This window comes from Oryctolagus cuniculus, chromosome 16 (assembly GCF_051225735.1).
Source record: "Oryctolagus cuniculus isolate XC-2025 breed Fujian yellow rabbit chromosome 16, ASM5122573v1, whole genome shotgun sequence".
Lineage (NCBI taxonomy): Eukaryota > Metazoa > Chordata > Mammalia > Lagomorpha > Leporidae > Oryctolagus > Oryctolagus cuniculus.
Window position 1 is genome coordinate 58,334,979 of NC_142882.1, and position 130,476 is coordinate 58,465,454.

At 53.9% G+C, this 130,476-nt stretch overlaps 3 protein-coding genes across 15 annotated transcripts in view; 1 reads left to right on the top strand and 2 right to left on the bottom strand.

The window, feature by feature from the left end:
- Positions 1–13,235: 13,235 nt before the first annotated feature.
- On the top strand, positions 13,236–53,489 carry GARS1 (glycyl-tRNA synthetase 1). The gene is made up of 17 exons (XM_070059401.2): positions 13,236–14,050; positions 23,246–23,347; positions 24,342–24,444; positions 26,207–26,348; positions 27,565–27,653; positions 28,477–28,553; positions 34,278–34,423; positions 35,247–35,396; positions 38,443–38,605; positions 39,621–39,785; positions 41,593–41,700; positions 42,383–42,528; positions 46,079–46,164; positions 48,327–48,436; positions 51,157–51,250; positions 51,900–52,090; positions 53,206–53,489. The coding sequence occupies exons 1-17, from the start codon at positions 13,811–13,813 to the stop codon at positions 53,329–53,331; spliced, it is 2,238 nt and encodes a 745-aa protein (XP_069915502.1). The 5' UTR covers positions 13,236–13,810; the 3' UTR covers positions 53,332–53,489.
- A 9,986-nt stretch (positions 53,490–63,475) lies between these two features.
- Positions 63,476–101,739, bottom strand: CRHR2 (corticotropin releasing hormone receptor 2). 10 transcript variants are annotated; one of them, XR_016223013.1, is made up of 13 exons: positions 101,479–101,726; positions 92,552–92,645; positions 86,033–86,158; positions 75,696–75,781; positions 75,012–75,121; positions 74,621–74,738; positions 73,367–73,520; positions 72,889–72,949; positions 71,414–71,486; positions 66,444–66,529; positions 66,129–66,260; positions 65,793–65,834; positions 63,476–64,568 (listed from the first exon to the last, which is right to left on the bottom strand). XR_016223013.1 is itself a non-coding variant. In XM_008261603.5 (13 exons), exons 1-13 carry the CDS (start codon positions 101,545–101,547, stop codon positions 64,428–64,430), a joined length of 1,296 nt encoding a protein of 431 aa, XP_008259825.2. In that variant the 5' UTR covers positions 101,548–101,739; the 3' UTR covers positions 63,476–64,427. The 10 variants fall into 10 exon arrangements, 9 of the variants coding, with proteins under 9 accessions (XP_008259825.2, XP_008259826.2, XP_089172207.1 ...); XM_008261603.5 differs by having other exon boundaries at positions 66,129–66,264; positions 101,479–101,739; XM_008261604.5 differs by having other exon boundaries at positions 66,129–66,264; positions 75,012–75,118; positions 101,479–101,693.
- Positions 101,740–130,022: 28,283 nt separating this feature from the next.
- Positions 130,023–130,476, bottom strand: part of LOC100338404 (indolethylamine N-methyltransferase) — a 2,697-nt gene continuing 2,243 nt past the window's right edge. For all 4 annotated transcript variants that reach the window (XM_089316083.1, XM_089316082.1, XM_070059405.2 and 1 more), the window contains exon 3: positions 130,023–130,476. This exon is cut by the window's right edge and continues 210 nt beyond it. In XM_089316083.1, the coding sequence (XP_089172209.1) occupies positions 130,257–130,476 (220 nt within the window). In that variant the 3' untranslated portion in view covers positions 130,023–130,256.

Genomic DNA, 130,476 nt, shown 5'->3' on the forward strand with positions numbered 1-130,476 from the left:
TGTGGGACATGTGGATGTCGGGAACCAGTGCAAACCGACACATCCCTCCTGCACCTTGCTTGGCTGTGAATGAGGACATCCTCTGTCTCCCACCCAGCCTCATGTCTCCTGCCAGTACGCAGGAAACTGTAGCAGGCCGACCTGCAAGCTTGCAAAATCCCTGACTTTGGGAAAGGCTAAACTCTCTCTCTCTCTCTCTCTCTCTCTCTCTCTCTCCCTCTCTCTCTCCCTCTCTCTCTCCCTCTCTCTCTCTCTCTCCTTCTTCCCTCTGTTAGTTTATATGCACATTCTTGGAGGTTATCTTTACAAAGTAATTCTTGTTAACAGAATGTTTAATGGGACTGGAATTGAATCCCAGGTGCAATTAACACAGCCAGAGCAGGATGCGACAGTGGTTGGCACTGTGTCCTCTCTCTTTGGGGTGAGGGTAGGGATGCTTTTACCTGTAGGCAGCATAGAGGTTTCCTGTCCTGCACACAGAGCCGCTGTGTGCAGGAGTGTGTACCTGGAGGCTGAGTGGCACTTGACAGGTGCACAGCACACCCGGGGTTGTCACCTCCCGGCTCCCGTGAGTTCTGCTGGCCTCTCAGCCAGCTCCCCAGCAAACATGGAGTTCTCCCGACAGGCAGGTCTACAGCACACTGTGGAAGCCCCAAGCGGCTGCCCCGTGAGTCCTACAGGTGCTCTGGCCGTTGGCGCCCCAGGGAGATGAAGGCCTGGGGAGCTGCAGCAGCACTTCAGCGTGGGCAGGCGATGTGGGCAGCAGCCCTGGGAGTGGGCATATAGGAGACAGTAAGACAGAGCAGCAGAAATGCTGGAGGAACACCAGGAAGTGGCAGGCTCTTGGCATCATGCTCATCGTGAGATCCAGAGAGGGTTATGTGAAAGAGAGGGGAGGCAGGAACCGGAGGCTGGCAGATGCTAGCAGGCTGGGCGTGAGGCTGCAGCTGACCGCATCGAAGCCTGGCAGGCCTTGGCCCCATGTGCTGCTCCACACCCGTCTTCTGCACCCTGGGGTTCCCGTGCTCTGGCCATGCCCATCATGCCCCAACGGTGCCACAGCTCTTAAGCTTCTCTCTTTTCTCTGACCCACCCTAGTTCATGCTCTTACCAACTCCGGCTGGTTCTCCAAACTTCCACTCCAGGGTCAGCATCGCACTCCCAAAGAGGGGGGAGCTGCTCCCCCACACCTGCAGCCCTCCCTTGTTGGATCCCTGACTGCTGGGCACGTCTGTGCTCCTTAGAGCCTGCCACTCGGGGTTCTGCATCTCCGTTCTCCAGGCACTCACTGCACAGCCTGAGCTGAAAGGAGGTCGGTGCGCATGGATGAATCAGGGCCTGGGGGATGCACTGCTCACCCCATCCTGCTCTGATAGGAAGGCATGATCTGGTTGCCATGGCGCTAAGAGACCCTTCCTGACACCTGCTGTGTGCAGGATGAGCAAATTATGTTCAGCTGACCTCACTTGGGCGTCGGGCCCGCAGCTCTACAAAAGCTTGCAGGATGGATGCTGGGCCGACCCTGAGACAGCAAAGCTGCCTCTCCAGCTACAGAGACCTTGCCACCCCTTCTCTCGGGCAGGTAAATGGCAGTGTGGCATCAGAGAAGTTCCTCTTTCTGTCCCTGGAAGATGTAAAGGTTCCTCCTTTGTCTGAGTGCCCTCAACTCTCCTGACAGTCTTCTCTTCACTCCAGCCCCGTCTTTTCCATCTTAAGGTGTCTGCTGCTGCCTTAAGACAGGCGCCCACAAGCGAAAGCCTAGAGGTCGAATTTGGCCCACAGCCTGTTCTGGTAAATAAAGCGTTACTGGGACGCAGTCATACTCGTTCACTGACATATGCCTTGGGAGGCTGATGGTAGAGACAGAGGTTGCGTGACTGCAAAGCTGGAAGTTCCGACTGCCTAGTCCTTCATGTAGAAGAGGTTTCTGATCCCCACGCTGGAGAATGAGCCTCATGTAGTGAGAGATGATCTGCAAATAACACAGCGGAAATGGGAGGAGTGTGGACAGGGAAGAGAGAAAAATGGAATACACTGTTTCTGATGTACGGGAATGGGGGGGAGATGAAGGGGACCATCTACAAAGCAGACGCGGAGGGCTTAAGTAGGAAAACAGGAATAGAGCATAAAAAGGTCTGCATACAGACCAGTGCCACAGCTCACCAGGCTAATCCTCTGCCTGCGGCGCCGGCACTCCAGGTTCTAGTCCCGGTTGGGGCGCCAGATTCTGTCCCGGTTGCTCCTCTTCCAGTCCAGCTCTCTGCTGTGGCCCAGGAGTGCAGTGGAGGATAGCCCAGGTCCTTGGGCCATGCACCCGCATGGGAGACCAGGAGGAAGCACCTGGCTCCTGGCTTCAGGCATGCCGCAGCGCGCCGGCCATAGCGGCCACTTGTGGGGGTGAACCAATGGAAAAGGAAGACCTTTCTCTCTGTCTCTCTCTCTCTCTCACTGTCTAACTCTGCCTGTCAAAAAGAAAAAAGAAAAGAAAAAGAAAAAAAGGTCTGCATACAAAATAACAGCTAGAATAAAATGATAAACCTTCCAAAATACAACCATTTACAATTTTATTTGACAAAGATAAAGGTAGCTCTCATTTGCCAGGCCACTCCCCAAATGTCCACAATAGCCAGGAGCTGGGGACTCAGGTCAGGTCTCCCACATGAGGGGCAGGGACTCAGACACTTGAGCTACCACCTGCTGCCTCCCAGAGTGTACATCGGCAGGAAGCTGGAGTCAGGATATGGAGCTGGGTATTAAACGCAGACCCTCTGGTAAGAAACACAGGTGTTCCAGCCAGAATCTTACCAAGACACCAAACATCTGCCTCCACTTTTTTTTTCTTTAAAGTAAAAGGACACATTGCACAGGAAATGTAACAGATACAATACACAGAATAAGTGTAAAATACTAAGAGTGGAGGCCCCAGAGATCAGCTATACCAGAGAATGGGAAAGGGCTCAAGAAAAAAATAAAAAGGGGGGGATGCTTTATCTGAAGCCATGCAGTCAGCTCCAGTTCTCAGCCCTCCTCTGAAGCTGCTCCTGTCTAGTCAGCCAAGGCCCTTCACAGATGCTGTACAGTGCTCTGTGCCCCATCCTCGTCCCCCTCGGTGTCTCAGCTGCCGTGGACCACGGCGACCGGCCCTGAAGCACTTCCTCCACGTGACCTCGGAGAGAGCCCTTCGCCTGCTCTCTCCTGCCCGTGTGCAGCTCCGCGCTTCCCGCTGTAGTCTCCTCCCGTTCCTGATCTGATCAGATGCCAGGTCTCTTCCCCTGGACCACCGTCCCTGCCTTCAGTCCTGGCCCAGCCCTGGCTGCCACAGGCACCTGGGAATGAACCAGCAGATGGGAGCTCCGTCTGTCTCTTTCTTTCAATCTGCCTCTCTAGCTCTCAAAAAATGCTAATCGAAAGGCTGATTTTCCTTCCAAAACCTGTTACTTCTGGAGCACCGCTCCAAAGATTTGTATAATGTGCGCACAGACTAATTACTATGCACTTTGTCTGTAAGAACACTCCCTGTTGGTGGCAGTTGGGCCAGGAGCTCCCTGCTGTGCTGTGCGGCAGTGCAGGCAGCACGGACTGATGCGATGGAAAGCCCGTCCTCCCCGTGACTCTGTCTACGGCTCCGGAAGTGGGAGTGGTGACTTCTGACTCCCAGGGTCCATGCTGCGTGCTCTTGCTCGGAGTGACCCCTGTGCACCAGCAGCGTCTGGAGGTTTATGGTGCCCATGTGGGCTGCATTTGTCGCAGACGGTGGCTTAACTGGACACATCACAATGCCGGCCCCTCTTCTTGGCTTTTCAGCCGTAGCTTCTGGGAAGACAGGCACACTGTGGAAGTATTGGCTGGACTTGAAAAGAGGCTAGGGCCCCAAGGGTGCCAGTGTTTGCCCCTCTGCCGCTCTGTGCTGTCTTGCCGTCCTGGGGGGCTGGGGTCAGGAGGGTCCTCCCCTGGCCTCATCTCGCTCCATGTGGAGGAGGGAGTTGCAGGACAGCTGGGGCCCAGCAGAGCTGAGTGGCGAGAGCAGACTCTCTAGAATGGGGAGAGCATGACAGGAACCACAGAGCCTAGACCGCACAGCTCTTGCTGTATAACATGTGCCCCTTCGGCAGGCATTTTCTAGAGGATAATGTCAAGCAGTAAACAGAGCGGGGGAAGGTGGCATTATGGCATAGTGGGCCAAGCCACCTCCTGTGATGCCGGCATCCCATGACGGAGTGCTGGTTCAAGTTTCAAGTCCCAGCTGCTCTGTTTCTGATCCAGCTCCCTGCTAATGCGCCTGGGAAGACAGAAGAAAATGGCCCAAGTACTGCCACCCATGTGGGATATCTGGATGGAGTTCAGGCTCCTGGCTTCAGCCTGACCCTGCCCTGGTTGTTGCAGCCAATTAGGGAGTGAACCAGTAGATGGAAGATCGCTTTCTCTCTCTGTCTCTCCCTCTCTCTCTGTAACTCTATCTTTAAAATAAATAAATAAATATTTTTAAAAAACTGATTATTTAAATGTTAATCTCACCAAAAATGCACCTTCACAGCAACATCAAGATGTGTTTGACCACGTATCTGGGGCCCACGGCCCAGCCACACTGACACCACACCCTATGGCTCCTGCAGAGGGAGGCCCCACGATGCTGGCCCGTACCCTGTCACTTCAGCCTCCACCCCGTTGCCCAGTGAGCCTGAAGACTGGCAACTCAGGAGCCACCTGGAGCTAGCCCTGTGGGGGAACTCAGCCCCAGCATCCTGGGGCCTCGCTCTCCCCTAGACTTCCCACCAGGAGGCTTCTGCGTAGACAAGAGGAAACAGCACTGTGTTGCCCTGCCTGCTCCTCACGTCCCTGTTACCTGCAGACAAACGTGCCTCTGACGGACAGACCACTCGCTGCTTCCTGGCCAGCCAGACTCTCCTGGGTCTGAGCAGACTTTTTTCTTTTTCCTTAAAAGTAATGCCCGCAAAAAAAAAAAAAAAAAAAAAAAAAAAAAAAAAAAAAAAGTAATGCCCGCTGCAGAATCTCCCCCTTCTGAGAGAGACACTGGTCCTACTGGACTCGGGGCCCACCCTACTCCAACACCAGCTCACCTTAATGGAATTAATTATATCTGCAAATAAGACCACTCTCTGAGATTGGGGGCGGGGAGCGTGGAGAAACACGGTTCAAATCCTGAGTGCACCCAGCTGGAGTCCTGTGAACCTGGCTGTGGTGCCTGGCTTCTGGGAGGCATCATGGCTTTTGTCTGTCTTTGCCTGTCCTGTCTTCCCAGCTTCAGTAAGCCTCCTCCCTCTGACACATCCAGAGCACCACTGTTATTTGGTGTCTGGCCCCGCTTCTCTCTGCAGAAGAGAATTACGGAATCTGAGCTGAGAAGGGGCTTGGAGGACTCCCTGGGGTCCCTCTGCAGGGGCAGGGTCCCTTCTGCTTGCAATCTTTGACCTAATGCTGAGTTTTCTGGCACTGAAGGCAGAGCCAGGCTCTAGCTGCATGGCAACCCCGGTTTTGTCCAGTGGCTGTATGTGGGTCTCTACTCCCCTCTGCTGGACACAATGAAATCTGCGGGCCTTCTATTTCTTGGGGATTTTCTCTTTAAGTCACACTGTCACAAATTCATAGTTGGAGCTAGAAGGGACCAGAAGGTCAGCAGGTCCAGCTCCCCTCATTGATCAGCTGGGGAGACCGAGGCCAGATGGGGAAGGGCCGTGTTTAAGGTCACACAGATTTGGAGGAGGACTCCTTCCCTGCCACACCTGGATCTGGGGAGCACTCTAGGATCCTAGATGTGCGAGTGGAAGAAAACCAGGCTGGGCTCCTGGGAAGGCAGCCACACCCTGGCATGCAGAAGGTGCACAAGAAAGGCGGGTACCCGGGTTCTTGAGGAAACCAGAAAGCCAGGGAGACTGACCTAGAGAGTGTACCCATCACCACCAGCTCAGTCCACTCACACGGGCTGGGCCCCAGCAGCTGTGTGAACCAGCCCAGCTTTGCCCAAGTCCATGCTCCTTAGTAGTCACCTGTAAATAGACCTTTTATAAACTCAAGTCACCTTTTTACCCTCTCTCTCCTCTTACATATCAGATGCAGCTTTTGTGGCTCTTATGTGTTTATGTGAAAGGGAGGGAAAGAGGGAGAGAGATAAAGAGAGAGAGAGGAGAGAGAGAAAGGATTTTCCATCCACTGGGCTCACTCCCAAAATGGCCACAACTGCCAGGCCTGGGCCAGGCTGAAGCCATAAGGCCGGAACTCCATCAAGGTCTCACACATAGGTGGGTGGGCCTGAGTATTTGGACCACTGCTTGCTGCCTTCACAGGTGTGTTAGCAGGGAGCTGGATTGGAGGCGGAGCAGCCTCTGGCACTCTGATAAGGGTGGCTGGTGTTGCAAGCTGTGGCTTAACCTGTTGAGCCATAACACCAGGCCCTGGCAAATATGCATTAAAGAAGGAAAATGAGCAAGTTAAGGGGTGGGTTGGACTGCAGGAATCCATGGAAAAGAGCAAGAGCAAAGCAACGGGAACAGCCGCAGAGGTCCAGCCTCACCTTCCCCTCCACTACAGGGGGATCCCAAGGCTTCTGATGCCTGGGGACAGAGCACGGCTTGGGAAGCAAGTGGAAGCGGTGAAGACTCCGTTGGGCCCCAAGGCACCTGCTTCAGCAGTCAAAGAGCCGCTTCTGTTCCAGGCTGTGCTGAGGGCCTAGAGGAGAAATCTTCCTTCCCAGCAGTCTCTGCGGCCCTGAGCCATTCTAAGCTGAAGGCGCCTGGGGAGGTTTTTGGGGAAGGCCGTGCCACTGGCAGATCCCTGCCCTCCACCCTCAGGGTAGCTCGGGGTTCCAGAAACCCAGGGCTCTCAGAGGAAATGGTCACGAAGAGATTGTGCAATGTGCTGGGGAATATGAAGGGAAAGACAGATGCCAACAAGGAGACTGGGACGTGGCGACTGCGACCATTGCAATGGCTGCATGTTATCAGAGGAGAGGGGATTCTAAGACACAGCTACTTGAAGGAAGAGACAGCATGTGGGGCGGGTCCTCTCTCAGATGAGGCAAAGGGACAGTGCCAAGGTAGCCTCACCGTGGGAGAGTTGACTGTCAGAGGCCTGACCCGACTGGTCTGGGGAAGCTGAAGCCAAGACCACATCCAGCGGCCTCGCCGCTCTCTGAAACTACTGAGTCTCTTTGTGATGCTGGGACAGCCCTCCCTTGTCGGTTCCTGGGCCATTCTTCAGCCATATGATGGCTCTGGGGCTGGGGATACATTTGTTTCTAAATCGGGTGGATGTGGAACCAGTTTGCCATGGATTCTAGATTCTTTAACTAAATGGCATTTGCTATGGTTTTGAAATGGCTTGTCCTACAAATGTTCGGGTGCTAGAAGCCTGGTGGTGGTGTTGAGAAGGTGGGGCCTAATGGAAGGTGGTTAGGTCCCCAGGAGCACCACTCTTGGAAGGGATTGATGTAGTTCTCACGGGACCCCGGTTAGTTCCCCAAGTGTGGACTGTTTTAAAAACAGCCAAGCCTGGCCTCTAATTCCTTCCTGGGTCTTGTCTTGCCCATGTGACACCTCCCTTCCTCTGGTTCGTGTTCCCACCATATTTTTATGTAGCCATAGAGCCCTCGCCAGAGGCTGGGCTGCTGGGGCTGTCTGTTCTTGGACTTCTCCCTCCGTATGAGTGAGTTAAATAAGCTGGATTTATAAATATCCAGAGACAGCGACAGCAACAGACCAATACAGCCTGCGAGAGCCCTTTCAGTTTCTCTGCCCCGAGGGATTAACACACCTGCCTGGGCTGGAGGTGCTGACGGAAGCTCCCCTTCACCCAAATACAGAGACACCCCCTGCCTGAGCCTGAGCAGCAGAAGAAACTGAGGCGAGGAGGAGGCTAGGACCTGGAATTACTGCGTCATCTCGAAGTGGCGAGTGAGTTTAGCGTTTGAGCCTCCATTTCCCACTGGGGGCTTTATAACAGCATGTTGTTTCTGTTAGACTCTGGCCTAAGCCAGTGCAGGCATTGACTGGGGGTCTGCATGTTGTCCTGTGGATCCCATTGTGGAACCGGCGATGAGCTCCGCTCGGTATGCGGATGCTCACAGTTTGGGATGGGAATGAGACCAGGGAGGGGACTTTCAGCAAAGGGGTATAGGACTTTAACTGAAGCCTGGCATTTCCCATGGGGACACAGGCTCACACAGCCCTATCCACCAGGTGTGGCTCGTCTCCTATGCCTGAGTGCTCGCCCTCCCTGGGCTCTTCCAGAACATTCCTCCTCCATCTAGTAAAGCCTCCCTCTCCCAAGGCTCTTGGCCCTTGTCTACAGCAACGCCTACCACCTTCATCTTCCATCCTCCAGCATCCTGGTCTCTGCCTGCCTCAGTGAAGTCGGCGCCTGGCCTTAGCCCCCCTCACCACTCCAAGTCTCCTGTCAACCACACAGTCCTGGGAAGGGCCCTGCTCACCCCTCGCAGCTTCAGCCTCTGCATCTGCAGTGACCCCAACTGCACTCTAAGTGCCATTCTCAGGGACACGGCTTGGGTTTTGTCACTATTTGGAACTCCCCATTTCTGAGATATTTGCCTCCCAAATCCGACTGTCTGACCTCAAACTCCCATTCTTCTACTTCTCTAATTCTCTTCTTTCCACTTCACTTCTCCTTTAAAGTCTTGGACATATGGCCTTGGACTCAGAATTCCAAAGCAGGGTTTGTTGTTTGTAAGAACAGCATTGCAGGGAGGAAAAAGGAGGCTGAGACCATGGCCCCACATTGCTCTGCACATGGGCAGGGTTTGTTTTCTTTATGAATATTTATTTATTTATTTTTTATTTTTTGACAGGCAGAGTGGACAGTGAGAGAGAGAGACAGACAGAGAGAAAGGTCTTCCTTTGCCGTTGGTTCACCCTCCAATGGCAGCCGCAGCTGGCGCGCTGCGGCCGGCACACCGTGCTGATCTGCAGGAGCCAGGTGTTTCTCCTGGTCTCCCATGGGGTGTAGGGCCCAAGTACTTGGGCCATTCTCCACTGCATTCCCTGGCCACAACAGAGAGCTGGCCTGGAAGAGGGGCAACCGGGACAGAATCCGGCGCCCCGACCGGGACTAGAACCCGGTGTGCCGGCACCGCAAGGCGGAGGATTAGCCTAGTGAGCCTCGGCGCCGGCCTTCTTTATGAATAAAGGGTCCTCCCTGAGAAGCACCTTGTGGTCAGCAGATAAAGGGCCCTTGTCCACTCAGAACTGGGGAAAGCTCACGATCTAATACAAGAAGGGAGGAGCAGACTTCGGGGACAAAGGGTTCATAAACTGCAATGCCATACAGTGAAAGGAGCCACGGGATCTGTCCAGAAGGCACTCAGGCCTACCCTAGGGCTGGAGTTCGTCCTACTCCTGTTTATTGAGACTTCAGCTTCCTCTTACTCCTGGCACACTGTTCGGTCACGGAGGGCTGATGTCCTCTCAGTAGGTTCTGATGTCCTACTCTCTATTGCTATGAATTCTCTCTCTCTCTTCCCTTCCCTCCCTTCCAACCCAGAAGGCTGTATTGCTTGGCCCAGGCTGCCACAACACAGTACCGAAGTCTGAGTGGCTGAAACAACAGATGCTTATTCTGTTTCACAGTTCCAGAGCTGGAGGTGCAAGATCAGAATCAGGTCCTTACACAGGCACTCTTCTGGCTTCTTGCACATGGCCGCCTTCTCATGGCATCCTCACGTGGCAGAGAGAGGGAGATAGTGACAGCATCAACCTCATCATGAAGACCCCCACAACCTCGTCTACATCTAATACCCCTCACCCCGCAAGGTCTCATTTCCAAATATCACATTGGCCACTAGAACCTCAAAGTGTGCATCTGGGGGCCGGGTTCAGTTGCTGTGTGTAGCACCAGCATCCCATATGGGTACCAGTTCAAGTCCCGGCTGCTCCACTTCTGATCCAGCTCCCTGCTGACATGCCTGGGAAAGCAGCAGAGGATGGCCCAAGTGCTTGGACCCCTGCACCCACATGGGAAACCTGGATGAAACTCCTGGTTCCTGGCTTTCACCTGGCTCAGCCCTGGCCATTTGGGGAGTGAAACAGTGTATAGAAGACCTCTCTCTCTCTCTCTCTCTCTGCCTCTCTCTCTCTCTAACTCTGACTTTCAAATAAACAAATATATCTTTAAAGAACAAAGATCAGGGCCGGTGCTGTGGCGCAGGAGTTTAAAGCCCTGGCCTGAAGCGCCAGCATCCCATATGGGCGCCAGTTCTAGTCCCAGCTGCTCCTCTTCTGATCCGGCTCTCTGGAATAGCAGTAGAAGATGGCCCAAGTCCTTGGGCCCCTGCACCCACGTGGGAGATCCGGAAGAAGCTCCTGGCTTCAGATCGGTGCAGCTCCGGCTGTTGCGGCCATCTGGGGAGTGAACCAGTGGATGGAAGACCTCTCTCTCTCTGTCTCTACCTCTCTCGTTAACTCTGTCTTTCAAATAAATAAAATAAATCTTAAAAAAAAATCAAGATGTGAATTTGGGGGACACCATTAAGTCCAAAACTAGTTGGGACTCAACATACAAGTTGCGAGAACAAGATTCAGCTCTCGCAGTCTCCAGCCTCACTTGGGCCTCCCCTACTGGCCTGACTCCTTCCCACATCTCCCCAGAAGGGTTCATTCTACTGTTTCTCACAGGGGACCTCCCAGATCTGCTGCATCCTACTCAAGGCTCCAGCCCTGCCACCTCTCCCCTCCCAGGCAACCAGTGACTCAGAGAGCTGCTCAGGAATGTTCTAGACAGTGTTAGTCACAGGGCAGTAAATTACAGTGGGTTCATACAATGGAATCCTACAAAGCAATATAAAGGAGGAACTGCTGATACACAAAACATGGGATAATTTCTCAGAAATCATGCTTAAGAAAAGAAGTCAGACACACGCAAATAGAATCTCAGATTCCATTTACACAACAGCGTAGAACAAAAGACAGTAGTCTAAGGGGAAAGAAATCAGAATAGTGATCGCCTGCTTGTGGGGGACAGGACGAATTAAGGCGGCACACAAGGGAACTCTGGCGGGTGTGGGTTACAAGAGGACATTCTCTTGTGAAAATCAGCTGAACTGCATGCTTGATTGGCTCAACAAATGCAAAATTTATTTCTCTCAAAGAAAAAGGACTTAAAGAAAATAAATATGAGCATACGAGTGTCGGGGTCTGAGGCTGACCCCTGACCCGCAAGGTCCAGTACAGACACTCCCCAACAAAGTGAACGGGAAGGGTAAGGTCGAGGGGTGATGAACACACCACAAGCACCCGTGAGTTCTGTCGAAGCAGGAACCCCTTTATTGAGGAAGCATACAGGCTTATAAAGCTTACGAAGGACGTGCGCAGTCGGGGAGCCAATCAGTGAAAAGGTCACGCAGGCAGGGGTGAACCACGCCCAGGGGCACCTTAAGCAAAGTATAGGGATCAAGCGGACCTATCCCTGCAGGTGGTCCGATCTCCCACAGTTTAACCACAGCGGCCGGCCACAGACACGCCTCCCCAGTCATCTGCCAGGCGCCATGTTGTTGGGGACTATTTTAGGCAATGCCCTCTTCATGGGCTTTGAAAGAAAGCATTCCAGGGAGGAGCCCCAGGCCACTCCCAGCCTCGCTAACTCAGGTGAATCTGCTTCATTGGCAGGCAGAGCCCATTCTGGGGCAGTGCACAAGCTGTTTATTTCCCCACTGTCCTGAAGGACGCGGCTCTAAACCAGGAATAATTATGGGGTCGATCTCGCTGGAGTGATAGCTAAGTCACACGAGATCATTTAGAACACTAACTGGTACACAGCGAGCTCTCAACAACGTGATCTGCTATTACTGTCTGCAGGTAACAGTTTTCAAGGGAAGATTGTTTCAGGAAGGTCTGCTCAGGGCCAGAAAGGGCCTAATGACGTTCCCTGGTCAGAGTTGTCTTTTAAAATTATCCCCGACGCAGGAGTGAGGAGGAGCAGGAGGGGGGCTGAGGAGGACTGGAGTCCCACAGGAATGTCCTCACGTGAAAATGGGTGAGACATCGTTGCTTTAAAGAGCTGAAAACAAAAATTAGATTCCAAGGATACAGAACTTGAGTGCCTTAACAAAAAGGAAATAAAAGTTAACACTGAAATGTGTTCACATCTAAAACTATTAAAACTTAAAATTTCTGGGGCCGGCTCTGTGGCATAGTGGGCTAAGCTTCTGCCTGTGGCGCTGGCATCCCATATGGGCACCAGTTTATATCCCTGCTGCTCCGCTTCCAATCCAGCTCTCTGATACGACCTAGGAAAGTAGTAGAAAACGGCCTAAGTAGCTCCTGGCTCCTGGCTTCGCTTTGGCCCAGCTCTGGCCATTGTGGCCATTTGGGGAGCGCACCAGCGGATGGAAGACCTTTCTCTCTGTCTGTAACTCTGCCCTTCAAATAATAAATTTAAAAAATCTTAAAAAAAAAAAAAAACACCACAGATGGGAATTGAAATTCCCCATAAATCGATAGCAGGCTGATTTGAAAAATTCAAAATTTCATAAAAATTATAACGAGTAAACACCAAACCTTGACATAAAAGGTTTACAAATGTGAATTGCTGAATATTGCAGAAGGTTCTATAGCCACCTGCCCTGCTTACGAAACATTAATTCCTTAGAGCCAATAATGAGGACAGGGAGGAAGCCACACACTTCCCCTGCACTGCCGGAGAGCGGTGTGTTGTCCACGGCAGACTGACCGCATGTGGATCACAGGGAGGCGCGCGTGGTCAGCTCCGGCAGATCCGCCCTGCAGCAGCCACTCCACACCCCCCGAGCAGCCTCGGGCTGTCCCGCAGATCACTTGGCATCTTCCCTCACCTTCACTGTGGCAGTGCTTGTGGTTGTGCGCCAGGCTGTCTTGATAACCAACACAGTATTTTCCTCTTCCCATTCTGTGTGTGTGTGTGTGTGTTGGGGGCGGGGGGGGGACCCCAGCTTTTGCAGCCAAACCGTTGTGGGGATATAGGGACCCCCGAATTACGCGGGGGTGGATCGGGAGCCCTGAGTGGACTCCCAGAGATGGTCCAGGGTCTTGTCTTCCCGCGTGTTACAAATCCACCGGGGGGACGCAGATCGAGGTGAGCAGAGAAGCAGGATTCACGGACAGGCACAGAGGCGGTGCACACTCCGACCCGGCTGGACTCAGGGCAGGGCCGGAGGGAAGATTCCGAGGAGGCAGGGCGTGGGTGGGGCTGCCGCGCACGTGCTGACAGCCTGGAAGGCGGCGTGGGGTCCGGCCGCTAGGATCCTGGGCACCCCGCAGGGGCGGAGCGCAACTCGCCTTCTCCCAGGCCTCCTTCGCTTTGCACAGCCTGGGTCCCGACAACGGCGGGCTCGGATGCGTGTCGCCCGGCAAATCACTAACCTCGGGGGCCCTTTCCCTCTTCCGAGCTTGAACACCACCGGGTCCCTACCTGCTGTGGAGGCTTACGACCCCTTTAAAGCGCAGGCGGCGAGGGAACAGGCACGAGTGCGCGTTCAGGCGGTCCAGGCAAGCGGACAGGCCCCCGCTGCCGGTGCCTGGGCACGGCGGGTGGAGCCGTGGCCCTCCAGAAGGTGCCCTGCTCACCCTCCAGAGCCGGCCTGACTTGCCTCTGCGCTAACCCCGCCGGCTCGCGGCCCTTCCCAGCACTCCGGCCCTTCCGGGACTTTGTGTCGAATCTGCCGGCGGCGAGCGGGCGCCGCGGCGCGCGGCGGGGACAGTGCGGCTGCGCGCGCCGCAGCGTTGACGCGGCGATTTCATCATGCTCCGGGCCGGGCAGCGCGCGCCGCTTCCGCCGCAGCCCCTTGCGTGCCGCCCAGCGCCGCCGGCTCATGCCCTCTCCGCGCCCGGCGCTTCTTAGAGCCGCCCGCTCCGTCCTGCTGCTGCTGCCGCCGCCGCTGCCGCCCCGGCTCCCGGCCCGGCTCTCGCGTCCGCCCCGCCGGCTGCTCAGCTCGCCCGTCCGCGCCCCGATCTCCGTCCCCGCCGCCGCCGCCGTTGCCTCCCGGAGCAGCATGGACGGCGCCGGGGCTGAAGAGGTGCTGGCGCCTCTCAGGCTAGCCGTGCGCCAGCAGGTACCGGCGTGCTGCGCCCTTTCCCAGCCCTGCCCGTCCTGCCCCCCCCTCCTCCCCGGGCGCCTGTCCACCTCGCCGGCTGCCCCTCTGCCTTCACCCTTCTTCCTCACCGACCCCGGTGGGACCTAAGTCCCCAGTTGCCGGCCGACCCTGGTCCTCCCCTCTCCGTGGGTGGTGACCTCCTCGGACGTCCGGCGAAGCTCCTTTCCCCTCCTGGCTCCGACGGGGCTGGGGTCGGAGCGTGGGTCCCCCTCCTGTCCTCGTTGAGGAATCCCAAGGTGGGCTTCCCCGGCTGCGCGCCCGGTGCAGCCCGGGTGGCGGATCGCTCGGCTGGGGCCAGGCGCTCGGTACTCTGCAGGATGCGCGCGTCTGCTCCCTGCCGGTTCCCCGCCTGCCTTCGGGGCCGGGTTGGAGTGCGGCGATCGGCTGTGGATGTGGGGAGGTGTCCAACTTTCTCTTCTGAGAAGGATGTGAGTTCCTCGTGCTTCGCCCCTGGCATCATCTCCGGCTGCGGTCGTAGCCCCGGGAGGCTGTGACTGGGGCTGAGACCCTCGTGGTGGGGAGCAGGCCTCCTCTCCCTGGGGCTCCGCGTACACTCGAGCATCGAGAGGGGGGCAAGGGGAAGATGATTTCAGATGGCTCGCACGTCCACTTGGGTAGAGCCAGAAGCTTGGAGTAGGACCCCAGGGATTGATGACCTGGTAGTAATCGCCAGACGGGTTTCTCCTGCGCGGGCGCCTGATGCAATAATTTTTCTTTGCTGCGGAGCGTGGAACTGGGATATAATCCGCTGGGGCATAGCTGCTGTAAATTCAGTGACTCCTGCCACTCTGCGGTCTCTTCTCTCTGCTCTGAGCCCGAATGACTTAGAGTTCTGATTTTGAAGTCTCGCCATGAGCTGAAGTTTTAAATTCATTGTTTCCAGCTTCACCGACCAAATAAAATTAGGTGTGGTTCCTTTGTCCTTTCTGTAACTGTCATTTTTTTTCCTTCCATTTAGAAGGGAGAAGACATCTGATTTGGAAAAAAAAAAAAAAAAAAAAAAAAAACAGCCCAAACCCCTCCCTCTGCCACGTTAGCCTGGAAGTGCAGTGCAAATTATCCAACCTTAGGAAGACTGCATCTAGTTAACTGAGTAAACTTCGATTGTGGAACAGCTTTTGGTTGTTGCCACCTCCTTGTGTATCGGTTTTGTTGGCTTGATTGCTTTTTTTTTTTTTTTTTGGTACTTTAAAATATTTTCTTTTTCTAATGTCCCAAGACCACACATATGTCAGTTACGTGCCAGGAATTTTGAATCATACTGAGTCCAGGGGCAGTGGAAGGGAATTTGAATTTCATCTGGGGAAGCCTCCTGTTTGTGCATAAGGGAAATGAGACCTCCTGTCACCTCGACCTGTCTTACAGATTTCCCTCGTAAAACTCGTGCACTTGCAGCCGACCCTGGAGTGGGGTTTTAGGGTGCTTAATGACTCATTTAGAGAGTGGTGTGTGCTTCATGTATATGTGCTTATTTGGGAAATGAATGAGCGAGCCTGTGACTTCAAGAAAACAGCTGTGTTTGTGGCCAGTGGTAAAATTCAAGTGTTCAGGAAATTTTAGCATTGTGGGAAACTTGTGTCTGTTCTCTGCCCTTGGCGGCTGACTCCTTGGTACTGAAAGATTGTTGTGATGAGTGATGTTTTTAACAAATGTGGGCTTTGGGGGTGCAGTGTAATAAATGGGGGATATTTGGAAGACCTGCATTACTCAGTTAACCTGTATTTTCCAGATACTGTAAAATCAGGTATTGGTAAAAGATTAGCTCAAAGTCTTAAGATACATTAATGGATTTAATAGAATACAAAAAGTTCATTACTATAGCTTCTGAGTTAAAAGTAATCTTTAAAAAGCTACCGCCTGTGGGAGTTTTGATAGAGTGTTAGAAAGTCTGTAATACTCACTTCCCACATAAGGTGCCTGAGTTTGGTGCCTGGCTCCGCCCCCATCTCCAGCTTCCTGCTGCTGTGGACCCTTGGAGGCGTGATCATAGCTCAAGCAGTTGGGTCCTTGCCACCCACTTAGGTGGCCTGGATTCAGTTCCTGGCTCCTGGCTTTAGCCTGGCCCAGGCCTAGCATTTGGAAAGTGAGCCAGGGGCTGGGAGCAAACACTCTCACTCGCTGTCTGTCTCCCAAATAAATACATTTATAAAAAATATCCATTATTTTCTGAAAAGCTTTTAAAATTCTTTTTCTAACTATGTACGAATCTCTAAATGTGCTTTATCAAAACATGATATTGTAAAAGAAGCAAGTATGAAAGTCTAGCTGTCTTGTATTAAACTAGAAATTAAGAAATGCAACGTTATCACTGTTCTCACTATTTTAAATTTTATTTTGGAAAATACTTATTTTCACAAAAGTGTTATTTTATGCATGTTAGCATATATTAAGCGTTTTAAGAATGAATTAGTATTTTTAAACTTCCTGTTTTAAAATTTTTTTAAAGATTTATTTATTTATTTGAAAGAACACCAGAGCGAGTGAGATCTTCTATCTGCTGGTTTATTCTCCAAATGGCCACAACAGCTGAGGCTGAGCCAAGCTGACGCCAGGAGCCAGGAGCTCTGTCCTGGCCTCCCACGTGGGTGGCAGGGGCGCCCAAGCACCTGAGCTATTTTCTGTTGCTTTCCCTAGTGCATTAACAGGAAGCTGGATTGGATGCCACCGAGACTGGAACTGGCACTCGTATATGGGATGCTGGCATTGCAAGCAGTGGGTTAAGTTACTGTACCACAATGTTGACCCCTCTTTTAATTTCTAATAAAGATGCTCTTCAACTTATGTTGAGGATTATGTCCCAATAATCCCATTGTAAATTGAAAATATCCTAAGTCAAAAATGCCTTGGGTGCAGCCGACTGCTGATCACAGCTCAGCGCCACAGTGCAGGGTAGGGTGCTGGTTGTGTCCTTTGTGATCATGCGGCTGTTGCCCGCCCAGCAGCAGGAGAGAGTCATGCTGTATGGCTAACCTGGGAAAAGATGAGAGTTCCAAGTGCAGGCTCAACTGAGTGCATACCTTTTTTGCACCATCATAAAGTCACCCGATAGCCTACATAAACAGAAGCTTTTGGGGGTTTTCAGTGATTTTTGACAGTACAGAGAAGTCCAGAGACTCCAGGATTTGAATGACTGCTTCTAGGTGGGTGGAAGTGTCTGATTTTTATATGAAGAAACATTTCAAATGCTGTCTAGAACACAAGAGTTCCCCAGAAACTCCCCCTTCCCCCAGCTTGTGTGTGTGTGTGTGTTTACTTTACAGCCTTGGTTTTTATACTGTACCTTAATGTCTCTACTTTCTCCTGTTCCCACTCTGCCTTTGGTCCCCACCATGGCCCTTGCCTTGTTCCCCAAGAGGTACTTTTCTGTGATCAGCATATCATATTTGGCCTGTCTCCTGAATTTATCCGTGGACTACTCTGTGCTGTCGCGAGTTGCTCCCCCTACCGTGGGATTGTCTCAGTGTTAAGTGAGGTCTAGTGGCTGAAGGAATGTATGTCTCGAGGTCTCAGTGCAAAGCAGGACCTGTTGAAGTGACTTACGTCTGATCTGGGAGATTATGGGAGAACTGGTGTGGAGATGTGGTGAGCTGTTTTCAGTGTCATTGTCTAGATTTGAAAGGTCACTCTGAAATGATTGAAGTAGGTGTGACTTGATGCCCTAACAAAACACCTATGGAGAAAAATAGCCAGGAGGGATTTTAAAAAGCGTTTATTTTCATCAGCTTGAAAGGCAGAGAGAGAAAGACTGACTTTCCATTCACTGGTTCATTCCCCCAAATCCCCTCAACAGCCCAGGCTGGGCCGTGGTTAGGTCAGGAGCTTGGAGCTGTATCTGGGTCTCTTGTGTGAGTGGTGAGAGCCCAGGCACTTGGTCGTCATCTGCTGCCTCTCAGGATGCATCAGCAGGAAGTGGGATGGGAGGCAGAGCAGTGGGGACACCAGCCAGCGCTCTGACATGGGGTACACCAACCAGCGCTCTGACACGGGGTGCACCAACCAGCGCTCTGACACGGGGTACACCGACCTGCACTCTGACACGAGGTGCACCGACCAGCGCTCTGACACGGGGTGCACCAACCAGCGCTCTGACACGGGGTGCACCAACCAGCGCTCTGACACGGGTGCACCAACCAGCGCTCTGACACGGGTGCACCAATCAGCGCTCTGACACGGGTGCACCAATCAGCGCTCTGACACGGGTGCACCAATCAGCGCTCTGACACGGGTGCACCAACCAGCGCTCTGACACGGGGTGTGGGTGTTCCAGGCAGCAGCTGAACCTGTGGCACCATAGTGCCTGTCCTGGGAAGAATTCTTTTAATTTTTTTTTTTTTAAACTCGTAGTGGAACTTAATAATTGTCCAGATAGGAGAGGATCTGAAGAATTCCTAGGTGAGCTTTTTTGTATACCCTTGCCTTTTTTTCTGTGTTGAAGAGAATGAAATACCGAAATTCAGCCTGACAGTTCAGAGTGTAGGCTGTGAAGTGACCTTTGCAGAATCTGGATCCACTCTGTTGTCTGTAAGCTGGTGACTGGAGCTTTCTGTGCCAGGTCTCTTCATCTGTTACAGGGGCAGGGGCCTGTATGCGTTAGAGGGAGCATGTTCCTGTACAGTGCTAAGGAGGCTGCCCATGGTCTACAGTAAGCCTTATTCTGAAACGGCCCTTGCTTATTGCACTGGTGGTTTTAGCAAACCATCGCTGGCATGAAACATATTTTCTTGTGATTGTGAGCTTGGAAGCATTTTGAATCTTTGGAAGATAATTGATATGTTTTGAACTTAGATAAGATAGAAAATCCCTTTTTAATAATCTGTTGGGAGGTCTTTAAATGATGAGTTATTCTCTTAACTGTATGAGTAGATGTCTGGATAATACCATGTGTGTTTCAGCATTTCAGGTCTCCTTTTCCTGTCACAGGAGCGACAGTAAAACTCAGCAGAAGTAATGAGAATTGGCACCAGAGCCTTGTGTTCTTCTCTGCATTGCTTTTCTGCACTGAGAGAGCCTCTTGAAGTGCTTGCTTGGTCTACAAAGGGCAGAGGGAAAGTTTGTGACGCTTTTGTCAATAGTTACAAGATTGGGGAATCGGAGATGAGCTCCTTAGTTGTAAGAAGAACCTCATAGCTGGCTATATAAAGCCAAAGACCTTACAAAGGAGAGGGACTGAATGTTTTCTGGTTTTTCTTGGCCTGTGTGGTGATCACATTCTTAGTTTGATATACCCATGGCAAGAATTATCCCGGAGCTAAGCTTCTGGCTGGTGATTCCAGCAGAGTATTCTAGAGGTGTTGAGGACATTTCATGTCAGTTTCATTCAGTGTACACACTAGAAAGCACAAAGAGTAGTGGGGTGGTGGAGAGAGAACAAAAATAATTAGAAGTGGAAATCCTTAACCACTTAGATTCCACGTCTAGATCATCTCTGATTCTTTTGTTTTCAAGACAGGATCATTATAAATCATGATTTAAATGTTGTATTGTTCGGAATAAACCTATTTCCTTTGTTTCCTGGGACTTCAGAGATGTTGATAAGCTAGCCTCGGCTTGAACCTGTGTCCCTGATTCTGTGCCCGAAGCTTCAAAGACAAAAACGTGATTCAGGACAGTGAATTTTAAATTCATCCTGCCTGTTTACTTGTGACCTTGCTTGCGAGTTCCCTTTGAGAAGCTCAGGAGACAATGGGTGAAATAGCAGGGAGTACCAGTACTGGGACTCAGCACGGGGGAGGCCTTCAGGACAATGACTTGCCTGCTGCCTTCAGACTTCACAGGGGACTGGGGACTGCTGCTGCCTGTTCAGAGCACAGGCGCTCACGGGCTGCTTCTCCTCATCAAAGTGCAGGTGGTGAACGTGGGGGACAGGTGTTCTGACAGGCAGAGGAGGGACAGAGCCAGTGCGTGTTGATTTACTGAATACTAGGTGCTAGGCTCTGTGCTAAGTTTTGGTTTGATACCAGTCAGCAATTGTGAGGGTTCTTCAGGAAATGTATGGAAAAATGGAATTCAACATTATCTTGGTGCAGAAAATTTTTGAAACTCATGCAAAGTATTTTCATGATAAGCATTTCCCACAAATATTTCCAAGACCCTTTATGTTTGAGTGCCAGAGTTGACATGCCAGAATTCCTGTCCTAAGAGAGCGTATTTTATAATGGTAGGGATAGGTGAAATGCATGTAAATAAATAAACCAGGGTTCAGAGGGGGATTCCAGGTATTGTAGTGAAGGAGACAAGTGAATGAACTGATGTGCAGCATCCTCAGCCTCTCTGCAGTGCTCTTGAACAGCCAGGGGCTGCCGCTGCTGTGGTCTAGCTGTTGAAGCTGCTGCCTGCAGGGCTGGCATCCTATACGAGTGCTGGTTCTTGTCCCGTTGTTCCACTTCCGATCCGTCTTCCTGGTAATGTGCCTGGGAAAGCAGCGGAGGATGGTCCAAGGCCTTGGGCCCCTGCACTCATGTGGGAGACCCAGAAGAAGCTCCTGGCTGCTGGCTTCAGACGGCCCAGCTCCAGCCACTGTGGCCATTTGGGGAGTGAACTAGCAGATGAAGATCTCTCTATCTCTGTGTCTCTTCCTTTCTCTCTCTCTCTCTCTAACTCTGCCTTTCAAAATAAATAGAATCTTAATTTAAAAAAAAAAAAAAAAAAAGAAACATCAACCAGAACCTTAAGCTGCTGGATAAACTCTTGCCATAAGTATATTAGAACTAAGAGTCCAATTGCAAAGGGTGTAGCAGAATAAAAGCTGCTAGTGTAACAACAGACCACGTGCATTTGGACGTAAGAGAATAATCCATGGTTCTCAACTATGTCCGACCCGGTATCCCCTTTTTATAATTCCTTATTACTATCCTTAATGAAATTCATACAAAATATCTACCTAAATTTAACCAAAGGAAAAAAATTGGTGCACCTAATGCCCTATTTGCAACACAAAGAAATAAACTAATGTGTAACACATTTATAATAAAGCAATAATACAATGTATTTGAACATGTAAACTCTTAGGTGTGGCCCAGTGGGGGTTATGCGCAGTATGCACATGCTTACGCCTGTGTGTGGGTGTACTGTGAGTGCAGCTGCTATAAGTGTCATTTATGCTGTGTAGGCTGCATAGATGTCACAGCAGCATTGCTGTTGGCAATGTGTTTTCAAATAGTGAACAATGTTTCCTTGAGGAATGAACTAATCATTGTAAAGTTCTAAAGAAAACCAAGTGTGATCTTCCTTTATACTAATTTTCCTGTGTGCATTCCTGGAAAATCCAAGATATGTTAACACCATGGGAAAATATTTTTGATTATAGGAATATACAACAGAGTTAGTTTAAGTTTCAGATAATTAAAAAAAAAATCATTCACCTATTTACCTGATAGAGTGAGAGCGAGTATTAATCTATTGGTTCGTTCCCCAGATGTCCAAAACAGCCAGGACTGGGCTAGGTTGGAGCCAGGAACTCAGTCCAAGTCTCCTATGTGGGTAACCAATGACTTCAGCCATCACTGCTGCCTCCCAGGGTCTTTTTAGCCAGCAGGAAGCTAGAATTGAGCCAGTGCCAAATGTTGAACCTGGGTACAATGATGTGTGATGTGGGCATCTTAACCTGTATCTTAAGCACTAAACTAAATGCCTACTGCAGTTCAGATCTAAGAGCCACCTTTCACCTCCTGCCTGGAGCATTCTACAGTAGGGTGAGTCGTGGAAGAGGGAGACTGTCAGTGGATGAGGGGAGTAAATGGAGCTTAGAAAATGCCAGCAGCAAGAGGAAGGGGAGATGACAGGCTCATCAGGGAGCTGGGGTTTAGGAGGAGCAAAGAAGAATCATTTTGAAAGTATGGAGTAAGAACATTATCCCACCTCAGCCCCTGAGGAATATGGGAGAAACCCAGCCTGTATTTAAGACAGGTTCAAGGCGACAGTTGTCAGGTTGGAATATTTGAGGCATGCTTGTTGTAGGGTGTGGGATGTCATGTGGAAGGCAAGCGCTTCTGAGTAGGAGAGTAGAGTCATTGGGGGAGGAAGTCACCTCGTGAGAGGTGCTGTGTGTAGTGCAAAGGCCTGCAGAGTGCTGGTGAGGTGTTGTAGGCGAGGGTCATTTGGGGCCAGCTCTAACCTTAGTGTAGACACCTTGGAATGCGAGACCAGTGGTAATCTGCTTTAGCAATCTGGTCTATGAGGGCTGAAAGGGAGAGATTAGACTGGAGAGTTTGAAGTCAAGTTGACTAGACGATGAGGTAGAGGGTAGCTTGATGTTTCTGGCTTGGGAAATGGTAGATTTTGTGGCTGTTAACATATGGGGACCATATACAAGGGAAGGAGTTTGGGATAGAACAGGTCATTCTGTTGTGGACAAGTTGAGTGCTTTTTGTCCACTGTGTGTTATGTGCTGTTGAAATTACTTTATTTAAAGTGTTTGACAATTCAGTGATTTGTTATTAGCTTGATTTTATAGTTGAGGAAATTCAGAGAGGTATAGAACTTGTCCAGGGTTTCATAGTTAACTGATCAGAGATGGAAATCTAGGTCTTTAACCCTTCTTAAAGTCTTTTATTACAGCTTCTCGTGGTGTGATTTTTTTTTTTGTTTGGTGTAGCGTTTAGATTTTCTTATGCATCCTGAACTGAGAATTCATGTCTTTGAGCAGTTGTAGAAAAGTCACAACCATTATCTTCAAATATTGCCTCTTAAATTTTTCTTTATTCTTCTGCATTCTGGTTGGATGAGAGAGTTAGACTCAGTCTTCTATTTATCTGTGATTCTGGATGTTTTCTTTAGGTCTGTCTTCTAGGTTATTAATTCTTTCTTTAACTATGTCTGAACTGCTATTTATCCTATCTGGTGTGTTTTTAATTTCAGTGATTGTTTTCCATAGGATATATGTAGTTCTTTTTCAAACTGCCTCCTTCTTCATCTCCTTCCCCCAGAGAAAGAAGTGGCATGTGAGTGTAGTTACTTGTGAACTTTCTGTATCTGTGGGACTGTAAAAGCTGAGGGCAGACACCTTCCATTGCTCACAGTGACCCTCATGTACCAAGCATTGGAATCGCATTGTTCTTACAGTTACCTCTTTTTTGAAAAGCATGCTTCAAAACACATTCGTGCATTCTTGATATATGAAACCAATCCTGAACATGACTTTCCTTTGTTGACCAGGGAGATCTTGTGCGAAAACTGAAAGAAGATAAAGCACCCCAAGCAGATGTAGACAAAGCAGTATCTGAACTCAAAGCCCGGAAACGGGTTCTGGAAGCAAAGGTGAGTCTTGGGTGCCAAAATAGGAACATAACTAAGTGTGGGATTGTTCATCTTCGTTTAACATCTGATCTTAGGAGAGACCTGGGCAGCCTCCTGAACAGTGTCATTGGGTTTATCTGTTTACCCAGAATGCCTTCTTCTCCTCATCCACCTGGCAGACTCCAGTTTTCCTGGAGCCTCTCTGACTCCTGCCCCCAGCCCCACTCTGAGACTTAGTGCACGATGTGAATTCCTCTGGGCCACGCTGCACACTTTCTGTGAAGTCTTACACACTTAGGAATAATTGTCTTGCTAATTTTTTTTATTTTATTTTTTTAAAATTTATTTTATTTATTTATTTATTTTTTGACAGGCAGAGTGGACAGTGAGAGAGAGAAAGGTCTTCCTTTTGCCGTTGGTTCACCCTCCAATGGCCGCCTTGGTTGGTGCGCTGCAGCCAGTGCATCACGCTGATCCTAAGGCAGGAGCCAGGCCCTTCTCCTGGTCTCCCATGCGGGTGCAGGGCCCAAGGACTTGGACCATCCTCCACTGCACTCCCGGGCCACAGCAGAGAGCTGGCCTGGAAGAGGGGCAACCAGGACAGAATCTGGCGCCCCGACTGGGACTAGAACCTGGTGTGCCGGTGCCGCTAGGTGAAGGATTAGCCTATTGAGCTGTGGCGCCAGCCGCTAATTTTTTTTAAAGGAAGTCTATTCACCTGATACTGCTCCCCAACTTTTAAAACAATTAACCTCCCATTAACAGACTCAAATAGTTTGGAGTTTTAAAGTCATCACTTTACTGTAGTGAGTCACTAAGAATTCAGGTTTTATTTATGTTGCATATCAGTCTCTGCAACCAAGTAAGCTTGGAAATGGCTATGGACTTTCCTAAGTGATTAAGTAAAGGGGTGGCGGAACTGAGGCTTCTATATTTTTAAATTTTATGTTGAATGTGAACTAAATTCATATTGCATTGATCCCTCTAATCACACATTTTTATTAATCTCTTATAGGAGTTGGCATTACAGCCCAAAGATGACATTGTAGACAGAGCAAAAATGGAAGATACTCTGAAGAGGAGGTTTTTCTACGATCAGGCTTTTGCTATTTATGGAGGTAGGGGATTAATGGTAAAAAGAACAATTGTGTTGTTAGTAGTTTGAATATTCTTAAGTCAGGAAAATGGCTTGCCAGTTGGTATCTAATTCTAACAGGTCACATAAAACAGGATACATCCTTGTTTGTTTGTTTGTTTGTTTAAAGTTGTCATTTGTTGTTACTTGTCTCTACCCTACTTGTGATTGAAGTCTGCTTTTTTTTTCCTTCATTAGAACGTAGGTAATAGCAGGGGGCAGTTGCATATTGTGTATTAAGCATGTGGCATGTGTGTGTCCTTCTGTATAGTTTTCTTTTTAAAGATTCCTTTATTTATTTGAAAAGCAAAGTTACAGAGAGGGAAGGCATGAGGGAGAGGGTGGAGGGAGAGAGAGAAATTTCCATCCTCTGTTTCACTTCCCAAATGACCATGACAACCAGGGCTGGGCCAGACTGAAGCCAGGAGTCAGGAGCTTCTTCTGGGTCTCTCACATGGGCTGCAGGAGCCCAAGCACTTGGGCCATCTGCTGCTGCTTTCTTAGGTGCGTTATCAGGGAGTTGGATTGGAGGTGGAGCAGCTGGGACTCAACCGGTCCTCATGGGAAGTGGACATTGCAGGCAGTGGCTTAACCTGCTGCACCACAACACTGGCCCCTGTGTGTTCATCCTAGAATCCAGTGGAGACCTAGGAGTAGTGGAGAACAGTGGTAGTCCCGACTGACTGTGTGTGCCCCTCCCTACAAGGGCAGTGGTGAAACAGAGGCCTTAGGTTACTGTCCATGGGCCTCTGTCAAGAAAAATCATTCTTCTGAGGTATGTGGTTCAGTCACATCTTTCTCCCTGCTTTGTGAAGGCATATAGGTGAATATCATTCATTGATTAAATGTGGAATTATGTTTTTCGTAGTCAACAGAGATCATTATAGCAATGTTTGACTTAGTAATTTGCCCACCAAAACTTGATTTGAGTCTGGCTAAGTGATCTCTAAATGCTTAACTTCTTGAAATTTAAATAGTGGCATATTGGCCGGCGCCGTGGCTCACTAGCCTAATCTTCTGCCTGTGGTATCGGCACCCCAGGTTCTAGTCCTGGTTGGGGCGCTGGATTCTGTCCCGGTTGCTCCTCTTCTAGTCCAGCTCTCTGCTGTGGCCCTGGAAGGCAGTGGAGGATGGCCCAAGTGCTTGGGCCCTGCACCTGCATGGGAGACCAGGAGGAAGCACCTGGCTCCTGGCTTCGAATCAGCATGGTGCACCAGCTGTGGTGGCCATTTGGGGGGTGAACCAACGGAAAAGGAAGACCTTTCTCTCTCTCTCTCTCTCTCTCTCTCTCTCTCTCTGCCTCTCCTGCTCTCTCTGTGTAACTCTTTCAGATTAATAAATAAGTCTTTAAAAAATAAAACAGTGGCACAAATACCCAAGAATAAGGCAACTTGATGTTAAATTTTATATCATTGTTAACAGCTGCTGTGACATTATTTTCTTATTTCTGTGGCAGAAAACTATAACTTTTCTGTTTCTTTTATACAGAGGAACTTTTTTTATTTTCAATTTTGGGCTAATCCTACTTGAAAGTACAAACGTGGAGCCAGTAGAGGGAGTATGAGCTTTTTGGTTTCACTGCTGTTGGCTACCTGGAAGTAGAGCGCTTCTGTACTGAGGGAGCTGTTGACTCTAACATGCTCTTAGGGAGGACGTCACGTCCTGTAGGTTTCTCGTGTCTCTTTGCCTTCATTGTTGTTCAGAATGGCAAGATAAGATGTGTGTTCTCTGCTCATGTTTAACAGGTGTGAGTGGTCTGTATGACTTCGGGCCCGTTGGTTGTGCTTTGAAGAACAACATTATTCAGACCTGGAGGCAGCATTTTATCCAAGAGGAGCAAATTCTGGAAATCGATTGCACCATGCTCACCCCAGAGCCAGTGTTAAAGTAAGATCCTGCTTGGAGGGAAACTCCTTAATGCACATATTTAAGTAGTTTTCCAGTTACAAATGACTACCTTTTGTCATGTAGAACATTTGAAAAACACAAGAAATAAAAGAAAGTGCATCTCTGCTGTCCACAGATAGCCATGTAGAAATTGCTGCGTTTGTCTTTCTGATCTTTGTCTTTCTGGTCTTTGTTCTGTGCATCCATATATATACCAGTATTGGCAGCACGCTGCTGTTTCTCCATGTAACGTAGACTAACATTTACTCGTGTCGTTAGATGTGTCTGAGGCATTTTCAGTGGTAGCAGTATTTTGTGGGTTTGTCATAAATTATGAAATAACTTAAGTTTACTTAAGTATTCAAAGTGTTTTTGACTTCTGACTGCATCGAACATCCCAGTGGATGGACTTCGGTGCATATCCCTGATTATTTCCTTACTATCCGTTCTTAGAAGTTCTGAGAGCATGACTGTATGCATTTTCAATCTAATATTTAGGTGTTTACGTTGAAGTTGAGATTATTACTTCCTGTATTGTTGAAAGTAGGGCAAGATTTCTTGAACATAAAACTGTGAAAGAGGAATTTTATTAATTAATTCACCTAATGTTGCCAGGTAAAGAGCTGATTATTAGTGATTGTATCCTTCAGACTGTCTCAGCCAGTATAGACAGAATGAATTCCTTATGATGGCTCTGAAAGATCTGGGCTACCTGTTCTTCAGCCACTTGTTCTGCTGAGAGGAGCTGTGTGGAGATACTCGCCGTGTCCATCCAGGCTCCGTGACAGAAAAGTCTCCTTAAGATTCAGTGTCCACCCTGAGCCATCATAAATCCTGAGCTAGTCAAATTTCTAGTGGTTTTGGCCTTTGTTTAGGTCACTAATGATAACAACATAGGCATGGAAGTTGATCCTGAAAAGTAGTGGGACTTTGTGATACCTTGTGAACAAGTATAACCTAGCTAATGTCTTTTTTTCCGATGGGAAGGAAGAACTTGGGAAAGGGTGGGAATAGATTTGAGGAAGAATGTCCTGTGACATACATAGCTGTCTGGCAATGGTATGTCGTTACTGCAAATACGGATGCTTCTGTGTTTGAGCTACTCAGACATGGACCATAGATAAAGGTATTGAAGGGGGATTGTCTTAAAGGGTGATATCTATCTATGTAATAACTGTTATGAGCGTGCCAGAGTGACTTGCATTTGTTAACTTAGGACTTCTGGCCATGTAGACAAGTTCGCTGACTTCATGGTAAAAGACGTGCAAAATGGAGAGTGCTTTCGTGCTGACCATCTATTAAAAGGTATGGTTCTTCATCTCCTTTAAGTAGAGTTAATCAAAACAAAGGGTTTTAACTTGTTTCTATCCATATTTTTCCATTCTTTTTTTATTGAGGCATATACAGTACAATTTTTTTAAAGGATTTATTTTATTTATTTGAAAGGCAGAGTTAGAGAAGGAGAGACAGAGAGAATGAGAGATCTCCCATCCTCTGGTTCACTTTCCAGATGACCACAATGATCTGGGCTGGGCCAGGCCAAAGCTAGGAACCAGGAACCAGGAGCTGCTTCTGAATTTCCAAAGTTATGCACAGTTAATTCACTATAAACAGAAAATAATTTTTCTAATTAGCAAATGAATCGACACTATCATGACTGTTCTATAAAATCAGTCATGGGGACTAGACATTGGTGCAGTGGTTAAGATGCCACTTGGGACAGCTACGTCCCATATCAGAGTGCCTGGGTTCAGCCTTAATTTCACTCTCAATGACAGAGTCTTGCTGATGTAACCCTGGGAGGAAGCAGGTGATGACTCAAGTAGTTGAGTCCCTGCCACCAATGTGGGAGACCCGAATTGGGGTCCTGGCTCCTGGCTTCAGCCTAGATCAACCCCAGCCATCATGGGCATTTAGGGAATGAACCAGCACATAGGAGAGTTCTCTCAGTCTCTCTGTCTTTCAGGTAAATAAATTAAATGAAAGCTGTTAAAATTAAATAACCATAGGATTCATGTAAATTAAGAATATTATCTTTAATTTTTTAGTTGTCCAACATTGAAATTCAAAATGCATTGTCCTTTTTCTCATTGATTAAAACTGATGCTTACCAACACTGTCCTTACAGCTCATTTGCAGAAACTGATGTCTGATAAGAAGTGTTCTGCTGAGAAGAAATCAGAGATGGAAAGTGTCTTGGCCCAGGTGAGTAACCTAGGTAGGTGTCGCCTTTTAGTGTGTGGGAGCTGTTGAAGTCCACGTTGTGCTGAACCTTGCCACCCTTGTAAAGAAGCGGAGTTTCCCTATTGTCCTCATTGCATGTCTTTTTGCATTTCTGTTTTCTTCTGTATCTTATTTCCTTCTGTACTTTTTGTAGCTAAACCTTCATTTTAACCAAAGTGAGGAAGTCAGTGTAAATAGGCATTAAATTTGCTGTCTCTTTTTTTTTTTTTGACAGGCAGAGTGGACAGTGAGAGAGACAGAGAGAAAGGTCTTCCTTTGCCGTTGGTTCACCCTCCAATGGCTGCTGCAGCCGGCGTGCTGCGCCGGCGCACCACGCTGATCCGATGGCAGGAGCCAGGAGCCAGGTGCTTTTCCTGGTCTCCCATGGGGTGCAGGGCCCAAGCACTTGGGCCATCCTCCACTGCACTCCCGGGCCACAGCAGAGAGCTGGCCTGGAAGAGGGGCAACCGGGACAGAATCCAGCACCCCGACCGGGACTAGAACCCGGTGTGCCGGCGCCGCAAGGTGGAGGATTAGCCTAATGAGCCGCGGCGCCGGCCCTTGCTGTCTCTTCTTAAAAACTGGTTTTCTGGATGTTGCAGCTAAACCCAGGGAAGTATTCAGTGCAGGTGAGGAGGTTTGGGGGCAGATGACGTTATGGGCCTTGCCTCGCTTTGGTCTGGGTCTGGTTACGCTGACCCTGACTGCACACTCTTGTTTGTAGAAGCTGATGAGAAGGCCCTGCTCTTCCGCCTTTGCTTGTCCCAGTTTGCCTACAGACTTGCAGTTTTTTAATTTGTATTTAAATTGACAAATTTCCAAGGAAACCAAAAGAGACCATGGAAATAATTAATTCATACCTTTAGCAAAGGATAGGAATATTTTGTATATTAGAAATGGTTTTTACCCTTTTTGAGTCACAGACTACTTACTATAAGAATATGAAGGGGGCTGGCATTGTGGCGTAGTGGATAAAGCTGCCGCCTACAACACTGGCATCCATATGGACATTGGTTCAAATCCCAGCTGTTCCACTTCTGATCCAGCTCCCTGCTAGGGTGCCTGAGCAAACAGCAGAAAATGACCCAAGTCCTTGGGCTCCTGTACCCACGTGGGAGACCTGGATGAGGCTCCTGGCTCCTGGTTCAGGCCTGGCCCAGCTCGGCTGCTGTGGCCATCTGAGGAGTGAACCAGCAGGTGGAAGATCTCCCTCCCTCCCTCTCTGTAACTCTGCCTTTCAGATAAATAAAAAGAATATGATGAACTTCTCCAGGAAGATGCACCTGTCCAGGTATATACTGCTGGACTCTGACCTTTTCTTCAGCTGTTCCATTTAAGCAAAGTACATTTCAGTAATTCCATGTTTAGTCAAGAGGTCCACTAAGGCTCATCTCTTAAATGTTTGCTTTTTTCTTGGGAAATTACTAGATACTTTCCACTATTGCCCTGTTTGGTTTTTCTTACTAAAAATTTATTTATTTGAAAGACAGCTAGAGAGAGAGAGAGAGAGAGAGAGAGATTGATTGATTGATTGATTTTCTATCTACTGCTTTACTCCGCAAATGACCACCACAGCCAGGCTGAAGCTAGAAGCCAGAAACTCCATTGGGGCTCCTATGTATGTGGCAGGGGCCCAAGCACTTTGGCCGTTTTCTGCTCTCTTCTCAGTCACGTTAGAAGAAAGCTAGATTAGATTATTGGTGCTCCAATATGGGGTGCCAGCGTCTCGGGTGGCAGCGTAACTTGCTATGCTCTAATAGCACCCTCCCCCCCAATTAAAAAAAAAATGATCCATTTGTGAGGCAGAGAGAGAAAGCAAGCACAGTTGGGTGAGCTTCTGTCTGTTGGTTCGCTCCCCAGATGCCTGCAATGGCCAGGGCTAGGCTAGAAGCTAGGAGCTGGGAACTCAGGCCAGGTCTGCCATGTGGGTAGCAAGAACCCAATTGTTGAGACACCACCACTGCCTCCCAGGGTCTGTATTAGTAGGAAGCTGATTTTTCTCTGTGGTGTCTAGCTTTCCAGAATTAGCTTAGAAATTTTCTCCTTCATTTAAATTGGAAGCTTTCTTAATTTGGATGTTGAATCATCTGCCAATTTATTTTGGTCTTTTGTGAAATATGTTTTATCCCCTGCTTGAAAAGCTCATTGCTTTTAGTATTGTTTCTCATGGTTTAGAAAATAATTTCTTGTATTTTGATGCTGTTTCAGCCATCCATTCATCTCACTTCTTTCCATTTCCAAATACATGACCTTTATTAGAAAGAAGAAATGAAAATGACTAATTACCACTAAACCCTCTGTTTTGCTTGCAGACTTTCAGACTTACTAAGGTTTTGTGTATCTCTGTCCTTGATCTTAACAGTGTCATTCATTTCCTAGTAAACTGTCAGAATTGGAAAGTAACATGTTGATTTGATAAGTTATAATTTCTAATTGGAGCACTGGCTTTCTGTTCCATGTTTTAAAAGAGCAATCAGTTTTTTGATTTGCCATATTAGATATTTATGTTCTCTCTCTCTCTCTCTCTCTCTCTCTCTCACACACACACACACACACACACACATAAGCATACCTACAACAGCTGTCAGTATGATCCTCAATAAAAACCAAGAGACCCATAGGAAATGCTATAATACTTAGAGCCCTGATGGATTCAGTGACCCAACACCCATGCATTGTTTCTGCACATAATAACATTTTCTGCACCTGCTGGTGCCTATGGTGCCTTTTTAGCTTTAGGAAGCATGATAGCTTCATTAAAGGGCACTGATTCACCTTCTGAGGTAGAAAGAACATTGTTCCTGTTACATGGATTTAATAGCTCAGAATTAATTCTCTTGTTTCTCTTCTCTGTTTTTGCTGATCCATCTCTAGATGTGCTAGTTTTTAAAATGATTTTTAAACTTCTTAAATCTTAAACATCTAAAATCTTTTAAACTTAAAAACAAATATATTTATTTATATATTATATGAGATTCTTCTACCTTGCTGGTTCATTCTCCAAATGCCTGCAGTGCCAGGGACTGGGCCAGACTTGGAACCAGGCAGCCCTCCCAGGAGCTCTGATCCTTAGTAGATGGGGCAGGGGGTTAATTGGTCATTGGCTTTAGGTCTTTTCAGTAGACTGAGTTAGGAACTTGGTGTTTTTTAAAAGATAAAATCATCATGATTTAATAGTGATACTTCTAGTTAAAGTTGGGTTTATTTGTTACTTCATTCATCTTAAATCTGTTTCACTTATACCAAAAATCTTAGTTCTCAGCAGCACCAGCATAATTACTGATAAATCTTATCCCCACTGAATGCATTAATGGTCTCAGAATAGCAATACCTACTCCATCAATAATGTGAATTTTTTTGTTTGGGTACACTGGTGTTGTGCAGTCACAGTGACATAATTGTTGAAGCTACTTGTAGTCACCCCCTCTGAATAGTTAGTGCACCAATTCAGTACAGAGTTCCTGTATTTTGTTTTAGTTTAATTTTTAAAGTTTCATGTTTTTAAGTATTATATCAGATTTTCTTTCTTTCTTTCTCTCTCTCTGCCTATTTGGGAGGCAGAGAGACAGACCGAGAGGGAGAGAAAACTTCCATCTACTGATTCACTTCCCAAATACTCAGGATGGCCAGGGCTAAGCTGAGGGCAAACCAGGGGGAGCCAGGAATTCAGTACAGGTCTCCTGTATGGGTGGCAGGAATCCAATTGCTTGAACCCTCCCAGCTGCCTTCCAGGGTCTGCTTTAGCAAGAAGCTGGAGTCGGGAGCAGGAGGTGGTTATGAGTCCGGGCACTGTGATACGGGATGAAAACATCTTAACATGTGTCTTAACTGCTTAACCAAATGGCTGCTGCAAGTTACATTTCATAGTTTCAAAGTCAAATCTAAAAAACAAGGCTATTTGAGCAGACCATGATGTGTCTTCCCTCCACCATATTCCTTCCTATCCCATGGGTAAGCAATTTTTAACTTGAAACAAAAGAACTTTCTCTTTGTTTATTGGAATACATAGACAAAGACATGGGTAACAAACACACGTTTGCGTGCCCACTTTCTAGGTACGTGGTAGCGTCCCCTAGCACTTTCCCGCACTGCGGAATTCTCACATAGCAGTGTCTCGGGGGTGCTCCGTGGTAGGATATGTCTCCAGGGTGCCCCGTGGTAGGATATGACGATGGACTTCCTTCCCTTTGACAGCTGCAGAGCTCTGCCTTCTGTGGATATCATTTCTATAACAAGTTCCCGTTGGTGGACATTTGGACTGAGTCCCGTCTTTACCATGACAGATAGTGCTGCACTGAGTAGCCTTGTGTTTGCATCTTGTCATATTTTTGTTACTGTAGCTTTAAAATAGATTTCTATAAATGAGATTGCTAGGTCAAGAGGTAAATGCAGCTGTGATTTTGTTAGCTATTGCTTAATTTGTGTGAGGGTTTTGATTCCTGTCTGTCCTCAGAATCACTTTCTGCCTGAATTCTTTGTTTGTTGTTCCCTCTACCGAAAAGCAGTACATATTCGTGACTTAATGTGGGAAAGAGTGATGCTCTCTGGCTGTGTAGCTTTGTCTTCTAAAAGGGAGCCCAGCTCATATTTGTGGTGTTTGTACCTTGGATGCCCCGGGGACACTTCCCCATAGATCCAGTCTCCTGAGTAATGGTACGAAGTACGGTATTTTAGGAATTCTCCCTAGGCATTTTTTAGAAATAGAACCACAAGCCTTAATTTTTAAAACTGTTCATTTAAATCTGTGGTTAATGTGAGCCGATTACTTTTTATTTATTTTTTGTTTTAAAAATTTATTTATTTGGTGGGGTTGGCATTGTGGTATAGTAGATAATGCCATCGCCTGTCACACCGGCATCCCATATGGGTGCCAGTTCATGTCCCAACTGCTCCACTTCTAATCCAGCTCCCTGCTGATGCACCTGAGAAAAGCAGTGGTAGATGGCCCAAATGCTGGGGCCCCTGTCACCCATGTTTGCGACTCTGATGGAGCTCCTGGCATTGGCCTGGCCTAGCCCTGTCCATTGTAGCCATCTGGGGAGTCAACCAGCTGATGGAAGATGCAGCTTTCTCTTTCTGTAATTCTGACTTTCAATTAAATACATAAATAAATAAATATTCAAAATAAAGTAAAATTTATTCATTTGAAAAGTAGATTTGTCATCAGCTTTTGAAATTCTTGAACTGGAGGGTATACATCATTTTACAGGGTTTCATACTGGTCGGTCATCAGTGTGTAGAAGCTGCAATGCCCTGGAAAACACAGAGATGAGTCAGACATGGCTTCTGCCTTCTGCCTTCCATTTGGTGGTACAGGAAAGTGGTGTGTTCATCTCACTACCTGACAAGAGACAGCACCTGGCTCTGAAATTTGTGCAGTGATAAAAGTCAGCTTTGAAAACTTAGATGATTTTAGATCATTGCCACCCAGTAGCTATCAGAATTGAACAAGAAGTGTGGGTTGTTTTATCTTTCATTCTGAGTTGGTGAATGTGAGTTTGAGGCTGGTTCCAAGCAGGTGTTCCGAACTCCAGGAGTAAATGGCAAGTGTGTCATGGTTTTAATGTGGACATCCTGAAGGTTAGGTTGACGCTGGTATTCTTAAATTTTGTGTGGGTTGTAAGGATGGGTGGGTGCCGTGCTCTATTTTAGGCCTTCTCTTCTCTTCTCTTCTCTTTAACACTATCTTCTTGACATACCCTCCAGCTTGACAACTACGGACAGCAAGAACTTGGGGATCTTTTTGTGAACTATAATGTGAAATCCCCCACAACTGGAAATGATCTGTCTGCTCCAGTACCTTTTAACTTAATGTTCAAGACCTTCATTGGACCTGGCGGAAACATGCCTGGGTACGTATCACTCAGTATTTATTTATGAAAGGAAGCTATTAAAATGGCTTGTATAAGAAGTATCAGTGCTATGAAGGAGGAATATTAAAAAGTGCTAACACAGACGGTGAAGATGGATGAAGAGAAATAATGAAATGTAAAATCCATGACCGTAATGTCTCCTAGTTATAGCATTATTTTAATAAGATACTAGATTGGTTTGATCTTACTGGCACTATGTAAGATACTGTGTTTTGACCATTGGAATAAATAAGAAAAATCCCTTTGCCAACAACAGTGTTGCCATACCAGTTACTTGATCCATTTTCTCCCTTCTCCCTCCCTCCCTCCCTTTCTTCCTTTCTAATTTATGTATTTAATTGAACTCAGTTAGAGAGGGAGAAAGAATGATCTTCCGTCCAGTGGTTCACTCCCCAAATGGCCACAATGGCTGAGATTGGGCCATGCTAAAACCAGGAGCCAGGAACTCTATCCAGGTCTCCCATGTGGATGGCAAGACTCCAAGTACTTTGCCAGGCTCATTAGCAGGGAACTAGATCAAAACTGGAGCAGCTGGGACTTGAACTGGCTCACATATGGGATGTTGGTATCATAGACAGCAGCTTAACCACGTGCCACAATGCCCACCCCACTTAATAAATTTTTTAATACTTGTTATGAGATTGTTTGCCACTGAGTAAAATATCTATTTCTAAAACTCTGTTTTAGAGCATGAAAAGCCTTGTTGGAAATTGGTATACTTCTAGAATTTGTATCTAGAATTTCAGGTTTGTTGGACGGTATAATCTTTCTTTGTAACAGACTTATTTACTTAAATTTATAGGTACTTGAGGCCAGAAACTGCACAAGGGATTTTCCTGAATTTCAAACGACTTTTGGAATTCAACCAAGGGAAGCTGCCTTTTGCTGCTGCCCAGATTGGAAATTCTTTTAGAAATGAGATCTCCCCTCGATCTGGGTTGATCCGAGTCAGGTACTGTGCATGTTACTTCTATAAAGTGGGCACCAAAGGGCAAATGAAAGCTTGTTATTTTAAAACATCTCTGGTTTGTAATCCGAATTATGGATTGGTTTTTGTCTTCTCTGTAAAGAATTTTTACAGTTGTTATCTGTACATGTAATCTCTCAGATGCAGGCAGTTTGGAATGACCAAAGTTAATTTTCGGGGCAAGGAAGGCTGCTAGAAAAGACCTTGGGTTTCTTACTCCTCCAGATTTATCTTTTTCCTTTCTCCTGTGTTTGAGGATGGTGAGATCCTGGTAGTCTGAACCGAGGAAGTTCTGGGAGTGGTGTTGTGTGTAAGTGCGGCTGGGCTGGGGTGATGGTGATGGGGGGAGGCTCATTCTGGGTGTCCAGCGAACACCGCATTGCTGGATTTGGGCCGAGGCTGTTTCAGTAAGTTGGTGTTCTGGACACAGCTTCCAGAATTTGGAGGTCCTAGAAGGCCAGCCAGCAAGCCTGTCCCCTGCTCGAGTACAGACACTCCCTGTCTCCTCTAATGCCCTATTTTGTCTGATGTGACCAAGAATGTGTGGGAAGGTGGTTTTAGTTTAGTTCCACTTTTCTTTAGAAACTTACCATGACTTGAGTTTATTACTTGAGCTTTTTGTGATTTTTGTACGTTTCTTTCTGCTCTCATCTCTTGGAGTAACATGTTCTGTATAAAAGTAGATTGTGTGGCCATACTGAGCTTCATTAGGCTGTAAACGTGTTCTCCCAGCCCCAGCATCCCACCTTGTCCTCTGTTCTTTCTCACTGTAGTCAGACTTGGGCCACAGCCTAAGCCAGACACTGACTCGACTTCAAAGCACCCACAGGACCTGCCTGGTCTTGTTGGTCCCCACGCTGCCTCTGCATCTTGAAGCTGCGGTTAGGAGGAAGGAGTCTGCACAGCCTGGAGGACCTGTGGGGCTTCTGCGTAGGATGATGAAGTAATCAACTTCCACCAGGTGTCCTAACAGGGAGACCCTCCCAGATTCCAGGCTGTTTCACTCCCCAGGGTCTGGGCTTGTCTGTCTTGGTTTCCCCTGTTACGGTTGTGTCCAGCGGGCAGGCATCCCAATCCCAGGGAGGTGTGTAAGACTGGCCTTGTCTACAGCCAGCCTGGCGCAGAGGAGTCCCATCGATAGAGCAGCTGTGGGAAGGTGGAAAGAACCGAGACCTAAGGCAGAGTCTCAGGCCTGTGGAAGGGAAGCAGTCAGGCCAGAAGCCAGGCTGGAGCAGAGGGTGACCCTAGGGGCTTGCTGGGAGGGGCCCACGGCTGTTTAGTCTGACAGTTTGTTCCCTGGTGTCACTTCCGTGTCCTGTGTGGATTTTGGCAGGTTTTGCAGAGCAGCACTGCCAGTTCCCGACCAGAAATCCACTTATTCTTTCATGAGCTGGCCACCCCGTGATTTGTTCCAGGGTGGGACTCGGACAGGTTTGTTCAGGGCTGAGTTCTTGATGACAGAGTTATCAGGTGATTAGTCTTTGTTTGAAAAGCAGAATGACACTCACTGAGAATCAGAGAGAGACAGAGGCATTTTCTCTCTGCTAGTTCACGCCACAGATGCCAAGGCCAGGAGCCAGGAACTCCGTCTGGGTCTCCCACAGAGGTGGAGGGACCCTACTTGGAACATCATCCTCTGCCTCCTTGGGTGGGCATTGGCAGGAAGCTGGATGGAAAGGGGAGGCAGGAGTCCCGCTTAACCTGCACGTTAACCCCCAATGTGAGGTTTTGATGTGTGTATATATTATGGAATGATTACCACAGTCAAGTCAAGCTCATTGACGTAATCCATCACCTCACCTAGTTCCCTCTTTTTTTAGGGGTGAGAACACTCAGAAAATTTCAGTGTTATTAACTGTAGTCACCAAGCTGATTTCTTGACAGAACAGATGGAAGGGCTTTAGCTTTTTTGGGGTTCTGAGCAGGGCCTTTCATTTATTCACTACCTTAAATGACAGAGGCTCAGTTGCTGGCCATGGTGAGCTAAGTCAGAACAGACCTCTGACATTTCTGTGTACAAGAAGTTGCTTGATGTTTGTTAAGAGACCATTAAAACCCAGGCACTGTAGGACCCAATAAGAGAGACCATTAAAAAATAAAATTTAAAAATTGAAGCTCATTTACAGTGCATTCATGTGTTTTCAGGACCCACTGGAAGCAATTTTTATTACTTGAAAAACATCTGAGATAATGATGGAAGTGCACCAGCCAATGTGTTTTTTTTTTTAAGAGAGATTTGATTTTGACTCATAAAATTAACTTAAACCATTTCCCCCACCAGTAGCTACTAAATTGCTGTTCAGAGAACTCTCTTAGGAAAGCCATTACTCTATGCATGTTGATTCTGTCTTTATGCAGTTAGCTTGATGTTAGCTTGTTCACTTCAGGCCTGCTGTCCTTGGCCTTGAATAACACTTCATTTAAGAAGCTCCTGCTCCAAAGAAACCAGCTGTCTGGTGCCATTATCAATCATTTACTTATTCAGTGCCGTAAAAATGAAGTAATCAAGCTGCTCTCAAAGCTAAAGAGCCATTTTAATTCACTTTTAATTTTCCTTTCTCTTAAAAGTAAATATCGGGAACTTCATTTAGTATAGAATTTATAAAGACCTGCTAATGCTTCAGAGAAAACCGTTTTATTTGAATGTCACTATTCAGTATCATTTCTTTGTGTGTGTGTGTGTGTGTGTGTGTGTGTGTGACATTTAAAAATGGTGTTAATCTGCTTTTCAAAAATTATTTTCCATTGAAAGCTGCCATCTTTGTGGATACGGCTAGATGGGAGGAACAGATGTTTGAGAGAGGTTTCATTGTGTGTAAATAGCGAGTAGCAAAGTTTCATTAATATGTTTAAAGACAACAACTCTAATCAGAACTGTTCTCGGCCATTCCCTTAGCAGCCCATTTCCTTCGAGGGAAGAGGCTTCTGGGTCGGGACCTTTGCAGTGCGGAATGCATTCGGAAGCGGGGGCGCTGGTCACTGCTCGGTGAAGCTGAGCATGGGGGTTTATCCCCTGTGTTTTTGCTTTCAGGGAATTCACGATGGCAGAAATCGAGCACTTTGTAGACCCCAATGAGAAGGACCACCCCAAGTTCCAGAATGTAGCAGATCTCCACCTGTGTTTGTATTCTGCGAAAGCCCAGGTCAGCGGGCAGTCTGCTCGGAGAATGCGCCTGGGGGACGCTGTGGAACAGGTACGATTCCAGGCGTGGGGTAGATGGCAGTGCCAGCCAGGGCTCTGTGCGGCTTGGATGACACAGTGCATTATTTTAGCAGCCATTTTGTTTTGCAGACTGTATTTATTTTTATACAGAATTTATTCTACAGTAGTATTATAGTGGGAGAGTATCTCCTGAATATCACAATTTCTGAGCCACCGGGGCTAACACGAAAAAAATTGTCTGACCAAGTACTAGGAAAATAGTTCTTGGTTTGAACTGCGCCTTACTGATTCCACTTTTAGCAGTGTGTTCAGCACTGGAGGAGACAGTTTGATTCTGAGAAAGCATGCCTTCTGCAGTTTAAATTCTGTATTGTCCATGGCAATCGGGAGATGAGTGTACAGGTCACAGAATCTCTCTAAATGTTTGGAGAAATGAGTGTTTGGAAACTTGGAATGTAGCTGCTGCTTAGGAGTAGACCGAGTTGCCCTGGGAAGCAGAGAGCTTCCTGGCCCTGAAAATACCCCGGAAGACGCAGGGTGGACACTTGTCAGCCATTTTGCTAAGGAGATCCCGTGGTGGGTGGGAGAAGGGCTGGGAGGTTTCCTAGATCTTCCAGTGCTGAAACTGTCATTCCAGGGACCTCGCGGGGCTCACACGTCTCACTGCGTAGGAAGACCTTAGAATCTTCCCGACGTGTCTGTCCTTTTGCTAATTCTGGGTAGTGGTCACAACTGTCGTTTTCAGTGCTGTCGGGTTTGGAGGCGGGAGCTGCAGGGCTGAACTTACTGGTCCAGTGAGGATGCTGAACAGATGCGTGAATAACTCCATGATTGTCACCTTGATAGCTTGACAGTAACCCTTTAAAGATAACTGAGGGCACATTTTGAGTGTTCGAAATTCTTCCAGAAGCAGGAAAAAATAGTGTACTTTGTATTTGGATTTTTTTTAGGAGATTATGAGTAACTCAGTGCGAAGTGGTACTTTGTTTTCAAAAGCATTAATGCGTGTTTCCCCTTCCTCTGTGCTTGCCTCCTGACGCCCTCAGGGTGTGATTAACAACTCAGTGTTAGGCTACTTCATTGGCCGCATCTACCTCTACCTCACCAAGGTTGGCGTGTCTCCAGAGAAACTCCGCTTCCGCCAGCACATGGAGAACGAGATGGCCCACTACGCCTGTGACTGCTGGGATGCCGAATCCAAAACATCCTACGTGAGTAGTGTGGAGTGGTCTTGACTGTGTGTTTTTCATGCTGTGGGCTTAGAAACATGGATATCAAACTTAGAAACATGGATATTTGGGGTGTGTTATGTCAGAGTAGAACAAGAGAAGAGACAGGAGATCTTTTCCTGAGCAAATGATGAAAAACAGATGTCCCCTGCCTTCCTGAAAGGAAGGGGTTACTCTTTGTGTCCAGAGTCTTTTGTAGACGTAGACAGCTTCTTGATGTTGAGGGAGAAGGGAGGGAGAGGGGTGGAGTGTTACTGGGTGAGGGGCATGGGGCATGGGGTTGAGTGAGAACATTGTGGTTCTCAGCTTCAAGTGCTGTTTGGTAGACTACTAGATTCTCATCTCCTGTTTAGGAACTGCCTTTTCTCAAATTCTATGTATTTAATAAAAATTCAGTGCAGTGGGTTAAGCCATTTCTTTGGACATCTGCATCCCCCATCAATGCTGGTTGTAATTCCAGTTACTCTGCTTCTGATCCAGCTCCCTGCTAGTGTGCCTGGGAAGCAGTGGATGATGGGCCAAGTACTTGGATCCCTGCCACCCATGTAGGAGACCCAGATGGAGTTCTAGGTTGTTGGATTCGGCCTTATCCATCCGGTCTCAGCCATTGCAGCCATTTGGAGAGTGAACCAATCAGTGTCTCTCTGTCACTCTGCCATTCAAATAAATAAATAAGTCTTAAAAAAATTCAGAGGTGTCCTGGTCACCTCTGCACTGCACCTGCAGTGGACATTAGTATTGGAGCTTGAGAGAAAAGGCATTTGGATATGGGGAGCTTTCCGTTTGGGTGGCATTCGAAAGAGAGGGGCTGAGAGTCCTTTGGCCTCCACTGGTTGAGTGTTGGAGAGGCCTTCACGTCCACGTAGAAAGATTCGCTCAGCTCACTCTGCTTCCCACACACCCTGGCTTTCACTTTTTGGAGCGGATTTTTATGGATTCACTTTTTTAAAAAATAAAAATTCATCATACTAAAAAGCAGTGGCTCCCTTTTGTAAGAAAAAAAGAAAAAGACAGCTCTGAAGACTCTGGTGTAGGAAGTGAAACCTCCCCCCTCGTGCCTCCCTCCAGAAGTGTTTCGTGGCTCTCCCCTGTGCTGGAGATGGACTAGCCTTGGCTCTAAAGGGCCAACTAGTATTTTCAGCTCTGCCAACCACATGTGGTCGGTCGGTCTTCTTGCTGTTACAGATGGCCATCGTCTTGTCGTGCCCTGCGTGATACAAAGAGCCCTCTGGTGTCTAAGTAGTTTATGTGTTATGAAGAAGTAAAACCTGACACAAATGTGGTCATCATGCTGCTACTTAGTTTTGTCTTGTGGCTGAATCTTTACCCACTCTTTACTTCCTGCTCTTTGGTTCAGTAGAGAAAGTGATGGGACACTAATGCCCATGTGTGGCCAGCTGAGGAGTGTGTTCTGGCAGTCATCTGGTGCCCAGTGGTGACAGCAGTAGGCCCTTTATCCAACACAGTTCGTTCTGAGTCCTGCCGACAAATTTGAATCAGATCCACAAGTCTTGTCTAGGCTCCTGGGATATACTAGTTGACCCCACAGCCACAGTATGGCAATGTCTGTCTCTCTGGGAAATAAGACTGCTTGATGTGCAGTGTGAGTTGGGTTTTACAGGCTTGTCAGCCTCCTGGCGTACAAAGTATTTCCATTTCCTGTACTGATAAGGTTTGAATGGAGATTGGATAGTTGAAGTATCCTGGAATACCTGAGTCAGAGTCCATGTGTATTTCTGAGCGAACTGAATGTAAGTAATGAATGCTCTGATCTCTTATGTCTCCTTAGGGCTGGATTGAGATTGTTGGGTGTGCCGACCGTTCCTGTTATGACCTCTCCTGTCATGCCCGAGCCACCAAAGTCCCACTGGTAGCTGAGAAGCCTCTGAAAGAGCCCATATCCTTTCTGGTCACTCCAAACACTCGGGACCAGACTAACGTAGGAATCCAACTCTGTGTCTTGTTCTGTGAGCAAATTAAGATGTTCTGGATGTAGTGGTTGCACTTTGCAGGCCTGTCACTGTTTGCGGCTCCTCTCCTGGACTGTCTTGTGCCTGACAGGTGCCCAGTGTTTGGCCTGCCTTGAGCCACTTTTCTCAGCCATTTCCGAAGTCCATTTATCCACACCTATACCTACCTACACGTTCCTCAAGTAAAGGGTAGCAGGCGAATGCTTTTTCTTTAAAAGATGAGTGTCATTTTATAATAAGTGAAATAATAACTTTGCTCAGTTGATGTATAAATCAGCACATAGAATATTTTCTTTTTTAATACCAGCAGTGAGGTTGTGAGTTGGTTTCTTAGAGCTAGGCTAGGGACAGGAAATAGATCTTGTTGTGTTGGGCATTTTAGAAATGAAATTGTTACCATAACTTTAGGTCGTGGATGGGGTTAGATTGCTAATTAGAGAATATCCCTCTGACCGCACCGTAACTGGAACATGTCTGCTGGTGAGTATGTGTCAGCGTTAGCGGGATCTGGGGTGCTGGTGGGAACAGGGGTGGTTTTCCCTGATGACAGGTTGTTTTCTGAAACACCACAGCAGTGCTCTGTGTTTGGATTCCTTGACTACTTCCTACAAAACTGTTCATGTCGTCCAGTTTGAACCCAATAAGGGAGCAATAGGGAAGGCTTACAAGAAGGACGCCAAGCTGGTGATGGAGTACCTTGCCGTCTGTGACGAGTGCTACGTCACGGAGATGGAGGTGCTCTTGCGTGAGAAAGGGTAAGATTTGGGGTGTTGCCTTGTGTGTGCTCCCTCAGGTACGCCCTGTCTGCCTGGTTCCAACAGTCGGAGTGAGGTCAGTTTGTTCAGGAATTTTGCAGGTGAGCACTGCCTCTTGGCTGCATTTAAAGAACCGTCTGCTGTGCTCTTGACAGATAGCCTGAAAATAGATTCCAAGTGGCTCTAAAGATTTACTTTTCTAGTTAACTCTCTGAGAGGAGGCAGCTCGCTCAAGATGATGAAGCTGTATCTCCTCACAAGTCAGTGCTGCTTTTTGGAGGCTTGCAGTACTCTAGGACTTTAGAACGTCAATATAAAAGCAGTAAGAGGCCTTTAAAGGAGTATAGTAAAGTCTCGCACTAACGAGGGGAACAGTCAGCAGAAAAACCAAACGCGATGACCACTGGTGAGGCTGTGAGAACAGGTACCGTGGGTGTGCCTCATGTGCGCCTGCAGGTGGGGGCTGCCAGATGGATAGACGAGAACCGAGTGGGACAGCTGAAGGGACGGTGTCGCGGGAGAGCGTCACTGCAGAGGAGGGACCGTGACACAGCCGCAGAGACTGAAGTGAAGCCTGGACTGAAGGAGCGCGGGGCAGGACGTCCTGTGGGCTGCTGCAGGCGGCCAGGAAGAACAGCGGGCAGTGCAGGAGCTGAAAACCTTCCCGATTTAACGAGGCTGTGACTCTGCCTTCCCGACGCTGGACCCCAGAGGATGAGACAACGAAAGCCAGTGTAGGCAGGGGAAGGGCTCACCACGTGGAAGTGGACAGAGATGACAGCCGTTGGAATTCTCTCAGAAACCATGCAAGCCCACGGTACAGTGCAGTGCAGTGGCGTCTTTAACATGCTCATAGGCAAATATCCTGAACCCAAGAAAAATATATTTCAAAAATAAGAGGAATGCTTCCAGACAGATAGAAGCTCAAGACCTCATGTCCAGTAGACTCCTCTGTGGAAAGGTGCAGAAGTAAAATGTGTGCTGTCAGCAACCCAGGGGCGGAGCCAAGACCTGGGCACGGACGTCTGGGAAGTGTGGCACTGTTAGGAGGTCAGCTGTGATGAGTTGAAAAAGGCAGGAACAAGCTCCAGAGCATTCACCTGGGAAAATAGCAAGCAAAGGAGTATCATTAATAAACCGATATTGGAGATAAGATAGAATAATAAAAAATACTCCAGAAGAAGATAACAGAGAAAAAGGAACGAAGAACAGACGGGACAGATGGAGAATGACTAGTGAGGCGGTGAATTTAAAGTCAGAACTATTAAGAGTTACAATGAGCTAAACGCTGAAACTGATAGCGTTGATTGTCCAACTGTTTAAAAATTTCAAGACCCAGTTAAATGGTATTGTACAGGGAAATCTTTGTCATTGTAATTCCTAAGTAGGTGCAAGAGTAAAAGGATCAAAGACTTTTTTTCCTGAAAAATGTTAATTTGGTTAATCTCAGACAATGTTTACCATAAGAGAAAATAAATTTGAGAACAAGGACAGTTACCAGGAGCAAAGGGAGTGCTTCATGAGAATAAAGGGGTGAGTTTATCAAAAGCATAGCCTCTGATTATACAAAGTGCAGTTGGTAGGTGGAAGGAAAAAGACAAACTCACAATCAGATGGAGATTTCTGTACCTTTCTCTCAGTAACTGATGGAGCAGGCGGACAAAAATCAATAGGAATTGGAAGATATAGACACTACTAATCAACTTAACCCCATTGCCTTTTATAAAGCAGTCTGATAACTGGAGTACACGTTTTTGAAAGTTCCCTTGAACTACCTATTGTAATGTTCTTGGGAGATTCCCAGTAAGAATGATTTTTGTATTTTCAAAAGCCTCCAAAGAATGTGAGAGACTACATATGGCCTGCAAATCCTGAAACATTTCACATCTGACCCTTTACAGAAAGAGTAAATGCCAACCCCTGTCATAGCTTTAGACCACATGACGGAAGCCGTACACACCAGATGCTGTGCTGCTCAGCTCCAAGGATGGCAGATCTGGGGTGCAGGGATGGCAAGCAGATCCCTGATGGACTGGGAGTGGGGGCTGACGGAAGGGAGTCCCAGGGAGCCTTTGGGGCCATGATGGTTTTGTGTTTCTATATGTTTGTTGGGAAAACTCATATAAGGTGAGCTTTTTCAAGTTGAAGTTAGGATTATTCACTCATAGGAAAATTTTAAAACATTTCTGGTCTTCCAGAATTAACATTTATGCTAAAATGACATCAAAACCCATTAAAAATGGACATAATTTTATCACTAGTTAGATGTCATTATTCACAAGAAAGGGAGGTTTCTGTATTCTCAAATAATGGTTGTCTTCCATGCTAATTGCAGTTCTTAAAGCTTTTTTTATATGCCTACTCTACCCTGGACTATGCTCAGAGAAAATACGTATGACACTGTATGTATTGGTACTTTTCTGTTTTTTAAGATTTATTTATTTACTTGGAAGGCAGAGATAGAGAAATCTTCCATCCAATGGTTCGCTCCTCAAATGACTGCAATGGCCAGGGCCAGGCCAAGCCAAAGTCAGGAGCTCCATCTGGTCTGCCACATCAGTGGCAGGGGTTTAACTACGTGGGCCAACTTCTGCTGATTTCCCAGGCGCATCAGCAGGGAGCTGGATCGGAAGTGGAACAGCCAGGACTCTCCTAATGGCACTCATATGGGATGCCAATGTCTCAGGGAGGGGTTTAGTCCACTGCACCACAATGCCAGCCCCTCTGATTGTACTTTTAATGCATCCACACAGAGAGTAGTGGAATGGAAGCAGTCAGTGGAAAGCATTCAGGTGAGGAGCGGCTCATCACAGGCAGCAGCGAGCACGATGCAATAATGTGTGCTGCCCACCATACAGCTGCGGAGACAGCCACAGGGGGGCTCTCTCCTGGCGCTGAGCTGCTGAGAAGGAGAGAATCCAAGATGGTATTCATGGTGTGAGGCAGTACCTTAAAAGCTCAGACACAGGTATCGTGTGCATGCTGTGTGCAGCTGAGCTCTGGGCCTGTCTCGGGACGTGAACACGTTGTGACTGCAGTAATCCAGATTGGCATCAAGCACTGTTAAAGCTGAGCTGACACGTGAGAGTCAGAGTTTGTGTGGACGGGTGTGGGAATTTTAAAATCACTCTGTGAGATGATGAGTTGGTTCATTGCAATACTTGTTGGGACCTTACACCAAGTGAAAGAAGCCTGATGTTTTTCATTCTAACATGGAATTGTTTTTAAAGTTGTTTTTCATTTAACCTGGAGCTCAAAACCAAAGGGATTTGGTTAAGTCACTTGTGGAATTTTATAAAACTAAGTCACATTTTTGGATTCTTTCCCAGAATCTTATTTGATGCCATTTTTGGAATAATGCTTAATTTGTTGTTCCTGTGGAAATAATGTAAATTTCAGGTATTATTTCTAGGAAATCAAACACATTGTATTATACATAAAAATCAAAAAAAAAAATTAGCAGACTGTGAAACTTCTTTAAAAATTAAGGCACGGGGTACATGTTCCAACTAATATAGAATATGTTTTGTTTTTTGTGTTTTTTTTGTAGGGAATTCACTATTGAAACTGAAGGGAAAACTTTTCAGTTAACAAAAGACATGGTCAGTGTGAAGAGGTTCCAGAAAACACTACATGGTAAATTTGTAAAGATACTTAAAAAAAAAACCATTAGTCCTTGCATTTTTTTAAAGATTTATTTATTTATTTGAAAGGCATAGTTGGGGCCGGCACTGTAGCATAGTGGGTTAACGCCCGGGCCTGAAGTGCCGGCATCCCATATGGGCGCTGGTTCTAGTCCCGGCTGCTCCACTTCCGATCCAGCTCTCTGCTGTGGCCTGGGAGAGCAGTAGAAGATGGCCCAAGTCCTTGGGCCCCTGCACCCACGTGGGAGACCCGGAAGAATTGCCTGGCTCCTGACTTGGGATCAGCGCAGCTCTGGCCGTTGTGGCCAGTTGGGGAGTGAACCATCAGATGGAAGACTCTTCTCTTGCTCGCTCTCTCTACCTCTCCTCTCTCTGTGTAACTATTTCAAATACATCTTTAAAAAAAAAAAAAAAAAGGCATAGTTACAAAGAGGCAGAGCTGGGGAGAAAGAGAGAGAGAGAGAGAGTGGTCTTCTATCCACTGTTCACTTCCCAGATGGCTGCAATGGCTGGAGCTGCACCGACTCGAAGCTGGGAGCCAGGAGCTTCTTCCAGGTCTCCCACACGGGTGCAGGGGCCCAAGCACTTGGGCCATCCTCTACTGCTTTCCCAGGCTATAGCAGAGAGCTGGATCAGAAGTGGAGCAGCTGGGACTCAAACTGGCACCCATATGGGATGCTGGCACTTAGGTGGTGGCTTTACCCACTATGCCACAGTGTCAGCCCCAGTCCTTACATTTTTAAAAAATGGTTTATGATATAACCATTGCATTGAAAATTTGGAGAGAGAAAAAATTCCTTAATGCCACACCACAAATTTGATACATGTGTTTGAGACACTCATTTGGGCCTTTCTTTTTTACCACCTGTTGTACTCACCCTCAAAGATAATTCATAATCCTACCTTTTCCTGGGGCTTGAGGTAAATGTGAAGATTCTCTTGGATTAAAACTTCCTTTTTTCTTATTAAAGAAAAATCATTTTATTTGTTAAGCGAAAGAGGGAACTTAGCCCTCATGCTTTCTGGCAAAGGAAGTTGTTCACGTCATTTGGATCAGTGACCTTTCATGCTTTTTTAAAAGTGAAGGAAGTGGGGTGTTGTGTGTGTGTGTGTGTGTGTGTGTGTGTGGTTTGTTGTTGTTTTTTTTTTTTTTTTTTTTTTTTTTGTAGAACAGATTCTATGAATTGGACAGTGAGTATTTTGGAGCAGGTGTTGTGAAGGGTGCTGATGGTTATTTGTGCTGAATTGAAGCTCCTGGAAATGGGATAGCAAGTGGGTGTTTTAGACGCTCGTGGCAGCCCAGGGAGGGGCCGCCTATGCCCTGATTCTCTGCTTGCTTTGTGGCCAGGCCTCCCTGAGCAGTGCCGGGCTGAGCAGGGGCTCCTTTGTGCCGGGGGCTTTGTACCAGCATCACGGAGCTGCCTCAGAGCTGTAGTTGAATGAGCGGAACAATGACTTGGATGACTTGGCAATATTTCTGAAGTATTATTCTTTATCATAGACAAAGGAAACAATCTCTCTCCCCTAGATACGTCAGTTTTTAGTGCTAGTTTACCTCCTTTCCTTCCCCTAAAGCATAAACCGTCCAAGGTCATGGTCAATTGTCTTAGACCTGGAAAGTGCTCAGTGCTTCCTTTCCACGTCATCAGTAGCAATTATCAGTGTGGTTCCTGCGTGTACCATAGGCGTAGCTTCAGCCTGGGAAGAGATGTAGCAGACATAAGAGATGTAAAGCAGACATAAATCATGATATTTGGTACAGGCAGAGATTGTGTTTGTAATTTTGCCAGCCATGGTGGTAGATTTTTAATTCTAGAAAAGTCTTAATTAAAGCTCTAGATTTTTTTCTGCTTTCTGGATGGGCAAGGCCGGTGACTGAGACAATGTAACTGGTTTATAGCTTACAGCTGGGGAAGAAATGCTCAGGTAGCTGAAGAATTAATTTGGTGAAAGATTTTTACTCCAGCTTTATCTTGAAAGGTGTCCTGTTTCCTGCCTGCAAGTAGCTTTTAGGAATGTTCTGATTTTTGTCCTAGTGTGCAGAGGCCATAATCCACCTAGAAAAGGTATTTTTAGTGCTGAGAACTGTTGAGAGCATCTGTGGTGGGTCACGTGGCATTTGAGAGACTTACTGAATTTCCGTCTCTCCTGCAGTGGAAGAAGTTGTTCCGAGTGTAATCGAACCGTCCTTTGGCCTGGGCAGGATCATGTATACGGTGTTGGAGCATACATTCCACGTGCGGGAGGGAGATGAACAGAGAACGGTGAGTTGTCAGAAAACAGAACGTGAACAAGACTCTGCGGCGATCAGTTGTTCCTTGCCAGGAGCACGAGTGATGTTGACATCCAGCCTTGCTTAACTGTTCACAGGCATAGCTTGAGCATGCTATTTTATTTGGGCTTTAGGATGTGCAGGTTATTCTAGAAGCTATTTTAGCTGTCTGGTGCTCTGTGTTCACAAGCTGTTTCTTTGAGGCACTATCTGTGGAAAGAACGGAAGTTTCTGGATACGCTCTCCTTTTAGAAAATTGGGAAGGGTGAGTCAACTGAGAAGGTATTGAAGGGAGCCCTTTGAAACTGCATGAAATTGTGGTTCTCTTGGGGTGAAGCTGTGAATCCCTAGATTCTGTCCCAGAGATGCTGATTCGCTGTGTCTGAGACCTAGGGACCTGTGCATGAGCCCTGGGTGGTCCAGTGTGGGAGACTGACAGATCCTAGATTGGGCAGTGGTGTCTGCAGCATAGCCTTCCTGGTATCCCAGCTCTGGTGAGGACAGATGTTGGTGAGAGGTCCTCTTGGCTGACGCCTCTGCTCTACTATCTCCTCAGCCTACCTTTCACCTTCCTCTCTGCAGAAACTGGACTGCTTTAATTTGTATATAAATTTCTAGAAAAACCAATCCAAAGAATGAGTTGGAAGGAGAGGTCGCATATATCAGATTAATTGAAAGAAATAATTGCATCCACGTGACCATTCTAAGGCTTGAGTGTGTATATAATGTTGGATATCAACTCTGTGATCCTTTCTGGGTCATTGAAGAATGTACTGATGAGTTCTTGACACTGGTGTTTTATTTTTTAATTTTTATTTATTTGAGAAATAGAGAAAGAGAGAGACAGATCTCACATTCGGGGTCACTCCCCAGATGCTCACAGTGGCTGGGGCTGGGCTGAGGCCAAAGCCAGGAGCCCATACTCACTCCTGGCCTCCCACGTGGGTGGCAGGAACCTGGTTGTGTGAGCCGCCAGCACTGCCTCCCAGAGTCTGCATTAGCAGGAGCTGGAGCGAGGAGCCAGAGGCAGGCACCAAGCCTAGGAACTGCAGCACGGGACACGGCGTCCTCACCAGCACCCACACTGCTGTAACATGCAGCCAAAAAACTTAGCCTTTCCTTCGCTGCCCTAAAGTTGCAGCTCCACTTCCTGACGCTGAGGGTGCAGCTCTTGAGTCTCTCAACGAAAGTAAGAAGCTGGGCGAGGCACCAGACGTGCCACCCGCAGGCTGGGTCTTCCAGAGGAGCGATGATGCACATACAGCTCAGGTGTCAGGTGGACCTCAGCTTCTCCTGCTTGCTTTTCTTAATAAAAAGGGTTTTCAAAGAATCTTTTAGCTGTTCCCTTGGATCTAGTAATGCTGATGGAATTAAAATGTTAATGGAAGCTTCATAAGGGCTGAACACGAATAAATTAGTCACAGTGTTTTATGAATTACATCCAAAGTCCCATCAGGAAGAGAAATTTGATTAGGCTGTGGGAAACCTTTGGTTTATTTGCCTGTAACTTTGGTATAAAAGCATTGCTAGATACTCAAACAGTATTTTTCACTTTGTGTTTCTATGTGGGTGCAAACTGTTGAAATCTTTACTTAATGTATACTAAACTGATCTTCTGTATATATAGAAAGTTGAAAATGAATCTTGATATGAATGGAAGGGGAGAGAGAGCGGGAAAGGGGAGGGTTGCGGGTGGGAGGGAAGTCATGGGGGTGGGGAAGCCAATGTAATCCATAAGCTGTACTTTGGAAATCTATATTCATTAAATAAAAGTTAAAAAAAAAAAGCATTGCTAGAGAAAATTTAGGAAGTCTTTCCTGTGAAGCAGGTTGCTGCTTCTCTCGTCTATGAAATCGAATCGTCATAGCATGGAGGAGGGAGAGAACTCTGCCCTCTGTGGTACAGGCGGCCTTGTTGGTGGCCAGCAGGATACTCATCATCGATTGGCATTCATTGTTTTGTAGAACAGATTTATTCCAAATTCCATGTTCCTGCCTTCCAACCTTCGTCTTGTACCAATATGTAAGAATTGCCTTCAGCTCTCGTTTCCAACTGAAGTTGGTAGACTGTCTTGCCTCCCACAGAATATCTTGGCTGTCTCATTTCTGAGTTACTCAGAAACCTGTTCCAGTAACAGGTTGGTGGTGGCGGGTGGAGGGCTATACTTAGTCTAAGTGTACAGAGCACCTGTTTGTTTTGTCCTCCATCTTTTGGATCAATGCTGTGTGGGCTAATGAAGCCCTCCTGTTCCACTTGATCCCAATGTATAGATTCTTCCCCTATGGGACTGACAAGGATTTGGGCTTGATACTGTTCTACCCCTTGTTAGTGAATTGGGGATAGATCCTTGAGGTGCTTTCTACAGGAAAGAGTGGGGTGTTGATGTGGAACCAGAAAATTCCATGTTACGCATGTGTCACTTGCACCTTCTTTGACTTTTTCTAACACACCTGTGCATATAACTGACCTGAGCAGTCAGCAGCGCAGGGAATGAGAAGGCGAGATTGAGGGGAGGGCTTCGAATTCAGAGATGAAACTCTGTGTCTGATTCCAGTTTAGCTGTGGGTTCTCTTCTGTCATTCTGCCCGTCATACCGCGTTTCCTGGCGTAGTGAAAATACGCATGGACGCCCGCCCACTGAGGGGCATCAACATTTGTATATTAATAACTAACATGCCTTGTATTTTTTTTTTGTTTTTTAACATCATCTAGTTCTTCAGTTTCCCTGCTGTCGTCGCTCCATTCAAATGCTCCGTCCTTCCACTGAGTCAAAACCAGGAGTTCATGCCGTTTGTCAAGGAGTTATGTAAGCAAACCCAATTGCCTAATCTCCATGGGAACATCACCAAGTAGACCAAATTTTAGGAAATATGTCATTTATTTCAGTAAAAATATAGATTGAATAACGAGTGCTTCTAAGGGATGTTAGCCGTTGTATCTGGGAGGGCGTGCTTGCTCAGGGTGTTTCTGCATGAATCAAGACAGGGCCCGACAGCCAGGCCTAAAGGTTACCTGCCCACTTCATCAGGGAGTCTGAGCAGGGGTACGGCCCTCGTGGGTCTGTGCGCGTTGAAGGCGTCCTGATAGTCATCTGCTGCTGGGGAGCAGGTTGAGCTGCTGAGGCCATGCGAGTGACCGCCCCTGGGTGTGGACTTGGTCTCACCTCCTGCAAGTCGACCTGGGTGTGGACTTGGTCTCACCTCCTGCAAGTCGACCTGGGTGTGGACGTGGTCTCACCTCCTGCCCCTGCAGCCACAGCGATGGAGGATGAGGGAAGGTTTGAGCTTCAGCGAGGGGTTGACATTTTTCTTTGTCTTGCAACTAGGACTTGTTGCTCTCTTGTCTTGGTCTCTTTTCTAAGTTTCTGAGCTTACAAGACAGGTAAAAAAGCAATAGATGACATTGGGACTTACTCCATTGTTCTGTTTGTAATTTTCTTCATGTATTTTGGGTAGCGGAAGCCCTGACCAGGAACAGCGTGTCTCACAAAGTGGATGATTCCTCCGGGTCGATCGGAAGACGCTATGCCAGGACTGATGAGATCGGTGTGGCTTTCGGCATCACCATCGACTTCGACACAGTGAACAAGACCCCTCACACTGCCACGCTGCGGGACCGCGACTCCATGCGGCAGATCAGGGCAGAGGTACCTGCCTTGTCTCTGGGCGCTGCTCTCCCTGACTTGAGTTGGATTTTGCTGTTTCTATGCCTCTTTCCATTTGCTTATTTATTTATTTTTAATTTTAATAATAGGTTTGTATCAGACAGAACCCAGACTCCCAAGTCCCTTTGGTTTAATTATGAAAGTATCCATTAGCACTTCTCTGTTATTCATAGCCATTTGTACAGCTCTGAGCTCATTCCCTGGCAGTTTGGTTTTATAGTTGTTTGTTTATAGGGCAAGAGAAACATGATCCCAAGAGCTTGTTGCCATAGTTTTATTGGCAGGCTTTTGGGGGCTGAGACGTTTTTATCTTCCTATTTCTATAGAAACGTATGCATGAGTATGGACAAGTGTTTCTGTGTAATCCATTCAGAAGTGACTCAGCTACCAGCGACTTGACGCGGTGGGAAGGAGTCGTGGAATGGGAGCAGCACAGGGAGAGGAGGGTGGTAAGGGGACACAGAGGCCAGCGGGGGGAGCACCGCTTGGCCCTGCGTTCATCCACTCTGAGCATTTCTATTTAGAGTGCCTGTTCTGTGCTCAGCCCCATGTGGAGGTAGTGACCGGGAGAACAGTGGAGGCTGCTTTTTCCCAGAGGGCGAAATAATCTGGAAGCCGTGGACTCTGGCTTGTCTTTTCTCAAACCCTGCCTGGCTGCCCTGGACCTGCGTTCACAATGTGACCCCCAGCAGTGGCCCTGGCAGCACCGCTTAGGAGCTGGTTAGACAGCCTGTCTGCCCCAGCCCTGCTGGCGCGGGCAGAGCGAGGGCTTGGGGAGCCACTGCCGTTTTGCCAGTCTCCCCTGGCCCGCTTCCTGTGTTACTTTCTACTTAGGTTGACGTGGAGGTTTAGGATAGTGGGAAGGCTTTGCGGCAGAACTGAGTTACCCAGGGGGGCCAGGGAGCACAGTGGGCTGGAACGGTGGCCCAGGCCTGCGCTGGGGGCAGGGAATGAGTGGAGCTAAGTGGAGACTCAGGAAGTACTCTGCAGAGCTCAGCTGGTAAAGGGCCCTGTTCAGTTTCCTGGGTTCGGTGAGTCGTCTCCTGGAAGTCTTAGCAAGTTGACTGATCTTGGGTTTCTCTTTGCTTTCGCCCCAGGTCTCTGAACTGCCCACCGTAGTGCGCGATCTGGCCAGTGGCAGCATCACGTGGGCCGATGTGGAGGCCAGGTATCCCCTCTTTGAAGGGCAAGAGACTGGTAAAAAAGAGACGATCGAGGAATGAGGACAATTTTAGCAACTTTTTACTGCTTGTGCTAATAAATAAAAATAACTCTTATCATGTCCACTTTACCAAAAAACAACATCCTTCGTGGTTGCCCGAGACTGTGTCTCATCCCCAGTGGCTGCCGGATTTTACCCCCACAATTAAAGTCCAAGGAATTCCATTTGCCTGTGTGGTCCTTTTGCATTTCTCCCATTGTTTGACATCCACATGGCTTAAGGGCCAACACAATTAGCACATGTTTAAGTTAACAGCTTTGTAGGAGCATGACTTACGTTGTGTAGGAATCGCCACAGCTGCTTGGACGGCCTCCCCAGCACAAGAAAGCCTCACACAACCCTTTTCCCATCGCTCCCCACGCCAGCCGCAGCCCCAGGCAGCCACTGATCTCCTTTGTGTCTCTCTGGATTTGCATTTTCCCTTTCTCTTTTTGTGGTGAAGAGATGACAGCCCCCCGTGGGTGGAGCCGCTTCTGGGAAAGGCTGAGGTGGGGATGGGGTAGCAGGCTGTGTGCTGGTGGGCGGGGGAGAGAGGGCAAGGGCTGCTAGCCCCAGGGTTCTAAACAGAAGTCTCGGCCGGCGCCGTGGCTCAATAGGCTAATCCTCCACCTTGCGGCCCCGGCACACCGGGTTCTAGGCCAGCTCTCTGCTATGGCCAGGGAGTGCAGTGGAGGATGGCCCAGGTGCTTGGGCCCTGCACCCCATGGGAGACCAGGAGAAGCACCTGGCTCCTGCCATCGGATCAGCGCGGTGCGCCGGCTGCAGCGGCGGCCATTGGAGGGTGAACCAACGGCAAAGGAAGACCTTTCTCTCTGTCTCTCTCTCACTGTCCACTCTGCCTGTCAAAAATAATAATAAAAATAAAAATAAAAAAAATAAACAGAAGTCTCTGCTCCACTGGAGGTTCCCAGAGGGAGCCCATGACAGAAGCACCCATCGAACAGCGCCCTTGTGCTTGGCTCCACGGGCTGCCCTGGAGCCCCACCTGTCTTACCTGGCTTGGCAATTCTCAGCCGTCACTGGGTCTTGATTCTAACCTAGTAATTTGGGGTCAGGTTTATGGTACTCCATGATATAATTCAGATAGGCCGCTGAGAAGACCAGCGCTGATTTGTAAGGAAGAGGTTCCAGGCTGTGTGAATGTGAGCAGCCGTTTGTTTGTAGCGAGGACCTTGTCTGGTGCCCCGCTTCCTGTGAGCAGAGCTGGGCAGGGTGGTGGCTGCACAGCGTGCTCTCTTGTCTTGGCTGGGAAGAGCAGTGAAGCTGTGATTTCTTAGATGCACAGTCGGCTCGCCCCAGGGTCTCTCTCCTTTGTGTCTCATCTCCCAGGATGCCGGCCACCGAGCTGGAGCACAGTAGTAGATGCTCACAAGTCTGTGAGTGAGTCTCAGATTTCCAAAGCAGCGTCTGGGAAGAGAGCTTTACAGTGAGGCTTATTCCTCCCCTCACCGGTGCTCGGAGCAGCATTCATTATGAACTTGGAAGGAGCTGCGTTTCACATGAACCGAGCCCCTGTTTTCTCGCTTGTAATTCCTTACGCTTAGGCTCTGACCTGGGCTCAGATCCCGCGCTCCCACCTGTCTGCTTCCCACCGACGTGTTGACTGCCTTTCACAGCAGGTGCCTCCCTCTCAGCAGCACAACCTGAGACATCATTATGAGCTCATTAACGGGGAAAGATGTATTCAGTCCATAGTGGGATTCACCTGCGTTGGCTCGTAAAGGGACTGGAGTCGGCGAATGCGTCCATCATGAGTTACAGACTGGATGTGAAAGCTGCCAGCCCGCCTCGCTCCAGTCCTTCCCCCAGGGACAAAGTACGCTTTCTCCTAAGAGAACACCTATCCATGATTGATGACCCGAGTGAGGCAGCCGGGCGGACCAGCAGCAGAGCTCTCCCGTCCTGTGGAGCAGGCAGAGGGTGGTTTTTCAAATGCAGAGGCTCTGCCTGTGGGTTTGCATGTTGTGGTCAGGCCCAGGCTCTGTTTGAAGACTGCTGTGGCCATAGGTATGGAACCGTGAGTGAGCTAGGAAGAACGAGATGGATAGTGTCGGCTCAGTGAGGTTACTCCTGCTCCTCCCTCCCCCCAAAATGAATGCTGGGAGAGGTCCAGGTACCAGCTGGTTCCCAAGTGTGCAGGAACACTTGGGCTGGGGTCTGAGGCCTTCAGTCCGGTGGAGTGTGGAGTTGTCTGGTGAGGGCTGTGTGCCTGGCTCTGTGCAGTTCAGCACGGTCGTGGTGCTGAACAGACCCTGATGGCAAAGTACTGTGTGCAGATAGATGTTCCAGAAAAGGAGTTCATCACCAGGTCGTAGGAATACAGGAGCGGTCTCACCTCCTGAAATGGTACTAGAGATGTCACATGTCCCAGGGTCTTTGTGACAAGTTACTTTGTTCAAGTAATCACTTGCTGTAGATTTCCTTCTAGATCCTGCGGTACGGCTCCCTTGACCTGTAGGCTCTCAGGGCGGCAGTCAGTGGAGTCTGTTCCTCAGAGGACCGGATGTCCTAGAGAGAAATGCACATTGCTTTGGCTGCACCTCCGTGAAGCGCCCTGGAGGGAGAGGCGTGAGGAGCACCGTTCTGTCTCAGCCTTGTGCCAGCAGCATCTTTGCTGATTCTCTGTTAAGGCAAGTGTTTCTGGCATTGGGTCAACACCACGATGAAATCTAGTTGAAAATTCAGTAAGTGAATGGATGAATGATTTTGCTGTGTCTGGAAATTCACCTCTTGTTGGCCTGTTCAATAATTCTTGGTTACTGGGTAGCCACTGAGCCGTAATCGAGTTAAGACCATGGGGATGGAGTTCATGACTCCTCCAGAAATTGGGACATGATTTGGGAGCTGCTCTCCCATCTCACCCAGATGGTCTGTCTTCCTCGCAAGTTAAAGGGCACGCCTTTTAAAACCTGCTGCTTCAGCGTGAGGGCAGTGACTCTTAACATGCACAGGTGTGGGCCACACCTCTGGTTTAATTAACTTCCCTGAGGCGTGGCCTGGGCATCAGCATTTCTTGTCACTGCTGCACCACTAGACTCATGAGCTGACTTGCCACATGGAATGCTGGATCTGTGGCTTTGCCCAGAGGGGATTCCTCTGAGGCCATGAGTTTGTAAGAACCTCGAGTGCAGTGAGGGAAGCAGGTGTGGGGGTGGGATGGGGGTGTGGCCGCCACACCTTGCTGGACGGTGATGGGGGCTGGGGTGGCCAGAGGGCAGGGGCTGCACCGAGCTCTACTGGAAATAAAGTAAGGGGGTGCTCTGGGCCTTGGGTGTCTCATGGTCAGCTGGGGTGGCTGTCTGCTCCCCCTTGCCTCTGTCCAGGCCACAGCCTGCACCCCGTGGCGGCTGCAGGAGCTGGAGGCTGGGCAGGGAGACCTGCGGGGATTTTTTGCCAGCCAGCTCCTGCATGGTTAGGTCTGGAAACTCAGTCACTGACAACAAACGCAAAAGCAGTTATGCTAACTAAAACAATTTAGGCTAATTAAAATCTTTGGCTCATCAAAACTCACTGTTCCGCATCTGAGTGAGTTAATTGACAGTGAGATTAAGTGGAATGAAATTGTGGGAAAGGAAAAAAAAACAAAAACCCTCTGTTAACATGGGAAAAACACCGAGTGCAGCCTGGCGTCGTTTTAGGAGGGAGACTGCAGCAGGCATGTGTGCTGATACACGGAGAAGCCTTCAGTCCAGTGGAGGAGAGTGGTAGCCACTGAGCCGTAATTGAGTTAACTCCATGGGAATGGAGTTCATGACTCCTCCAGAAACTGGGACATGATTTGGGAGCTGCTCCCTTTCCTCACCGGCCACTCACAGCCCAGCAATTGCTGCGTATTGTGGATGTAGGTGTTTGAAAGGCAGGAAGATCTTCCATCTGCTGGTTCACTTCCCAAATACCTACAAGAGCTGAGGCTGGACCAGGCGGAAGCCAGGAGCCAGGCACGCCGTCCACGTCTCCCATGCACTTGGCCATCACTGGCTGCCTCCCAGCATGTACGTTAGCAGGAAGCTGGAGTCGAGCAGAGCCAGGACACGTACCCAAGCCCTCCAATACGGGATGTAGCTGTCCCAAGCCATGTCCTGGCCACTGTGTCAAAACACAGGGGCTTTTAACCTTGAATCCCTGAGTCCTTCAAGGATTTCTGCAGAAATGTCATGCACTTTTTTACTACAAAATCTATTTTTTTAAAGATTTATTTATTTATTTATTTGAAAGAGTTACACAGAGAAAGAAGGAGAGGCAGAGAGAGAGAGAGGGAGGGAGGTCTTCCATCCGATGGTTCACTCCCCAGCTGGCCACAATGGCTGGAGCTGCGCCAATCCAAAGCCAGGAGCCAGGAGCTTCTTCCAGGTCTCCTACCTGGGTGCAGGGGCCCAAGGACTTGAGCCATCCTCCACTGCTTTCCCAGCCCATAGCAGAGAGCTGGTTTGGAAGCGGAGCAGCCGGGACTCAAACTGGTGCCCATATGGGATGTTGGCACTGCAGGTGCTGGCCCCAAAATCTGTATCTTTCTAGGGCAAAGAATCTGTCACATTCCCAAGGGGCCCACTGCCCGAGTGCCGTCAGATGGGGCAGCGGGTCCTGCGGTGACGTGTGCGTCCCTAGGCGGCGCTCCCACCATCCCTGGCGCTAAACTCCACGGAGGCAGGTGGAGAGGCTGCCCGGAATCTGCTTTACGCCCAGGATTGAGATGCGTTTGGAGACCATGGGGCTAGCGGTGTTCATCTGATGAAGAGCCAGGGGTCCACCATCCACAGAGCCACTGGGGCAAGTGGGAGGTACCGGGGTGGGGCAGCAGGGGTGAGCAAGAAAGGACTGGACTCCGAGAAGCCAGAGACGGGAGCTGCGGTTGGAAGGCAGCAATGATGGGTCTTAAGCTCTGCCTTCCTGGGCACAGGGCCCTCCGTGGGGACCTGTGAGGCTGGATTGCTTATTCTGCATGGGCTTCAGGGAGCCAGGGGGTGTTCTGGGTGCCCCGCAGAGCTAATTAAGAAGCACAATTAATTACTCGGTTGTGTTTGCAGCAGAGGCTGGGGGACAGTTCTCTTCTGGAGCAGGAGTCCACAGCCCTACCTGCCCCTGCTCACACATACACTGCGGCAGGACGCCAGACTTCACCTTCCATGTCCCTGCCATGTGGGCTCTTTCTCCAAAGCGCGGGAGCCGCTGTTCAGAAAGTTCTATGCACGTGGTTTTCGTCACTCATCCATTCGAGCAGCATCGGTGGCAGACGCAGGCAGAGTCGGGCGATGGTCCAGACCAGGACAAGTGTGAGAGTGAACAGGTGCTATTCATCACTCCGGTGGCAGGTGCAATCCTGCCTCTGGCTGGAGCAGGCCCTGCCTCTGCCTACTGGAAGGCAGTAGCGGAGGCCAGGCTGTGTCCCCTGCTGGGGGACATCAACGTCCTCCTGGGCCTGGGCTCCCTGGCATGAGATTAATGTGGAGCCTGCAGGCTGTGGTGGAGACTGTCCGTACGTGGAGGTGAGGGGCTGGCCTCGGAGCTCTGGGGCCGGGAGGTGGGGGAGAGCGGGATGGGTACCCACCGTGCAGATGAAGAGCTCTCTGGGATTTCTTTGCCTCTGCCCTGTCTTGCTCGCCCCAGGCTGTGGCCTATGAGTGTTCCAGGTCTGGGTGAACAGGCAGGAGAGGCAGCTTAGTCAGCAGAGGTGCTGTGGGCAGAGGGAGCAGCGCGCTGATGGCAGCAGGAAGGCATCCTGGGCGAGGGCTGTGGAGTGGGCAGAGTTTGGGAGGGGAAGCTGTGATGGAGAGGCCACGACAGCTGCGTGGGGGACGCCTCAGGGCCCTAAGCAGAAGCCCCAACAGGAAGTCTGGAGCAAACTCAATTACCACCGGCGGTGATGTCAGCTCCCCTCTGCCCGTTCCTCCCACTGACGAGCGCGTCTCCAGTGGCCCAGCCCCTCCCGAGAATCAGGGGCACCTGCGGGCAGAGCCCGGAAACCGCAGTGGGCATGTTGATGAGTACATTTGCATGATGCAGACACGCCGTCTTCCCCTAGGGCTTCCAGAAGCAGGTCACTGGCCGTCCAGTTCTGCGGCTTGCACACGTGTGGTGGGAACAGGACGTGGGTGCTGGCTGGCTGCTGCTCCCACACCAACAGCTGTCACGTTCACCTGGGGGCTCCCTGGAAGATGGCGGCTCCCTGGGCTGCACCTCCCCCTCAAACCCGGACGCCCACCACCTGCTACATGCCTCCCGTGGCAGGTCCAGGGCTGTGCCTGGAGCAGAGGGCCCCGGCTGGAGGAGCCTCAAGTGTTTCAAAACTGCTGTCTCAACCACACAGCTCTTTACCACAAAACACTCCCAATTCTGGTTGAGCTGTCACAGACCCCAGGGCCTGTGACAGGCATAGGACGGCCTGTCCTCCTGAATGTGCCTCTTCCACTCCCTGCACCTGTCCCTCCCGGGACAGCCCCTCCCCCTCCGGCCTCCCCACCTGCTGCCCACCTGCCCATGGGCTCTGAGATGCTCAGGGCAGCAAGAGCAACACCTGCTGAGCTCCCCGGGGGGACCCAGCCTGGCTGATGAGAAGTAGCAAAGAACAAGGGAGAGCGGCTGAGGTTCTTGTCTTAGTCTGTGTTTCTAGAACAAAATACCTGAGGCTGGTCATGGGTAGAGAAAAGAGGTTTCAGGAGCCAGTGTGTGGCACAGCGGGTTAAGCCGCTGCCTGAGATGCTGGCACTTCATATCACAGCCCCAGTTCAAGTCTTGGCTGTTCCACTTAGAATCCAGCTTCCTGCAAATGCTCCTGGGAAAGTAGTGGAAGATGGCTCATGTACTTGGGCCCCTGCCACCCACGTGGGAGACCCAGATGGAGTTCTGGGCTCCTGGCTTTGACCTGGCCTGGCTCTGGCCATTACAGTCATCTGGGGACTGAACCAGCAGATGAAAGATCTCTCTTTCTCTCTCCCCATCTCTCTGTAATTCTGCCTTTCAAATAAACACATCCTTTTAAAAATTTTTTGGTTTAGTTCAAGGTTCTGCAAGCCCAAGGGTGTAGCACTAGCACTGGTGTTGGCAAAGGCCAGTGGTGGCAGGAGCCATGAGTGGATGAAATGTCACATGTCACATGTCAACAGAGTAAGCAAGGGTCGAGCTGAGACGGCCACACTCACCACGTGACAACTCGGGTGGGTGGTGCCCGGTCCAGGCTGGGAGCCCTCGCCCTGAGATTGCGGGTCAGTCCCTCTGAGTAGGATTTAGCCCCCAGCCTCATGCAGGCCTTTGGACCCCAACGTCATGTCAGTGGTTAATGGGTGGATGGCAGTGGCTGATGGCTTCAGGGTGGAGGCTTGATCATCCGGGAGGGAGGCCTTGGGGTCACAGGGGGCTTGGGCTGGGTAAGCCCCCTGGGTCTCTCTGCTTCCTGGCTGCCTCTGTGATCATCCCTTGAGCCAAGGGGGCTGCCCCATCTTGGACCGGAAGCTGAAATAAACCTTCCTCCTTCCCACGAAGCTCATCCCAGGGGACTTAGTTAAGTGAGGAGACGCTGACTAACCCACCTGCTGATGCCCCGGAACCTGACGACCTCCCCACCGAGCCCCTCCTCTTAAAGGTACCACCACACCGGCAAGCCAGCCTCCAGCTGGGAGCCCCTGGGAGCCCCGTCTGTGCTAAGGATGAGAGCTGGCTGCTGAGCTGCCCTGCCTCTCCGCCCGCCCCGCCATGCAGGAGTGGATGCGGGGAGAGCCACCCAGGCAGGACGCAAGCGCACGTCCTCAGGCCTGCTTTTCCTGTGTGCTGTTTGCAGAGCTGTTCCTTGTCAACTAGATTTTGAGTGTCTATCTGAGACAGAAACTTGTTTTACTTCTGTTTCACACCCGGCCCACAGAGGTGTTGCACACATGGGGAGTGAATGACAGGCAAATGCGTGAGGCTCCTCTCTCTGCGTCCCCTCCGGCGTTCTTGGGAGGCTGGGGTCACACACGTGGGTCACCCTGGCCTCCCGCTGCCGTCCCAGGAGTGTCTCCCTGTCTGTGGGTGTCCCTGTGTGTGTCCTAGCTCCACCGTAGACCCCTTTTTCCTACTGCTGCTGCCAGCCAGCCCCTGGGCACCAGGGTTCTGGAGGGTCCAGGCCCTCACACAGAAAACACCTTGGCCAGGGGCCCCTGGGGGGGACACCCATCCCCCTCGTTCACCTCCTGCCCTGCAGATGCTCCATCCCCTGCCCCTCCTGCTGCCACCTTTGTCGTCTCTGGGCTCACACCGCATGGCAGCCACTCTCTGGCCCCACTTGGACTTGGAGCCAGGCCGCGGTCAGGGCACTGTCTGCTCTCTCCCTGGGAGCAGGACCAGGAGCCTGGCGTGAGGAATAATTGTGGGCTGAGGCCCTGCCCAGCATTAGGAAGCAGGAGCCGAAGGGTTAAACAGGACAGCCTGAGGGCCTGCAGAGCCTGGGTGCTCCAGGCCACTAATGAGACCACTTTCCAGGAAGGAGACTTGTGCGAGCAGTAACAGGCACTAATGAGGGCTGGCGGGGCTGCCCGGAGCAGGTGCCGAACGAGTGGAAGGAGTGGAGATTTGGAGAGCTGGCCTAATGGCTCCCGCCCCATTTCAAGGGCAGAGCTCTGCAGGGCACGACCAAGGGCCCAGGTAATGAGGGGATGCGGGACTGGGCCGGGAGGAGCCTCTTCAGGCTGGGGCGAGAGCAGGTCAGGGTGGCACTGAGCCATGGGGGCAACCTGCAGGCCTCTTCACCTGGGCCGGCCCCAGACCCTGCAGGGAGCACAGGGCAGGCGGGATCCTGAGCTGAGGGTGGCCCCTCGGGAGCAGTGCCGCAGGGCTGGGACCTGGCATGGAGCCTGTGCTCTATTGAGCCCGGCTGCGTCTCTTCCTGCGCACAGAGCCCTCCTCCTGGGGCCAGGCCACTGGCAGCTCCTGGGCTCTACTGAAGCACCAGAGATGCGGACGGAGGTGGCTGTGGCTCCACTGCTGGCTGCACAGGGACACTCTGCAAGATGTGTGCGGCTTCCCTCCCTTCAGGGCACCCGGACAAGAGGAGCTGAGCTGGCATCCGCCCGGCAGTCTGCTGCCAGGGCTGGTGGAGAGACCCTGAACGAGCTACTGCAGGGCTCATCACTTTCAAGGCACTTTTCCCTGCCAAACTGTGGGGCCTTCAGTGTGTGACTGGCCCGCCGCGGGTTGGGGCGCAGCTGTCAGCAGTGCAGAGAACCAGGCGACACAGCCAGCTAATCACTTGTTCAGAGGCTTTGCAGCACACCGCTTTCCAAAACACACAAAAAATTCGCGCTGATCCGATGGCAGGAGCCAGGTGCTTCTCCTGGTCTCCCATGGGTTGCAGGGCCCAAGCACTTGGGCCATCCTCCACTGCACTCCCTGACCACAGCAGAGAGCTGGCCTGGAAGAGGGGCAACCGGGACAGAATCCGGCACCCCGGCCGGGACTAGAACCCGGTGTGCCGGCGCCGCTAGGTGGAGGATTAGCCTAGTGAGCCGCGGCGCCGGCCAGTAATTGTTTCCATAGCTGGATTGCATCTCCACCCATTCATTACGATGTATTTTCAGGGAGGGACCTTCAGCGGGGGGTTAAGGTGCTCACTCCCCACTCAGCTCACTGCTGATGCGGACCCTGATGGCCCAAGCAGCCACGTCCCTGCCACCCACGTGGGAGACCTGGGTGCAGCTCCAGGCTCCCAGTTTTGGTCGAGACCTGCCCAGGCCTTTGTGGGCATTTGGGGCGTCAACAGCTAGATGGGAACTCTCTGTCTGGCTCTCAAGTAAATTTCGATACATTTTCCTTTTTAAGCTCAACAATTACTTGTGAAATCGTTTCTTTCCCAATCAGTTGCTTACTGCATTTTACATCAAACGATAGTTGTGGAGGCCAGCGTTGTGGCATAGCTGGTAAAGCAATGTCCCATAGCAGAACACTTGTTCGTGTCCTGGCTGCTCTGCCTCCCATCCAGCTTCCTGCTAAGGTGCCTGGGAAAGCAGAGGAAGATGGGCCAAGTGTTTAGGTCCCAGAACCACGTGGGCTGTTGCAGCCAGTTAGGGAATGAACCAGCAGAAGGAAGATCCTCTCTCTCTAACTCTTTCAAATAAATGAATCTTTAATAAAAATTAAAAGTCATATCTTTAAAAAAAAAAAACCCTTAGAGCCTTCTGTCCCAGGAAACCAAATATTTTAATTTCAACTCATAAATTTATTTTGTGGCAGAGAAGTGAGTGATAAAATACTTTCAACCAAAGAAACATTTCCCTAGTGTAAATTCTGGGAAATGGAAGTGAAAGAGAGAGGGAGCGTTGTCCAGATTCCAGCTGCTAAAGTCGAGCTGGTTCCATGTGTCTGAAACAGATGAGGCTGAATGTGGTACATCGCTGAGGAGCTTAGATTCCAACCGATGTCTTTTGAAATGTGGCGGTTTCATTTTGAAATGTAAATATTGACCAAAGCCCTCCACGTGTTTTAAAACATGTAAAAAATATAAGATGTCAACTTAAAACTGGGAAGATGGGACACAGAATTTTCCTTAGTTTATTTCAGGGGAAGGTGCCTAGGGCGGAAGCCCTTCGGGAGCCAACGGCCCGAGGGCTTCTCTCTCCCGGAGCCCGGCCTGCGAAGCCACGCCCAGAAACCTCCCCATTGGTTGTTGCTGCAGAGTCCCTGCTCCCGGTTGAATGGGCCTTGCCCGGGGAGGGGGTGGGGTAGAGGAGGCTCCTCCTGGTGACAGCCCTGGGAGGACCTAGTTCCTGCCTCCACCACCTGCAGAGGACGCCCAACCACCACCCAGCTGCTGGCACGGAGTGGCAACTGACTGTGGCCCTGGGCGGGCCCTTCCCCGGCCCAGGCCTCATTTTCCTCACCTGTTAATGGGGCTACGTGAGGATCCAGAGCGAGAGGCAAACGCCCGAGGAAGCGTGCCCAGCTCTTGTCAACGTGACGTCCCTCTGTTCCCAGCGGCTCTGGTCCCCGGGAGCCCCCTTCTGCTGCGACACCAGCTCCTTCCCTCCGGTCCCCACCAGGGCCCTTGCAGCAAGGAGAGCCCAGAAAGAACAGGGAGAGGACGGGGAGCAGCCTCCAGCGGGGAGGAGTGCGGGGCCGGTGGGCGGCCGGGGGTCACACAGCGGCCGTGTGCTTGATGCTGTGGAAGCTGATCCGCGTGGGTGACGTGGGGATGGACATGCCCCGGGCCACAGGCACTCGCAGGGAGTGGTGATCCTGCCAGCGATGCCATCTTTTCCTCAGAGCCGAGCGCACCTGCGGGGCGGGCGAGGCTCAGCGGCCTGCGGGGGCGGAGCCTGGGCCTCGGGACAGGGGGACGGGTCTCCCCAGCTCCCTGCCCCTCGCTGGGCTGCTCAGGGCGGCCCCCACCCACGGCCACCCTCATACTGCGGGACCTCCCCCGACCAAGACCTTTCCCCTGGCCCCCACCTCTGCTCTGCAGCTACGCTGGAGTCCCCTGTTCTCCCCTCTCCTGGAGGAGCCTGGCGCCCATGCTCTGTTTGTGACCGACTCTGCTGCTGGACTTCAGCGTGGCAGGCCCAGAGCGCCCAGCTCCCAGGCCCTCGCCAGCGCACACACCTGGCTCAGGTCCTGCCCGCCCGTGCCCTTCCCTCCCGCCTGACAGGGAAAGCTGACAGTTCCAGTGGCTTCTGGTCCAGATCCCACCCGGTGCCTCTTGCTCTCATTTGCACTGTCACTGGAGTGTTTTACTGTAAAATGTGTGGCTCCATCACCCTCAGCATCTGGCTGGGACAGCATAAATGCCCGGATGCAGGCCACCTGTTTGCCTTTGTGGCCCTGTGTCTCTCTACCCTGCAGCCAGCCACACACTGGTCTTTGTTGGACTTGGCATCTGGGGTGGGGGGTGCTTTAACGGAAGGGCCCACCCCCGGCCCTGTGCAGGTGTGGCCGCAGGAGGGCGCTGTGTCCCTCTGGAGTATTTGGGAGCTCCTGGCCCTGGAGCTGCGTCTGCTCTTGCTTAGGCTCCCTTGGGTGCAGCCTCCCCCTCCCCCCACTGGCCCTGTGTGTGTCTCTCTCCCCAGCCAACTGCAGGGGGGACACTGCACCCCGTCCTGAGCCAAGCTTTACCGCCTGGGGGTGTGGCCTATTCATCAGTGTGGGAGGAGTGGGCCCTGAATCCATGAAGCCCTGTATGGTCCATGCCTCTCCTCTTTCTGGAAGCTTCCTCCTCTCACTGCCTCTGCCTTTCTCTCCCCTGAAGTCCTGCAGCCAGGGAACCCTGCCCACCCTGCTCCCTGCACCCCGGCTCCTGGCTCCCTGGGACTTGTGGCCTCCTCGGCTGGCTCTAGCCCCTGCTCCCCTAAGGCTGGGGCTGTTTCTCAGGCCTCCCTCTCCCTCCTCCAGGGCAGAACTGGAGAGCCAGGGACCTGGCTCTTCTGAAAGGCTGGGCAGCTGGCACTGCCCTTGAGTGGAGGGTGAGGCCCAGAGCCCAGGCCACCCCGAGGGCCACCCTCGTACCTCTCCGTTGAAGAAACAGTAGAAGACGGACACAAAGAAACCCTGCAAAGCAAGGAGGTGCCGTCAGTGCCGGGGCAGAGTTGGGTGGGGCCTTAGGACACAGGTAGAAGGGGGTCCAGCCTGGGGTGGGCCTCGGCAGAGCAGGTGCGGGGACACCTGAGCTCTGGGTGGGGCTGATAGGGCCTGGGCTCAGAGCAGGGCACTCCAGCAGCAGGTGGGGCTGGGGGCCGGGAGTGTGCCTGCTTTATCTCCACCTGTGTGTTCACACTGAACCCCACGTGTGCCAGTCCTGGTTCCCAGGGCTCCCCAGGGGCCACAGCCGGCCGAGCGCCTCACCTGGAAGGACTGCAGGAAGGAGTTGAAGTAGATGAACACAATCTGTGCCAGGTCGTCCTCCCCGGGGTTGATGAAGAAGAGCATGTAGGTGATGCCCAGCAGGGGCAGGAGGACCAGGGTGGCCTTCACCGCCTTCCTGGGGACGGCAGGGTGGGGACACGGGCCTGAGGCCACGCGACAGGCAGGCATGCAGGCTGGGAAGGCTTCTTTGGGGGCTCAAGCGAGCTCCCGGTGGGGACTTAGTGGGCGTGGCCTGCAGGCAGCCGGCCGTCACCAGGGCTGCTCATTCCACCCAGGCACCGCGTGCTCACGCACCTGTACTGCATCGTCTCCGAGGTGGTGGACGCTCGCAGCTTTGTCATTAGGATCCTGACGATGTTGAACAGAAATACAAAGTTTATCTGGAAGGAAGAAGGCAGAGAAGGAGCCAGGAAGGAAGGGCCTTGGCCTGGGAATGAGCAAGGAGGCAGCCCCCTCCCCCAGAGCCCCGCAAACCTACACCCCAGGCACACCTGCTGGGACCCGCTGCCTCGCCTCCCCTCTCGGCCCCATTAGATCCAGCATCTGCCACTTCTCCACCTCCAGACTCAGGGAGGAGCAGCAGTGAAGCCGAGAGCGAAGGCTTCTCTCCCCCGGATGCGGTTCCCAGAAGACCCCCCAGCCCGACCCCACACTCTGAGGCTCTGCCCCAGCCCTGGCCCCTCTGCTCAGCAGGCTCCCGGTGAGCTGCCTGGCTCTGGGTTAGCCCCAGGGCCTGCCACCTGCATGGAGTGATTAATGAGCATGAGACCAAGGAAGGTCTCTCCCCACCGGCTCCTGAGCCTCTGCAGACACCTCGAGGCTAGGAAGATGGACAGGCCGCTGGGCGGATCCGGGCTCTGGGAGGGGCCTCATCTATCTTCGTTCTGTGCTTCCTTCCTCATCAGAGTCTGGCTCTGAGCCTGCCGCATGCAAGGGCTGCCGTGTCACCCCCCTGCTGCATGGGTCTCTGTGGGCCTATGGTGTCTGTAGACCCGTGCTGTGTGCCTGCGTCCAGGGCTGGGGGCCTGGAGCCCGCCTGCGCTCTCTGCACTCTGTGCATGCAGGAAGGAGTGGCAGTGTGTGCAGGCCAGGCTCTGGGACCATCTCCTCCGAAAGTGCTCATGGGCCAGAGAGAGCCGCCTGTGGGCTCCTGCATGCACACACATGTGCACACACACACACACACACACCCCCTCTGAGTCTCTGTCTAGAAAATCCACTGCTCCCTAAGCCCATGCTGGGCCCCACTAACACCCTAAGTTCTGGATCCCAGGCTGGGAGTGGGAGACACGGGCAGACATCATGGGACTGCCATCCCTGTAACCTTTGGGAACTCCCAGGCTTGAGGGTGGCTGTGGGGCAGGAGGGCTCGGGGTCCCCTTCAGCCGTGGCCTGGCAAGCCCAGCAGAGCCTGCAGGGGGGTGCCCATGGCCTGCCACTCCCACTTTCTCTGAAGACGCACCCAACATCTAGCTCCTGGGCTTCTGGCATCTTCCCTTGGATCACGGGTCATAAGTCACCTTAGCGCACTGATCAATCCTAATTTTCTTACACAAGTAATGCAAAGTACTTGACCTTTCCCAATTCTTCCCGACTTCTCTGAGTCTCTACTGTTGGAATCAAAATGCATCCTCATTTCTGCCACATTTCTTTGTATTAGAGATTATTCACCCAGCACCCATCAATACACTAACTAGTTTATTTAATTATCCACTCAGTGCTCCATCCCTCCACCCACCAAGTCATTTTATCCATCTTCCACCCGTCCGTCCGTCTGTCCGTCCGCGCATCACTGCAGCAAGCAGCTCCTGGGCACCCCGTGGCTACAGGGCCTGCTCCTTATGCCGAGAGATGGGCCGGCACAGAGGCCTGTGTCAGGCACTGGGAGCCAGGCCTGAGCCCTCCTCAAACGAGGCAGGTGTTCAGTGAGCCCACCCCGCCCCCCTCGGCTGCGTTCTTTGCTTTGTAGCAAGTTTCCCAGCCTCCCTCTTTACCACATCAGGGGCGGCGCTGCTGCAGACGCTCTCTTTCTCTCCAGGGAACTTCTGACCGCCCTGGGCTCCCCCTTCTTGGACTCCACCCTTCCCTGCCCACTGCACCCCAGATCCTCCCTGTACACTGCTGCTGGACCCTAACCTTGTCAAGCTTGGTTTCTGCTTCTCTTTAATCATTCAGTGAATCAACTTACCACGTGGCAGGCTCTGAGTTGACATGGTCCCTGCTTGGGGCCTAGCTGAGGGTGGGTGGCAACGGGGGTGGGGTGGCAGGTTGCCTGTCTCCTAAGAGGTCGGGAAGGCCTGGGGAAAAGGCCAGAGAACTGGGCACTGAGAAGGAGGCACCGTCGGCTGGTGAGGGCGGCCTGCTGGGAGGAGACGGCCCCGGATGGCAGCCGGTGTGCCTGTGGCTGCGGGGGACATTGCAGGCCCTAGACCAGTGCAGCTGGGAGCCGGTATGGTAAAATCCACTCCCTTCTGCAGCAAGCCCCTCACAGGGCCCTCCGACCCAGCCTGGAATGTCCGCAGGGGTGGGCAGGGCACAGCCCAGGTCCCTGGAAGAGCTGCCCTGAGCAGTGGAGCCTGCCTCAGTGCCCTCTCTCCTGGCATTGGCAGCTCGGTCCCCCATGGCTGTGGACACCTTGTACTCCCTGATGTGGGTCGAGGCCTTGCGCCCTCCCTGGTTCTGTTCCTTAGGCAGCAGCCTTGTGAGGCAGATACCACCATGAGCCCCATTTTATGGATGCACAGTTGAGGTTCCAAAGGGTGCGTAAGTTCCCCATGCCCTGGAGTTGGCAGGGCGTGGGGCTGTGCTTTGAACCCAGGCAGCTGGCTTCGGCAGCTTCTCCTAACCCCAGCGTCATGCTCTGCTCCTGCAGCAGCCACGCGCAGGACCCTGGGTCACCAGCATGCACCCCCAGTCCACGAGGCCTCACAGCCACTCGTGAGGCAGGGACACCTCCCCGTGTTGCAGGTGGGACACTCAGGTGCCAAGAGGGCAAAGGGCATCCTCAGGATCAAACCCCACTTCCCAGGGCCCGCCTCCTGGGAATATACCTCCACGATATACCACACGGCACCTGCCTCTCTGCAGCAAGGCAAAGAAAAAGAAATGGACCCCGCCCACTGGTTCTCAGCCCTCCGTGTGTGAGCCACCCTGAGACCCCGCCATACCTGCTGGAGGGCCAGGGCACTTGCTATGTCACCATGCCATGGCGTCTCAGGTCTCACTGTCCCTAAACCTTCACTGCGTGCACTGTGCAGAAACAGGGAGGGCAGCAAAGAGAGGAAGGGAAGAAGGAAGGGTAGAAGGGGAGGAAGGGGGGAGGGGGAGGGGGGAGGGAACGGGAGGGAAGGAGGAGGAGGGGAGGAAAGGAGAGAGGAGGGGAGGGAAGGGAAGGGGAGGGACGGGAAGGGAGGAGGGAAGAAAAGGAAAGAGGAGGAGAGGGGAGGGGAGGGGAGAAGAGGGGAAGGGAGGGGAGGGGGGAACAGCCAGGGGTCCTGGCCCACCTGCCCTCCTTGGCTTCTGAAGCGGCTTCTACTGTCTTTAACCCGGCTTGGGAGAGGAGGTCCCGCCCTTGGGAGGGTCTCTGTGCTAGGTACCAAGTAGATTTCCTGCAACCTCACTCAGGTCTTCTCACCCCTGCCCAGCCTCAGCTCCCTGCCCCACACATTCACACACCTGTCTGCGCCACAGGGGTCTGTGCGGCCCTGTGGTCTGTCCCCAGGGAGCCTAGACCATGGGAGATGGTGCCCCAGCAGCCGGGAGTGGGGGACAGTCTGCTGCTTAGCCCCGGATCCTCACGGGGCACCTCTGGTTTTCCCCTCCTATTGGCATTTTCCAGGCAAATCTCAAGGGGCTCAATCCTGAGCGTTACTGTGCCCCAGGCTCTGGCTGGGCCGCAGAGCAAGCCCAGACCACAGGCACTGAGGGTGTGAGGACCCAAGTTATGAGGACAGAGCCTGTGGTGGGCTCAGCATGGAACCTGGAACCACGGCTCGGGGGCCAACACTGGACCCAAAGGGAACAACAAGCAAAGGGTTCCGAGCTGAGGCGGGGGTGGCAAGAGTGAGGGCGGCGGGCAAGAGCAAGTCCAGCGGCACACTGGCCCCTGCCCGCATCACTTCCTCATCACCCGTCCACATCCGGCTGTCACGACTGGCTCACTCCCTTGCCTCGGCTGCCATCTGGGCCAGCTTTCTTTGGCGGGTCCCAGGCTCATCAGAGCCCCTGTACCAGCCAACAGCTGGCTGGGAGGGGACATGTCTCATGGGGGTTCTGCACACTGAGCATGATAATCTCTGCCCTCGTTAACTGCTGGCAGGGACTGGCTCCTGCCTTCCGTGAAAGCAGCCATGAGGTCGGTTTCAGGCAGTGGGTGGCAGCCTCCCTTGTCCTCTAGGGGCAGGCGAATCCGGAGAAGAGCAGGGACAGAAAGGAGATAAGCAGCTGTCAGCAAGGGAGGCAAAAGCACGCCCCGTGAGGCACCTGCTGTGGGCAAGTGGCCAGTGGCCATTCTCTCCGAGTTAAAGGAGCGTAGCCCTTTAAGGCAGCTGGTACACACAGGAGCCTGAAATTGCTGAGCCTGAAATAAGTCTTACGTAAATGCCAAGTTCTTATGGGGCTTTTTTGTATGTTTCTTTTTTTTAAATGTACAATATATAATGGGCTCTTTTTACTTTTTTTTTTTTTTCCCAGAATGCAGCCTCTACTTAAACTCTGTCTTAATTAAAGCTCGTTGTGGATCAAAGACGTGGAGGCAATTATACCTTAGACGCGGATACATCTGGGAAAGGGCGGGCAGCTGGACAAGGAACAATTGCTCGTTACGCTTCCTTCTGGGATGGCTGCTCCAGGCTGGGGGCGGTGGGCTGGGCCCCAGAGGGGAGGGTAGCATGGTGGGGGAGGGGGAAGGCATGCAAAAGACTTGGTGCTGGGCCCTTCTGTTGCCTCAGGGACCTGCTCACCTGGCCAGCTCAACCTGGTGCTAGCAAGTGGACGTCAGACCCGGGACAGCTAGAAACCCCCGGGTCAGATCCTTTGTGGCCCAGAAGAAGAGTTCAAGGTGCAGAGAGGCACAGGGGCTGCCCCAGGGCACAAAGCATGAGGGAGAGGCCAGGGTCCCAGAAGAGTGCAGGCTAGGAGCCAGCAGGCAGACTGGGTGTGGAGAGCAGCCCCGGCCATGTTTTGCCCAGAGTCAGCCTGGCTGGGTCCTCTGCTGTCCTCCCGGAGCCCAGCCCCATCTGTCCCCGCCCCCACTGAGGACCTACCAGGAGCACAAGGATGATGGGGCCCTGGTAGATGTAGTCCACCAGGTCTCCGGGCTCCTTGCCAAACCAGCACCTATGGAGAGGGGGGTGGTGCAGTGAGTGGTCAGTGGAGGAGGAGCCAGGCGACCACTGCAGGTGTGGGCTCAGGGTTCTCTGACCCCTCCTGAGACCCAAGCTTCAGGGCTGCCCCTTCCTCAATGGACAGCGCAGCCCCCTGCCCATCCTCGCCTGGCCCCTGGCTGTCTTTTGCTCTATCTGGTGGGTCTGGTCTCCCCAGCCAGGTGGACGGCAGACTCTGGGTCTCCTCTACGTCCCCCTCCGTCCCCTGTGTCATCTCAGACTGCTGGATGCCGAGCTGGGCACGCAGGAGGCACAGGAGTGAAGTGAGAGCCAGGCTCCCCCTTGCTGGCCCAGTGCCCAGCTCGCTCTGTACCACCTGTTCCCCCGTGGCTGCAAACCCATGGCTCTGCGTGCCAGGCGCTCAGCTGCACACAGCAGCAAATGTGGAGGTGGAACGGTCCCTCCCAAGCTGGGTCTTCAAACTGAGCCCCCAGCACTCCACAAAGGGAGCCTGCTGCCTGGCCCGCCTCCCTGGCTGGCACACGCTTGTTTATTCTCCTGGATGCTAGTCCGGGGAGAAGGACGAAGAGCTGGGCCAGGAGGACCCAGGCGAGCTCCGCCAGCAATTACTGGACCTTGGCAAAGGACCATGAACTTCAGGAAACTCAGAGGGCATCCAGGGCACACCGGCCTCCACTAGGAGCCTCCTGGCTGCCTCCCAGCACTGAGGTTTCCACCTCTGCTTGCACACCCCGTTTGAAGGAAGCTCACTACCTACCAAAGAGGCTCTCTTTTTCTTGGGCAGTTTTCACCTTTACAAGCTCTTTCTAAAGTAGGACTTCTGGGACTGTACCCCAAACCCCGCTGCTCACCCCAGCCCCGGAGACCCCTTGGAGACTGGCACTTGGAGAGTGATGATAACCTCTTCTCTCTGCTCCTGGCATCTGACTTCCTGGCTGCTCTCACTGGCCGGCCTGTGGCCACAGCTGCTGCCTCCTGGGCATGGCTATCACAGTCTGGGGCAGGGACACCCTGGCGTGGACACTATGCCCACGCGGAGACTGGGGTGTCAGCTAACACAAGCTCTCGTCGACTGTTCCATGCTCACTGATGCAGCCTGGGATGGTGTCTGTACCGCACGCCCCAGGCCTTCCAGCACTGTCCCACCCAGCTTTGAGGAACAGACTTACCCAAGGCCATAGGTATCACTTGAAAGAACCATGAGTCCTTACTAAACTCAGGAAACAGTCACGTGAGACCTGCCACGCGAGTACCCCGGGTGCCCAAATGCTTAAGGACAACCAGAAAGTGACTCTGTGCTGGCAAGGCCCCAAGGCTTGGCAGACCCCAGGGCTGACCTGTCCCTGCTCCCTCCCCACCACGCCCCCATGGCCATGGCCAGCCCGCCCACTTACTGCTCATTCTCATAGTAGAGTTTGCCGACAGCCCAGGCGATGATGATGGGGCAGGGGATGCCTGGAAGAAGAACAGACATGCGCTGCTGTGGACAGACAGATGGACAGGGACCCTCCTGTAGACCACGAGAGGCTGGGATCCCATTTTGGCTCTTCCCAGTGGGGGTCACGCATACCCCCAGAGGCCCCCATGTCACGAGATCACCATCCCCACTCTCAGCCACGCTCTATGAGCAGGAGTGGCAGCCAGCCAGTCTCCCTTTGAAGGCAGAGACAAGGTTCTTTGGGCTGGTCATCACAGGCTGGGAGGGCGACTGCCTGGAGCATCCTTTTGGTGCTTTGTCCCTACCAGCTTGGAGGAAATGGCTGCACCCTCAGGACGGGCTGGGCTCTGGTCCTTGGACCAAGGTGAAGGGAGATGACCCTGTCGGCCATCCGCCCCCCACCCGCTAGGCCCCACTGCCCCCAAGACCCTCACACCATCCGATGAAGAGGAAGAGCCACTTGCGCAGGCGCTCTGTGGAGTAGGTCATGGCGATGGCCGTGTGCAGGTAGCAGCCCTCTACGAACATCCAGAAGAAGTTGGTGACCACAAAGTAGTTGAAGGTGGCGGTGATGCAGCGGCACCACACCTGCTCCCGGGACAGGGCCGTCAGTGGCTGCCTGGGGCCCAGGCAGGACTATTCCCACCCCCAGGCAGGACCACGGCTTCCAACCCGACTGCCACTCGCAGGGGAGGTGTTCTTCCCCGGGTCTCTATCACTCCTTTGGGTTCAGCTAAGAAACCCTTCTCCCCTGGACTGGGGTGCTTCCAGTTCTCCCCAACTCCTTCCAGTGTCTCTTTTTAATAGAGAGAGGGAGCCTGGCTCTGAGCTTCCTGCAGGCACAGGCTGGAACAGAACGCTCAGTGTTTTGATCTTCACTGGACTTTGCAGTCGCTTCTCCCTGGCTGGCTCTCACAGCCCTGGGCCCATGCTGAGCTGCCAGCCGCTCTGGATCTTTCCCAAGGGTCCCATCCCTAAAGACACCTGCCCCCTGCCCCCTGCCTCACTTCTTCTCCAAGGTAACGACATCTGATTCATCCAGGTGAATGTGGAGCTGGAAGGCTCTCCATGTGTAACTGAACTTGTTTGGTACCGAGGTGGGGCTCAATGGGGGGCAGTTAAGGGTCACAGCTGGTGGGCATTGGCCCAGGTGCAGGCCATCCAAAGGAAATGTGTTGAGACATCTCCACGGTGAGCCAAAGCACTCCGTGTCGGCCCCACTTGGGTCTACAGTTTTACAGGGACCTGGACAAGTCCAACAGTGATTGACAGGTGCGGGGTGGAGACCTGACGTGAGGCCTCATGGCAGCGTGTGCCCTGGGTGAGCCCCTTAACCTCTCTTACACAGTTTTCATGGCTGTGTCATGGGAAAATAGTCCCCATAGGTGTCCAGTCGGGATTAAGTGAGACAAAGCTCAACAGAGGTCAGTTCCAGCCTCCTTTTCCCTGAGGGGTCTTTTGTGTGTGTGTGTGAGGTTGGGGTGGGGGGTGGGGGGGGTGGAATCAGCAAGACCTGGATAACCCAAACCTGGTCTGGTTAACCCAGCTCCTGAGCGCCCCATCCGGCAGGCCCACCCCTGCCCCCAGCCCTGGAGGCACAATGCATCTAAGTGCAGGGCAGAGAGGTGGGCAGCCCCACAGCCCAGACCCCACCCCTAGGCCCAGCCCACGTGTCCCCGGGCGGCAACCTCGTTGCTCTCGTGCACTTCGTGGTCGATGAGCTGCAGCAGGAACCAGGCGACGTTGCGTAGGATGAAGGTGGTGATGAGGTTCCAGTGGATTACGTTCCGCAGACAGCGGATGCTCCTGTGGGCGGCCGGGGCCAGGGCTCAGTGGGGCTCAGCTCTCCGACGCGGCAAGAGCAGGGCTGCCCTTCTCACCCATGGTGGTCAAGGGCGGGCCTCTCAGAGCCCAGCTGCCCCTTGCACCCTCAGAGCCTGGCAGTGGGCAGTGCCCTGGCACCTGGTCCACTGGCCCCTGGGCCCCTGGGGTGGGGGGAGGTCAGAGTGCCCAGGAGAGGCGAAAGGGCTGCTGGGGGTGCAGGGGTGAGGAGGAAGCAGGCCAGGAGGGTGGACTCACCGCAGGGCCAGGAAAAGCAGGAAGGCGGCCACCAGGGCTGCCATGGAGACGCAGTGGCCCAGGTAATTGACAACAAGGGCGATGCGGTAGTGCAGGTCGTACTTCCTCTGCTGGATGGACAGACAGACAGCTCACGTTATTAGCAGCATGTTCTCCAGGCAGGCAAATGCTTTCCCTCTGAACGTGATCTTCATCTGGGGGAAAAGTTCCAGCCCCTTCAGGGACTGTGTTGGGATGGAGCTGGGAAGTTTTGGGTCAGGAACTGGGCGTGGCTTTAAAGGGGAGGAGGTTGGCGCCCCAGGCAGCACAGAGCAGGGAGCAGAGCAAGGCTGGGCTCAGCGGGGCGTGGCTTCCCAGGAGCTTGGCTGCTGTGGGGCTGCACTGCTGTCCGGGTGGAGTCACGGACTCAGAGTGAGACACGGAGGCTGAGGGGCAGCCTGTGAGCACTGGGAGAAGGGCTCACCTGGTCTTTCCCTTTCAGGGTCACCTGTCGCCTGTGCCTGCTGGTGACACGTGTGCCTCGATGAGTGCTCCACGTCCCCCTTCCTGACCCCGCCGCAGTGTCACTGAGCCCGGGGTGGGACACCAGGGACAGGAGGTGCAGAGGGGAGTGGTTGGGTGACACAAGGGCTGGCTCTGAGTCCAACCTGTGTCCTGACACCTGTGTGGGGACCGACCACTCACCTTGTCATCAAAAATGGGCTCACACTGAGAGTAGTTGATCCTCAAAGCCCACGTCCCATTCTCCAAGCATTCACGATAGGCATTCCCTGCAAAAGATGCCAACCGCCAAATCAGGCCACTCTGCTCCTCAAGAACCATCCCTGGCTCCCTGGTGCCCGCAGGACAAAGATAGGGTCCTTGGCTCTATAGGGCCAGGAGACACAGTGCATGTGTGCAAGCTGACACGCGCCGCCTGTGTGAAAACGGCACCAAAGGCTTCTCTCACAGAGTAGCTCAAAGAGAAATGGCTATAGCCCATTTTAGGTGTAATCTGCGACTAGCAATTTGTATACTTTGCTTCATTTTGTTTCTTTGCTTCAAAGCTGAACCTGATTGTGAGAATTTGGGTGCAGCTTTCAGCACCAAATAATCCCCATCCTTAGGGCAATCAACTCACATTAGAGGCCCTCCTCCCCACACTGTAATGCGAGCTTCCCTGAGTGTGGCACGTGTTTGCCACGTACCCAGCCCCCTCTGACTACTCAAGACATGCTTGTCCATTTAACACTCACGACAACTCTACGAAGCAGGTACTGACTGACACGGTGTTAACCCATTTCACAGAGGTGAAAACCAAGGCACAAAGGGATGAAGCTGCCTGTCAAGGAGACAAAGAAGACAAGAGGATTCCAACCCCTGAGGCCTAGCTTCAGGTTTTGTCCTCAGTCTTTTGAGTTACGGGGGCCTAGGAATAAGGGAAATCCAGGAGCCCAGGGTGGCGCGGCGCCACTGCCTGGGGCCAACACAAGTCAGGCACCAGCCTCTGTATTAACAGCCAGAATGAGGGATGGGAAGATACTTTTCAGCATCAATGCCTGGTTTATAGAAGTGCAGTTTCAGCAAACGGAATGTGGGGGGGAATCCTTGAACTCACCTTTCTCTCGGTTCTAACTCTGACGTCCAAGATCTGGGTCCTAAACTGCCCCCTGTGGTGAGCCCGCCCTCCCCACGAGGACGCCGTGGCCCTCAGCCTGCCTCTGCACCACATCACGTCAGTGTGCACCCTCTACCCCCTGCCCTCACCCCGAACCACAGAATCCACCTGCTCCACTGTTGGGGCAACTGGGACCAGATTTATTTATTTATGTATTTGAAAGAGAGAGGGGGAGAGACTGGCAGAGAGATCTTCCATTCATTGCTTCACTCCTTAGATGGCCACAGCAGCCAGGCCAAAACCAGGAGCCAGGAGCTTCATCCGGGTCTCCCACGTGAGTGGCAGGGGCCCAAGCCCTTGGGCCATCCTCTGTTGCTTTTCCCAGGTGCATTAGCAAGGAGCTGGATCAGAAGTGGAGCAGATGGGACACGAACCGGCACCCACGTGGGTTGCTGGCATTGCAGGCAGCGGCTTTACCTGCTATGCCACAGTGCCGGCCCCTGTTCCTGGACGTTTTAACTTATGTTATCTATGTATATGTGATAAGGCGAATGAGAAGAATGAGCTCACAGGGCAGAGTCACGGAGCTGGAGTGGGGACTGAGGGTTGAGCTGCGATTCTGGGATCCTGAAGTTACCAGGCAGAGCGTGCGTGCACAGCAGTGGGGTGATCAGGGAGCACTCGCTGCGGGCAGACGCAGCGGAGGGGAGTCTTGCTCAATCGCTTTCTAATTGGCTGCCCTGAGCTCACTGAAGTCTCAGTCCCGGGGTTGCTCCTGGCCAATCCCTGCCTCCAGGCCTGTCAGTGTGTGGGCCGTCTCTGGCAGGGCCCCCATGTGAGTCAGCCAGGGCACCCCCAGAGGGAGGAGAGCTGCTCCCCACCCCGCCCACAGCGCCCGGTTCCACTGGTAGGCGTGGAGGGCCCTCTGCTTAGGGACATTCATGCACCTGCTGGGGAGGGCCGGGGAGTCCATGGGCTGTAGGAGTCAGGCTGTTGGGGAAGGCAGGTCTTTCTACAAAATGAACTGTCCCTTCCTATAGGGGTCCAGAAACCATCTGGCAATGTCCAGATGTGGCTCAGATGCAGACACATTCACCTTCTGAGGCTGCCTACAGTGATGTGATCTTGCTCCGCTAGGTCACTTCCTCCAGGAAGGCCTCCTGGATTGCTCTCATTCCACAGCTCTTTCTCTCTCTCCTGAGCACCCCTACTCTGCCCGCACCCCACACTCCAGCCCTGGCCTTGTGACCAGCACTCAGTCATTCTGTTCTCTCTGATGACTGTGGGGGCTCCCTGAGGATGGAGCCTCGGAATACACACTTCCTAAGTGTGCTATCTCTCGTGCAACACTGACCGTGGGGCGGGCTGTAGGCGGGAGGGGGTCAGGGCAGAGACACTGCTGCTCACAGACCTTTCCCCCTCCTCAAACCAGTGCCCCTGGGTCCCAAGTCCCACGGGTCCTCTCCCCCTTCCCTGTTTCCAGCCTGCCCTCTTTCTTCCTTGCTTCTTCTCTTGACTCCTTTGCCAGGCTGATCCCCGCCATGCACAGCCAAAGAATAAAGTCCAGCTTCCCTGGCGTGACATCGAGGGCCTCGTCACCCAAGCCCCCTCCCCGCCGCTCTGCATGGTGCTTGGCATTCGCATGAACAGGCCTGGCACGTACCCAGCTCTGTGCTGAGTCATCGCTTGAAGCACGCTCCTCACTCTCACCCCATGCTCACAGAAAAACTCCTACGTATCGTGTAAACCCCAGCTCAACGCCACCTCCTCCATGGAGCCTTCCACAGCAGCCTGGATCTGACACAGTCCTTTGTTTTTCCCCTCTGGGTTACCTCCTCTTGTAACACAGGCCTGCAGATTTGTTGCCCTCGAACCCCAGCAACACGTACGTTTTACGTCACAATCCAGTACCCACATACCCCTGAACCTGGTTTCAAAAATGTGAAATTTATGTTGATCACAGCTGTGACGCTTCTCTTCTGTTCTGAAATATTCTGTTCACTTCCTGTACAAATGCTGGTCGTGACCACTACACTGACTTCACAGGCCGTGGCTGCTCCCCAGCCATAGTCCAAGAACAGACGTTATTGTAGCGCGTTTGCTGTAATTCACAGTGCACTTGGTCTCTTTGAAGCGAATCCTTTGCTCCAGGACTCTTGAGTTTCCTAGGGACAGACAAGTGGGCAGAGACCATAATGGAGCCACTGGGTCCCCCGAGGAGTGAGCCATCGAGTTCCTGTGGGCTGAATCAGGTTGACTGAGATCTGTTGGATCTTGGAAGGCAGAGTCTGAAGGGTGGATGTGGAGGGAGGGGCCGTCTCCCTGGGGGCCCAGCCCTGCCCGGGGATGATGGCTGCAGACAACAGGTATCGGGGGACCAGGGGACAGATGTGCCCTGCTCTTTGAGGGAGCTGTCCACTACAACTAATGAGGGCACTGAGCCCTCAGGCACAGCCATGCACCGGGGAGAATAGAGTGGGAAGAGCACCCCCCTCCACACCCAGGGAGCCACAGGGGGATGGAAACAGAACACAGGCCAGTGGCTAGGCCAGAATTGTGGTCCTGGATGCAGCGAGGTGGGTGCCCGTTACCACAGCAACCCAGGGCCTCTGCTGAGGATCGATATTGGTGGTGTGTGGTGTGGCCTGGCAGGGGCATTAGGGTCTGGAGGGTGCGGGCAAGGTCTTCTCTGGCAGGGCTCTATAGTTAGGAAGCCTGAGCCCTACACCCAGGTGGCCCTGGCCTAATGAGAGCCCCCAGGGCAATGGACCACCCCTGTTTTCAGGTGCCGACATTTTGATAAGAATTCCTGACCTGTGGGATAACATGGCGTGGTCCAGGGACTGGCTGGGAGGTGGGGGGCTATGTTCCTGATATTGTTTTATCTCTAGCTGGATGGACAGGTGATCCTGACTAAGTCTCTTCCCTCTTGGCCTCTGTTTATCTCCTTGGAAAAAGTGATGTGAATTGGTTCTCAATCATGCCGTTGGCATCTGCTGGGAGTCAGGTGGGACTTCCCGACCTCCTAAATGCCAGCAACTCCTCCAAGCCATTGTGACAACCCCAGATATCCCTACGTCACTTTCAAATGCTGCCCAGGCTGGCACTGCTATCTCTGGTCCTCTAACCAGTGGGACACGCACCATGGGTGTGTGGTAGCCATGGGGGACACAGTGAGGGGGACTGTGATGGAGGGGCATCAGTGTAGCCATCAGTTACAGGGAAGGTGACAAGAAAGGGGGAGGAGAAGGTGATGGGAGAGGGATGGGGAGGGCGAGAAGCCCTATTTACTGAAGGAATGAAGTCATTGCACAGGCCCAGACCTTCAGCACCACGGACAGCAAAATGCTACAGCTCTCTGCCCTTCACGGTTTCTGCAGGTACCAGACCTTGGAGAGCTCCTGGGAGCCAGCCCTTCCACTCTGCATTCAGATCATTGTCCTCGACCCAGCCTGTTTGCATCCTAGGCTCCTCCAAGAGCTTCTGTGATAGCTCCAGCTCCCTGAGGGTTCCGACTGACTTCACCCTGGGTTGGCATTGCTGTCTCTCATTCCTAACCAGCCCAGGGGGCTCCCTGCAACAGGACTTCCCAGGCTGAGAGTCCCTGAGAGCAGGGCTTTGGTGGCCACCTTTGGCCTTTTCATCAGAGCTGCACAGAGCTGAGCACACAGAGGCCTCAGGATGGATCAGAGCTGATGCTGTTGCCTACGTTACTGTGGAACCCAAAGAGGGTGGGATTTGGAGTGGCCCAAGAGGATAGGCTGGCATCCTTGGAAGCCCAGACTCCAGGTGTGAAACAGCCACACATGCGGGCAGCAGGCACCTGAGTCTCACACACACCCAGTGGACAGGATGGGTTGACCCTGCTGCCGGGGCTGCTGACCTTGCAGTCCAAGCCCACGTCAGGACAGTCAGTCTCAGACCTGTAGGCAGTATCCTCTGGATTCCAGGCACAGAAGCACTGACCAGTCCAAGGAAAGCACAATGGGAATTTAAGAGGGGGAGGTGGCCGGCGCCGCGGCTCACTAGGCTAATCCTCCGCCTTGCGGCGCCGGCACACCGGGTTCTAGTCCCAGTTGGGGTGCCGGATTCTTTCCCGGTTGCCCCTCTTCCAGGCCAGCTCTCTGCTGTGGCCCAGGAAGGCAGTGGAGGATGGCCCAAGTGCTTGGGCCCTGCACCCCATGGGAGACCAGGATGAGCACCTGGCTCCTGCCATCGGATCAGCGCAGTGCGCCGGCCACAGCATGCCGACCGCGGTGGCCATTGGAGGGTGAACCAACGGCAAAGGAAGACCTTTCTCTCTGTCTCTCTCTCTCTCTCACTGTCCACTCTGCCTGTCAAAAAAAAAAAAAAAAGAGGGGGAGGTAACTTCCCCCTTCATTTGGTTTGGTGGAGCTCAATGAGGAAAACAAAAGGTCCTGTTTGGGGTCACTAACCACGCCAAGAGGTGAGCAAGAAGAGCTCTCTGCCCCAGGGTAACTTTCTGAGGAGGAGACCTGCAGTTGATATTTCTAGAGGGGAGAGACCCTCTCTGCCACCCTGTGCTCCAGCAGACACAGCCAGTGGCATCCCCTGCCGTGGGACAGTCCCTCAGGGTCCAGCCTTGAGCAAGATTGCAGCCCCTCCACTGCCTGAGCTGGGCTCCTCCACATCCAGCCATCTCCTTCCCACCTGACTTGGCGTTCTGTTGGGAAATCCTTGACTCTGGTTTTGGGTCATCTCTCTTAACCTTTTGTGCGGAAAATCTTCCAGCTAATTTCTCCTCCCAGCCTGGCCTCTGTCATCTGGCTGGGGCCATGGTGCTGCGGTGCATGGCTAATCACTTTTCATTCCATCACAGGGGAAGTGTGGCCAGAGACGGAGCAGTCAGAGAAACAGTCATGGTGCCAACAGTGCTGTTTTCCCGAGCTTCCCCAACAAGGTGCATCTCCTTGAGCTCAGTCTCATGCATTGTCCTGATGCTGCAGCCGTCAACTCTGGGTGCCCTCTGCGCCTTTCTGTCTTGATCTGCTCATAGCACCTTGACAGTGGGGAGCAGGCATCTGGGGGTGTTCACCCAAGCTCAGAGCCAGCCTGACCCGGGAAAGGTGCTGCACTGGGAGACTGGGACTCTCTCATTGCCAAACCCAGTCAGTGGAAGGGAGTTGTTTCCCTGGGGCCATCTGTTGTGACATCAAGGGTGTGAGCCGGGGAACGTCTCCACCTTGCTGTGTTGCATGGGTGCTGCTCTGGGGGCGTCCGTCCTGTACTCTGGACCTTGGGAAACCCTGTGCTTCCTTTTGCACAGGACTTTTCACTCAGGATGCTCTGCCATCTTCGAGTGGTACGGCAAGACTAACAGTCCATGCTGACAGGAGACAATGGGGAAACTGAGTCACAGAGGGACCAAGCAGTTTAATGGCGATTACAATGGAATAGAGATGGCCAGGTAGGGGTGGCTGAGGGTCAGCTCAGGAGAGCCTTGTGAGTGGAGACAAGGCAGCTGGGAGCCCCCAGGCCATGTGGTTGTTGGACAGCACAGGGACCATGGGTGCAGGCTGCATCTTTCCCAGCAGACAAATAGTTCTCATACTCAGGGGGCTTCTGGTCCCTGGGGAACACAAATGCAGCCCTGAGTTTCTGGATTCTCCCCTCAACTCATGGGGCATGGCTGTCTGGGACCATCCCCGAGGCTCACAACCTAGCCAGGTACGGAGTGTTTCCTCAACAAATGTGACAACTCCACTGCCTCAGGACCTACAGGGCCACCCCCACCCTCTCAAGGAAGCCTCTCAGGGATCCTCCAGGTCCCCAACCTCCTCTTTGCAGTCTGTGACTGTTGATTTGTGCAAGTCTGACCTTGAAGCAGCCCAGGGCTCCCTGAGGGCAGGCCCCAGCCTTTCTTGTCACCGCTGCCCCCTGGGAAATCACTCAGCTGTGTGTAGCCACTTCGACCCAGCCAGTGCCTCAGCATGGCACCAGAAAGGCATTCTGAGAACTGAGGACCTCTGCCTTCCTCATGGGACAGGGCTAGTGTGATGTCCTTCTTCTCCGTGCTGGCAGACATACAGGTGGGCCCAGCCCCCCACCGAGGGACATGGCGGGAGTCTGGGGTCAAGGAGGCCGAGGCTGAGTCAGGCTGCACTTGGAGACCCCACAGGGGACGAGGGGCTCTGTCCAGGAGGAGGCAGTGCAGGATCCCCCTTTGCAGCCACAGGTCCACAGGCAGACACAGGGGTGGGCGTGCCAGAGAGGGGCAGATGGAATGAGGATGGGGCAGGGAGAGCCAAAGGATTTGAGGAGGGGGAGAGAAGAAGGGAAGGAAGGGGGAGGAGGAGAGAGAGCGAGAGGGAGAGAGCGAGAGAGAGGGAGAAACACCCTAGCAGCGACAGAAAGACAGGCAGAAGGCGCACAGAGAGAAACAGAGACTGAGACAGGGAGACAAGAGAGACATGCACACAGAGGTGGACTCAGAGGGATCTGTGCGAACCGGAATGGGAGGGAAAAAGAACGGAAGTGTCCCCTGTGGCCGAGGCACTGCAGAGCTAACCTGCTTCCCTCCCAGGGAGATGGGACCTGCCCAGGTTCTAAGGCAGATGGACAGTAAGGGTTGTTTTTGGCCAGCCAGGATTTGAACCTGGGCTTAGGAATCCCTGGGGAAAGTGAGGGGTGGGGATACAGAGACCACCCTCTGACACAGAGCTGAAATGCCAGAGCCTTCCTTGCAGCCAGAGCTCAAGTCAGGGACTCAGGGCCCCACATGGCCCTCTCATCAGAAGCACCTGCCCCGAGGGAGATGGGGAGCAGCACTTGCAGGGACAACTGCATGGAACTTCAGACAGTGGTGGCAGCAGGATTGTGGCTCAGTGGTGGTCAGGTCTGATGGCATGGGCAGGGCTGCTCAGGGAGACTGGGGTCCCTCTCTGGGCCAACTCTGCCTAGCGTTGCTCACTAGCGGCCCAAAACATGGCTCTGAAGTCCATCTCAGAGGCAGCATGGCCCTGCGGGCGAGAGTGCCCTGTGGAGTCCTCTGCCTGCACTGGGGCACAGGAGCTGATCAGACCTGGAAACAAGTTACTGCATGCCTCCGAGCCCCAATGTTTCCATCTGCAATGTGGGTAGAAAAGCAGTCCATCTCTTGGGGTGAAGGGAGAGTGAAATTATGGGTGTAAACTTCTCTCTGGGAGAGCTGGCGCCTGGCAGGTGATCAGTACAGAAGGCTTGTTGCTGATTCTCTGTGCTCAGCTGGGTTGAAGGGTCCTGTGACTAATGCCTTCATTGCTCTCCTGCTGACCCTGGGATCCCTGTCCTCTAAGGAGTGAGCCTTTGGGGGGTGGGGGAGTCTGTAGCATCTCAGAATCGGGACAGGAAGAGGAGCCTGGACTCCCTCTTCTCCCCCCAGGCTTCTCAGCTTCTGCATGTGCCAGCCTTTCAGAAGAAAGTGTCCCACTGAATAGGTGAGTGGAGGAGACCCCCCACCCCCCCTGCTCCTGGAGGCAGGGGAGCAGAGACATCCATCCCGAATTCCCATCGCCATTAGCTGCCTTGGCTCTTCCCACCTGGGCTGACCCGTCACTCCTCTGTCAGCTCCAGGGACCAGTAAATGGCCATGCTCCCCTCCCCCCAATGCTTCTCCTGTTCCCCAGCAGTCACAGCACTTTGGTTCACACAAAGAAAATTGCTCATTAGCTATCGGGGCTAATGGGTGCCACATTTACCAACCTTGATGTCACCCTGATCTTTTCTCAGCTCACTCGACTTGATGTCAATGCTCTATACACCATGACACCTCCTGCAGGAAGTCTTCCCTGCCCACCCCATCCTCACCCCCAATAGTCCCCAGCTCCTCCAGACCGGGGCATCATCACTTTGCATTTCTTTTGCCTGTAGAAATTACGAGTGAGGGCCTCCATAGAGTGCTAGTGCAAGGGCCGGCACATAGTGGGTGTTCAGGAAGTTGCTCAGCTCTGCTACGAAGAACAGAGCCAGGCCCTGCCCCAGGGAGCTCTGGGCTGGCTGGGAGAACAGGGTGTAGACCAGGCTGGGCTAAGACCAGGGAGCTCTCCCTCAGGTTCACAGATTGAGATGCTGTGATACCCCCTAGGCCCGGCTGACCCTCGGTCTCAGGCACACTGACCTCCACTCCACCCCACCCCACACACTCACAGAATCCTGAAAACACAGTGCTAATCACCGTGCTCCTGAGAAGGAGCAAGGGAGCCGTTTCCTCCGCTGGCATTCCTCTTGGCCCAGGGAGCTCACTTCCTCCCGGGGAGTCACTCACCCACAGGAAGCATGCTCTCAGGCCATGCGGAAATCCGCTTCCAGGATCCCACTGCCTCTACCACCCCCTCCCATTGGGGACACCTCTGCTGAGCTGCAGAGCGTAAGAGCAAAGCCGCTCCTAGGGCCCACCAGAGCCCTCAGCTGGTGCAGCCGGGGGAGTGCAACGAGGCAGCCTGGGCAGCCCTGCTGTCTTGCCTCCTCTGGCCACCTCTCACCAGATAGGGTGCAACCTCCGGAAGCCTGGACTGGCGCGTGTGCCTCTGTGGTGATGAGGCATTCGGGCCACCCTGAAGACACAAACAGCACTTGCCAGGATGTTTCTGGGATGAGGGGCTTCTCAGCCAGGGGAGGTAGGGCCCCAGGGGGTGCTCAGCGGGTGGGGCAGGGTGGGAGGTGTGAGTGGCATCCAGAGAGGGCCCCACAGCCGTCATCAGAGCTCACATGCGGCTCCCAAGGGCGTAGACATCAGCACCTCCGCGCCAGCCCCTCCCCCTGGAGCAGAGCCACCCGGAGCCTGGGGAACTCCAGCAGGCTCTGGCCCGGAGAGCTCCAGCCAGTCTGTGACTTGAGGAAAGCAGCACAGGTGGTTCTCCTGGGAGGCGGCAGCGCTCCTGATCCAGAGCTACTGCTGGGGCGCAGGAGGAATGCGCCCAGCGGGCCGGTCCCGGGATACCTCGTTAGGTACGAGAAGGTGCACCTGCCACCAGCCATCTCCGCAGTCTCCGGACTCAGGCTCCCCCAGCTCCTGCGCCCGCCCCATCTTTCCTGCCGCCCGCCCTCCTCCCGCGTTCTCCAGGTGTCAGGGGTCGGATCGCTCAGCACGCTCGCGCCAGGCATTGCGGACTAACCTGGAGGGTGGGGGCGCGATCTCTCGGCGAAGAGAAGCACAGAATCTCAGACATCGGAGCTCTCAGGATCCCTGGCTCCGCTGTCTGCGCTCCCACCGCGCGGAGCACGGGACCGTAAGCAAATCCCTACCTTAGAGCTTAGCAGCTGTGCTGTGGATGGGGCAGAAGACGCGCCCCCAACATCAGAAGGGGTCTTTATGGCCAGCGGTGTGGCGGTACTGCCACACGCAGAGGTCGCCACCCCAGGTCCAAGCCCCCTCGCTCCCTAAGCTGTGTCCCCCTTAGGCAGCGGCGGCCGAGGGGGCACTTACGGGTCGTGTTGTACTTGACGCCGTTGAAGTACTCGGGGCACGGCCTCTCCACGAGAGCTCCGGCCGCACTCCGGGGCCAGCACGTCCCGATCTGGTCCAAGGTCGTGTTGCAGTAGGAGTCGGGACCTGACGACGGGAGAGCGGAGCGGGGCTTAGAGGAGGCCCCTTGCGGCGCCGGGCTCTCCGAGCGCGCGGGGAAGGAGCCCGCGCCGCCGCGGTGCGCTCGCCTTCAGCCTACCCTCGGGGTCCAGAGGCTGCCCCCAGCCGTCCAAGAGCAGCTCCTCGGCCAGCGCCAGGCTGCAGTTGGCCTCCAGCAGACTGTGGAGCAGCGCCGCGTCCATCGCGCCTCGCAGCCGCGCGCGCAGAGGGAGTGGGAGTGCGCGCCCAGCGTGGCTGCCCGGGAGCGGGTGCCAGAGTGAGCCGCCGAGAGAGCGCAGGCTCCCGGCCCCTGCCGGCCCAGCCGCGATCACCCGGAGCTGCCAAGTCCGGACCTTCCAAGAGCTGAGCGCCCGAGCGCACCCTGCAGCGGGTCCACCGCCTCCGCCGCTGCCAATGGCGGCGCCAGGGGGCGGGGCCGGGCGGCCCTTCCGCGCTGTGCCCAGCCTCCAGACCCCGGCCCCCAGGTCTGACCCGAGCCCGCCTTCTCAGGACCCGCGAGGTCGGAGCTGGGGAGCGTGAGCTCCTGTCCCGGAGCCGCAGGGGCTGCGAAGTGCGCCGGCTTGGGGGAACCCACAGCCTTCCTCTTAGGGGGGATATTGCTGCCGGCCGCAGTGGGGCCTCAGTTTCTCCTCCCTGAGCTGTCAGGGGCGGAGTCCACGTGCTTGTCTGCACCCAGGCCTGGGAAGGAAACTGCGTGCCTGGAGGGACTGATGCAATCAAGTGGCCCGAGTGGGTGGAGACCCGGGCGGGGCGTGGGAGCTGGGATCCAGCGAGGAGGTTTCGGAAGGAGAGCCTGGTCCTGGAGAGGAGGGGCTGGGCATGTGGCTCTGACAGGACCTGCGAGTCCGGCACAACCAGGTAGTCCGCCCCGCGCCTGGGCCCCAAGCATTGCCATTTGATGAGATGTGGAAGTCTCCAGAACTAATGGCTTGGAATTATCCGGAACACTCAGGTCTTGGTGCCCTGGGCCCTAGAGAGACTGAATTGAGAAGGTGCCACTCTTGCTCCTGGCTCAGCTGTGCACCTGACACCCATTTCCATACCAGCGGAGAGGAAGAAAGTCAGGTGTGCAAGGCAGTGTCTCAGGGCCCGCAGCACTGTCTGCCTGCTAATTTGTTGTGTCCCTCCAGTGCCACAGGTGAGTGACAGACAGCTCAGGAAACAGGGCCTGGAGGTGGCATGTTCCAACTCAGGCCCTGGCCTGGCCTTGCCTCCGTGTCTCCTCTCCCTGCCGTGTTTGCCCAAGCAGGATTCTTGTCCTGTCTTTTGGGGATGTCCTCCCAGCCCGGAAGTTCTGAATTAGGAGAGTCAAAGCTGTGCATGTATGTGTGTGCATGTGTGTGCATATAAATGTGTGTGTGCATGTGTGCGTGTGTGTGTGATCTCTGGTGGGCAGGGAGAGCTGGGCCCAGGAACCAGTCCTACCCCACTGCCAGCTCCCCTGGGGACCCAAGCTGCCTGAGAAGGCTGAGAACCCTGACGCTGCACCTGAGCAGGGAGAGGCGAGGAGGCGGGCTGGGATGTCTCTGTGTCTTCCAGTCTCCGCAGGCTCCATATTAATGCTGCTGTCACTGCTCAGGCAGCTCCAGTGAGGCAGCTAGTGAGCGAGCGAGCGAGCACTGACACAGGGCTGAGCCCTGCAGGCTCTCCAGGGCCTGCTGACTGGCAAGGCCTAGGACGCGGTGCAGAGCAGCCAGCGGGGTCTGTCCTCCTGGATGGACAGTGAGGGGCCCCCGGGGCGGGGGAAGCTGCAGAGGCAGAGCTCCCCTGGTCTTGGCAATGACCAGAGCCAGGATCAGCAGGGAGAAGAGGGGGGGAGGGTCCCAGCCCCGTCCTGGGCCTGATCCTAACCCCAGGAAGCTGCAGAGTCCTGTTTCTCGTTCCCAGACAGAGCCCTGTCCCTCAGCGTGCCTCGGAGGTCAGAGTGTGGTTGGCTGGTTCAGCTGAAGTCTCCCCTGGGAAATACTTGGGGGTGGAGCGAGAGGAGGGAGCAACCTGGCTGAGCTTAAGTGATTGACTTTGCCCAGAGCGGGTGGTGAGCTCCAGGGTCCTGAGGCCAAGGGCTTCTGGCTCATAACCGACTTCTGCAGACCCGAGCGCTGGCCTAGGGGGCCTGGAGTGCTCCTAACGGGAAGAGCACATGGAATGAAGGTCCCTCGGGGAAGTGACCGCTTCGGAGGCAGAGCCAGAGGCTGTGCTGCTTCCAGAATGGCCAGCTGGGGCCTGAGCCCAGACCCACAGTCCCTGGGTTTGCAGGATGCAGGGCCGTCTTGGCATTGATTTTATTATTATAAGCACGCTTCTAAGCTGTGACACAGGAGAAACTGGAGAAGGTAGCGGTTTGGGAACAAATCGATTTTCTACCTCCCTTTAGTGTTTGCAAATAGACAAATGAGGAAGAAATTGGAAAGAGCTGAATTTTTCCTCAAAGAGATGAAACCCAACTACCAATAAAGTCTAGGTGCTTTTGCAAAGTAAGGTCACAGAAGTGGGTAGGAGGACCCTGGGAGGGAGGGGGGCTCCTGGGGCTGCAGGCTGGCCCTGTCCCACACCTATCAGTAGAGAAGCATTTGGGACAGTCTGTGTGTCCTCAGGCTGGTGGGGACAAGGGCAGATGGGCAAGCAAGTCCTGGTAAGTGTGACAGGTGTTGTAGAAGAGCCCTGTGTGTCACTCAAAGCCTGGGGGGAGGCAGGTACCTCTGCTGCTCTGTCTCTCACGCCTGGGCCCACCCCAGATGTGGGCTGTGCGCTGGGGGACAGTTCCAGGCACACCTATTGCAAGCTATGCATGGCATCAAGTAGCCATGCAGAGCACAGCAGAGACACCCAGAGTCACAGTCACAACCAAGTCCCACTCTCACTCAGCCCCTGCCACTCAAGGATCAGCTGGAACACAAGGGCCCAAGGGGACAGGGCGTCCTTGCATCCTGCAGGGCTGTCCTGGGTCACAGGGCACAGACCGTGAGGCAGCTCAGGCAGAGCTGGGACCAAGTAGTGAGGCTTCTTGGGAGTTAACCACGTGCCTGCTGGGCTTGGAGGCTCACCCTGGTCCTGAGGCACTGGGGGCTGTCCTCCCGAGCCAGACGCTTCTCTGCTGCCGCCCCCACCCCACCTCCCGCCATCCCCACTCAGCATTAGAGCAGTGGAAGTGGCTTGGAGTCTTCATGTGGAAGCATGGGACCAGGCAGGGCTTTCACTAACTGGCCAGCCCCACATTCTTATTACAGATGGGCAGTGGGATGCCCGGGGACAGAAAAGGACTTCCTCTGCCGCCCCTCCCAGCCAGCCTCATGTCCACAGCAGCCCAAGGGCTCCCTGGCTCCTGCCTGTGGCAGATGAGCAATGTTCAATCACTATAATCCTGTCACTCGTCCTCACCAGAGGGACTCCCCATGGCCTGCGGAGTGTCCCCCACGCTCTCGCTCCTGCTGTTTGAGAGGTCTTGCAGACCATCCTGTTTGTCCCTGGAACCCCTCTGTACCTCTGCACCTTTGTGCAGGCTGTTCCCTCTCCAGGGAATGCCCCGCAGGGACCCACCCACCCCTCCACCATGCAGCCAAGCTCCCAGCTCCTCTGTCCTGTCTGGGTCAGGAGGCTCCCTATGGCACCCCACCTGCTGGGGACTGAGCCTGCTGCCTTTTCTCCCGTGTCCTCTACCAGCTTGTCACTCTCCAAGGGCAGGGCTGTTTCTGTTCACCACCAGTCCCCAGCATCCACAGAGTGCTCCAGGCTGGGGCTCAGTGAGTCACTCCTGAAAGAATGAATGTCTTGGCAGCAGAGCTGGGGGAAGCCCAGGTCCCTGTCTCCTGGACCAAGGCTCTCTTCCCATGTGACCAACCCTGGTGAGCATGTGTGTGTGCGTGTGTGCGCATTTGTGTGGTGTATGTGTGTGTGTGTGTGTGTTGGATTGGAGAGTTATTTCAAGAAGTCCTTGAATCCATTTGGACCTTGATCTTGTCTATGGGCAGAATAAATAATCAGCCTGACAATAGAGGCCCCACATTTTTCCTAAAGTATGCAGATGCCTCTGCGATGAATAAAATAGCAGCCATCCATTTGCAGCCTGCTGGAAGTCGTAATTGCTGATGTGTATTCTTCCTTTATTTGGACTTCAGGGGCTACAGCCTAATTGATTCCCGCCTTTGATTCATGACCTCTATCGCACTTTATCTCATTCTGGTCTTTCCTTTTATGGCCGTTTGTGGGCAGTACAGGCTCTCAGGGACCTGCCGCCCCATCCCAACCTAGATCATCACTGGTCACTTACGTATTTATCTATGAGTACGGTGTGCATCATTCCCTTGTTCGGTTTTCCTTCCTTTCCTCGCTTGTACGGGTATCTCATTCAGAGCGCATGCTTTTGCGTGTTGCTGAACTAGTGTGAGTTGTGCATTTTCCCCATCCCCACAGCTTCTGGGGCCCAGGGGCGTCCTAAGTGCCAGATGGCCACTGCAGGGGCCTGGCTCGTGAGGAGCGAGCGTGCCCGAACTGGCTGCTACATTAGGAACGTTCCTGTGCTGTGGGATAGGAGTGTGGATTGTCCTCTTTGCTTAAGAGAATCACCCCCCACCAGATTTACATAATTAATATGGATCCTGGTGCACACAGCTGAGTGATTTCAGAAGTTAAGCAAGGGGTGCAGGGCTGTGCTTGGAGAAGCAGGAACCCTCTGGGTTAGATTCGGAGGCAGGGGCAGGGGGGCCAACCGGCAAGGGCTCAGGGGCAGGGTCTGTGCCACCTGCTGGAGGGGGTGGGAGGGGAGGGCAGGGATATGGCGGCAGTGGCTCTGCTGAGAGTGTGGTGAGGGGAAGGTGGAGCTCCCCTGGAGGGAGGGGACCTCCTCTGATGGCTGCTGGGCACGGCCAGGCTGGGTGTCCTCGCGGCCTCTTGTTCAAACGTCGCCGTCAGACTGCAGGTAGACTGAGGGCATTTCTAACTGGTGCGGAGACTCGGGCTCTGCTGGTGGTGTGGGCTGCTTCCCTGCCGGATCCACATGCTGAAGTCCTGACACCCACGACGCAGAAGTAGAGCTAAGGAAATTTGATTAGGGGGCCCCCGATCCATGAAGATCGGTGTCTTTGTGACAAGAAGGGACCAGGGCCAGTATTGCCTCCCAGTGGGCTAAGCCTCTGCCTGTGCTGCTGGTATCCCATACGGGCACCAGTTTGAGTCCCAGCTGCCTCGCTTCCAATCCAGCTCCCTGCTAATGCACCTGGGAAAATAGCAGAAGATGTCCCACATGCTTGGGCCCCTGCACTCATGTGGGAGACCCAGGTGGAGCTCCTGACTCCTGACTTTGGCCTGGCATAGCCTCGGCCATTGCAGTCATTTGGGGAGTGAACCAGCAGATAGAAGATCTATCTTTGTGTAACTCTGCCTTTCAAATAAATAAAAATATCTTTATAAAAAAGAAAAGAAGGGACCAGGACACACACACACACACACACACACACACACACACACGAGGGCCTGGTGGAGGCTCAGAGAGAAAGTGGCAGCTTACCAGCCAAAGAGAGCAGCCTTGGAAGGCCAACCGTTATCTTGGACCCCAGAAACATCAGAAAGTAAATTTCTGGTGGTTAAAGCTGCCAGTCTGTGGCATTTGTGACAGCAACTCGGAAAACGAACCAGGTTGAGGTAGGACAGTTGTGCACGGTGACTCCACTGCCCGGGGGGAGGAGCTAGGACCCAGCCTGGGGTCTCTCTGTCCTCAACACCTAAATTCTCGGCACTGAGCAGGCAGCCTTGCCCTGACTCCTGACCCAGGCTGTCTTATGGAGGCTGGGGCCCAGTGCTGGCCAGGGCTCCCGTCCTCTCATGCCCTGGCAGTGGCTCCAGGCCCTGGGGGCACTCTCACCGCACCACGCTCTCCTCTTTCCCCCAGTGGGCCTGGGGATGCAGCCCTGGGCAGGCCAGGATGCTGGGTGGGGCCCTGGAGCCATCTCTGTCAGAGCACCTGAGAACCAAAACCTGGCAGCAGCCGCCCCGGCGTGGAACCAGCCGCTGGGAAACTCAGAGGCTCAGCACTCAGGGCCCAGCTGCTGCTCTGCTCTGCCGACCTCGCCAGGGGGCCACACCTGTAGCCACGGCAACTGGAGCTGTTTTTATTCCTTCCACCTGTCTCATGTGAGGGAAGAGGAACTCCCAGCCAACTCCTCATCACTGAGGGAGACCCGGATGCTCACGTGGGGAAGGGGCCTGCCCTAGGACTCCCCCCCACCCCCAGTAAAGCAGATGCCAAACCAGGGCTGAAGCCAGGTTCACCCACCACAGCCACCCCCATGGAGCTTGGGCTGGCCCAGGAGAGCAGCTCCCTTCCCGCTGCCTGGCACCCACTGAGGGCCGCGGGGGCGTGCATACCTGGCAGGTGAGTGAGGGCTGGGGTCCCGTGGCAGTGCTGTTCCAACAGTGCCCACTGGGGCTGGTCCCTGGGTGCCTGGCTCGGCCCAGACGCCTAGGAGAGAACAGGGTGAGGGTGGAGGTCAGGCCCTGCTGAGCACTGACAGCAGCTGTTGGGCAATCCACCACGTCCCGTCCTGTCACCTGGGCTCGGTTCTCTTACCTCGATTATGCTGAGGGCGACTTGGTGGGGGGGAAGTGGCCTGGCCAGGGCTGGAACCCTGGTATCCCCTCGGAGACAGGAGCAAGCTCTGTCCCTCCCCGCACCCCAAAGCTGTCTCCTCCTCCGGATGGGGCCAGCATCCCTCTGTCCCCTAGCACACCCACTGAGTGTCAGGGCCTGGCTGGGGGAGCAAGTGGGTGTCCCTGGTGGTCCCAGGCCAGGGAGGGAACCACTGGAGTTAGAAAGGGCAGAAGGCAGGGGAAGAGAGTGTCACACAGGGAAGAGGGCAGTTACAGGGCAGGGTGTTGGGCAGGGTGTGAGAGAGACAGCTAACCTGGACTTGGGAAGACGGGAAGGCTTCCTGGAAAAGGTGGTATATGGGAGGCAAGCAGGAGGAGGAGTAGGGAAATGGAGGGGACCACAGTGTCAGTTCTGACCAAGGAGCAGATGTAACTGCTGTAATGATGGTAGTCCCACCAAAAAGACAAAAACCGCCCAGGAGCCCATCTCCCGATCATCAGCGTGGGTGCAGAGGGGCAGTAGATTCAGAGGTGTCTGCCCTGGAGGGGAGCATCTTCTGGTGGGAAGACGGGTTGGGGGCCAGCTTTCCAGGAGAGCTGGGGTAGCCTCATGGAAGGGGTCAGGACGCTGAGGGCTTTGCAGAGTGTGTAGGGGTTTGCCTCCATGAGGGCAGAGCTGGGAAGGGCACCCTCGGTGCAGTTCTACCTCCTGCCCCACCCTTCCTGAGACCACTGCTTCGCCCAGAGCGGGCCGTTCCTGGCTCCAATCCTCCTATGGCAACCCCCTCCCCTTTCTTCTGCCTGTCAGATGTCCCCTTCCTGGGAGCTGGGTCAGTGTTTGCCCATGATGTCCCCTGGGGCCAGAGCCCCCCCCCCCCCAGCATGTTCCCGCATTGGGCTCAGCCCACTTCCTGTGCTGGGGCCCAGCACACCTCCTGTGCTGGAGCCGGCACTCCACTTTGAATGGACGACTCCACCTGGGCAGAGGGGCCGTGCTGCTCCGTCTCCCAGGGCTGAAACACTCACAGGTACGCACACTGCGCCTGCGTCCTCCCCAGGCACCCACAACGCCAGGGGCAGAGGGTGATGCAGAGGGGCATGGGTGTGCGCTGTGTGTGCACGCATGTTGTGTGTGCTGTGGTGTTGTAAGACGCTGCCTGCAGGAATGACATAGGGGGCAGGGCCTTGCTGGCGACAGGAAGTGGGACCTCCTGGGCGCAGGGAGCCACCTCCTGGGTGGGAGGAGCTGGGCAGGGAGGACCCTGGGGCCTTCCCAGGAGAGTTTCAGGCCCTACCCTAGGCAGGGAGAGCCCCGCACTGCTCGAGTCCTGGGGGAGGAGCCCGCTCCCTGTGCGCTCAGAGCCAGGTTGGCGGAACGGGCGATCACCTGCCTGACGGAGCCCCAGCGTTGCAGCCAGGGCCTTCGAGAGGTCAGCTGGCACCCAAGACGCAGGCCCCTGCCTGCTGAGCAGCCGCGGCCACCACCACGTGCTTTGTGGCTGAGCCCTCGAGAACCTGGGGCTCATGGGGAATTCACCCCAACTTGGGGCACTGCCAGCTGCTTCTCAGACAAGACCGGGGGCTGTGAAGGAGGTGATGGGTCAGGCCTGAGCCCTCGCTGCCCCCAGACCCAGCACAGGGAGGGGCTGAGGGCTCCGCGGAGCAGGCAGGTGGGGGTCGGGGGTCAGTCCTGGGGCTGCGAGCTCAGCCTGGCCCTGTGGTTGGGACCTGGGGGAAATGGCCGAGCAGATGACAAGTGGTGTTGGGAGGAACTCCCAACTCTGAGCCCCGCCCCTGTGACTCTCCGGCACAGCCAGAGGCACCCGCTCACCCCACAGGGCTGCTTGTGTAGGTGTGACTCAGTTCAGACCCAGGCACAGCCTGCAGGGGCCCATCTTGGGCAGAGCCCCTGTTGGTGATGCGATGGGTGGGCAGGGACCTGAGACAGTAGCTGGGCAGTGGGCCAGGGAGGCAGGGACCCGCCTTGAGTAATCTCGCTCCAGGGGCTGGGGCTGAGCTCCCCGAGCGGGCAGAGTGCAGGCAGCGCAGTGTCCAGGGCTCTGCAGATGCTGCTTCTTAGCTGGGCGGCCTTGGCAGAGCTACTTGACTTCTCTGAGCCGCAATCTCCTTGTCTTTAGTTTGGGGCTAAACAAACCCCACAGGAATTTTGTGTGCATTAAAGAAATGAGTGTATGGGGGCCGGCGCTGTGGCACACCGGGTTAATGCCCTGGCCTGCAGTGCCGGCATCCCATATGGGTGCCGGGTCGGGTCCCGGCTGCTCCACTTCCAATCCAGCTCTTTGCCATGGCCTGGGAAAGCAGTAGAAGATGGCCCAAGTCCTTGGACCGCTGCACCCACATAGGAGACCTGGAAGAAGCTCCTGGCTCCTGGCTTCAGATCAGCACAGCTCCGGCCGTTGCGGCCATCTGGGGGGTGAACCAGCGGATGGAAGACCTCTCTCTCTCTCTCTGCCTCTCCTCTCTCTGTGTAACTCTGACTGTCAAATAAAAATAAATAAATCTTAAAAAAAAATGAGTGTATGGTGAGAACCTGGCACATGGAGCTAAATGGTGATTCCTGTCAAGGATTTTAGGAGGGGCTAGTTAGGGAGCTCAGAGATGGGGGCTCACGTCCCCAGGGTGGGGTACCCGATGCCCTGCACAAGCTCTTCCCTCCAGGAACGCCGCTTAGAGACCCTCCCCTCCTTCCCCAACTCTAGCCAGCCTGTGTGTCCCTCGGCCCCACCTCCCAGCAGGACTGGCTGCAGAGCCGAGTCTACCAGGATGAGACTCAGGCCACAGGTGGGTAGAGGGAAGGAGGGGAGACCGTGGGGAGGGGGCTGATTAGCACAGGGGTTAAGGCACCACTTGGGACACCTGTGTCCAGAGGGCCTGCTTCGAGTCCCGGCTACTCCACTCCCTTTCCAGCTTCCTGCTAATGTGCACTCTGGGAGGCAGCAGGTGGTCCCCAAGCATTTGGGTCCCTGCCACCACGTGGGAGACCTGCAGTGAGCTCCTGGCTTCGGCTGGGCCCAGCCCTGGCTGTTGTGGGCATTGGAGAGTGAACCAGTGGATGGATGATCTCTCTGTCTCTGTCTCTTTGAAAGTAGATAAATAAAAAATGTAAAATAAAGAAGAGAGAATGAGAGGGGCAGGAGCTGAGTGAGCAAAGGCTCAGAGGCAGGACAGCACAGGGCCTGCCCAGGGGCCAGCAGCCTCCGGCTTGGAGCGCCCTGGGGAGAGGGAGCTGGGCGGGGAGGGATGCTTCCCGGAAGTCCGCCCTTGCCGAGTGCCACAAGCGGCTCCAGACGCTTCCCCTGGAGCAGCTGATTCAATAGAACAGCTCCTGAAGGAGCTGCAGACGGTCCCGTTTGAAAGGCCAGGCAACTGAGGCCTAGAGAAGTGAGGTCCTCTCTCAGGGCCACACGGTGGGGAAGAGCAGGGGCGGGGCTCCGGCGAGAGTGCGCTGGGGGTGGTGGCTGTCCTGACACCCACGGGAAGGCTAGTCCTGGGTGAGGACATGCAGGCTTGAGAGGCAAGGCTGAGAGGAGCCAGACGGATGGGGGCTGAAGTTGGGAGGCCACGCAGGCAGAAGCCCCTGCCCTGCCAGGGGAGGGGGAGAGGCAACGAGCTGGGTCCTGGGGTGCAGGTTTGTCGGGGGGAAGACCCCACTAGCTGAACAGGACCCTGCTCGGTTCTCTGGTCTGAGCTTCCCGTAGCCCCCACTGGGATACTGTGACTTAGTAAGAAATTAATATCTGCCTGATTTCAGCCTAGATCTGTGGTTGGCGCCAGGTGGGGCCAGGCTTGTGCAACTGACCTTGACCGTGGCCTGTGAGGTCAGTGCTGACTCCAGGCAGACAGCGTCAGAACTGAACTGCGTCGTGGGACAGCAGCTGATGCTCCCGAGAAACCCCACACGCCAGAAGCAGAAGTGTAGGGGGAGCCCAGAGAGGAGACGGCACGTTTTCTCCTGTGAGGGACGTCTGGACTTTTGTATTGGTCGGCTCTCGTTTGTCCCAGGGCCAAGGGACTGCTCTCCATCCCCACTCTGCCCCGTGAGCTGGACCACAGGCTATGGGAACCTGGGATCCGTGCATCTGTGTCCCCACATATTGAGCACTTAGCCAGGGCTCTAAAGCGTTTGTTGACTGAGTGATGGAGTGGATGAATGAGATTACAGTCCCTTTGATGGAGAGAGTCCCCCCATCTGCCTGCCCCAGTTCCAGGAGCTTTTCTTGGGTCGCATTTCCTTCTCTCTGAGTTTTCACTTTGGGGCCAGCCTTGGGGAGGGCCCAGGAACTGCTCTGGCCCCTGTGTGCCTGGAGTGGGAGCGGCTCATCTTAGGCTGTGGGTCAGGGCCAAGACTCCAGCTGCTCTGCCTCCCGCTGGGCCCCATCCAGGCAGGACCTGTGGCCCAGGAGCCAGACAGCCCTCCAAGGTGCCACTTCCCTGGAGCCAGGGGGTCTGGCCCAGTGCGGTGTTCCGTTCTGGGCCTGGCAACAGAGCTTCCAGCTAAAATTAGCCCTGGACTAAGCTGGGGAGATTGGCGGGACCACAGGTCCATAGCCCTGGCTGCCAGGGACCTGAGGGAGAGGTGGGGGCGAGCACCCTCCTACCTCCCTCTGCTGCCCAAGGTCAGGGAGGACTTGGCCAGAGGGGAGGGCTCCTCCCACTCTGCTTTCATTCAGCCACTTTCATTGAGCAGAGCTCAGGCCCTGCCCCCTGGGGAGGGCGGAGTTACAGGAGGCAGAGGAGGAGGAAGGGAGGGAGGAAGGAGAAAAGGGAGGGAGAGGGGATCACTGGGAGTGGAGGCAGCCTGGACCCTGCCCTGACAAGAGCAGCAGAGCTTCCGGGCAGAAGCTGAAGGGAGTGGTTTCTGGAGCACCTGGGCGGCCTACCTGGAGGAGGAGGCCTTGGAGATTTGAGATTCGGTTCCAACGCAGAGGAGGTGGGACCTCCAGTGAGGACCCTTGATAGCTCCAAGGGTTCCCTGCACCCTGTCTGCTCTGGCAGAGGCTCCTCTTAGGACACCCTGCCCTCTGGCCTCTCCTCATCCAGGTTCACCCCCTCTGATGTAACCTTTCAAATGCTGGGCTCTCAACTCCCCTCACCTGGGTCACGCCCTGGGCCCTGAACACAGAGAGAGAGGGGAGGGAGCCGGCCTGCGGGGGCCCTGCAGCAGCTCACTTGCCCTAACATTATCTCAACTATTGACTCATCCCATGTCCGGTTTGCCTAATAGTCACCCTCCTTCTGATTTGTTTTGGCGTCTGTCTGAATGTCCTGAAAATAGCTTCACATTAACTTTAAATAATATTAAAATTAAAATTTTGCTACTGGAAGAGGATCTGGAGTTCAGCTGCCTGGTTGGAATCCTGGCTCTGCCATGGACCAGACCAGGGCACATGGGTGCACCTCAACTTCCTCATCTGTGAAACGGGTGAGGGCACTCTCACCTCCGAGGGTCCAGTGCAGTGCCCAGCGTGTGATAAGCTGTGCGTGGCAGTTACATAAAATCAACAAAAGAAGCTTGTCAAATAACCTCTGCTTCCCCCTTGCGGATTTGAAGACATCTTTGGAAATCAGGATTTTGAAGAAGTGACCAGACAAACTGGCCAAAGAGTCCTTAAAACGATTGAAATTCGATAAAGCAGAAAACAGCAGCTGAGGACACAGAATAGTTCCATAATTCATCAGGTTCTGCAAGTTTGAGGCTTAAGAGGAGTCCAAAATTAAATAGGCAGTGCCCTCCCTCAGACAAATTTCTTTGCTTAAAAATACTTAAACACCAACAAAATGGCAAAAACAGAGACCAAATTAGCTAATCAGCTTAGAAAACACTCAGAAGGGAGATGATTTTTGGGAAAAGTCATTGAATGAGCTTCTGGCAAATGGCCCTTGAGACTCTGGCCGAGCAGACCCTGCTGTGAGTGTGTGTGCACTGATGTGCATGTAATCTGTTACCCACACACGCACGTGTGTCCTTGTGCACTTGTGTGCATGCATGGCTATGTGTGTACACTTGCATGTGTGCATGCATGTAACATGCATGTCTATACACACATGTGTATATGTGTCTCTACACTCATGCATGTGTGTTTGTGTGTATGCAAATGTATGTGTGTCGGGGGGAGGTGGGATGTGCAGGGATCTGATCTTGGACTTTGGAAAGGGCTGGTTCAGGGGCATCCAGACTGCCTGGGAGGGGCGGGGGCTACCAGGGACTCCCCTGTGCCCCCTTCTCTCTCTGCTGAGACTTCTCAGGGGCAAATCTCCCCACCAGAAGCCAAGACCCCAGGCCAGAGGCCACAGCAGTCCAGAGGTCCTTAGGGAGAGAGAGTATCTTGCTTCCCTAAGGCATGAGGGGCTGGGCCCAGGCAAGAGGGCCTGGCAGGTGGCTGGGGTCTTCACAGAGGAGCTCCAAGTGCATTTGCTTACATGAGCTTTGGGCTCTCCCAGTAAACGTGTGCATTTCCCTTGGTGTGAGGGAGGCACTCAGCCCAGCGCCTGGCACAGGCCAGCTGTAGGATGGCAGTGCCACCGCCCAGGCAGCTCCCCAGGGGCTGCCCAGGGGACCCCAGCAGCACCAGGGTCAAGCCTAGCTAATTCCTCCAGGCCCCAGGGTGTGGCCGGACCAGGGTGTCCTCTCCGCTCTCCACCTCAAGGTGTGGCTTTCACAACTGCAGGTCAGCTGGGGAGAAGGGCCGTCCCCTGCTGGGAGAGCTCCTCATGCCCTTGGGATAAGCACCAGGTCCCACTGGGACCGCCACACCGACTTCTCTCGAGGGTGGCACCCAGGGCTTGTCCCTGTACTGTCTCCCTGCTTAGTTCTCTCCTGGGACCCCCAATGCCTCCCCATGGTCCTGCTGGGGCTCTCACACCTGCCATGCTTTTTTGAGTTCTAATTACCAGGGTAAATGCACTTCATTCTTGCCAGGCCTGCTTCGGCCATGAACACCATCAGGGCAGGAGCCAGAGGTCGGTTTGCCTGCCCTGTGTCCCTGCAGGGGCAGATATGTGAGAGGGTGGGAGCCAGGCCCTCCCAGCCACCTTCCCTCCGCACTGCGGGCTCCAGGCCTCAGTCTCTTCTCCCAGCGAGCAGAAAGCTCGGAGTTGCTGGCCACATATCCAGAAACAAATCCGATTACCACCGAGGCCAGGGCAAGGAAGGCTGTGTGGTCAGAAAGACCAAACTTTTGTTATTCTGCAGCTGTTACAGGCAGTGAGGCGCTGGGCAAGCAACTTGGTCTCTGTCTCAGCTGTGGCATCCAGTGGGCCAGTGGCAGGGCCTGGGCCAACTCGGAAGCTGAGCACTCGTGTCACTTCGGGTCTCTGCTTCTCAACCTGGCCAGGCTCTAGGGCAGCAACCAGAAGCTCTCTCCAGCCTGGGCTGCTGGCAGCACGGCCCTCAGAGGGAAGGGCTGAAGGGCAGACGTTGCCCCAAGACCTGGCTCGCTGCTCGCTTGGCAAGGGCACGTAGCCTGAGAACCAGCAGGGAAGAGGTGGTAAAGCGCTCAGAGGGGTGGAGGTGAACCCAGGCCACAGTCTCCCCGGGTCCCAAATGCAGGGTGCAATGTCGCTCAACAGGCATGGAAATCTAGGGGGACTGGCCATACCTCTCAGCACTGTCCTGACCAGGTCTCTGGGAAGGCAGGGACCCAGGTGTCTCCAAGCTTCATCCATGGTGCCTGGCATTCACTCAGTACTTTCTCTACCCCAGGCCCGGGGCTGTGTACTTAACCTGTGTTACTTTAGCTGATCCTCATGGCAACCCTATTCAGTGAACCCCAATATCACCCTCATTTTACCAAAGAAGAAACCGAGGCTTGGAAAAATGTGAGTCCCTGGTGCAAGGTCACGTGTTATGTGGCAGAGTGGGAGTTGAATGGGTTCTGCCAGCAGAGCACCGCCATAGGCGTGGCTGCGTACCACGTGTCTGTGTCATGGCTACTCAGTGGACCAGCCCTCCTTGTGCGTCCAGGGACACTGAGGTCCCTGGAGCTGGTCCGTGGCAGAGTCAGAACAGGAACAGGCCTCCTGACTCCCCGCCTGCCTCTGTCCCCCAAATTGTGGGGTCTCCCTGTCCCTCTTTGCCCTCTGAACCCCTTCATGCCTGCCGTGGCTCTTCTTCATGAGAAGTGTGGCCTAGGACAGCTCACCCTTCCTTCCCAAGCCTTGGTGTTCCCATCTGTAAAATGGGGAGAGGATCAGAGGTCTCTTTCTGGGGATCACGCCCTCCTAGACTCATCCCCACTCCCCGTCCCCTTGCCCCAGCCTGTGGGCAGACCCTAACTCCAGCCCGCCATGGACATGGGGTGCATGGGAGAAGCCTCGGGTCTCCGTAGCCACTCTGCCCCATGGCTCACTTGGTCCTGGGCACTGCCTGAGGCCAGGCTCTCTGGGAGGGAGAGACAAGGCAGCTCTCAGGCTGCAGAGGAAGGGGATGGAGGCCATGGGGCAGGAAGGGAGTGGGCAGGCAGCAGGGAAGTTGTGGGAAGGGCACGCCAGGCACCCTAGGGTGGCACTCAGATACCCTCTGCGTGTCTCCAAGAAGCTCCCTGTCCCATCTCAGCCATGCCAGACTTTTCTCCCCCACCTGCAGGCATGCACGCTCCACCCCATCACCGGTCACAGGATCTCCAACCGCAAGCCCAGGCAGGACAGCCGGGAGCTTCTGCACTGATCCCACGCCCCCTACTTACTTGGAGCAGCAGCGGGAGGAGGCAGAGCAGGAAAAGGAGGAGTCCTGGGGTCCCCGTGGGATCCCCCATGCCCTGGCAGTGACCAGGGAGTAGGGCCAGGACCAGAAGGTGCCGCAGAAGCCGGGCAGTGGGTCCCTTCCCAGGCCCTGTCCCTGTCCCTCCTCACTCATGCGGGGAGGCCAAGGTAAGGCCCTGGGCACAGGGGCGTTCTCCCCAGGGCAGCGGTGACACCGCCCCACAGCCTGCCCCCGCCTCCCCTCCAGGTTATTTATAGCTGGTGCTGGGCAGCCGCCTCTGGCCCCACCGCCAAGGGGACCGGCTCTCCCTGCAGCCCGCAGAGAAGGGGCTCAGGCCTGCATCCGCCGCCAGTGTTGCCTGGGCTCCCCAAGGTGGGGGGAGAGGACCTGAGCAAGGACGTGGGGCCCAGGTGACAGGAGCCAGAAAGCTGCCCTGGCTGTGGGGGAGGGAACGGCGGTGTTCGTAGAAACAGCGCTTCTAGGGTCCAGGGGGCCCGTGTCCCTGACTCATCTTCAAGGGGCTCAGAAATGCATGCGCGTAGACAGACACAGACTGAGCCACCAAGCACAAGGGAACAAAGCTAAATCACGGCCAAGCCGGGGTCAAGGGGACGTGGCTGGGCTTTGGATCAGCCTTCCCATTTTTCTGTGTGCACCCAAATAAATTTATTTTAGAACAAATATGACCCAAGACAATAACGGCAAGTGCAGCGGTGCCAGGGCCTGCCCGGGCAGAGCTGAGCAGTGCCGCTGGCCGGGGTAGGGGCAGACAGGCCAGCTGGGAGCTGTGCTTGGGAGCTGCTCTGCCTGGAGGCCCTGGCGCAGGGGTTAAAAAGCTTAGTGTGGTTGTGAGCAGAGGGCAAGCATCTGAGGAATGTGATTAAGTGGGGGTGCTGAGCTTTTTCCTGGGAGACCGGATGCTCGGTGCTTGGTGCTCCTGCAGATCTCCCTGCCTGGGATACTTTTCTGCCTTTCAGGACCTTGTTCTTCCTCCAGGCAGCCCTCCTGACTGCTCTGAAATCTCCCAGATCTGCGTCTCTACACTCGTCCTGCAAGGGTGTGTGTGGCTGTGCCTGTCTCTCCATCTTCGTAGTCTCTCTGCCCTGCACAGAGCTTAGCCCCAGAGACCTTTCTGGGAAAATCTTCCCTTTCATTTGAAGGTGACAGAGTGCACACCTCATCCCAAGTCCTGGGACCAGTGTAGATTTTCTGGACCCAGTGAGATGGGAGTGATCCGAGGGGGCTTCCTGTAGGAGGTTCCAGGGGTAGGCAGGCCCTGAGGGACCTGATGGACAGCCCGAGACTGGGCAGTCCTCTTGAGCACAGACCATGGAACATCTCCACAGGCACTGAGAGCAAAGGCCGTGTGCTCAAGGCCAAGCTGTCAGCCTGCGGGCTGTGGGCAGGAAGGATGGAGCCTCAGGGATCTGGCCAGAGGCAGCTGAGATGCAACAGGTGAAGGAGCGGGGCTCCCTGGGGCTCGAGGAGGCCTGTGTTGCGGGCTCTCTGGTGCCCACCCCAGCTTTCTCTCTGGACTGGGCACGCAGTGTGCGGCCTCGGGCTGCAGCAGACAACCTTGGCCTCTGGCGCTTCCTTCTCACCGCTCGGGACACGGGAGTCCCAGCTCAGGGTGCCAGCATGGCCAGGTGCTGGTGAGGGCCCTCTGTGGTTTGTAGATGGGGACTTCCTGCTGTGTCCTCAAAGGCAGAGGGAGTGCGGGGTCCTGGTCCTTTCCCCTCTTATAAGGGCACTGCCCTCATGACCTTGTGTAACCTTCATTATCTCCCAAAAGCACCACCTCGGGATACCATCAAAACCTGGATCCCTTCCCCCGGCCCAGAGAGCCCTCAGGAGAGCAGGCCTGGCACAGGCAGAGGCGACTTCTGCAGCCCCACGGGGAGCCGAGCATCGGCAGGTTGGTGCCCATCTGCTGGGAGGCGGGATGAACTCTGGGATTGACACTGGGCAGCTCCCTGGGCCCCGGGGACCAGACTGGGTCCTGCCTCGCCACCTCTCCCCGCTGCCTCTCCTGGGCACACTTCCTTCATGCCTCATGGCATGGGAGTCCTCCTCGCCTCCCGGGGCTGGGCTAAGGCAGATCCCTGTGCGTGGATGTGTGTTCCACAAACACAAACCCGTGAGCCCTGGGAGTCCCTGCCTGCAGCCCTTCTCCTCTTTCCCGGGCTGCTGGAGGCGGGGGAGGAAGCCTCGTCTGCAAATCTGAGAAAGTGGAAAAGTGCAAAAGAAACTGCCATTGATTATCGTGCGGCACTGAGGGAGGCCCCTGGGCCCCGGGAGACTTTTGGCCCTTTGTGGTGGTGAAAGACAAACAGCATGGCCAGCGAGGGGCCAAGCACTAGGCTGGCTCAACTTCCCAGGGTGGAGGAGCGGTGGGAGGGCCGGAGAAGGAGTAGAGTACAAGGCGGGCTGGGCTGGCCACCTGCCTCGTAGGGGTGAGTGGTCAGTGAGAGACAGCCCCAGGGCTGTAGTTACCCCTCCCTATGCCCCTTGTGGAGGGAGTCTAAGCCACACCCCTCTCCCGTGTCCACGGTGATGGTGGAGGGGATTATGGGGTGGGATGTGGGGGAGGTGGGGGGGAGGCCCTGGGCCCTGGGCCCCTGGCAGTACAGACTGGGGGGTGGAGTCAGCAGAGGCAGGAAGTGGGAGTTCCAGAATGGCCTGTCCTTCTGAGAAAGGCTCCCTCCTCTGTGTTGCACAATTTTTTATTTTTTCCCATTACCACGCCCTTGGACTTCGCAGCCCCGAGTCACCAGCTGAGTAAAACTCTGTCCTTTGCAGGTGACCCAGGCTGTGGAATTCCGTTATAGCAGCAGAACTTGGTGTCCGGGCCTCTGGTGTGTGTGTCCCCCTAACTGCTCTCTCTTGCTCTGTGACACCTAACAGCACAGACAGACCTTGGATCCCTCAAGTGCGTGGTTCCTTGGGGGGCTCAGGATGCCTCAGATTGTTCTGCTTCCCACAGGGTCCCTGTTTTACTCCAACCATGTGATTTGATTGGCAGCTGGCCACTTGGATTGGCCGAATGCAGTTGACCAAACTGGACAAATTACAGGGCCTCCCCGAACTGTCCACGGTTGCTGGGGACAAGAATGGACACCTGATCTGAAATGATCCAATCAGAGTCTCCCCTGGGAGTTTTTAAGCTTTGCTCAGAAAAGAGTGTCTGTTCTCTCGTGGGGAACCTGGCTGAGAGCGGGAGCTCCACACAGCAGAGAAGGGAAGAGAGCAGCCAGCCCTGCTCCTGCCTTGATAAGCCGTCCCCTCCGCCCAGCTGCTGCCAACGGTTGGTCGTTACCCAGACACTGCTGAGCAGCACAGAAGGGGTCAGGAAATGAGCAGAATGCAGAGTACCAGGTGACTAGGAGGATGCAGCAAACCCATTCCGGTGCCTGGGAACCAGCACTGTTGGGCTGAAGCTAGACCTGTAAAGCTAGCAGGTGAGCAGCTGGGTCACTGGATGCGGCTGTGAAAGCAAAGGGCAACTTGGAAGGGCTGGACGGCTTAGGGACACCTGGGCTGCTTGTGTCTTTGAGCAGGGTTGCTGGAGTGGCAGGTTGGACTGGCACAGTGGCCCAGGCAGGAGCTAAGGAGGCGGGTATCAGCCAGAGACCCTGCCCTACATTGCGGGACCCCCGTGTAAGCCCATCCCACCTGAGGCTAAGACTGCTGGAACCCAGGGCCACAGCAGGTGAGATGCTGGAGGCACAGGCCTGGGGCACGGGGCCAGGACACACTGCAGGTGGATGAGGCTCTCTGTTGATTTTAGCCGTGGTCACCCCGGCTCAGACACAGACTGCAGAGTCTGATTTCACCCTGCAATTTCAGGACTCAATTTCACAGCGCTGTTGAGGGAGCAGGCGTTGATTTTGCTTATTTACAATTTTCATTTCATTTTTTTCCCATAGGTTTTGTGAGCTCTTACCTTGAGACCTCTCTTTCTGCCTCCCCCTACCCCACTCCCAGTTCAGGGAAGCCAGGTCCAAGCAGGAGTTATGATCCAACCCTGCTGCCATTCATTTCTCAAGAGGAGGGAGTCATCATGCGTGATAAATAGACTCTGTGTCAGCTCTGGCAGAGTTCTTACCTGCTTGCAAAGGAGCCTTGAACTCAGCGCCTGGGAACAGCTGTGGGGCTTGTGTTTCCTGGGATGATCCGGGCTCCAGGGCCTGGCTCCAGCTGTCATGACTGCGGTTTCACAGCTGCCCCCTGTCCTGTGTGCAGGCTCCTCTCAGGAGTTGGCACCGTGGGCTGAGCTGGGCAGAAATTCACGGAGGGGATCCTGAGGGCGGTGCGGGACAGGCTACTGCGGGCCGCTGGTAATGGGGGGTGTGGCCTGAGCAAGGTCTCTGGGTCCCTCCTGATGGGGCCCCCCTGTGCACCTGCCCAGGATTCCCTGTGACCCTGATGGTGCTCATCTTCTCCCTCCACACTCTTCCTCGCGGCCCTCCTACCTGTCGTGTGCTTCCCATGGAGGGTCACTGTGAGAGCCTGCGTGGACAGTGTCTGCCTAGACATGTGTGGGAACGTCCTTATTGTTACTCTGCATCTTCCAATTCAAAGTCAACAGACACTGCAGACCTCCTATGTGCAAGACTCCATGCAAGCCATGGACATGGGTACCTAGAACAGAGCAGGTTGGCACTGAATGTTTGTCCAGTGACCAGATGAACAGAGGAACTCAGGAATGTCAGGGAAAGGGGGACGGGGAGGAGCCCCTCACTCAGCAGGCAGATGGTGGGTGCTGTCCCCATTCTGTCTTTCCCAGGCACCCTACAGGACCGCTGGGCTGTAGGGCAGGGACAGCGTTTGCTTTGACTATGACACTACAGTCCTGCTCCTGGGCCACGGCTCACTCTCCACCGTTTCAGTGACCCATGCTCAGCCGCAGTCTGGGACTAGGACATGGAAAATTCTAGAAGTAAGCAACCATAGGGTTTTTGTTTTGTTTTGTTTTTAAAGATTTATTTATTTACTTGAAAGGCAGAGTTACAGAGAGAGAAGGAGAGGCAGAGAGAGAGAGAGAGGTCTTCCATCCGCTGGTTCACTCCCCAGTTGGCTGCAATGGCTGGAGCTGCGCAATCCGAAGCCAGGAGCCAGGAGCTGCTTCCAGGTCTCCCACACGAGTGCAGGGGCCCAAGGACTTGGACCATATTCCACTGCTTTCTCAGGCCATAGCAGAGCACTGGATCAGAAGTGGAGCAGCTGGGACTTGTACCATTGCCCATATGGGATGCCGACACTGCAGATGGCAGCTTTACCCACTATGCCACAGCACCAGCTCCAATCCACAGGTTTTAAGTTGCCCATTCTGAGTAGTGTGATGGCATCTCATGCCATCCCACTCAGCCTGCCCAGGGCGTGAAACATCCCTTTGTCCAGAGTGTCCATGCTGTGTGTGCCACCTGCTCCTTTGTCACATGGCAGCCCTCATGCTAGCACCGAGATTGTGTTCAAGGAACTCTGACTTTACTAACTAATAGCCCCAATTCACAGGAGGAGCGATGCTGGTAATTGTAGTATATTGTAACTGTCCTATTTACCATCAGTCACTGCTGTTCCTCTCTTACTGTGCCTATTTTATAAACCAAACTTAATCATAGGTATATATGTATAGGCAGAAACAGCATGAAGGTACTTCAAAAAGCTTATGGAAAAATCGATGTAAAGGATCAGTTCATTTTGGTGCAAAAATATTTGAAATTCTTGCCTATAACTGGTCTTCAAGAAGTGCATGGAGAATACGTATAATGAAAAAAAATGGACGTATTCAAGACATTTTGCACCAAAATATTGTTCAGTCTTATTTTTCACACACTGAAGTCCCCTTGCGGTTGCATTTGGGGCTCAGTGCTGTCTGCAGCTGTAGGCACCTGCGTGGGGGTCTTGGGAGTCCTGGGAGGAGTCCAGAGGCAGGGAGACGGACCAATCTGGGTGCTCTGCCGGTAAAAAAAAATGTGGGGTCTCCGTTCTGGTCCCAGCGCCGCTCGCCGGAGAACATTGGCACTGGCAGAGACCCCAGCAGTCACCCAAGCCACCTGCCTGTGGTTCAGGCAGAGAATCTGGGTCCGAGGTCGCACTGAACCCCAAATGCAACCACAAGGGAACTTTAGTTTGTGGAAAATAAGACTGAACAATATGTTTATTTTGGTGCAAAACGTCTTGAAATACATGCAAGGTTTTTTTCCATTATACACATTCTCCATGCACTTTTTGAAGACCAGTTATAGGCAAGAATTTCAAACATTTTTTGCACCAGAATGAACTGATCCTTTACATCCATTTTCCATAAGCTTTTTGAAGTACCTTCATGCTGTTTTTGCCTATACATATATACCTATGATTAAGTTTGGTTTATAAAATAGGCACAGTAAGAGAGGAACAGCAGTGACTGATGGTAAATAGGACAGTTACAATATACTACAATTACCAGGAGCGAGCCCAGGGAAGGACCGGACACTGTGCTGTGGGGTGAATGTCTCTCCGAAGTCCAGGAGCTGGGAACGGAATCCTCAGACTTGAGCATTGCTGGGGGTTGGACGTGGGGTCAGTGGGAGGTGATTAGGGTTGGATGACATCATAGGGTGGCCCCCCACCATGGCATTGGTGACTGTACAGGTAGAGAGCGCGGGACTGGTGATGCCCTTTGCAGGGTGTGGCGCAGCACAAATGCCTGTGCCGATGTGGGCCCTGCTACCATTCCTCCAGGATGAAAAATGGACGTCTGTCATTTGTGACTTGTCCAGTCTGTAGCGTTCTGTGTACGGCACAGCTTCTCGGCGTGCTCTCCTGCTGGCTGTGGGGACGGAGTAGGGCAGTGTGGGAAGGAGGCCAGAGCCGGGGAGCTTTGCCTTCTACTAAGTCACTTGGTTGCAACCCCAGGCTGGGAGGGAAGATTCTGGTCCTGCTGCCCAGCTTACCAGCGGTGAGCTGCCGCTGTGAAGGGCTTTACCCTCTGGGCTTCGAGCCTCATGCAGCAGTGCCATGGCTGGGCTGCCCCCCGGCCTCCCCGGGTTCCCAGGGGCCTGCCTCTTGTCTCTGCTTAGCCACTCTTGGGGCTGGTGGCCTCCCAGACAGACACTCTGATGGTCACCATCACAGCCCACTGAGGGTGGCCTCTCTGCTCCATCACATTCCCTTGGCCTGAGCCAGCGTGTCCGTGGCGAGGCCTGGAAGCCACCCCCTTCCTCTCTGAGCGCCTCTTCTCTCTGATCCTTGGCCGTTCTTGGAATAAGACAAGGCCCCCGAGAAGCACAGATTAGGGGACCTGGAAGTTGTGACAGCTGCAGCCTGGGCCTCTGGGCTCACCCCTCCTACTTTCCCAAGACACCCGAAGCCCCCAACAGTGCTGAGGTCAGAAATGAGCCAGGACGAGGAGACCACGGAGCTGAAGGAAGCTGGAAGAAAGGCTGAGACTGGCCGCTGAACCCAAGCTATGCCATGTCTTCCGGGGGCCACGCCTGGGCCCACAAAGGGGATGGAGGCCACGCCCCCCTGTGTGAGGCTGTTTCTCCCGCTGTCTGTGTGTGTCGCCGGGTGGCGACAGCCATCCTCTGGGACTTAACCACAGTCGCTGTGAGCACGCCATCCCGCCTCCCAGGGGGAATTCAGTGGCCTCCCTGAGGGCTGACGCTCCCTCATGTTCTCATGGTCACCCCCGGCCCGAAGCCCAGCTTCTCAGTCGATGCACGACTCTTCTCCATGGTTTGCAGACCTACGCGTGGAGTCTCCCCGGACCCTCCAGCCGCAGTGCGGGGGCGGCCTCTCCTGCTGTGTGGAAGCTCCTCCTTGACCTCTGCCTCACCAGGCCAAGGCCTGCTGCTCCTTGCTGGTGGCACCGGGATCCACTGCCTCTGACCTTGCCTGACCCAGGCGGAGGGCCACTCCACTGCCTGGGGGCACAGAAACTAACCAGGGCCAGTACACTGCCAACTGTGCAGGCCACGGGGTCCTGCAGCCTGCTGGGAGATGGGAGAGCAGTCCCCTCCCGTCTGCTTCCTGGTTTGGGCAGTGCGGCAGGGTTTGTTTAATGGGATGGCTCTGGTAATGGCTAAGTGTGCCCACAGACCACCAGGGAGGCAGGAACAAGACGGGTCAGATAGCAGCCCCGGCACGTTCAGGCCGCTCTCCTCCTCTCCCCCTGGCCTGCCGTGACTCTCCCTCCAGGGTCTCAGAGCAGCCCTGCCGGTTTGCTTTTGCCAGGGTTCTCCACAGAAACAAAACCAGTAGGCTTGTTCTGCAGGAAGCGAATGGTGCCCCTCAGCCCCTCTGCGTGGGTGGATAAGGTGGGCACGTAAGCAGAGCTACCAGCAGGAGCCCACAGGCCTCCTGAGCCTGGGCCTGGGCTCCAGCTGGGGACTTGGAGGCTGACGGCTGCATCAGAACCAGGCCTCTGGGTTGGTCAGAGCCTGAAGCCTGGGGTACCTGGCTCCCCCCGACAACAAGCCCCCAAGGGTGGTGGGAGACCTGCCTCTGGCTCAGATCAGGACAAAGTGTGGAAATTGAGCCTGAACCGGGCTTCTTCAGCCCTGGCAGTGTCAGGGAGAAGAAACCAGCCCTGTTAGGCCCAGGGGAGGCCAGGCTCTGAGGCCGCTCTGCTAGGCAGCTGTGGTCAGCACTTCACCCCAGCGCGCCCTCCCAGCCACCTCGGCCCCGCACTCCCCATTCCCTCTGAGCGCCCAGCTCTGCACCCAGGGCTGCTCAGGAGAGACAGGGAGAGGTGGTCCTGCCTGGCCCCATGGGCTGAGGTGGGGGAAGGAGGAGAGGCAGAGAGAAAAGCCACAGGGAGCAGCCTGGGCTGAGTGTGAGCTGGAGGCTGTGAGAATGAGAGTGAGGAGCAGGGAGGGAGGCACGAGGGCCAGGGCCAGGCCCCGGAGTGAGTCAGGGAAGGCCCCGGGGCGGGGGGTGGTGAGGCCATTGGGTGGTGGAGAGAAGGGCAAGGAGAGTCATGCTGTGGCTCTGTGCCCTGGGAAGCCCCTCACAGGGACAGCTCCAGGAGGAAAGTGTCTACCGGGCGAGGCAACCCCCCACCAAACCCTTCACCTCTGCATCTCCAAAGGCTGGCCTTGGTGAGCTCCCCGAAATCACAGCCTTGGTCCCACAAGGCACGATCTCATCCCATGGCAGGTACCGCCTGGACTTGGATGCCTCAGAGAACCCGGCTGCTGTTTGTGTTTTAGCAATGAAGTAACTGGGACACAGAGATCCGGTCCAGGGTGCAAGGTCACAGGGCTCAGAAGTGGTGACCCTTGGGGGTAACCCGCAGCGGTCAGGGGTCACTCGCACTCTACGGCGCCCTGCTGCAGGAAGGCCCTCCCCTCCCCGAGGTCTGGGCCTGTCCTCCCAGCTCGCCCCACTCGCCAGGGCTGAATTCAGACCCCATCTGGGAATCAGCCACTCGCCCCTCCGGCGGCTCTTACCAGAGCTCTTTGCGGAGGAATAATTAGAATTTCCTTCCAAAGCCTTTTCTTTGTCTTGTCTTTTTCTAAGATCATCTCAGATAGGTCATGTGCCGACGTGCAGCACAGTTTGTACAGTATCATGAAGACCAGTCACCCTGCTGATGTCCACGGAAGAATCTGGCCTTTTCTCTCCTGGAGGAGGGAGGGTATTGGTGGAGCAGCCATTGATGTCACCAAGGCAGAGAACTGCACTGCCTGGCGCCGTCTGCCCACGTTCTCTTCGGCAGGTGCATAGACCACTGACAAAGGAAGTTCAAGTTGGCCTGCACTTCCCCCAGCTTCTTAGGAAGAAGGGGGACACAGCATAAACATCAGCACAGGTGTCCCCAGATCTTGATTCTGTGCAGTGTCTTCCGTAAGGCCGCCACAAAACACAGCAAACACAGACTCAGAGGGAAGTTTATTGTCAGGTGGGGGAAGCCCGACGGGCTGGGTCTGGGGGGAGGGCGAGAGGGTGAGAGAGAGGAAGAGAGAGCTCTAAGGAACAGGTCTTGTTAAACCTCCCGCCGGGAGCGGGCAGGGAAGTAGGAGCAGCAAATCCCATTAGGGTGGGGGTGGAGCTGACACCTGTGGTTGGGTCACGGGGTCACCTGTCTTCCACTAATGGCAGCAGAGGGTCTAGAGCCAAGGATGGTATCTGGGGCATAGATCGCGCCACAGATAAGACTGCGCCTTTTACTAGAATCTTCTATGCACGTAGTGGCAAGAGCATGATAGGGATGGATTAAGATGAGACTGCCTGATGAGAATTCTGTCTGCCACATTCTCGGGTGAGCGACTTCCATTCTCTGGGTCCCGACTCCCTTTGTAAAACGCAGTGAGCAACAGGACCTATCACAGGGCAGGTGTGCCTTGATTGACCCAGGGGTTGCGTCCTCATAAGCCCATCAGGAATTGGAAGCATCAGAAACAGAAAATGCAGAGAACACATCCAACCTACTTAACAGAACTGCTCAGCCACAGAGCACACTATAGAACATTTCCCTCGTGACTGAGGGGCTGCCCGGGAGCTCAAGAGAGAGGATCATAGTGACCAGTGCTAGCTGGGAAGACAGCCAAATTCGAAATTAGAAGTAGAGTTTCTACCGAGTGTCTATGGCTTTTACAGCATATACTGCTGAAAAATCATAAGCTGGGCCATTGCTGGGGTCAGGCACGATCTGCATCCACCTTGTCGGTGGGCTCAGGACCTCCTGCGGCCACCAAGGCCCAGCGGCGAGGTCAGTGCCCAGTCCATCGTCCGCCCTGGATGGCAGGCCAGCTGCTGCTTGGCTGAGCTTTAAGTGGGAAAGGGTGTGGAAAGGGTGCCACCCCTCTCCTGGTCCAGGCCAGAAGTGACATCAATCTTTTACAGATGTTTGCTTTGTGATGACGGTTTAGTGCTAGTTGGAACATCAATATAACAAAATACAGGGCATTGCGATTCTCTTTAGAGAGTTAGTTTCATTCCTTTCATTTTATTTTTACTTTCTATTTATTTGAAAGAGAGAAAGAGAAGACAGAGAGCTCTCATCCCTTGGTTTATTCCCCAAGTGCCCACAATGGCCAGGCTGAAGCCAGGAGCTGAGAATTCAATCCAGAAATCCCACGTGAGTGGCAGGAGCACAGCTACTCCAGCCGTCATCCTCTGCCTCCTGGGGTTTGCATTAGCAGGAAGTTGCAGTCAGGAGCCAGGGAGCGCGGGGATTTGCTGACATGGGAAGGCAAGTGTCTTAACTGGCATCTTAACTTCCAGGTCAAACACCTGCCTGCCCCTAATTCTTTGTCTTACATCTGGAAACTGAGATCCAAAAAGGGAAGAGGATGAGGGCGAAGTCCTCTGTGTGTGTGTGGTCCTGAGGCTTGGGCCATGAGGACACATCAAGCCTCACATCTCTGCTGTCCTGCGTCCTGGCCGTCTGGCCTCACAGGCGGGGCAAGCAGAACTCTTGGCACCCCAAGTGATCAGAGCCCAGGAGAGGCAGCCAGGTTACCCAAATCCCACTTGCTGTCTGGGCCTGAAGGTCTCTTTGTGGTCCCAGCAGCCGGACACCAGCTTTGTGCTTGGACAGCTCCTCTCCATTAGCTGCTCAGGGGCCAGCAATCCTGGAGGGAAGGTCCCTTCTCCGGGCTGCCTTCCCTGACCATCCTGGCCCCCAGTGATCCACCTGCTCCTGCACCTGCACAGCCTTGCAGTCTGTGCCTCCCGCTGGCTGCAGCCTTTGCTCTCTCCCCAGCCTGGAGTGTCCTCAGCTGTCCCCATCGACTTGCAAGCTCCTAATACTTGTTTTTAAAAAAACAGCTTTAATAACTTAAGAAATGTGCAAACACATTGTCGTTATTAAAAAGTAAAAATAGCAGTAGGTGCTAAGCTCAGTGGTTAAGATGCTGCCTGGGACGCTCACATCCCATATCAGTGCCCTTGGCTTCATGTTGGTTCTGCTCTTGATTCCAGCTTCCTGCTAATGTGCACACTGGGAGGCGGCAGGTGATGGCTCAAGCGGGTACGTCCCTGCCACCCATATGGGAGACCCAGATGGAGTTCCTGACTCCTGATTGCAGCCTGGCCCCGCCCCAGTAGCTGTGGGCATTTTGGGGAATGAACTAGTAAGAGACCCCTGTTCATGTCCCTTTTTGTCTCTCCACCTTTCAAATAAATGCAAAATAGATAAAAAGCTTTTAAAATAATAATTAAGGGCCGGCAACCTGGCTCACTTGGTTAATCCTCTGCCTGCGGCACCAGCATCCCATATGGGCGCTGGGTTCTAGTCCCTGTTGCTCCTCTTCCAGTCCAGCTCTCTGCTGTGGCCCAGGAGGGCAGTGGAGGATGGCCCAAGTACTTGGGCCCCTGCACCCACATGTGAGACCAGGAGGAAGCACCTGGCTCCAGGCTTCGGATTGGCATAGCTCCGGCCGTGGCAGCCATTTGGGGAGTGAACCAACGGAAGGAAGACCTCTCTCTGTCTCTCTCTCTCTCACTGTCTAACTCTATCTGTAATAAAATAATAATAATAATAATAATTAAATGAAGTGAGACAAACACATCCCCGGGTCTTCCCAGAAAGTTTGTTCTCAGGGGTCTGAGGTCCTCGCCACACCTTTGCACTGGCACCTGAATTTTCCTATTTCTACTCTTGAGGGGTCGCTGACTCCAGTGCCACACTGGACTGTGGCTCCTTTTGCTTCACTGCGTGACTGAGAGGCCTTTCTCCGGCAGTGCTTTCGTGTCGCGCGTGCCCTCTCTGTTGTGGCGTAAATCGGGCGTAGAACGTGGTTTATGTGAAGTGCGGCAGGGTGCACTGCCCTTGTTAGTGGAGTTGTGGTGCAGCCCCGGGCTTCCGCAGTCACAGACGGCGCTGTGGACAACACTTGTGCACGTGCCTCTTTGTGGCACGAGTGCCAGTATTTCTCTGGGCTGTGACCTTGGAAGTGGGATTATAGAACTGGCAGAGACACAGACTTTGTGTTTCCATAAACCTTGCTAACCCACCCCACAAAGCGCTTGCTTCTCGGCACCCAGACCCCGAGGTGCCCAAGCTCCGTCTGCAGCAGAGACTGCCCGTCTTAGTCTTGCCATCTGGTGAGCAGGGCGAGGAGCCTCATCTCTGCTCTCATTTGCATTTCCCTGATGCTGAGCACATCTTCATGTGGCCGTCAGTCATTTGCCTCTAGAGAACTGCTCATTGCATGCAGTAGGCGCTTAGTGAAGACCCTGATGGAGGAGCTGAGGAGTGCTGTGGCTCTGGGCACAGTGCTCTGTGAGGGAGGGAGGCTCAAGGGACCCAGCCCAGGTGCATATGCGAATGAGGAATGCCAGTCGGGGGCCTAGGCTGGGATCCTCCCTCATTCGGTCTCTTTCTAACTGACTGCCTCCAGCTCCTCTCTCAGAACTCAGGAACCTGATAGGTGTGGGCAGTGGGGCTTATAGCTCTGTGGCTACTGTTTGTTTCGGTTGTCTGTGACTACATGACAAACCACCCAAAACACAGTGAGAAAAACAGCAGGGACTGGCTTGCTCATGTTCAAGTAAGCTGGGGAGGGCCTTGCAGGGCGGCGCAGCCGTCAGTGGGCAGCTCCAGGTGGTGTCTCCTGGGCTGCACCATTCAACAAGCCCACGTCTTTCCCATGTCTGCAGCAGGGACTGCACGGCTGGGCCAGCTGGGGCCCGGATCCACATCGCGCTGTGTGGCCTTTCCAAGTGGCTTGGTACTGGCTTCCTCGTGCATGGCCGTATTGGGGCAATGACATTTGTTATGTGAGAATTGACTCCCAGGCCCAGATGGCAAACATGGAAGTTTCCAGACCTTCTGCACCTGGAGGAATGCCAGCGTCACAGATGCCCCATTCCATGGGTTCCATCAGTGCAGGGCCAGGGGAGAGGGGGAGCAGACTGCACCCTGCGGGGGGGGTGGGGCGCAGCGCAGGCACAGCCCACAATCCAGCGCATGGCTGAGATCCTCTCAACACGGACAGAGTGTGTAGAAGAGACACTACTGTACGGCAATTACTCAGAGAACCTGGGCCAGGACACACAGCTGAGCAAAGGCTGTGCCCGTCTCTCCCTGGGGCTCCCTCCATTCGTCCCCGTACCCCGGCTTTCATGGCTTCTCCAGAGAGCAGGAGCCTGGCCACAGGTCAGCGCAGCTCCCATGGGAGCTGTTGGTTATAACCTGAGGGCTGCTTGCTACAAAGCGACGGCCCGTTTGTCCCATCTGCTCTCTCCCTTGCTCTTCCACTCCTCAGTGGCAGCAGCCTGAGGCCCTCACCAGAAGCTGAGCAGCAACGCTGTGGCATAGTAGGTTGGCATCTCCCTGTGGCGCCAACATCCCATATGGGTGCTAGTTTGAGTCCCACCTGCTCCACTTCCTATCCAGCTCCCTGCTGATGGCCTGGGAAAGCAGTGGAAGATGGCCCAAGTGCATGGGCCCCTGCACCCACATGGGAGACCTGGAAGAAGCTACAATGCCTGCCTCTCTGGGCCACTTCTTGCACTGCCTTGAATTAATGAATAGGTATCATGGAATCCTTTGAAATGATAACAGTGGTTATCATAGTGGTTATCACTAGTCCAAAAATAAGACTAGTGAATTCTTTGACTTTACTCAGAATCTTTTAGATGGGTGCCCATCTATCCACCCATCTATCCATCTGTCCATCCATCCATCCATCCATCCATCCCTTCTTCCCCCTTTCCTCCCTCCGCTTCCTCCTTCCCTCCTTTCTTCCCTTTCTGTATCTGCATGTATAGTTCAGCTTCCTTCTGGAAACCCAGGGGGAGGTGGCTTTTTGTTGTAGACTGCAAAGAGCTCACATTCTGCCCCTTGAGTGGGGGAGCCGTGAGCCTGTTCCCTGCGACCTTCTTTCTCTGTGAGCACTCGGCAGGGGCACTGAGCCCAGGGCATAGAAACCAGGCCCTTGTTAGGTGGGGCTTCACTCCCACCCCACCCATGCCTGCTAGCAAGCTCGGCCCTACCCAGGGTATATGGGGGCGGAGAGGGGACCTGATGCTTCCAACCAAAGCGAGGGTCCTGCTGCTGTACTGGGGAGAAAATGAGGGGTTTGTGCACAAGGAAGAGATAACACTGTGACCCTATAGCCCAGCTCCCTGCACTGGCCTGCCCTTCAGAGCCCTGTTCACATCTACCTCCTTGGAGAAGGATGACATGAGATGGTTGGAAGGGTAAGGAGGAGTGGCACATGCAGGACCACACACACATCCAGACATGCATGTGCGTGCGCACACATGCACACAAACACACCCACACTTCCCAGGTAGGGCGCACCTGTGCACTTGGCTGGCACCTCTGAGCCAGGCCTCACTATTTGTCATTCTTTGCCCATCCCTCCTGTCCACCCCTCTCAGGCTGGTCTGGGTTCTGTGTCTCTTTTCTGCTCAAAGCCATCTCTCAGGTCACGCATTGTGGTAGGCGGAAGACATGTCCCCAGAGACACCCACCTCCCAATCCCAGAGGCTGAGCGTTGGGTTGAGCGGCAAAGGGAGATGAGGATTGCAGGTGGCATGGGAGACTAGGCAGTGTCCCTCTGCCTTCCTACAGCAGGGGCTGGGGTGGCTGCCCACACCTCCCAGGGCCGTCTGCCTGGGGTGCTGCAAACGTCAGCATCTCTTTGCTTGAGGACTTTCTGTGACAGAGTGCCCAGCGAATCACTGGAGACTGGGGTAGTCCTGGAGCAGCCTTCAACCTAGGGCTGGCTGGCGAATAGCCACACCCACTCCCTGGCCCCTTGGGTGGGATACCTGGGAGGTGGGCGGGTAGAGGGAGGGAATTGAGAGGTCTTCTTTAGACCTCAGCTGGGCACCCAGACTGCCTGAGAGCAAGAGCCCACCTATGCCACCTGCTCCAAAGCAAGCAACCATGCCTCAGCTCATGCTGGGGGGGTTCATGGGCCACAGATCCCAGAAGGGAGGCCCTGTCCCGAGGCCCCTAAAAGCATGGGATCTGGTGTCAGAGAACGGGGAGTCCTGTCCTCACTCTCTGGTTTTTTGACTGTGTGATCTTGGGCAAATGACTTCACATCTCTGTACCATTTTCTTATGTATAAGCTGGAGCACGAGCCTATCGATCCAGCACCATGAGGAATAAATGAGACCCGTGCCCTGAGCCCCAGGGACAGGGCTGACACACAGGGAGCCCTCCACAAAGGTTAGCTCTTTGTTTTCCACTCAGCAAGAGGGAGTGATTCATGCTTTTTCTCTGAAAAGCTTTTCTGCACGGTTTATTCATGCGGAGGCCACACCAAGGCGCAGAGCAAAAAGCCAACAGCGAAAGCTGTGTGCTTCCCATGAAAACTCCCAGGAAAAGGAGGCAGGTTGAGGTCCTGAGCCCCAGTCCCTGGGCAGCCCCCTTCCTCCACCGAGAGCCAGGTGTAGCTGGGGGTGCCCAGCTGCTGGGAGAGAAGCTGGCGCTCCTCTTCCAGGCACACGTCGGGGAGCAGCAAAGCCAGGCCAGCAGGGAGGTGCTACCCTGGGCAGGTGTGCTGCACAGGCGCAGCTGCAGGCATGGCGCCGGGAGCTGGCGTGACCTCCGCAGTCACTGTGTGTCTCAGGCCGACCCTGGTGTGGAGGTGGGGGAGCAACCCCTGGACTGCCTGCAGCTCTTGCCTTGGCCACCAAGTGCCAGTCGCACTCCCCGGGCATATATTTGAAAGACGTATTTGAAAGGCAGAGTGACCGAGAGACGGAGATTGTCCATCCATTGGTTCACTCCCCAAAAGGCTGTGATGGTCAGGGCTGGGCCAGGCTGAAACCGGGAGCTGGACACTCTAACCGGGGCCTCCCATGTGGGTGGCAGAGGCCCAAGCACTTGGGCCATCTTCGGCTGCCTTCCCAGCAGCAGGGAGCTGAACTGGAAGTGGAATGTGTGGGATGCTGGTGTTTCAAGCAGCTATGCCACAACACCAGCCCCAAGCCTGTTTAAATTTTAAAAATAAATTCAAATTACAGAAGAGTTGAAAAGGAAAGTACAAAAAGTTCCCATAAGTCGATGATGTTTGATTTTTGGTTTTGGCCATGGTTCTGGGCTCATGACTCCAGAGGCAGGTCATAGAGACTCAAGGACTTTCTCAATGCAGAGTCCTGTCCCGACTGGGGGGAGGGGTGGCATGGGGAGTCTGGACAGACACACAGGCCTGGCTGGGGTCCTCCCCTGGCTATTACAATCATGGCTATGCTAGGAAGTGTCCAGGAAAATCCAAAGGCAAGCTGACCACATGGAGGCCTGCAGGAAGGCCAAGGAACAAGAGCCCAGGTCTGGCCAAGGAGCAGGTGTACCCAACTCCCTGCCGAGAACCCCTATGCTTAGCACCCCGTGGGTCTCCTCACCTTGCTGCTTGTTTGCGTCTTTCCAAATGTGCTTTGTAGTGACTGGGTGAATGGCAGGGCGCGTGCCCGAGTTCTGTGAGCCGCTCTGGTGCATTAACTGAACCAGGGCAGAGGGGAGCTGGAGGAGCCCCAGGCTGTAGAGGTTTTAGAGAGCTGAGCTCGTGACCAGGACTGAAGTGGGGAGGGGTCTTGTGGATGGAGCTCCCCACCATGGGATCGGACAAGACGTCCAGGTAGACAGTGTCAGCATGGAACTGAATTACCTGCCACCCAGCTGGCATCTGTGGCCGTGGCTGTAGAACACAGCCCTTGCTGGCTGCTGGGGAAAATGCCCACATTTTGGAGTCACGGAAGTGATCTGGTTTTGGGCTTGAGCTGGTGTTTCCTATGGAGTCTTAGAGCTGCCACACAGCCTCCAGTCGGTTTATCAATGGCTACCGTTTTGCCACATTCACAGGTCATTCACTGTGTGTGTGTGTACGTGTGTGTGTGTGTGTATGTGTGTATATGTCACACTCGTGCATACATATACAACTACAGATGATTCTGGACATACGAGGATCCAACTTCGGAGTTTCTGACTTGTGAGTTCTTGTGTAAGTGCACAATCCTCCTGTTTTTCACTGTCAGCCAGCACTTGATTTTGAGCAGGGCTTGTGTCAGACGGTCTTGCCCAACGCTGAGCTAATGTAAATGTTTCCGGAGCGCCTGTGAAGTCACTTGGCTAAGCGAGGGTGTTTGGTAGGAGAGATGCCTTCAGTGCGTCTTGGGTTGCAGTGTTTGTAGCTGGTGCTGGGTCTGTCAGGACAGAGTTGGGACGCATCTGCGTTTGTACGTGTGCCCTAATGCTTCTGTGCGCGTTCCCTAAACACAAGGACATTCCTTAAGTGACACTGCACCAGGAGCTAACCTGTGTGTTCTGTGTGCAGATTTTGCTAATTGCCTCAATAATGTCTTCTTTTAGCTGCTTTTTCCTGGCCCAGGATCCATTCCAGGGTCACACATTGAATTTCCTGGTCCTGTCTCCTTATTCTCCTTTAACCGGGGCGGTTCCTCAGCCTCCACTATTCTTCCATGACCTTGACACTTTCGGAGTGGGCAGGTCAGTTATTCTGTGGGATTTCTCTCCATCTGGAACTGTCTGATTGCTCATGATCACATGCAAAAAAATAATTAGATTGTATTTTTTAGAAAATATTTATTTGAATGAATGTCAGGGAGAGGGCGGAAGAGGGAGAGGGAAAATGGGGAAAGAGAGAGAGAGAGAGAGAGAGAGAGAGAGAGAGAGAGAATCTTTTATCTGCTGCTTCACTCCCCAAATGGCTGCAACAGCCTGGCTTGGGCCAGGCTGAAGCCAGGAGCCCGAAACTCCATCCAGGTCTTCCCTCTGGGTGGTGGGGCCCAAATACCTGGGCCATCTTCTGCTGCCTTCCCAGGCACTTTAGCAGGAAGCTGGATCAGAAGTGGAGTTGCTGGGACTCAAACAGACATTCTGATATTGGATGCTGTCTCAGGCAGTGGCTTATCCCACTGTGCCACAACGCCAGTCCCAGTAAGGAGTTTTTAAAAGCAAAGATGAGTGTTGATGCCTAGGAGGCTAAGAAATTGAAGCGTCATGGAAGAGGTTTATTCATACATTCACCCATCATATGCTGGACACTGATTGTGAATCAGGCACTGCTCAGGGTTCCTGGACTGTGTCCATGGACAGAAGACTCTTAATAGAGGTGCCTCCTTTTCCTGGGTCTCAGTCTGTGTTCTGCTGCTTTAACAAAATCCCGGGGAGCAGGGTATTCACAAATAAGGGGTGTGTTTGGCTCACAGTTCTGAAGTCAAGAGCATGGCACTGCCGTCTGCTGGGTGCCAGGTGTCCTTGTGCAGCGTGCCAGCCTGGTGCAGGACCTCCCCAGGGCAGGCAACGTCTGTTCCAGCTGCCCCGGTTGTGGCGGGCATCTGGGGAGTGCACCCGAGAATAGAGGATCTCTCTCTCCCCCTCTGTCTCTCTCTCTGTCCAAATCAATAAATACATCTTCTAGAAAGAGAATGGGAGACAGAATAGACAATGCAGCGGGTGAGGGAAGCCATGGGGACACGGCGGCAGAGGCTGCAGTGACCCTGCCACCAGCACCAGGAGCCACTGGAGCCCCACGGAGGGAACAGCAGACTCTGCCTTGGCTGTGGACCTCCGGCCCCCGCACCTGTGGGAGAACGACTTCCTGTTGTTCATTTGTTCCAGCAGCCCCAGAGGAAAACCTAGAGGTTCCCACTAGCGGCCTGGGCATGGGGAGCAGGCTGCTCGGCTGGGGGGTGAGCTTCGGCGAATGTCTCCACGCCAGCAATGTCGCATCGCCTTCTGGGCAAGGCCACCCGGCTCCAGCGGGAACTCAGAGCTCATGGAAACGAGTGCCTGGCACACAGCAGGTGCTTCGTAACCGACGGTGACTGCTATGGGCCACCATGCCCTGGATGAAGAACTGGAAAGCCAAGCGTGTCCACATCACCCTGCTCGCACTGCTCCGTGTGATCAGACGCCAGCTCTGGATGTCTAGAGGGCTCCGCCCCCGGAAGCAGGTGTGGCAGAGGGGACATCTGTCTGTGCAGCCTCCTAGCTCAGAGCTCCCAGACCCCCAGGCAGGCCTGAGGCTGCCCACAGCTCTGCTCCGGCCCCTTGTCTCCTGAAGGGCTGATGGACTGCGGCAGCGAATCTCTTTTGGCTGCTGGATGGGGCGGTCACAGCCCGTGGGGTGGAGGGCCCCGGTGTGGGGACATCCACCCTTCTCCTTGCTGGCCCTAAGCCACAGTGCTCAGCAAGGGGGAGATCACAGGCCCCAGAGCCTCCCACCAGGAGAGCCTGCAGGTGGGACCAGGACATGCCCCCCTGGGCTCCTTCTTGTGCAGGGTGTCCTGGCCAGGGAGGGGTGGGGGACAGCAGTTGGGCCAGTGGAGGCTGGGACGCTGTGGTCTCTCCCAGTCTCTCTTGGAGCCCGGCTCTGCTTGCCCGAGGCAGGGCTCAGCCTGGTGCGTGTTGATGATTCTGCTTCTCCTCCTGCAGTTCTGCCTTGAATGTTCAGGGCTGTTTCTCTTTCTGAAGCCATGTGACATCCAGCCTCTCCCTTCAGTGTAGGTCAGCCATGGCCTTTTTCCTGTTCCTCAAATGGTAAACTGAGGCTCCCCGGGGTGGGGGTGGGGGCTCCAGAAGAGTCCGAGGCGCCAGTGAGTAGTCCCTGTAGCGGCGCGACCCCCCGCAGAACCACATCTCTTAGTGATGACGGGGGGGCCTAATTGTCAGGATAATCCCCCTGCCTCACCGCTTGGATAGCGCGCCGGGTGCCTCCGAGCCAAACGTTAGCAATAACCACATAACCACGCAGCATCCCCTGCAAGGAGCGGCAGCCCACACAGCCTGAGAGCCTTGCGCAAAGGCTAGATTTGGCTTTAATTTATTTGCAGATGAGTATCCCTCCCCGGAGGCAGGAGGAGGGGAGAGCGCGCAATCTCTTTTTAATTATTCAGGGCAGTGTTTCCAAAGCCAGGGGAGCCGAGGCCGGGACCAAGAGTGATTCTGATTCACCAGTGAGTCCCTCCTCTGCTGCTCTTCCACAATCACACGCCCCATAAATCGTCCTGGGCCCACGCTGAGCCCCAGGCCCCCTCCTCTTCCTCCACCCTCACGGCTGCCTCCCCGCACCCCTTCCCTTTGCAGCTGCTGGGGTGCCTCTGCCGACACAGCTCCGGTGAGCATCGCCGCACAGGGTCCTGGGTGCACGCGGGGCTGGGAGCAGGCGCCAAGAGCCAGAGACCTGCGGAGCAGCCGGGCCCCCCAGGGAGCAGCTTCCATGCTCGCCCCTCTAGCCTGACTTGAAGGAGGGGTCAGATCCTGTCACTCCTCTGTTCAAGTGCCCATAGTGGATGCACACACACTCCTGCCATCATCGTCCTCTTCCACCTGCTCCCACACACCAGCCTCCTGTCCCTGAAATTGCCAGGCACTCTTGGATCTCAGGGCCTTTGCACTGGCTCGTCTCACTCCCTTTAGCTCCCTCCCTCGCCCCCTCAGGAGCTACACTGCCGAGCCTGACAGAATGCCCCACCCAGCTCCCTCTGCACGCAGAGGCACTGCCCCAGGCCCCTCTTACACCTGACCTTTGAGGAGTTTCCTCTACCTTCCCCCTTCCTCAGCCTGGAGACCCCACAGCCACGGGCACAGTGACACGGGGTGCAAAGGCTTCAGAGTGGGGACCCAGACTGTGCGATCCATGGGCAAGGGGACGGGCAGAAGCTGGAATCAGCTGAGCTCCTGTCCCTGCTCTGCCTGGCTCCCCTGGCTCTCTCCTGGGAGCCTTCCTTCCACACACTGCGTGCCCAGACCCCTGGCAAGCTCTGCTACTGGGCACCTGGATGGAGGACACACTAATTAAAAATGCAGGTCGTCTTTGGGGTGGGTGTTCGTGCAGTGGTTAAGATGCAGCTTGGAGTGCCTGGGTTGGACTCCTGGCTTCCTGCTTCCGATTCAGCATCCTGCTAACACACACCCTGGGAGGCAGCAGGTGATGGCTGACATCTCAGGGTCTCTGCCACCCACATAGGAGACCTGGATTGAGTTCTGGGCTCCTGGCTTTAGCCAGGGTAGGCATCTAGGGAATGAACCAGTGAATGGAAGACCTCTGTTTCTTAGACTTCCAATAAAAATAAGCAAATATTTTAAGAGTGCTTCTGATCCCAGCTTTCTGCTAATGAGCACCCCAGGTGGCAGCAAGAACGGGCTCAAGTACTTGGCTACCCATGTGGGAGTTTCAGTCTCTGTCTCTCCCTCTTTTTCAAATAAGCATATATTTTATTTTATTTTATTTTAAAGATTTATTTATTTGAAAGGCAAAGTTACAGAGAGGCAGAGGCAGAGAGAGGTCTTCCATCTGCTGATTCACTTCCCAAATGGCCGAAACGGCTGGAGCTGTGCTGATTTAAAGCCAGGAGCCAGGGAGCTTGGTCTTCCATGTGGGTGCAGGGGCCCAAGGACTTGGGCCATCTTCTACTGCTTTTCCAGGCCACAGCAAAGAGCTGGACTGGAAGTGGAGCAGCTGGGATTTGAACCAGTGCCCATAGCAGATGCTGGCACTGCAGGCGGCGTTTTTACCCACTGTGCCATAGTGTCGGCCCATAAGCATGTATTTTAAAAGGAGCACAAGACCCCGTGGTTCGCCCCTTTGCCCGGCACTTCCTGCTCTATTTCCTCACTAATCTCCTTCCGAGAGATACCTGTACTCATTGCTTCGGTTCCCTTCTTTCTGCTAGTTCTTTCAACCTAGAAGGCAGTTTTATCTGTTTTGTTTCCTTTGTTCAACTGCCTGCAAACAGCAGGTTCTCAATATGGAGGCACAGGAGTTGGGGAGTGGGGGAAGGTTGGGACCGCACACAGAGCATTCCGGGAATCGGGGCTCTGTCCTGCCCAGTGTCCTCTGCTGGTTTCTTGGAGGTCACCAGGGGGCATTCCTGGAAGTGGAAGGAACTGTCCCTGAAGGAAGAGGAGCCCTTCCCCCCAGCACAGACCTAGGAGCTGTCAGGGGTGAACTGCGCTCTGAGACCTCCGGGCACCAAGGCCCAGGCCACCCTGCTCCCCACAGTCTCCCACATGATCCTCACTCAGTGCCGGGATGGGGAAGGAGAGGCGGTGGCTCCCTGGATCCCACACTGCCTACAGATGCAGAAACAGGAGCTTGGCCTCGACTCCCCCAGGGTGGTTTAGCTGCCCCGAGCTCTGCAGGCTGGGAGCTGCCCTGGGCCATGTAGGCACCATGCATGTGCGAGGGCTCATGGGGCCGGCGGAAAGCCCAGCGGCCGGGCTGTCTTAATGGGTTTCCAATGGCCTCCTGCCTTTCCCACGGTGGAAAAGATTGCTCTGTGGCGTGGCAGGACCAGCCTGTGGTTGTGCCTTTTGGGGTCTAAGACAGCTGGAACTCCTGCAGAAGGCAGCCTTCTCATATGCACGAGTTATCACGAAGAGAATACATGTGGTGCCGGGGAGTGCATGGCCTAACAGCCGTGGGAAACGCATGTCTGCAGCCCTGTGACCCGTCCTGTCTCACCTGTCCTGGGCTCCTGCTCTCTCATGACACCTGAGTAACCAGGGGCGACGCTCCTGGCCTGAGGCCTCTGCCCCACGGAGTCTCGGACTGTGAACCCCAAAACATAACCACAGAAAGCCTCCCTCCTTCCCCAGAGCCCCTCTCAGCTCAGCTCCGGTGTTCCAGTTAAGGTCCTGAAAAGCTGACCCGCACGAGCTACAGGCTGGATTCCGAGACTGGGCGAGAACTCCAGGAACACCGGCCCTCCCGTCTGGAGCCCAAGTTCATTAATCCCCAGAGCTTCAGTCCTTGCTGCTGGCAGGTGCTCTGCTCCATCTGTGTCCAGACAGACGCCCGTGGTCATCATGAGACCATGAGTGACGCCAGCAACCACCAAGGCAAGAGCCCATGCCACTTGCCCAGTGCCCGCACCACAGGACACCATGCCCTCAGGCCGTGCAGCCCCCCAACCCTAGCAGGCTTGTCCCCAGCTCATGCCTCGGTTTCTCCTCCTGCCCTGCTCCTGTGAGCACGCTGCTCTCCTTGCCTCATATCCCAAGCCTCTCCCTTCCTGCCTTGTGGCCGTGTCCTTCCAGAATGTTCCCTGCACTGCTGGCTTCCTTCTTCAGGACGGACACCTGTGCTTCTCTCTGGGGTCCCCAGCACCTGACAACCTCCTCGGGCTCCTGTGGCTCCTCCATCCCCCTCATGAGCCCCCTCTAGCCCTGCCGGTGTGCCTGTAGGGTTTCTTCTCCTAGGAAGGGGGCTTTTCCCTGCAGCCCCCTGCAGTTGTGGCTGCATTAAAGGGGAAATGAGGGACAACAGTGCCGACCCTGGGCCAGGTGCAAGCTCCTTCAGTCTCCACTGTCACCTTCGTGTTACACAGCACCCGATGTGGGCAGAGGGCAGTTAAATGACTTGCCCAGAACCACTTCCCCGGGGCAGTGCTGCCTCTGACCTTGATGCTCTACTGAGCCCTGTGTCATGGTGAGGGGAAGGGCTGGTGATGGGATCTCCAGGGACCCTTCTGGGAGCAGGGGTGGGGCAGGGAGAGGCACTCCATGGGGTGCTGAGGGCCACTGGGGTCTAAAGTCTGGCCACAGCCAAGGCCAGCGGGCACACCTAAAGGCCCCCTGGCGACCCCGTGCTGAGGCTGGGGGAATGGGAAGTCAGCGTGGCTGCAGGGCTTGGGGCATGCCTGAGGACGCGACCCCTGAGAAAGCTTGGAGGACTCCTGTGGCCTGCCTGTCACCTCCTGTAGACCAACCCATACCTGCAGGCTGGGTGGCAGGACCCCTGCTTACACACCCAGAGTGGTGGGGAGCTCACTCCCTCCCACACCTGCTCATGCTCACTCTCCAGTGTCCCCAGTGGCCCTGCCATGGTGTCACCACTGGGTGCTGTGCTTCCTCGTGTCCCGCCCCCCGACATCTGGAATCCTGGTGACAGGTGGGAGAGGGCAGTGCCCAGGACCTGTTGGCTGAGGGAGCAGCCGGGGCCTTCACAGCATGGCCCACCAGGGGTTCAGGTTCCTTGGTCACCGCCCTGGGGTTGACGGGCAGGGCCTGAGAATCCGGCCTCTTCCCACAGGGCGTTTGTCGATCCTCCCTTGTGAGCCCTCCTCCAGCCCACCCCTTCTTCCAGAAGCGGCCAGAACAGGCTCAGGCTGCTCCTGTGCTCCCAGCACCCAGGGCTTGCCGCGCGGCCCCCTCGCCCGCCCGCTCTCCAGCTGCCCGAGTGCTCGCTGCTGTCCCCTCTCATGGGCGTCCTTGTGGGTTTGTGCCTTTGCAGCCGTCTGTTCCCTGCCCCTCCCGTGGGGTTTCAGGAGGGACAGAGCTCCCTGTGTCCAGTCTGCCGTCTTCGCCGAGACGTCGTTCTGGGTGCGTCAGCCGCCCCTGTGGGCACGGTGAGTCCTCACCCCACACTGGAGGCCTGGGTGCCCCTGTCGCTGACTTCGTGGCTTGGCCGTCAGTGCCCAGCAGCCTCTCCTGGGCTTTTTTGCACAGGGGGGCCACAGGGTCTGTGAGCAGCAGAAGGAACAGGCGCCGGCAGGCAGCGCTTTTTCTAAAGCAGACTTTGTCTTCGAGAGCAGTTTTAGGTTCACAGCAATGCTGAGCGGAAAGAAGAGGGGTCCCCTACTCAGCCGCTGGCCTGTCGTCAGCATTCCCAGCAGGGGGCGCTATTGGTTGCTTTCGCTGCTGTAACTAGAACACCTAGAGGAGACCCCTGGGAAAGGAAAGGTTTCCTTCCGTTTTGGCTGGAGGTCACAGGATCCTGCGTCTGAATGAGGCTGTGCTGACAGGTGCCGAGGTGCGGTCACATGGTGAGACAGGCAGGGGCAGAGCCAGCTTCGGCTGACCCGGACGTCAAAAAATCAAACCACTGTCCAAGGGCTCACAGACCTCCCTGCAGGCCCGCCGCTGGGCACCACAGCTAGACCAAGGCTCCACCCTTTTATTTTTTAAAAGATTTATTTATTTGTTTGAATGGCAGAGTTACAGAGAGGTAGAGGCAGAGGGGGTGGGGTCTTCCATTTGCTGGTTCACTCTTAAGATGGCCGCAACAGCCAGAGCTGTACCAATCTGAAGCCAGGAGCCAGGACCTTCTTCCAGGTCTCCCATGCAGGTGCAGGGGCCCAAGGACTTGGGCATCTTCTACTGCCTTCCCAGGCCATAGCAGAGAGCTGGATTGGAGCGGAGCAGCTGGGACTTGAACTGGCGCCCATATGGGATGCCGGCACTGCAGGTGGTGGCTTTACCCACTACACCACTGAGATGGCTCTGAGGCTCCACCTTTAACCCATTGGCATTAACACAAAGATGGCAGCATTGAAACACTTGCCTGAGTTTGGGGAAGACAAATCCTGCTGTCCCCATGAGAGTGGCACCTTTGCTAGATGACCCTCCACTGACACATCACTGCCACGCGACACCACTGCTTGCACCGAGGCTCACTCTTGGTGACACTGTTGGACACTGCATGGGTTAGGACAGACGTGCACCCCTGCAGTGCAGCTTCCACTGCCCCCCAAGTCCTCTGTGCTCTGCCTGCTCATCCCCCACCCCCACCCCTGGGGCCTCTGATCTACACTCGCCCTAGTGTTGGCTTTTCCAGAATGTCATGCAGTTGGAACCCTGCTGTGGGAATGCCAGTGTTCCAGGCTCGCATCTTTCTCTTAGCAACTTGCATTTAAGGATCCTTTAGGTCTTTCCGTAGCTTGATAGCTCATGTCCCCTCAGCACTGGATCCAGATGCGTTGTCTGGATGCAACATCACTTGGGTCCCTGTTCACATGCTGAGGGGTGTCTTGGTGGCTCCCAGGTTCGGGGAATTGTGAAGACAGCTGCCGTAGACAGACACGTGCGGGTGTTGGTGTGGATGGGAGTTTTCCACACTTTTGAGTAAATACTGAGTCTCAGGCACCAGTAGTTTTCAAACCTCTGCTTGCCTCACTTTTGCTACTGTCCCAGTGGCCCAAACAAACCCCGGGGCCAGACTGCAAGGGAGGACGTGGTGCAGAGAAACTGCCGCGGAGAGCAGCAGCCTCCACCGCTTGATGCGAGGAGGGGCAACGTCGCACCCCTGGGAAGGGAGTGTTCATTGCCCCCACGCTGGTGCGCGCTCTCTGAGCTCTCCAGGAGTTGCCTGATTAAAGACCTATCCTATGAACGCTACAGCATACTCTAAGTCCATGAAGCTTATCATAAACTCCCTGCGGCTACACCCTGGGCACTAAGAAGATTCTGAAGCCATGGAATCCACGGCTTTTTCCATTTTGTACAGTTCACGAGGCCCTCGGTTAACAAGCATGTGCCAGAGTGGGAACAGCCCAGGTGAGGAGCCCGGGGACAGCCCCAGGCCTTGCTCTGGGGATTCTGCCTGATGGAGCCCAGCGGGAGGAGCTGGGGAGGGTGTGTGTACCCAGGAACTGGCATTTCAGGGGGGAATTCAGATTCCAAGATGCACTTCCTAGCTCCTTGAGACTCCAGGTGTGGCTGGTCCTCAGACCAGCGGCATCAGCGCCACCTGGGAGCCTGCAGGGCACACAGAAGGGACGGACAGGCTCTGAACAAACAGGTGAGTGGGATCCCCGTTGATCCACGGGCGCACAGCTTTGGAAACAGAGGCAGCTGGGTCCTGGCTTCATAGAGGCTTCCAGGCTCCTCGGGGTGGGCTGGCTCTTGGCTTCTGCACCTGGTGAGGCCCGGCAGGACCTCAGCAGTGGCTTGAGCAGGGACTCAGCGCTTTCCCGCTTTCCCGGAGCCTCTGCTGGTGGCTTCCTGCCCTGCACTGCCCTCTGGTGGTCAGAAGGAGCCACTGCTGCCTCTTATTGCCCCATCTCTGCCAGAGGACCCAGGATCCAGGGATCAAGCTGTCCTTGATCCTGGAAAGAGGAGGACTTGCCTGTCATTGCCCTCTGACAGGAGGCTCAGGGACACCCAGGCACGCGACACAAGCAGCTTGGGAAGCCTCAGGCTTTGGCAGCAGGCTGGCAAGTGGAGGCTGCCCTCTTCCCTGGCTCCATCCCTCTCCTGTCGCTGCTGTCTCCTGTACCCCTTGCTGGAAGCTGCCTGGAGGTGAAGCCTGGGCTGTAGTGGGGGAGGGGTCCCGTGGAGAAAGCCCCCGCGTGGGCTCCATCACCGACTCCACTGACTGAGCTGTCTGCGAGGACCCAGTCCCCTCCTGGGAGGGGGAACAGGAACGTGACCCACAAGTCACTTTGCACACCCCAGTCCTGGCAGAAGGATCAGGCTGCCCAGGACCAGCCCCACTCTGTAGCCTGTGGGACATTTCCCATCTGGTGTCTCTTCCCTGGCCCTCAGCCTGCAGGCCCCACTTCCATGAGCCAGCGTCCCTGGAGTCGGCCTGGGCGTTTTCGATGGGCTGCACACTGCCCACGGCGGGCCGGTTAACATCCTGGGGACGAACGCCTCCTGCAGCGGCCCCCAGCCGTGACCATGGGAGCTGGCGGACAAATGTCCCAGGCCCTTCAGACGGGGTCACTCAGAGGCAAGAGCCCCAAGGGTGAGGGGCTGCAGGTGCCCACAGTGGTGGTGGTGCAGGGAGCACACTCTCTAGCTGCCTCCTGGGATCCCCTCTCCTAGCTCTTTGCACACAAACCCTCGTCTCCAGGTCTGCTCTGGCGAGAAGTCAGTCCAAGACAGTGGCCAGTGAATCCACTTTATTTTTATGACCTTTGGTGCAGGGTCGCAAGGGAGGGGCATGAAGGACAGATCCCTAGGCTGGGTGCCAGGGGACCCTGGCTTTGCACCTGTGACCTTGGGAGCAGGTCAGAGGAGAGAAGGGGCGGAGCTCCGGCCTTTAGAGGCGAGGGAGCGGGACTGTGCCCCTGCCGGCTGCGACTTCCCCTCGGGGCAGTCCCCGCTTGGCCAGGCTGGTCTCAGGGGGCGGGGCCCTTGCGGGCAACCACGAAGCACACGCCCTCGTTGATGGAGCAGGCCTCGGAGTAGCTGAGGTGGCGGTGGTCGCACCGGAGCACCTGGCAGCCCGCCTCCTGCACAGCCTGCTCCACCGTCTCCTTCTCCAGGTGGAGCCCGAAGAACTTCTTGGCCCCCACCATGTAGTGCTGGGAGCGCAGGGCGGCCATGGCGACCAGGTGC

Excerpts from the sequence above, each read along its gene's own strand:
- GARS1 (XM_070059401.2), top strand. The coding sequence starts at position 13,811 with ATGCCCTCTCCGCGCCCGGCGCTTCTTAGAGCCGCCCGCTCCGTCCTG. Across the intron at positions 26,349-27,564 it reads ACCCCAGAGCCAGTGTTAAA|GACTTCTGGCCATGTAGACA; the intron begins GTAAGATCCTGC and ends TTGTTAACTTAG. Across the intron at positions 28,554-34,277 it reads TGGAAAGTGTCTTGGCCCAG|CTTGACAACTACGGACAGCA; the intron begins GTGAGTAACCTA and ends CATACCCTCCAG.
- CRHR2 (XM_008261600.5), bottom strand. The coding sequence starts at position 101,547 with ATGGGGGATCCCACGGGGACCCCAGGACTCCTCCTTTTCCTGCTCTGC. Across the intron at positions 92,646-101,478 it reads TCCTCCCGCTGCTGCTCCAA|GCGTCTGGGCCGAGCCAGGC; the intron begins GTAAGTAGGGGG and ends GTTCTCTCCTAG. Across the intron at positions 75,782-86,032 it reads CGTCAAGTACAACACGACCC|GGAATGCCTATCGTGAATGC; the intron begins GTAAGTGCCCCC and ends CATCTTTTGCAG.